Source organism: Melanotaenia boesemani, chromosome 16 (assembly GCF_017639745.1).
Source record: "Melanotaenia boesemani isolate fMelBoe1 chromosome 16, fMelBoe1.pri, whole genome shotgun sequence".
NCBI classification, from domain to species: domain Eukaryota; kingdom Metazoa; phylum Chordata; class Actinopteri; order Atheriniformes; family Melanotaeniidae; genus Melanotaenia; species Melanotaenia boesemani.
The window spans coordinates 16,932,509-17,060,033 of NC_055697.1; the positions used below are offsets into that span (position 1 = coordinate 16,932,509).

General features: G+C 39.0%; 3 protein-coding genes and 1 long non-coding RNA gene across 5 annotated transcripts; 2 read left to right on the forward strand and 2 right to left on the reverse strand.

Moving 5' to 3' along the window:
- Positions 1-5,102: 5,102 nt before the first annotated feature.
- On the forward strand, positions 5,103-28,480 carry crtac1b (cartilage acidic protein 1b). The gene is made up of 15 exons (XM_042010694.1): positions 5,103-5,190; positions 7,827-8,014; positions 12,878-13,074; positions 13,400-13,536; positions 16,262-16,418; positions 18,017-18,151; positions 18,291-18,433; positions 24,289-24,425; positions 25,440-25,522; positions 25,959-26,059; positions 26,153-26,321; positions 27,337-27,482; positions 27,821-27,863; positions 27,966-28,109; positions 28,361-28,480. The coding sequence occupies exons 2-15, from the start codon at positions 7,827-7,829 to the stop codon at positions 28,474-28,476; spliced, it is 1,896 nt and encodes a 631-aa protein (XP_041866628.1). The 5' UTR covers positions 5,103-5,190; the 3' UTR covers positions 28,477-28,480.
- LOC121655838 lies at positions 23,258-35,957 on the reverse strand. Its single transcript, XR_006013319.1, has 4 exons — positions 35,628-35,957; positions 27,329-27,468; positions 26,703-26,850; positions 23,258-24,428 (listed from the first exon to the last, which is right to left on the reverse strand). It is a non-coding gene; the product is annotated as an uncharacterized LOC121655838 (long non-coding RNA).
- A 3,982-nt stretch (positions 35,958-39,939) lies between these two features.
- On the reverse strand, positions 39,940-56,127 carry golga7bb (golgin A7 family, member Bb). Of its 2 annotated transcripts, XM_042010697.1 has the most exons (5): positions 56,016-56,127; positions 51,698-51,823; positions 51,147-51,299; positions 46,058-46,159; positions 39,940-44,844 (listed from the first exon to the last, which is right to left on the reverse strand). In XM_042010697.1, the coding sequence occupies exons 1-5, from the start codon at positions 56,025-56,027 to the stop codon at positions 44,761-44,763; spliced, it is 477 nt and encodes a 158-aa protein (XP_041866631.1). In that variant the 5' UTR covers positions 56,028-56,127; the 3' UTR covers positions 39,940-44,760. The 2 variants fall into 2 exon arrangements, with proteins under 2 accessions (XP_041866631.1, XP_041866630.1); XM_042010696.1 differs by lacking the exon at positions 39,940-44,844 and having other exon boundaries at positions 45,382-46,159.
- Positions 56,128-88,744: 32,617 nt separating this feature from the next.
- Positions 88,745-100,253, forward strand: sfrp5 (secreted frizzled-related protein 5). The gene is made up of 3 exons (XM_042011218.1): positions 88,745-89,682; positions 96,048-96,125; positions 98,662-100,253. Exons 1-3 carry the CDS (start codon positions 89,130-89,132, stop codon positions 98,988-98,990), a joined length of 960 nt encoding a protein of 319 aa, XP_041867152.1. The 5' UTR covers positions 88,745-89,129; the 3' UTR covers positions 98,991-100,253.
- The last annotated feature ends 27,272 nt before the right edge of the window (positions 100,254-127,525 follow it).

Below are 127,525 nucleotides of genomic sequence, written 5' to 3' on the forward strand. Positions count from 1 at the left end.
TCTTACACTGCAAGAAATTTCACTCTGGAGGCCGTTGTCAAATCTTTGCAGTTTTATTCATCCAAAACTCTGTTATCATGTAAACAAGGGCAACAAAACTGTCTCAGAGTTGCTGTGTAAATAGGGCCTTAGCTCCTCAAAAAGATAGCTTTAAAGGTATTAGGGTCATTATAATTACATGATAGACTGAAAATTATATCAAGAATTATGTTGAGTGAAAGTTCTTTGTCAGCCCTTCTATGCAGGGAACTATTGTTTCCTGTTTAATACATTTAGAAACTTAGTTCCCAAATTTCTATCCCAGAATGGACAGAAATCTAGAGTTCAATCCATTATTTTTGGGTCAGGAACTGAGGGTTGAAAGTATATATTTATGATGTCATTTTCCTCCTACTTCTTCTAAAATAGCTGAAAATTGAGACAACAAATTATGGTTTACTTTTCTTTTCTCTGTGTTGCCTTCAAGCACCAGTTTTATTGTAGTGCTGTGCAAAATGTTGTTTCTGTTTTGTTTTTGTCTTTAGTCTGTCATTGTGTTTTCCACCTCTGGATCAGTAATACTCATCTTGTAAAATCTATTACATTGGAAAAGTGTTATACTTGCGTAATGCTTGGATATATCACATCCTGGCTGGAAACTACAGATGCTCCGTTTAAAGGCTGTACATCAAACAGTTAAGGTAGGTTAGATAATATTTGATTGACTGGAGTGATTGTGAGTTGTGCATATAATTTCCACATAAATGTTAGATCCAAGTATAGAAATAATAAAAACTCAGAAGCAGAAGTATTGTGCAGTGAATGAGGAGAAACTATAGAAGCAGAAACAGGAATGTAACAGTGTGTACAAAGGAAACACAGTTATTGTACAGTTAACAGTAGCTGCACACTGATATAAAAAATATTGCACAGTCAGAGTCGAATGCAGGCAATTGAAGTTTTTTTTTGTATTTTATGTGGTCTGTTGGGAGCACTGCTGATTGCACAATCTCATAGCTGCAGGAAGGAAAGACCTGCAATATTATTCCTTCATACATTTGAGATGTTGGAGCCTATCTCTGAAGGAGCTTTCTGTTTCTCATGTACACTGTGTTGAGATGGCATACCAGAACAGACCTGGCTGTTGTGATCAGTTTATCAAATCTTTTTCTTACAGCACATGGGATCATGCTGCTGTGAAAGATATCTCCATAAAAAATATCTGATAGCACAACAGAGGTAGGAGTGGTCTTCAGTAGTCCTCCATGCACTGATCTGACCAGAGTCTTGTCTGCTCTGACCCTGCAGTGCTTCAGTGTTGTGAGTTCAGTCTGGTTTATTGTTCTGGTGCTTGTAAGGTTCCCATGTTTCTATGTCTTTTCCCTAGATGCTCATCTGTATTGGATCAGACTAGAGTCTGCAACTGCAAAAATCCAACACTGGCTCTTGTATTTCCAGTGTTGATCTGGATGAGCTTCTGCTCACAGAAATCCACAAAATTTCTGCTTTAGCAATTATGTTTTTGTTTTTCTGCAAATAATCAAAAGATCATCCATCCATCTTCTGCCACTTATCCGGAGTCGGGTCGCGGGGGCAGCTGCCTAAGCAGGGAAACCCAGACGTCCCTCTCCCTGGCCACATTCACCAACTCATCTGGGGGGGATCCCAAGGCGTTCCCACGCCAGCAGCAAGATGTAGTCCATCCAGAGTGTCCTGGGTCTTCCTTGGGGCCTCTTTCCAGGTGGGACGTGCCCGGAACACCTCACCAGGGAGGCGTCCAGGAGGCATCCTGACCAGATGCCCGAGCCACCTCATCTGGCTCCTCTCGATTTGGATGTACAGCGACTTTACTCTGAGCCCCTCCTGGATCACCAAGCTTCTCACCCTATCTCTAAGGGAGAACCCGGCCACCCTGCGAAAAAACTCATTTCGGCCGCTTGTATTCATGATCTTGTTCTTTCAGTCACTACCCACAGCTCATGACCATAGGTGAGGGTAGGAATGTAGATCGGCTGGTAAATCGACAGCTTAGGCTTTTGGCTCAGCTCCCTCTTCACCACGACAGACCGATGCAGAGTCTGCATCCCTGCAGATGCCGCACCGATCCGCCTGTCGATCTCCCGCTCCAGGAGAAGCGCGGCTCAAAAAGCACCCCTATGATGAAGACAAATCATGGACCCAGGTTTCCCTTGCCCGGACGTGGGTCACCGGGACCCCCCTCTGGAGCCAGGCCTGGAGGCGAGTGCTTGGTGGCTAGGCCTTTGCCCATGGGGCTCGGTCGGGCTCAGCCCGAAAGGATGACAGAGGCTCCCCTCCTCCCGTGGGCTCACCACCTGAAGGAGGGGCCATAGGGGTCAGGTGCAGTGTGAGCTGGGCAGCTGCTGGAGGCGGGTACCCTGGCTGTCTGATCCTTGGCTGCAGAAGCTAGCTCTAGGGATGTGGAATCAAAAGATCATATCAGCAATTATTTTCATTCTATCAGTCAAGTACTTGAGTTGCTTACTGTGATGAAAAAATAAAATATTTGTACATTTCTATAATCACTTTAATTAAGTGGGCTGCATGGTGCTGTGGTGGTTAGCACTGCAGCATCACAGCAAGAAGGTCGAACCTGGGGGGCGGTGGCCTTTCTGTGTGGAGTTTGCACGTTCTCCCTGTGTATGTGGGTTTTCTCCGGGTTCTCCGGCTTCCTCCCACCATCCGTTAATTGGTCACTCTAAATTCTCCCTAGGAATGAATGTGTGCGTGAATAGTTGTTTGTCCCTATCTGTGTTGGCCCTGCGATAGACTAGTGACTCTATCCAGGGTGTACCCTGCCTCTCACCTGCTAAAAATGCTTGGATAGGCTCCAGTTTACCCACGACCTGTAATGGACTAAGTGGTACAGAGAATGAATAAATGAATATTAATTAAGTGAGAATAAACTCTGGGTCTTGTAGCTTCATTAAACAGTGTTCCAGGAAGCTAACTTTGTACCTGAGTGTGAGCTCTGAAGAGGCCAGTAGTAGTAGTACAACAGTGGAACTCTGTAGGTGCAGCCATAAGGGCTTTTTTACCAGAGGAGTAAAATGCTTGACAACTCTGCCAGGAGGGACATAACTTTAGCTTAATGATATTAAGCTTTAGTAATGGTCCCACAGCAGAGTGGATTCATCATGATGCTGTAGCACTATACATCTTTCAACAGGCCTTAAAGAGGAAAAGGGACATTTCTTCATGCCGTACTAAAAGCACCTTCCTTCCCCATTTCTTCCCTCAAGCTATCCCCACTTGAGGAAGCTATATTTAAAGATTATTCATTCAAAAGGTGGGGGGGCATGACTTTCACATTGAGAGAGGTGAGGCAAGGTGGAAGAGTCTATGTACCCTGATGGAAACAGTCTCCAAGCACAACATTGTGTCTGGGGTTTGTCTCAGTGTGCCCCAGGGGAAGAAATACAATTCACTTTGCACCTCAAAGTCACACTACACACTGTCGCTGGCTTCAGCTGAGTGCTGATAGATGTCTCTTTGTCTCCTCGTAAATAAAATCACTGCTCTCCAGTGTGAAAGACTGTAGATCAGGGAGTAAATACCTGAAGGTATCATGCACAGCAGAATGTTTAGGATTTTCTCTTTTTTCTAAGCCTTTTTCATTTTGGGAGGATGACCACACACTGAGCAGACGAACGGCCACAAAGGAGCACCGAAGCGCTGTATGTAAAAGAAGCTTTTCTTGTGGGTCTTTAATTTAATTTTACAGCCTGGAGCCAACATGCACAAATCACAACATATGAAAGCTTAATGCATCTGTCCACATATTTGCACCTGCCTGCAGGTTTACACCAGCAGATCACAGACAATAACAGTGAAGACAGAGGTCCACAGTTTTATGACTTCAGCACTTTTGGTTTGAAGTCTTCCAGCACAAGTGAGTTTAAATTATGGTGGGAGACGTCCTTGGGATGTGAACATCTCATTTCACCAGGCTGTACACACACACACACACACACACACACACACACACACACACACACACACACACACACACACACACACACACACACGCACACAGCTCATTTCATTGGGGGTCTCTGGGAGGCTAGACTCAGTGGAGCATGACATAAGAATTATATCTGGCAGCTGTAAACCTGCAAGTGCTCTCACACACTCACACACTTAAAAACCGTTATAAGGGATTACTAACTTTTTGTCATCACGCTGAGAGACAATTACTGTGTTTTTGCAAAATTGTTCTTCTTTGTTCTGTAATATGATCTGTGCAAAAAGGGGGATGTTGTTTATTTTCCTTTTATCGATCACATATAACTGAAACAGCTCCTTCAGATTTCTTTAAATTTCAGCTTACTGTTTTATCTGACCTCACTTGCTTTCTTTTGCTCTAAAAAAGTACAGTTAGGTGTGTGGATTTTATGTTTTATAGTCAAAAGTAAACATTTTCTAATAGTGAATTGATAAAAAAAAATCTATATGTTGTATTTTTAAACTACATATTTCCAATTCTTTGCTAAATAAAACTGCAGCATTTCAAGTCAGTGTTAAGTTAAATTAAATGCACAGAATCTGTAGAGGCTGCTTCATTTTTATTGATATTATAAGCTATATAGACATGCTTGCTGGCAGAAGATTTTATCCCAGAAATGAGTTTGTCTAACAGTAAATCTGTGAAGTTAAGATTCAGCCAACTGAATCTTGAATCTTTATTTATTTATTTTTAAGTAGGTTTAAACATTTATGTGATGCTTAGTGGAACAAAGTCAAATCAGCCCATATGTAGCTAAATAACAGATAAAAGGCTGCTTGACATCCCAGGACATTTTAATAGCGCTTCATCCATGCGCAGATGGAGCAGGAGTCAAAGCATCCCAGGTGGACCGAATGAGCTCTGCGTCCTCATCCCAGCTGCGCCCAGCTCACACTATAATGAAACACCTGTGGACACGCCTACTTGCCGTTTCCCAGCTCCGTCATTGGCTCTCTGTTTAGATATTTAGCAAGCTGTCTGATGATAGGTCCAAATTTTACACCACTGATTTCATAAAGGAAATCTTTTAGAAGTTGTGTAAAGGGAATATGAGGGATGAAAAAAACCCTTGAGATAACGGCGGTACCAACAGCGCAATTAACCGACTGTGTCTGCTTTTGCCCCTCTCTCCTCTCACTGTCAGTCGCTGCAGGATTTGTAGGACTTTTCGAGCGTCTCCTGCATCCGTGAGTACCTGAGTTTGGCTTTCTGGGTTTAGGAGAAACGTTGCGCTCCGCGGGGATCTGCTGCAGGAGATCTTAAAGAAAGTTGATGTCGATTTAAAAGCAACTTTCCCCTCTCTCTTTCTCTCTCTTCAGAGGAAACAATACCTTTTAATTAAGAGACTTACTGAGTAAAACTGTTCAGTCATCACCTGCAGTTATAGTAATTGTCACGGATGAAGTGCAGTTTTACATAAAGTGTAAAAAACGCGGAGAAGAGGTAAGTAATAACGGCAGGATCCAGAGTGATTATTGCAGCAGTTTATTCTGCTGTAAAAAAACATTTGGTCATGGCAGCACTTTTCATTTGACATTTCTTTCTTTTCTTAGAGGTTTTTACCTATTATATTGACGTAGAGTTATTAGATAGATAGATAGATAGATAGATAGATAGATAGATAGATAGATAGATAGATAGATAGATAGATAGAACCCATTTTAAAATGCAAGTGACAACATTAAGTTGGAATGTTGTAAAATGAGATGTTTTAATTGAGTTTATATATATATATATATATATATATATATATATATATATATATATATATATATATATAATATAAATTGTATACAATAATTTTTATTGTCTGATACTCACTGTGATAATTGTTGGACAGACTAGAGCTTAAGCTTAATGTCAGGTGTTCTGTGCTGAAATATAAGAGGAATTCACTTGTACTGGTGGAGAGCTGTGTGTGTGCGTGTGTGTGTGTGTGTGTGTGTGTGTGTGTTCTGCAGTGAGGGTGTCCTTCACAGGGAAGAGCTTCTGGAAGTGTGTGTCTGAAAGTGAAGATGTTGCTGGCTCTTTGTCGCAGTGTTATCAGGATCAGAGCTGGGCAGGAACGCTCCAGAAAGCACATGCTGATGTTGCACGCTGTGTTAATGGCCTCTTAAGGTCCCATAAATAATCAAATCAAAAGCATTTCTCTGCTTCACACAACATTTTGTGTATTTCAAGAGCCATTCATGGTCTTTGACTGGTTTACAAATGACTTTATGTGATGCTTCATTGTCAATGTTTTATTATAAAATCAAGTGAGTGCATGAAATGTTTTGTTAATCCACGCTTAGTTAACTTTAGTTGAGTGGGATATCTTGGTCTTTGCTGCAGTGAATGGTGGGTAAAGTGACTGGATGTCCTTCACTCGAATAAGTGGGGATATTCCACTTTTCTGAGTTGTCAGGCTTGTCTTTAATCAAAGAAAGGCACCATGGGGATAAAATCCTACCACTTAGATTGCCCCATCCTTACATTTACTTGTGGGAATTTTATCCTCTTTGTCTGTTTTCACTGCTTTTCTCAGTTTACATCTTTTTCCATCTCTTTGTTTGTTGCTTTTCATGTTGTCTTTTTTCCTTTCAATTTAATTAATAGCTCACTCTTTCTATCTAACCTAGAGTGCATTAGAAAGTCTTTAAAACTGCTTTCTGTAGTTTTGGACTAGCTGGCTCATTTATCATCACATCCTGCTCTAATAGGAAGAAACTGTTGTTAATTAACCCTTCGTGCTAACAGCCATCATCTACACTACTACCAGCTCTCCAGTGTGTGTTATCGGTGCGCTACCTGTTTGGAAAACTAGCATTGGCCCCAGTTGTATTTCTGCAGGTGTCAGCCCAGGTGCTTCCTCTCTCTGCAGAAATGCATTTGAGAGTATTACTCAAACCACACATAGGGCTTTATCTTAAATTGAATTGTTGAAGAAGACGTTAAAGAGCCATATATCACCTGGACACAGGACGTTGAAAGGGACAATCTGCAGCAGTGTGGAAGCTGAGCGTCTCAATGGCATCACAGATGGAATGACTAAGGCTTTGTTCATAAATCCACAGGCAGAGAAAATCAAGTTGTCAGCTTGTAAACTGCATTCTGTGTGTGTGTGTGTGTGTGTGGGGGGGGGTTATTTTTTAAGAAGGTGACCCTCCTTTATCCTTTCTCAGCCATGTTTCATTTCGTTATCTTTTTCAAGCTGAGCATCAGAAATACCATCTCTATCTGCTTACACTTCTCAAGTCAAATGAGATCAATTCTTCTATGTTCACCTTTTATCCCACTAAAAAAAAAAAAATAAATAAAAAAGAATCCTGCATGTATATAGTTGTGACTGGAAAACAAAACTGCACTTTGTGTCTCTATCAAGTTGTATTGGTTCACTCTTTGCAGCATGTATGGATTTTCTGTCCTGCTATTCCTTAGTCTGTCTACATGTGATGGGATGTTCAAATCTAAAGCTGCAGAATGCTGCTGATTGCAGCGATTTAAGCTCAACTATATGTGTCAGTATAGCAGAGAAACACTGCAATGATTTCTTACCTGGAATAAATTAGTAGAATTAGGAAGAAGGACATGCATGTTCCAGTTTGGACAAACGTGTGCTGCAGGTAAGGTGAAAAGCATGTTGTGTGTGTGTGTGTGTGTGTGTAAGCTACTTTTTTTTTTCTTAACTTCTCAGTGCAAGCAGTTGCAGTCAATATATATTTTCTGAACCCTTTGAGAAACGAAGATATAAAAGTTGGAATTTTAGCAGATACCTGAGGGCCACAATGAAATAGAATCATTTCTCAGGTTCTTGGTGCAAACAGTGTTTTTTGCTCTTTAGATGAGGATGTTGTGGCTGCTTTTCTTCTTGCCTGCCTGCTCCTTGGCCCAGCGATCAGAGCCCATGTTTACGGCCATAACCAAGACCGTCCTTCCTCCGGACTATGAACACAACCCCACCCAGCTCAACTATGGCGTGGCTGTCACTGATGTGGATGGGGACGGAGACCTGGAGATATTTGTTGCTGGGTGAGGAGAGTATAGAAGAAAACTTAATATTCAGGTGACATCAAGTGAATTTAATCACAATATTAATGTTTTTTCTTTTTTTTTTAATAAGCAATTTAAGTATAATTAATTTCTAAAGACTGGCATAAAAATCAAATGTCTGTTTTTCCAATGTAAATGTGAATGACAAAAGTGAAAAAGCTGAGAGATGATAGTCAGTAAGGTGCCCTGAGGCTCGCTCAGCTGAGGAAAATGGATGTGATTGAAAAGCACGCCATTGATGGGAACAGTTTTGCGAGCCTGCTTCTATCCAATGAAGCAGCAATGAGTTTCTCAATGCTTAACAGAATATAGATGAGCCAAAATGAGTGTGCTTACTAAATGTCATTAAGCCAAAACATCCTATTCAGCAGGTATCCGGTGCAGGAGCTCATCCCACAGCTTCATAGAGGATGTAATTTAATTTGCCATTAGAAGAATCTTTGCATGAATTGCCTCTATGTAGTTTATATTACACTGGTGTTTGTGACCTTCAGTATTCATAGCACAATAACAAATTCAAAAGTTTATTTATTCTATAGTGTATTCAAACATTCACAGCATTTAAGGCATAATTGGAATCTAAATAACTTATAATTAAACTTTTCTCTATGAGTAGTTGCTTCACGTTTTTCTCTATTATTATTATTATTATTATTATTATTATTATTATTATTATTATTATTATTATTAGTTGTTTGTTTGTTTTTACATTGATCAGATGTGACAACTTGGTGGACAATAATCTAGCATCGGAAAAGTTAAATACATCTCCAGAGGTCAGTTTGGGAATATTCACCAAGTTTAAAATTTTGTCACTTAATAAGACAACAATAAACCAAAATGTTAAACAACATATACAAACTGAAAACATAAATCTCCACATAGAATAAAAATCCTCCATTGTTGTAACTGTGTAAATAAGACTGGCTTTGTCTCTTTAAGAACATCATCTGAGGTTCATGTTTACAATAAAACTAAATTAATTTGAAAAAACTTTATTTTACAGAAACTTGTATAACATAAACCTACAGGCGTGTTAAATTAACCATTAAGTCATGTGTTTATGTGTTCAATAAAATAAACAAATGATAATTTAAATATTTTAATTTTTAAATAATATATAAAAAATTTACTGAAATTTTAAATGGCAAACTCCTGTCATTTAGGTTTTAGAAAACAAATATTTTATGTTAAAAGAAAAAGAAATCTTGTTTTAATCAGAATAATCTATTTTATTGAAATGATTTTGTGGCACAGTAGGACCAGGTGGATTTGTTGATCCTGTGTACCTGACATGACTGATGTCATGTTAAAAGCTGCAGATACACAATTATTGAATGTAGTATGTTACTTCTGCTTAATCCGCCTCAAGCAGAGCCACAACTCTGTTCCTCTGTCGCATGTAGCATACACATGTTTGTGACTATTTTTAGTGGTTAAAGGACTTGTCAACTGACTTTAAGAGTGCATATTGCTCATTTTAGGATAAAATCCTGATTTGTTTTTGGTTGCAGTGGGAGAAATTACAGTTTCATGTTTCTAAATATTCTTGCAGTAAATACATTGGTATATACGATGTGATATAATATTTAAGTTGAGAAATAGAAGTTTAAAAACAGCAGATATTGTCTGTACATTTACTGTAATACAGTCTTAAGGAATATATTATGACAATGTCTTCAGAATGAGGCCTTTATCAACATTATAATAACATATTTGCATTGTCTCAAAAAGAACAGAAGGGAGCAAAATAAATATGTTTTATGTGTTTTATATGTATGATGAAGGGCTTTTTTCGTATTTTGACCAGTGAATCTATACATGTGAAAAGAAATATGTTTATGACTGTCCGTTAGCAAGCTGGAGGACATAATAACATATTATTTTTACCTCAGGAGACACTTACTGTTTTCTGCAGTTATGTGTAAAATATATGCTCTTGTTGGGGTAATGTTATTGGAAATAAGCTAAAATTATTTCCAAAATATTCTTATATCAGATATCTGCAAAAAACCTATAACATACTTGCCAACTTATTTTGCTTATTTTGCTCCCTCCCACATTTGCTGTCCCATGTGCCACCACTTGAGCTGACTTATCCAACCATACATATAAAACTTTATTTACAGAGCACTTTTCATGCACAAACCAACACAAAGTGGTTTCCATAATAAAAAGAAATTATGCATATTAAGCAAAATTTAAAAGCCTTCACACACCAAAGTATATTACAAAAAACCCCAAAAAACACACCTCATAATACTTCACACACAATCACACAATCAAACAATCACGCATTCAAACAAAGCATGTACACTCCCACCACCCGCCCATACCCCATTCTGTACGAACAGGAACTCCCATCCCTAGTTACTGTCTCTGAATTTAATGTAAGTATAAAAATAATAATAAATTGAAAACATCTGGCTTGACGCTGCTGTGAAGAAACAATATCTTGGGGATCCAGTCACACTGGAAGCCAGCCCACCCATGACCACAGAGGGTGCCACCACAGGAACCACCCTGGTCAGGGCAGGCCAGGGTCCACACCACAGCCACAGGGCTGCAGTGCAGGACCCCCAGCCACCCAGACAAGGGCAGTCACCATGGCAACAACCCTACAGACAGAGCAGGCAGAGCTACTGGTGTGGAGGATCCCCAGGAGGAAAACACCGGAGTTAAAAAGTAAAACAAGATTAAATAAACTTTTAAACAATAACAACTGATAAGAGTGACAAAAATAAAAAATACAGATAAAGATAAAATAAAATAAAGGCGTTTATGAAAACTGTCTACTTGGGTAAAAATCAAACAATAAAACAGTAAAATAATAAACCGGAAAGCCACATAAATAGGTGGTATTTAAAATGATAGAAAGATATAGGATTTAATAAGCAACAATCGAAACGAACTCAAATAAAATTCCCGATGCTGGAAGTACCAAAGTGAAAGCCTAGAGGAAGTCCAAGGAGAATTTTTTTTTTTTTTTTTTTTAGATCTATAGAAAGAGGACATGAAGTTAGGTGGTGTAAGAAAAAATGCGGAGTGTCAAATAGAGACAGATGATTCACGGTGGCGACCCCTGAAGGGAACAGTAGAAAAGAAAAAGAAGATGGTTCTGTGATGTAAACCATTAAAAAAATCTTTACCAAAGAGTTTCGGCTTTCACACAAATTACCTAAATTATCAACTTTTTTTTTGTTTAGAATTTTCCTTTTTATAAGAAGCAGATCACTGTCTTCAGTGTGCAGCACAATGGTCGGGTTGACACATTTGAAATGGTTTGTTTTGTAAATGGTAAATGGTCCGTATTTATATAGCGCTTTACTGTACCTGGGATGATACCCAAAGCGCTTTACATCATACATCACATTGTTGTCTGGTGATGGTGTGGATTGAAGGGTCGTTGCCTTCTGTCTGTGATCTTTTTGTCTCCTTTCTTCTTTCCCTTTTGCTCTTTTTGCTATTTTCCATCTTTTTCTGTCCCCTCCGGTCAGGTCCAGCAAGATTACATAGATTCCGTGATTCAAAGTAAATAAATAAATTAATTAATCACATTATCAAGAGGAGCCTTACCAATAGGCCTCCCCTTGGCAGAGCAAATTTGTTCAGCACGATACAGCAACCAGATTATCATTTTGCTTGCTATGATGCTGGACAGGACAAGTTTTTAATAATAATAAAAAAAAAAAAAAAACAACACATTCACCCACATATGGCAGAAGCTGCCATGCAAGGCACTCAACCACGACCCATCAGGAGCAATTAGGGATTCAGTGTCTTGCCCAAGGGCACCTCGACACGAACATGACATGAACTCAACTTGGCCAAGGATTGAACCGGCAACCCTTGGGTTACTAGACAACCGCTCTACCTTGCTGAGCCACACCGCCCCAAGATAAAGCACACAAAAATAGGGGCAAGACAGGCAGTTTCAAAGCAACAAGTGTTTTAAACTAGTTTTAAAATATGGTTTTAAAGTAAAAAATGTGATATATATAGCAAACAATCACTGCAGACACTACTTAATTTTTTATTTAAATACATTTTTTGTATTATAGTAAATTTTTTCCTTAAATGTAGAAGTGAGGAATCATTTCATTGATTGTTCACTGCTTTGAAAAATGCCTCCATCCTTAGAGTCAGAGAATTTTTACTTTAAATTATTTTAATAATTTGAATTAATCATTTACAAATGAAAAAAGATTTGTTCACCAATCTATGTAATGAATTATTTTGTATATTTCATTTCTTAGATATTATAATTGACTGAATTTCAAATTATAACTGTTTTGGGTGTTTTTCTTGCTTTATTTTAAAGGGATTTTGAGGCTCCAGTGGCCTTTATTCAACAGTAGCTTGACAGGAAAGAGGGTCGGGAGGAGTGGGGAATAACCTGCAGCAAAGGGTCCCAGGCCGGGACTCGGCTACACCGAGGAGCTGTAGCCTTATTATGTGGTGGTTGCTCAACCAGTTGAGCTACACACTGCCCTGGGTGTTTTCTGGCTTTTAAATAAAAGTTATTACATTTTGATGGGGAAGGCCCTACAAGGAAATCTAAAGTAAAACAACTTTTTCTTCAAAAGAACTAAGCAGCACTGCCAAATATTCTGCAAATAGACGTGGACTGGTAAAACAAGTGAAGTCCCCACAATATTTTATTTTAATTGGAAGATTAAAAAAAAGAAGGGGAAACAGTATTTTAGAAACTTAAAAAGAAATTTAGAAAACCGATATTGTTATTGCCTTTTTAAAATTTATTTTAAGCAGCTTGATAATTTACATCTCATGAAGAAGAACCATAAAGCTTAATTTAACAGTTGCTATGTTTCCTGTCAACAGCTACAATGGCCCTAACCTGGTGCTGAAATATGACAAGCAGAGGAAAAGGCTTGTCAACATTGCCGTTGATGACCGTAGCTCCCCATTCTATGCCCTGAGAGACCGACAAGGCAACGCCATCGGAGTTACAGCATGCGACATAGATGGGGATGGACGGGAGGAGATTTATGTCCTTAACACCAATAACGCCTTCCGTGGTACAGTACAAGTTGATGCAAATGTATACACATATATACAGTATACACACACTCTTTTCTCATACTACAAAGGTGGAGAATATGCAAGCAGCTACTAGGCTTATCTCATCTGAGTCTCCATCAGATAACAGATAAGGTTTGTGCTGCTATTAATCATATGGAGAGCTGCGGAGCGCGCTCTGCCACCTCTATCATTTTTATTAAAACTCCTGCTTCACATTTCTGCTGCAACATCCTGCTCCTCTGTTTCTAGTTACTTTTACTCTTGCACTGTATCTTTATTTTTTTTTGCCCCTCCTTGACTCTTGTGTTCTCCTGAATCAAGGTCCAGCAACGTATTCTGACAAGTTATTCAAGTTTCGTAACGGACGCTTTGAGGATCTGCTGAGCGATGACATCAATGAGCATCGAGATGTAGCCAACCCAATGGCTGGGCGCTCAGTGGCCTGCGTGGACAGAAAGGTGCTACATGCACACATGCAGAGTGGAGTACAGTATGTAGATCTGCACCGCACACACATAAACTCCCCCTGGAGTCTTCAGGGTACATGCATGGACGCTTCTGTTTGTTTACCAGTGATAACTCATGCCCTGCCTACACCGCCCTTCTCAGCATGTGCTTTGACAGTTCATTTGGGGGAATGGTGAGCCATTTTCTCGCCTTTGTCCATCGCAGCAGTGTAATTACCGAAGGAAAGGCTCGTTTGTTTTACAGAACATCTTACGAGGAGGGGAGTGATGACTGCACACAACTGCTTTCTGTCTGTAGCGTCTTCTCTGTTCCTCACAGTCCCTTTGTTTTCACCCTTTTTTCCTCCCTCTGACTGGCACATTCTTTCTTTATCTCTTATCTCACACACACACATACAGTTCTCACTTCTAATCAGGGGATGGGATAAAGATGGTAATAGTGGGAAGAGGACAGCAGGGATTACAATAGATTTTTTAACCACAGTCCCATCTCACTGAGCACTGATAGGATGTTCAGGTGCCAAACAGATTGGAAAGATATCTGCTTTTAATGGTGTAATTCTTTTAGAGGAAGCCAAAACCCTGATGTGTGCTCTTGCATGCCAGTTCAAGCAGATCGTTCCTATTGCTGAACATGTTTTATTAGAACATATTAGCAACAACAGCAGAAGGTTACACAAGCCAAAGCATGCTGCGTTGTTAGTTGGGTAGCTAATGTGTTTCATTTATTTTACTCATAAATAAAGTGTTATCTTTCAGTAAAAGAGCTGCATTTGTCATCCAACTCTGTCTCTCTTGGTCTCCTTGAAAGTGGCGTTCCATTATTATTCCTATACAAACTGATGAAGGTGACACATTGAGGAGTTTCACATTGAACTGATGGATTGATTCACAGTGAACTGGCAGCCAGGAGGGAATAAGTGGCTTTTAAAAGCCCAAATAACTTAAATATGTTGCAATAAAGCAAGATTAAAAAGGGTGATTTATATTTCCTGACAACAAAAGGTTGACATTAGAAGAGGCAGCTTATTCAGGCTTTTCTGTGGAAGCTGTTAAGATTGATGGAAGGCAGCTGCTGCACTTACATGCACTTTGCAGACATGCATGTCGTACTATTCACACTGTCAATCTAAATGACAGAAATTAGCCTGGGGTAAAGACTTATTGAAAAATCGTTGACTTTTAAGTTTGCTCAGTACCAGCCAGTGGCCTTCAGGTCTCCTGTTGTAGTTTTCTTTGTGTGTTTATGTGTATATAAGTGTGTAAAACCCACTCCTTATACAGCATGCCGTTATGTGACATTTATGTAATTCAGACTCGTTTACCTTACTTGTCTTTAGAAAATACAGTAAGCTGAACACAAATGGTGAAATGGCTTGTGTTTGTGTAGGTTTGCATACGTGCATGTGTTTGTACTGATGGGAATATGTTTGGCCTGGTGGGAAAGCTCATTGGACTCGAGTGTGTAGTCTATTAGTGTGGTTCCGTCTCTGAGTTTGTGTCTGCAGGGACTCTGGCTGATAATGGAGTGTGAAATTAATCTCCAAAGGGAGGCAGAGCGAGGGAGACAGGCTGAGAAAAAAGGGGTAAGGGGTAATAAACAGTGTAAGCGGAGATAAAGGGGGAAGGAAGAGGTTTGATTAGAAAAAGGTGCATAATATTTACAAAGAGAGGAAAATAATGAAGAAAGATGGTTCCAGGAAGTCTGGTATTACATATCGCTGCTGTCGGGCAAAAACCTCCTATGTCCAAAATTCATGATTTTTGTTTTCCTTCATAAATCAGTACTATTGGTCACCCTCTATGTCTGTCTGTTGTTTTACAAATATTTAACCAAAGATATATGATTAAAACACAATACAAAGTTTGATGACATTATGTCCAGTTATTACAAAACCATACAGTTTTTTCATTTTTTGAAAAATGACAGTTTTGGAGATAGGAGGTTTGTGCCCGACAGCAGCGATATGACATATTCAGTCCTATCTTAGTCACAAAAATACCACCGATTAACATCATAGGAATTTTTTTTTTTTAAATGAACAGTTAGCCAAAAATAAATAAATAAATAATCCAATAGCAATGGTTTTGACCTCAGCTTTAACCATCTTAAAGGAGCTTCATAGCAAGTTGCAACTTATTGTTTATCTGTGTGGTGGAAATAGTTTTCCTAATTTTTTGGTAATTTTGCTGTGGAAAGCAGTTGATTTTGGTGTGAAAGCTCACAAAAGTCGTTTTATGCTTGTTAGGCTATAGAGACTATCTAAAGTAAAATATGCAGTAGCGCAGAGATGCATTGTGATTGTTCTATGAGCAGGTACACATTCCTCTGTGAGATCCAAAACTAATTTGTATGCTCTGTTTTTCTTTTCTTAAAAAAAAAAAAGCAGTAGATCCAACCTTTTTTATTTGTCAGTAGTTTTAATGACACAGCCACTTCCCAGAGATGAACTGGCAACAGCAATGGGTGGTTGTTAGATTACTTTTTGTTCTGTTACCAAGGAATAAATAAATATATAAGTGAATGAATGAATGATCGATCAGAAAACTGTCTGAAAAGAAATGGCATCTAATTGTGTAAAAACACAACTAATATTTTCAGGTTTCTGTACAATCTTTACATCATTAACTGCATTTTTTATTTTTCTTTCATGGTCTTTGTAAATGTGATTACACAGCATGTGATTAAATGGAAACCACATTTATTTTTGCACAGGGAACTGGGCGTTATGCTATCTACATTGCTAACTACGCCAGTGGAAAAGTGGGGCCTCATGCTCTCATTGAAATGGATGAGGCAGCGAGTGACCTTTCACAGGGCGTTGTTGTTCTCTCCAACGTGGCGGAGCAATCTGGAGTCAACAAGTTAACTGGTGGGTATGAAGAACTGATGGTGGGTGTGTGAAGTAGAGGATGGTGCCATAGCACTGCCAGACCCTCAGTGTGATTTATACTGACATCTGCAGAGGAGCATGTGCCTGGTGGTCCCATAGAGTCTGAAATATAGGACTTTAGTATGCAGAGGGTATGAGAGAGCTGGAAAACTTCCAGACAAGAAGAAATGAGAAAGGGAGAGAGGAAGAAAAGAGGACACCCTGTCAGCTGTTTATTCCAAAGTCCCAGGGAAGTGAAGGAAGGGCGACACAAACATACATCAGAGTACAACAGCTGCTCGAAGATGGCAGCTTTACAGCATTTTGTATTTCATGGTCGACCAGGTATGTTGAAGTAAATTCGCCAAAAATGACAAAAAGAAGATTACATCCTGGGTAAATGTTTAATATTCATTTGATTTGTTTCAAAAATCCATCTTCTTAACAAAATGTCCAATAAAAGTGGTGAGATGTTTTCAGTTTTCTTTGTAAATGTTGTAAATTATCTTTGATTTTAACAAGTAACTCTGAGAGTCTTCAAAATCTCAATTCACGTCCATGGATCAGTTTAACTGTGTGATGTTATAGGGAGGCAGAATAATAAATGCCATAAAAGCAATACGATTTGTTTCTTCTTAAACAAAAGCATAATCAGTAAGAAAAGTTTAGAAAAAAAGAAAGGTCTCCATCTGTGATACATCACAGTAACCACTGAAAAGTCCTTGATGCTGATGTTCCAGTAAGTTGGAAAAACGGGAGATGACTTTGTATTAAAGAGCAGCAGAATGAATCTTCATCATCTTTGGATCTTTTTACATGAACGACATCATCTGATCCACCGGGGGAGCAAAGTGAGCTGGCTCAGAATTACTGTGAATGATGTACGGTAGATGGCTTTGTCATCAAACTGCAGTTAATCGGGGCAGAGGGACAGCCAGTAAAGTTGTATATCTGATGGTTACATATCTCTGGAGAGACATTAGTGGTTTATGGCCGTAGGGGGCGAGTGATATTTGTCTGGCCTGATGGAGCGGGCCAGTAAATCAGCAGCGAGTCCTGGCTCACAGCACTGACTCCACATACAGGAAGGGCAATCGGAGCCCTTTCAACTACATAATTAAACTCCGCTGGTCTGAGATGAAACACTTCAGTGAGATACTTCACTTTATAGAAAGTCATTGGAAAATCCTGCGGTGATACTGAGAGTGTACCAAACAGTCACAGAGCTCTTTTTATAAAGAGGAAATTACTGTTAGATTTTGGTTAATGCAAAACATTCTCAGCATGCGCCACATCACTGTGCTTCTGTATTTGTACTTGTGTTTCTGTTGTGGGTGTGTTTACCTGTGTTTGTGTGTATGTAGCCCATCAGTGTCGGTCTCTGTGTCAGCAGAAAGACTTGCCACCCTCAGAGTAAATGGCCCAGAAAGACAGTAATGATCTCTTACCATTCACTTCTGCTGTGGAGCTGATTTCTCTCCCTCCTTTTCTTATATAGTTTCACTTTTCCTGCTTCAATTTTTCTTTGTTCTCCATCTGTTTAGCTGCCTAATTTTCTCTCACTGCGAAGCCTGGTCTCACTGTCTTCATCTATGCAGGGGGGAGAGGTGTCGTAGTGGGACCCATTGTCAGTCAGACTCTATCGGATGTCTTCTGTGACAATGAATATGGCTCCAACTTCCTGTTCAGGAACAACGGAGATGGAACATTCATTGATGTGGCACAGCAGGCCGGTAAGAGCATGTGGAGTTCAATAGATCATAGCCTTGTAGATATGTTCTTTCATGACATATATTTATCTGTTGCAAAATAAAAATGCACAAAACAGGATTTACTTGTGCAATATTTCATCATATTAATTTATCATTTTAGGTGTGGAAGACCCCATGCAGCATGGCAGAGGGGTGGCTCTGGCAGACTTCAATCGGGATGGTAGGACGGACATTGTATACGGGAACTGGAATGGACCTCATCGCCTGTACATCCAGCAGAATAGCCGCAAGCAGAAATTCAAGGTAAGCCCCAAACGTGTTTAAATACACACTACAAACATACAAATTAAAAAGAAGAATAAAAGAAATGTTCTGTAAATATTAGCTCAGTTTGCATCAAACTGAGATAGTTCGTTGCCTGAAAGGACCAAGTGTTCATATTTAAAGACAATCAGCATACAATAATGAGGACGTGACCATATGTTTATGATGTAGACAGTGTGTAGCCATGCAGAAGAAGAAGGCAGAAATATGAAATCTTCTCTTTGTTAGGAAAAAAATCTGAATATATACAATGACAAGTAAAGTTTGCAGTTTTACACAACTTGGTCCTGATGCCACAAGAAGAATAGCAACAAGCAGGCAGGCTAACAGTTATAAATATGCATCCTTGCATTAGTTTTAACACTAAACAGGTCTGTTGTCTGAGGAGAATGATCAAAGGAGTGGGTGTTAGATATAATAAAAGGTGACATCCCAGTTTTGTGGAATTTGCCTTCACATTAGATATAGCAAAACTATTTTTGTCATTTAATACTAGTTAAGTTCATTCTTACTGTATTAGCAGATATTCAGATATGAAATAAATCAACTTAATGTTCTTGTCACAGAACCACAGATGATACAGCAGACCAATGTGGGGAAAAAAATATTTCTTTGTGAACTGATTTTTGAAAAGGGTATAAAAACACATATTCCACACACTGGACTCTATAGCTCCTTAAAGCTTTTCCAGTACTCCCAAAATATACTTTCTGGAGGCCAAACACTGGAAATCAAGCAAGGTTCAGTTCAGACACGGTCAAATCATATTATATATATTTTTAACTGGCGTTTAACTAAATGGTTATATTTGCTTTAGTGTATTTTATTTTGTTTTATTATTACAGCCGCCAAGGTAGAGTTTATGTTCTTGGTGGCTTCCATTTGTCTCAAAAAGTAATGGAGAGATTTTGATAAAATTTTTAGGTATTCTCAGAATTGAAATGAGGAACAACTGATTAGGGGGTGATCCAGTCACCACCTGGATCCAGGAAATGCTTTTAACACCAGAACCACCAACATCTCAATACCCCCTAGAACCACCAGAGGGAGTCATTTTGGCTCTGTGCCAACTCAGCATAAAAACAGAAGCCCATTTTTCTTCCCCTTTATCATTTCAAAATAGACAAAGCTTCAGTAAATAAATAATTCATCGACTAGCTTGTTGGATTACTTTAGGCTTGTATTTCGAATAGAAAATGTCATACTTTCTACCTTACATCATTCACGTCAGCTATTGTGTAACCAAATAACTTTTTAAATGTATTTACATTTTATATCAATTATTTGAGGGGGGTCAGTAAGAGAAAAGCATAATAATGAAAATTGAAGCAACGATATCAGCGCTGATATCAGCTGTTTTTGCACGTAAAGGGCTCATATGAACTCACATCGGGTCATTCTGGCATCGATGCAGCTCTGGTAGAGGACTCATGCATTCAGTGCAGTGATGCCCAAAATGTTATAGGTGAATACTGCCTTGCCATCTTGTCAAGGTTGTCTATTCCTTACATGGTCCTAAGATGAATTGATCATTTCCCCCCATTCCTCACTCATTTGTTGGAGCATAGCCAAAGATTCCGTATTCATTCTTTTGCTTCCTTTTGTTTGTCTGTCTTTAAGAATTTTTTTAAGGTTTTTCACTGTCGGGAGATGAGGATAATTTTACCGTAATCTTCTAACTCGTCAGATAATGCCCACAATCACTGGAGGGGAATAAAAAAAAAATTATAAGATGACATCAAGGTGGATGTTATAAGCTGACATTTGTTTGACCTAGATCGTGTCAATATCCGGATCTGGTGATCCAGAAGGTTCAGAATATAGGGGGTACCATATGGGCTGTTGGGCCTTTTGGGGTTTTTTCTCGAGTGAGTGATCCTATGGCTTGGCAGAGGTCTACGCTCTCTGAATGGTTCTAGTTATCATTATTTTACTTAATTATTTAACCATGTAGTTATTCAGTTTAAAAACTATCTATTTTTGTAACTGTTTATAATTTTGTTTTTTATGGTTTTGTTTTACAAACAGCACATTGCTTTTATGAACTCCTTTATGCTTTCATACTTGTTTTTCTTAATTGTTCCTATTGTTTTTAGGTTTATTTGATCCATGTTTTTACTTTTTTACATTTTTAACTAATGTTTTCCTCTTGAGGATCCTCCATGCTGGGGAGCTATGCCTGCTTGGTCTGCAGGGTTGTTGCCATGGGGATCGCCCTTGTCTGGGAGATTGGGGGCACTCCACCGCAGCCCTATGGTCATGGTGTGGACCCTGGCCTTCTCGGATCTGGGCGGTTCCCGCGGTGGCGACCTTCTGCGGTCATGACTGGTCTGGCTTCCAGTGTGGACCGATTCCTAAGGTAGTGTTTCCGCTCAGCAGTAGGTGCATGTTTAAATTATTTTATTTTATATTCTTTCTAATATGCAAACATTGTTGGTTTTATTATGTAGAGCTCTTTGTGCTGCTTCTGCTTGAAAAGTGATTTATAAATAAAATTTGATTTTATATTGTTGTTGGTAAGGTTGGTCAAATGCTAACAGTGGAGCTCCTTTCATAATCACAATGACTGGTTCTGATTAGAAATATCTTTTCATATCTTTTCATTTGATTCAGTGGTGGAAGTTAAATGACCGTTAGCCACAAACTCAGATGATTAAGAAAACAAACATTAAATGTGATGCTGACTAAAGTTTGTTGCCACACAATAGTAACAAGATGACCACCGAGATGTGAAGCTATATCTTTATGCACATTAGTCAGGCACAATTTCTTTCCTTTTTTTCTTTTTGGGGTACTGAACTGGCACAGTTAATTTCTTTTATGGCTTTTTGGGGGGTTGTGAGTGCCTTTTTTTCTGTATATTAAAGATTACTTACAGAATTTCTTTGTACAGTGCTTGTAAAACATGCTACTACTATACAGACACCACCCTACACTGCTACCATCTGCAGATCCCATAGTTTTGTACAATATTGTCTTTATCTAATAAAAAACATAATGTGACACCACATAAATCAGATGTCATGATGAAATAAGACTTGAGACATCTGTAGAGTTCACACAGCAAGACAACTTTTCATTTTGGTGTGACTGGCTAATTCACTGACACACTAACAAGGTGCAGCAAACACTGAAATGTTTTGGGTCAGGGGTGTCCATCTCTGGTCCTCAAGGGCCACAATCCTGCAGGTTTTAGATGTCTCATCACGGTCCCACACACCTGATTCACATTAAATCAATTCCTTAACAGCTTGTTGTGAAGCTTCTGCCCAAGTATGTTGACCCATCAGTCTGATTCACTTGTGCGGCAGCAGGAAACATCCAAATCCCTGACCAAATACAGACACTGACCTTTCTTCTGTGTAGATGTTAAATATAGTACCAGGTATTACAGCACAATTAAACTTTTGACTAGTAGCACAAATCACCAGACACATGTGCAGGCAGTTTTAGGTGTTTTAAAGCCTATAATTATTTATTTATTAAGAAAGTAACCAACCATTGTTGCATGTAAGGGTGTAATATAAATCTCATCAGATAAAGGTAAGACCATTTATTTCTAGCACTCGAAGGCAGGATAATCCAGAGTAACCAGCATTTACTGATCATCAGCAATCTGTTTAATGAGTCACTCCATCAAATCCATTATGGCTGCTGATGTAGATGTGAGTGTGTGTGTGTGTGTGAGAGAGAGAGAGAGAGAGAACGTTGGTCTCCATTTTATCCCCTCTGACCAAAATCAATGTCTGAAGAGCAAACAGCATAAAAACAGCAAATCTCATCTATTATCAATGTGAATCACAATGTTATCAGCATTAACAGCTGGCTAATGAGTTAGCACCACTCACCGCTGGTCCCACTTTGTGTTTAAGTGGTTTTTAAAGACGTATGGGTAGTGATTTACTCGATCAATAACTCTACACACAGCTTCCTGAGAGACAGCCAGCAGTGTGCATCCGTTTGCTTTGTACCTTTAAAGAGCAGCAGAGAGCGAGATGGACCGTGCTGCGTGTAAATCTGCAGAGGTTTCATGCTCTGTGATCTACCTGTCACCGCCTGCACCCACATCCCTTACCGAAGACATAAATGTCACAAGAGGCATCTTTATAGGGGTCAAATACAGGGTTAATGTGTGACGCTTAGCCTGGAGACAATTCTATCAAAACCACATGCATACGTGCTATTAAACATGCTCACTGGAGACAAATTGAATTAGCAGGACAACCTTTTTTTTTCTTTCTTTTTTAAATCTAGATTGTTAAATCACAAGCTCACAACATATTTAAGACCTATTTCACCCACTTGAGCTGACACTTGCAATAGTCGTGTTAACCTTTGGCATGCATAATTGTATCGGTTCAGTAAACCACCAATTAAATAGGGCTGAACCAACAGCGTGGCATGGTAGTGAAAAGTGCAGATTAGGCCTGTTTATGCTTTAATTAAAATCTCTTGGGGAGGTTTTCTTTGGAATAGGTTTAAAACACACACGTGTATAGACTCACACATTCAGAATATATATTAAGATAGATGGAACAATTAGAAGTTGTTAAAGTTTACTTGCTTGATGTGAAGTCAAGTTTGAGCGGGTGTCCTTTGGTAAACAAATAAATAAATACAAAGTTATAAACAAACTAAAAAAGTAGGTAACATACAAAAATTTAAATAAAATTTCTGTATGTTTATGTATAATTTTATTTCAAGTCAAACAACTGGTAAAAGGAAGAAGGAAAAAAAAGATCTTTATTGTTTTGATCATAAAGCAGCTAAAGATGCACTGAGATGCTTGCATGCATCAAAGAAAAATCTCTAGTTTCAACAAAACTGAATGGAGCAATGAAAGTCCAATTCTTCTTCTTTTTCTTCTTCTTTTTTTTTGTTGGCACATGTACATATGGTAATACAGTAAATGTAGAGCAGTCCCTCCCTGTCGTCCTCCCTCACAGCATCAGATGGCCATCCCCTCTCCTTTACCTGAGAAGCAGAAGGTCACTGTGGGTGGCCCCCATCCCTGCAGCTTTATGAGCCTTATAATTAAAATGGGAGTAAATACTGTGGGGGAGTGAAGGGGTGCTCTATTACCCTTTTTTCAACTTATCACCGTGTCACTGAAGCAGGGAAATATCTGTTACTTTCTCATGGGAAAAACTTCTCTGCTGCAGAGACTTTTTTTGATGGGGTGAGGGTCTGTCTACTTTTCTCATGCCAGAGGATGTAAAAAGGCTCTTTGTTCTTATCTTTAGATGCAACCCTTAGCCATAGCTGTCCAACTGAAGGACTGGACACTTATTATTGATAAACATGTTTGTAGTGGGACTTGTGACCTTCAGGTTATGGAGTAGTGTCCAAAACCAGTTGAGTGCTCCGTGGGAAGTGGAGGGTTTTTTCTTACATCATTATTTTTCAGTAAAGTTGACCAACAGGTTATTCAGGAAAAGTCTGTGTTAAACTTTATACAATCCATAAAAGACAAAGATATTTACATTTCACATTTGCAGTGTCAAACTCTCTTTTATAAACCAAGAGAATAACTTTAAGGACACTCAGAGTGGGCATAAAACAGATAATAGTACATCTAATAAGAATACAAATAACTGCAATAAAACAGCAGTCAAATAACTTTTTCAATTAAAAAAAATAAGTACTTAGTTTTCATGTATTTAACCCACTGATGCACAAACCTGTAATAATCATTGTAGGTTAATATACTGTAAGTCTGCGATAACCATTTTGATATAACTGATTAAACATGCTTGATGACTGCTGCTTCTGAATTTCCTTACTCATGTATGCATGAGTGTGTTTGTGATTCACCGATGTGCCTTTTTCCCCAGGACATAGCCTCCCAGAAGTTTTCCATGCCATCCCCCGTCCGAACCGTCATTGCTGCAGACTTTGACAATGACAACGAGCTGGAGGTTTTCTTCAACAATATCGCCTACAGAGGCCCCTCCGCCAACAGACTTTTCAGGTACTGAAAGAAAAAAACCAGATCCACACTTCCTGTCATCTGCATATGTACAAGTAAGTTTTAATAGCACTTTGATGATGAAGTTAATGGACTACTCTTCAGTCTTGATTTAATATTCTGAGGCTGAGCTTTAAAGGTGAGGAGAATTTAAAATTCCTTGCCAAGGATACTTATCTAGTCTGGCATTCCGCCTCTTCCTCCGCCTCCTCCTCCTCCTTCTCCTCCACACATGAATGAATCTTTCATTAAGACAGTTTCAGGTCTCTTTTTGGCTCGTGGTTAAGTTTCCTCTCAAGATAATATTAATGAACTCAGCTCCCAAAATGTAATGTGTGATACATATCATATTATGAAAGTATCCTGTCTGAATAAAAATCTGATCTGGCATATTTGTATAAACAAGATTCAAAATGGAGCCCATCCTGAGTTTCAATAAATAATCAGGTTTCAGGTCAGAGATTTTTTGGATCAGAATATTCCTGCGCACTGGGTCACCGAGGGGAAAATCAGTCTTTCTGGTCTTACAAAGGTCACAGCTTCACAGCACATGGCTTTGCTATTGTTTGCTTTATAAATATGAATCAGCTCATTTATTTGCTCTCTGGCACCGACAATAAAAAAAAGAGAAAACAAAGCTCAAACAACTGTGCTGAAGCTAATCAATATTTAGCTAAACTTCTGGCTTTAACAGCCAGAATCAGCACATTAAGTTCACTAAAATATTGATTTTGTTTTAACTTATGGAAAGTTGGATACTAACATGAATGTTCTGCAAATTTGCAAATTATTTAGAAAGCTTAAAATTTTATATATGATCTTTAAAATTTGAAAAGTGCTTGTGAATGTTGAAAAATGTAGGCAAACATAAACCAAAAAGGAACATTTCATATTAATATGTAGCAGAGGGAGAGAAAAAAGTTGACATTAAGTTTTTCAAAACTGTACATAAACAGTATTTGGGTGAATCACCGGTAGTTTCCCAGTCTTGGCATTTATTTGTATTTTCCTTGGTAGAGTCAGCAGGAGAGAACATGGTGACCCCCAGATTGAAGAGTTAAATATTGGGGATGCTGCAGAGCCTGACGGACGAGGAACTGGTAAGCATGGCAGAACAAACATACAGAATAAAAACACACACTCACTAATCAAATTTTAGGGTGTGCTCATATAATAATCACACATACCAGACATAAATGACACTTTTAACAGGCTTCTACATTTGCTGTTTTTATTGAGGCTCTAAAAGTGATCATGCTGCTTTCTGGTTGTTGGAGTTCTTTGTAATGCAGAAGATTACACAACCACCACCCACTGTGATGTCATTAATAACTATTAACTGCATTCTGTAGCTGCTGTTCCTACATCAAGCCATTAGATGGCATCAGAGCTCCACTTGGGATCTGAGCTTTCTTGTACGCTTTTGTTCCACATTATGTGTCCCATAACTTTTGATTTATATCTATTTCCCAGCATAAGGATGATAAAATGTTTTGAATAAATGTTCAGTTGCATTTTTTTCTGACGGATTTCCAGGAGCTGTTGCCACAGATTTTGATGGTGACGGGCATCTGGAGCTATTAGTGTCTCACGGTGAAAGTGCAGCTCAGCCGCTCTCTGTTTACAAAGTCAACCAGGTGAGAGAGTGTGCTCCATATAACACTTGAAACTCAGTAGGTTGTATTACCTAAAACAAACCACTCCTTTGCTTCATTCTGTCTGCTTGTTAGGGCCTCACTAACTCATGGCTACGGGTGATTCCTCGGACAAAGTTTGGTGCTTTTGCCAGAGGAGCTAAAGTGGTGGTGTATACAAAGAAGAGTGGCCCACACACACGGATTATAGATGGTGGTTCAGGGTACCTATGTGAGATGGAGCCTGTCGCCCACTTTGGCCTTGGTAGGACCTTATTTAAACGGACACATAATTAAGCAAGGGTCAAACCTCTCAGCTTGCCACCTCCTCTAATTTTCAAATCAACCAGCATGTGTTATATTTGAGGATTAACAATGATGTTATTTTTAAGTATTGGATGTTTAGATTGCTTGTTTAGCTAAGCTACAGATACATTTTCCTTTCTTGAAATTAAAATTTCTTCGGTCTAGGTTAACTGAGGCACCGAGAGGTAATAAAACAGACAGAATTGGACAGGATAAACATGAGGAGGAACAGTGAGAAAGAAAAGGAAAGCATGTTGAAAGTGTTGTTTTAAAACCCTTTAGCCTGATTGAACACCCACAGGAAAAAAAATGTTGGTAGAAGGGACCTGAGTGGACAAACCCAGGAGACAGAAGAACAGGTGTTGCAGCTGGAGGCCAACAAGTATTGTGAGTGACCAGATCCTGGTTTCCTTTCGCCTCCCCAGACACGGTCAGCTGGTGGTGATCCAGGCCTCCAAGTGCACCCACTGCTGCTCACTGAACCCGATCTGTATCAGAATTAAACAATCGCATATCAACTTCAGCAGCCTCCAATCATACACTCAAACAAAAAACTTCCCACCCAGATGTAGTTTCAGAACAGACTTCCATACTTTAAAGCAGTGGTGGACATTTGAGAAACACTCACCACCACTAAATGAAAGTGTCATGTGGGTGCAGAGCAGGTGAAATATTCTTTGGCTCTCTGGCAGTGCACCTGTCTGGCAGGGTAATAGAAGATCTGTTTACATAAGAAATGCCACTTTAATTAAGGACCACAGAGGGCCTTAGGAGACAAGCTTTCTTTGAACCTGATTAAAATGGTTAATGGAGAGAGGAGAGGGCCACCCTGTGTGAGAGTGAGTCAGTAAAAAAGTAGATAAAGTAAGAAGATGTATACATACTGTTTGGAACAGTATGAACCCTCAGCAACCAGCTGAAGTTATATAAATGTTCCTTTGTGTGTCTATCCCACATTATCTTTACCTAAACAGGTAAGGATGTGGCCACCAATGTTGAGGTCTACTGGCCAGATGGCCGCTCAATAGCCCGGCCCCTGGAGCCTTCAGAGATCAACTCAGTACTGGAGATCCATTATCCAAGAGATGAAGAGGAAGTCACTCCCACTGTGGAAATAGAGGTGCATAAGTTGTCACTAATGTAATCTCTGATCTTCCAGAAGATAGTTGAATTCTGTACAATGGACTTGACCCTAGAAGCAACCACAAAGCACTGGTGTGGGCCTTGTTTGTTTAAAAAGTTTAGAGCATTTTGATCAAAAACCGGTTAAATTGGTTCACAATCAAGAACCAAACCAGTTCTATGTAGGTTGAAAGGTAGCAAACAGATTCTAAAGATGCTCTACTGTGGTTTGCTAACTTTGGTAGCAAAAAGCAGCACGGATAAATTACTGATATTCATTGGGAATATCTAAAGAGATTTTAATGCCTGTTGCTTCACATTGACTGTCTCTTACAGTGTGGCCACGGCTTTGCTCTGAATGAAAATGGCCGTTGCACAGGTAAATGGAAACATCTCCCCCACCTATTGAAAACTGTGCTTGCCTCCTCGTTCAAAACTCCTTGTTAAGCGTCTTTACCCTCCTCACCTCCCCAATCTTCAGATAAAGATGAGTGTACCCAGTTCCCCTCTGTGTGCACCTCTGACCGCCCTGTCTGCACCAACACTTATGGCAGCTATAAGTGCCGCGCCAAGAGGAGATGCAACCAGGGCTTTGAGCCCAATGATGATGGGTCAGCCTGTGTGGGTGAGTGGCACTGACAGAGACTTAGCTGAATTACTGAGATCAGGAGAACAAAGGAGGTTCTGCCAGAGAACGAGATGTGTTAAGCTTCCTTAATTACACTGGTTTTGACTAAAGACTTAAAGGTGCTAGCTGACCATGTACCCTCTCTGCACCTGCTGTCTTCCATGACTTGACTCCCCATATGACTTAATTGTCTTTTAGCCATGTTTGCTAACAATTTCTTCTTCTCTTTTTCTCCCCTTTCTCTGCAGCCCAAGTAGCTTACTTTGGGGGAACACAGTCTTCTGGGGAACGTAATGCTTTCTGCATTCTTTCTTTCTCTTTTTTACCACTCATCTCTACACATCTGCAGATGGGACTGCTGTAGCTGTCACTGCTTTCTCCTCTTCTTCACAGTTGAACGGGGATGTACAGAAACTCTTAGTACAAACTTTTCACAAAAAAGAAATCTCCTCCCGCTTCTCCCCTATGGATCTCTTCCTCTTTCCATCTGTTATTTGCGCCTTTGCCCCCTCATCACTGCTGCTGTTTGTCACCTCTTGGCTCCCAGCCCCCTTTGGACTATAAAGAATCGAACATGGAGCATGCTTTGCTGGGAGCCACAGAACTAACTATGTCACCTGTGGAGCCCTCACGTCATCACCTGGCATTTCTTAGTGGGACCTGAACTGAGGTCAAGTCAGTAAGTGGAGCTGCAATGTAACTGTTGCACATACGGGACTAGATTCACTGGCTCCACCAAGCACATTAGAGACACACTTAGGCCCCATCTGTATCTCCACCAAACTGCTATGCTTATCCTCACAACATCACTCTCATTCTAAATATGGGCTTAGTGGTATGCTAAGGAACACTAAAGCAAGTATTATTACATTTCTGTGGGCATAATGTGTGCATGAATGTGCTGCATCCAAAGAGGCAGCCAAGTAGAGGGACATATGCTAGACCATCTGCCTTTGAGGGTAGGTTATATTTTGCTGTGTGTGAATAACACAGCAGAACAGAGAAGGTAAACACAAAGGTGTGTGAGCACACAGATACAGGGGCAGATTATAATTATTAATATTTTTTTAATGGTTACTGTAACCAGAAAGTGTACTTGAAGTGAACACCAAGACAAATGAAAAGGAGCTATCAAGAACATGAAGATGAAAGGTAAGACACAAGTAACAAAAACAAAACTCATCATCAGATTTAATATGGGCCTGGTGGCAGTTACACGCTACAATCGCAATGACTGACTCAGTATGAAATAAAAGATGCAGCTTTTATCACATCTTTTTAAGTGTTACGCACATTAAACCCCTGTGGGATTATTTGCAACTGAATTTAAAACTTCAAAATCCCAGGTTGGTGGTGTTCCATATTTTTGAACAGAGCACTATTGGTGCGCTACTCCCCAATGTCCCGTCCCATCCCCCATTAAAATGTGAATTTCTTAATAATTATTTCCTGAACAAAAGGATCGTGTAGTTAATAGTTCCTGTCTTCAGAGTGGCGTAAATTGTGTTTTATGTTGGGAACAATTTTTTAGCTGCAGACTTAAATGAAGCCTTATGATTCTAGTTTACAATTACATTCCCCATGTACATCACAACTGAAGCATATGTTACAAAGTAAGTACGTGTGGTTCAAAGATATTTCTTTAATAATGCAGAGGATCTATAAATTCTAGATCATTGATTATGTTGGTCTTTTAACAGATTGAAGAGGATATATGACAAAAGAAATCAAGAATTTCTGCATTTGAGAGCTTTTATTTGAATGATTGAAGGCTTTGAATCAGTTCAGATTTCACATAACACAATCCTGTCACTTTGTTAGGAGCTTTTTTGGTCTGAGGTCATGCAGTAAGCAAGATTTGCAGACAAAAGTAATGTTAGTGAATGACTTCAGTGTAGATTATCAGCCTCTCTCCGCACACAAATGTCACATTTTATTGCATTTGTTGTACTTTAGAGTAAAGAGTCTAGATTCTTTTGCTTTGCTAATAACTGCAATCAGAAGTTGCATCAAGAAATGAGCTAATAATGCACCACTACTACTTTGCCCAATGCTTTATCAGATCAAGAATGAAAGATTTTATGTAGGTAAAGGTTGATAAACCTTACTCAATCTCCTGACAAGGATATTCTTATCTCCAAACCTTGGTGAAATGTTACCCATATAAGCAACACTTAACATATTGTTAAAAAAAATCTAAGAACAAGGAGAAATAGACGAATAGTGAAGCCCTAGGTTCTTCGACAACTATGCATGGAGCTAAGTTTAGCTTCTTGCTCTACTTTTCAAAATGGCTGCCATCACCAGATGTTAAAAAAGAGGCTTTTGTATTGTTTCCCTGTGGTATTTTTATGACATGGTTGTTGTGTTTTGGTAAAGACTAAAGAAAATCATTTCAACTTGTGCAAAAAGGCCATATTATGTCTTCTTTGAAGGATATAAATATATATATATTCTAAAGTGGCCTTCTATGAGCCCTGACCTAAATCCTATTGAGCATCTGTGGAAGGAGCAGAAACATGCCGTCTGGAAAAGGCTCCCTTCAAACCTGAGACAACTGGAGCAGTTTGCTTATGAGGAGTGGGCCTAAATACCTGCTGAGAGGTGCAGAAGTCTCATTAACAGTTACAGGAATCGTTTGATTGCAGTGATTGCCCCAAAAGGTTGTGCAACAAAGTATTAAGTTAAGGATACCATCATTTTTGTCCAGGCCTGTTTTATGAGTTTATCTTTTTTAAATAATTCTGTTGAAGCATGGTTGAAAAGCAATGTCTGACTTTCATTGGTTAAATTTCATAGAATTTTTATTTATTATTACTTTTGTCAGATTCAAGTTATTTCTGTAACCATTGTGAGTTTTTCTTTCATTAACCAAAGGGTACCAACAATTTTGTCCACGTGTGTGTGTATATATATATATATATATATATATATATATATATATATATATATATATATATATATATATATATATATATATATATATATATATATATATATATATATATATATATATATATATATATATATATATATATATCATCACGAAAGAAAGGTTAATGGAAATTTAATAGGATGTAATTTTCTGAGGTAAATGAAAACAAACCTCAGGATCATAGTTTATATAATGTAAGTCAGGTAACGTTGCATAGCAGTCAAACCTTTTATAGAGGGAAGTAATTCATACAACACACATCTTTATCCAGCATTAGACTGAGATCATTGTTATAGCAGAGGACATGTTTGCCATGAAGTGCTGGCCAGTACAGTCCACTGGAGAAATCCTTTTTTAATGTATGGGTTAGAGTGTGCATTAGTCTTGGATTCATTCCTGCTCAAGATACTTCATCAAATCAGCTGAGCCCACAAATGGACTGGCCCAGAACCACTGATGCACCAGAATATATCAAACACTTCAGCTGTTATTTAGGACCCACCTTGTTTTGCTGAGTATTTTTTTTCGCTGAAAGCTAAGGGGTATCACACCGTGAAAAAGCAATAAATGCAATGATAGACGTGTTAACAGAATTAAAGTGACTGGCTGTGGGATTCTGCTGGATCCTTGTTGAGAGGGCTGTTTTGCTCTCTCTGTAAACCAAATACTCCATGGAGTGTTTCAGATGGTTCAGTAAGACCATGTCTGCTCAAGTCAAATATTTAATGTTTTCACAGAAATCTGTAGAAGAGAGTTAACTGTGGTTACTATTTAGATGTTCCTGCACAATGAGGAGAGTTTTGGAAGTGGAAAGGGTTTTTTTTTTTTTTCACAGTGGGATCACTGAAATGCAGGGTAAAGGTTTGCATGATATGAGGGTGTTCAAGTAAATCAAACTGCACAATTTAGAATGAGTTAGCTCCAGGTGTTTTAACCCTTTTGTTCACATTTTGTCAACAATTTTAATAACTAGTCATATAGTCATGCTTGTGTGATTATTTTCCTTGAAAAATTTATTTCATAGTAAAATTTCAGCTGATTCTGAAGTTTAACAGAGATGAGATGCTATTGACAAGGATTGGCTTGACTATGTACATTCAATAAGAAACTTGGTGTATACAGAATTTACTGTGTCATTTCTAACCACCTAAACATACGGGAGCTATGTGAAACAATATTACACTGAATTCAATTCAGATACATAATATTTCTGTGTTCACTGAGACTGAGCAAAATGAATAAAGACAAAGTTTGGATTAGTTTGTTCTCTCATTGTATTCCCATTTACAAACAAATATTTTGGGGTTAAAGTGGAAGGATATGAGCACAGAAAGACATAGTCGACTGATTCTCAATCTGTGTAACATAACTAAAAATTGTCATTGAATGATGTCCAATGACCTTCAAGTATAAGTTCCGTGTGTGTGTCTGTGCTTGTTTGAGAGTGTGTGCTCGCTTGTGTGTCTGGTAAGGTCAGGGCTGTTGTATTGTTTGCATCCCAGAGGTTCCAGCTGTGTGTTTTGCTGCTCTAATAAACTGTGAGCCGAGGTGTCCCTGTGCGTAAAACCTCCAACAAAATGCTCAGTGTGTGAGTATCAGAGGAGTCCGACAGGCCTTCCTGTGGGCAGCCTGTTTGTGTGCTGGCCTTTTCTCTATGAGAAAACCTAACATAAAAACCTTATTTTTCTGCTTCGGACCACCAATCAGAAAATTTACCACAAGTTGTGATTGCACAATGCACACACAAACAGTGAAGTATTCATGGAAAGTGAGAGACGATCTGATATGGAATGTCAAGAAAGCATTTGTAGAAATTACCAGAAAACGAAGGAGCAGAGGGAGGCAAGAGGAACACATTATGGGGGTGTGTACACCACATTGGTCATTTCCTCTTCTCTGCAGTCAGAGAATTTGTTTATTTTCTCTTGTCACAGATGCTAACAACATGCTGTGTTTTCAGAGCTTGAGTATAATCGTGGTTTGCAAACTCTCCTCAAGCCAGCCTAATTACAGTAAGGGTGCTCTGGGGTTCACTGCAGCCTGAGATAAAATTAAAGTGCTTTCCTCCTTGCTTGTATCTGCCTGAGCACTTCTCAAGTAGTTTCAATTAAACTATTATTTGGCTCATTTTAAGAATGCCTGAAAGCTACAGGTCTGAAAAAAATTGGGAGGTTGTGTTAAATGTTAATAAAAACAGAAAGCAACTATTATCTTTTAAACCAAACATACCAAACATTGAAAGTGAAACATTTCCACTTTTTTATTGAAAAATATAAGCTTATTTTTAATTCAGTAGGAGCAACATGTCATGGAACAATTTCAAAACAATCTTGCTCAATGTAAAACTGTGAATTCTGAATAATCCATCATCCCTATTACATAATATCAGAAGAAAAAGATGATAAAAAATTTGAAGACTGCTTTGCGTGCCATGGACACAGCCAAAAATTCCTTTTAGTTGCTTGAGGTGTTTTGGCCCTTAGCATTTAATGAAATCTTTTTCATCCCTTTATTTCACCCAAGATGGGATAATATGGATAAAAGACTTGTTGGGGGCCAACTATTTTACTGGACTACCTTTACTGGACAATTTCTGATCTAACAGAACCGTTCTTATTGGAGTATCATCTCCTATTGAAATGCAATATGGCTTCAAAGATTAATTGCATTGGCAACTGGTCAGAAATAATTGTTCAGTGAATCTACAGTTATTGTAGCCTGTAATGCTATACATAATTCAAATAGTAAGAATCTTAGCTTTCCAGTAGTGTATAACATGTGTAGGTACTTGGAAGGGAGACTAAGTAAAATACATATTTGTTACGTCCTGCCCATGGGACATCTGGTGCTAACACGTTAAAACAGCCACAACTTTGTTATGAAAATCACTGCCTGGGCCCAGGAACACTTCCAGAAATTGTCTGTGAACACAGTTCATCAAGCTGTCCACAAGTACAGGTTAGGGTCAATCATGCAAAGAAGAAACCATATGTGAACATGATCCAAGTGCAGCCATCGTCTTTGAGCCAAACCTCATGAAAAATGGACCGAGTCAAAGTGGAAAACTGTGTTGTGGTCAGACAAATCAGTGTTGATATTCTCTTTGAATCTTCTGGATTTTGGGCTGGAGACGCTGTCTCTTCCAGACAAAATAGAAGAGGGAACATCTGGCTTGTTATCAGCACTCAAATCAAAATCCTGCAACTCCGATGGTATGGCAGTGCATTTTAGAGCAACCTATGCTCCCATTCAGATGGCATCTTTTTAAAGGAAGGCCTTGCATGTTGCAGAAAACAGTGCATGTATACTGTGTTTATTACAACATCATTGCATCACAGTAAAAGAGTCCAAGCACTGAACTGGCCTGGTGGCTGTGTAGATATTTCACCAGTTGTAAACATTTGACAGAGCGTGTTGGCTAACATGAAAATTCGGGGCAATTGAGGAGATTCATAAAAATAGGACAATATTGCTCACCTAAAGATCCCGCAGCTTGTCTCATCAGTTCACAGATTTTTACAGGCTGTTACACAGTGGTAAACGTAGATCGGTCACATTTTTTTAATGTGTGGCTGTCACTACATTTAGGATGAGCTGATACATTTAGTGAAATATTAAATGGTCACACTTTGCAAAATGTGATGCCTTTCTGTTCTGTTGTGAATAAAATGCTAGTTTTTCAGATTTATTAATCATTGCATTCTGTTTTAATTTATATTTTACGCACAATTTTTATGGGAATTGTGGTAAATAGTTAACATGACAGTTTAACCTAATATCTGACTGTGCCTTAAGGGAAGTGATCACAGTTCGTTTTAATTTCTGTTCATTTCAAGCCTTACATTTTTACCAAAATGCAATATCATTCATTAGTTTTAATTACTTACAGGCTTACAAGAGGTTGTGGTAGCACCCACTAAATTTGCTTCTGACAGCAGGGGTTGACAAAGGTGAGGCAAGAAACAGACCAAGTCCCGGTGTGTAAGCTAACAGAAATGATGTCTTATTTGTCAGCTGTAGAAAATACTTTTGAGTACTGATTTACAATTTTCTTCATGTCCATCTTTTTGTGACGTTGTGCAGATCAGAAGTGTTTCATCCAGATCTCTACAATAGTTAGGTCTAAAGCTAATCTTTCAAAATGAACAGCCAAACTACCAAAAAAAGTTTATTTTTTGCCTGATATCTAGCAATAGCAGTTTATTTAAGTACCAAGTAAGTACATTTCTTTTAATCTCAAAGTAAGACAGTTTACTTTAAGTGTACTTATCTGATTTAACAATACTATATTTGTACATGTAATATTTCAGGTGTTGCTTGAATTGCTTTGAGGTTTGAGTTTTTTTCAATGGTGAAAATTTTGCTTATTTGATGGCTTTTAGCTTTTTGCTCACCTGTGAGAAAGGCCTCTGATTCACAAAGCTAAAACTGATCTGATTACTGTTTACTGCACATAAGATACTGATTACTTTAAAGTACTTCATACCAGCCCACTTAAAAAATGAAATAAGCCCAAGTTACATTATATGAGTTCCACCTATGTGATATGTAGGGATAAAAAGGTCCAATTATACTCTTACCAGAGAGGGCAGTCTCCATCTCTTTTCTCCCTTTGTCCTTTCTGCTTTGTGGCAGCTGGTCTGATCAGATTTCCCTCCAGTGAATAAAGCTGTTTTGCAAAAAAGCCTCCCACAAAGAGAGAAACGAGGCCAGAGTCAACATTACTAAGTTTTATCTTTGATAAAAGATCCAAGTTATGTTTCACTGGTGGTTTTTGCTCTGTGTTTGTGTTGAACTGAGATTCAGCTGCTTTACTGCAAGAGCTGGTGGATTTCTAATGTTGTGTGTTTTACCTTTATATACAATATTAGATTTATAAATATATAAATATATTTAGGTTACATTCTGCTACTGTTTGTAGTTAATACATTGTGGCTACAATCCCTGTTGAAAAAAGAATAAGAATAAAAAATCTGTAAAACCAGCTAATAGCTCTGTAACTTGTAGAGTTATTTCATTTTTTATTTTGTTTTTGAACGAAAGTTTGAATCAACAACATGACATTCAACTCAGCCCTGATCTGTCACATAAACCCATCTCATGCTTTTCCATATTCTGCAGGCAGCCCAGCATACTAGCAATATATTGCTTGGTTGAAGAATTATGAAATAATTTAAAATAAATTTAATTAAGATGCAGTACATTAAATGTATTTAACTGTTTTATACTAAACAATTATTGGTTTTTGTCCCAAGAAGCAATAAAATAAAATCCCAATTCCAAAAAGGTGAGACGTTGTGTAAAATGTAAATAAAAACAGAACCCAATGGATTGCAAATCTCGTAAAATATTTTTCCCAGTAGAACATAAACAGTCACTAATGGTAAACTATTTTATTTTTTTCTGAATAGAGTTTAAGGAATCATTCACCAAAGTAAATCAAGTTTTTGAGTCACTGAGTCAGTTTACCCAGAGAGTACATAGAAATCTACATGTGTCCATTTCCAACTGATTCATACTGATAACATGACTGATTGAAAAATAATCAATTTCATGGGGTAAAAAAGTAACGAGAGAAATAGCAAAATAAGCTAATATTTATAGTTTATAAAATATGGGTTAGTGAGATTTACAAATCGTTGCAGTTTGCTTTTATTTACATTTTACACAGCCTCCCAATATCTTTATAATTGTGATAATATAATAAAAAGCAAATCCAGTTTTCTTTATTATGTTGCTTGACCTCAAACATACTTAATTACAAACATGAAAAGCCTGCTTTTTACGAGGGAAATATTGTACATTTTAGTCATGCATCTTCTTTTACATGACTCCTGGAGGGCATATTTAGTGAATATGTTTGATTAATTCATTATTTACTTTATAATCTTTCATGATTTCCTTTGTTTTTGCATTTGCTCCTGGATAAATTTAAACAGCTGGGAGGACAGCGACTGAAATAGCACCTTTTTGTTTTTTATTTAGCAATTCAATCGTTTTCACAATAATAACTCACAATAACCTCTGTCTTACAATTAGCCAGTATGACATTTTAACTGGAACCACACATTTCCATCCTGATGGTCAACACTGTGTTTTTATGTAGCATTCTGACCTGAATTTGGAAATACTCCAGCAGTGAACACAACACAAGAGCTGTCAATCACACTGAGGTTAAGTAAAGCTGAAGCAATATTCATGCCAAAGGCAACAGGCAGGGCAGCGGTAATGCAGGAAAAAAAATCCTTTGAAAAGACAGTTTCCAAAATTGGAAAAAGTACAACAAATGAAAATTAGCTGAAATGCAGAGAAAAATCTTGCCTTTTCCTCATGTTTTACCTTTGACCAAGCTTCAAAGGGAACTCGGCAGTTTTCATGGCAGAATTTCAAAACTAATTTTCTAAATCTGATACAACATCCATACTTGTTCAAACAATGTGCCAAATGGGTCTCTGTGTGGCTGGGTGTACAGAAGGTCTGTGTTTTGTAGGCAGCAGGACACTGGAACTTTCTGTATGTTGCATCACATCACAACGCAATGTCATCTTGAATTTGGGTGGATGTAGATAAATGTTTGGAGGTCTGACTGAGTACAGCCAGAGTTTTGAAGTCGCATAAGACACAAATGGTTCCCCCCCTTGAGTTCCTCTTGTCATACCAGTTTTTGTTTGGGGAAATGAAACAAATTTGCATTTGTGTATGAATTCAGTCAGGAGCAATTTATAGAAGTCAATGTTCTCCTAAGGCATTGCTACAAGAATCACTCTTCTGGGGGGTTGAAAGACTAACACATTAATGCAAGCACACAAATGTAAAGTTTATTGTAACTGCTGTGATCTGTTTCCCAGACAAGTGCTGCCAGCTAAAATATTTGTGGAGCACATAGGCAGAATTGAGATACAGCTTTTCTGTCATGTTTAAAAATAAACATTTTAACTCATCAATACTGGAAAGTTACTTTTTCCCCCATTCTGTGAGTCAGAAAACAAATAAGGGAAAAAGGTTAAATAGACCACTTCCTTTCTGTTGAAAGAACAAGTAATGAAAGAGCAGAAAGGCTGTGGAATAAGTAAAATGGAAAGTGACAGTCTTGTTCAGCCAAAAAAAACAACTAATTTCATAACTTGGAAACTCCAAACAAATTTTTTTCAGCAATTTTCCAGCAAAAGGTGGAGAGGAGGAAAACTCCTGCAGTGAAAATAGAAGTCTGCGTGGAAGGAGAGAGTAGCTTGTTAGTGTGCGAATGACCTTTGCCCACAGGTGTTGGGATGTTTCATCACTCCTCTGCTGTCTTTGAGAAAATATCAGCTCACTCTCACCACTTCTCTTGTGATCTTAAGGCTTGTATTTGCCAGAATGTTATTGCTATATTTTAGCCTTATGAAGAGGCTATGATAGATCTGCTGTAAACCCCTCATACAGCATGCACATGCACACACATGCAAATTTTAAAAAGACTTCCCCAATTAAAGCAAGCTCGTTGAGTATCATGTTAGTGTTAGCAAACTCAGTTTAACAATGAATTGTGTCCAACATTCCTAGATCTTCCTTATATCTTGTACACAACAGTATACGACTTAGTTCACATTTAAATCAAGGTTTTAAGAACACAGAGTATATAAATTGAGCTGTAAAGATGCAACAAGTTCTTAAATGTTCAACTCAGCTGTGCAGATGATTGTATGATCTGCACTAATTTAATGATGACTAAACCAGTTCAGTCTCATTGATTTGTAATGTCATCTGCTGTTCCCAAACTATTTTTGGGAACAAGACTGCTTTTTTTTTTGGCCACAAATGGTTTTTACAGAGCATATTATTCAAAATTTACCTTTGATCTTTTGGATAATTAACATCAGTATTTCATCATTCTTTGTGAAACTATCTTATTGTTAACCATATGCATACTTGTGTTGTGACCAAAACTGCACTTTTTGTAAAAAAAAAACTGTTTCCACAAAATCCTGAGTAGCTCAGCTTTGAGTACAAGTGGATGTTTTAGCCTAATTTTAATAAATTCCCTCCAACCTTTCCTAAGGTACTGCATTTACAAAAATGGACGGGGCTAAGTCCATAAACATAATGAGTCTGACTATAAAGTAGCTGTCAGCAACACTGGGAGATTTAAAAGCAGTAGTAATCTGTCAAAAACGTGTGAAAAACAAACCACAATACCACAAGCATATGAAGTAGTCAAAGAAAGACGGAAAATGATGCAGTCAGGGCAACAAAAGCCTGTATTGCTTCAAATTATTGTAGTGACACATTTGTCCTCTGGGAGGTAACGGTCTCAACAAGTAAATTGAAACCTTTAGAGCACTGATGATAAACCTGCTACTATTTACGAAATAGAAAAGGCTTTAATTGCTTGTTTTAGCAGTTTTTTGTTTTTTGTTTTTTTTTTTTTAAATAGGCTACTTTTGGTGGTACTGAGTATTTTGACCTCCAAGTTGACAAAACCATAATTGTTTCAACACATACAGACATTGTTTACTTGCTTAACAGTTTAAATAACATTTAGACTATAATATTTAATATGTAATATTCATTCAACCCTTAAAGTTCAGAATTAAATAATCAAAGTTCAAGATAGTCGAGAAAGACTCATAGAGTTACCAGATGATGTAAAGCACCATCCTTAGGGTGATGATGTGGCCTCATTGTTGGGCTTCCCTCTGTGGATATCCTTGTGGATATCATATGCCTTCTGTCATGAAGTCAAAGCAGGAACAGAACTTGGAAATAAGCTGTAATACAACATGAACTAACAGCAGCCTGCAGTCACAGTCAAATTTCTTATTCATTAACTTCATCACATGTTTATTCATCTCTTGTAGACAGTTAAAACTCTTCTCCCCAGGTTCTGAATCCCAATAAGCTTTAGAAAAAAAGTACATAAATCAATTTTAATGAATATATAAATATCCATACATAAACACATAAATAGCATCAAAGTATAAATTCTTTTTTCTCAGCAGTACAACTGGGGACTTTGCTGTTCAGGGATTTCTCTTGTCATCTGGTACTTGCTTTGTTTACACACACATCATGCAGCATAAAATATCAATGTACTTTCAAACTCCCAAGGTTAAAAAAAAAAAAGTCAGGGCTCAGAGCAACTCAAAGATTCTACTTATCTTCAATATTTTTAGGAAGACATCAGGTTAAAAAATCTCTCATCACAGCATATTAACCATTTATTAGCTGTTTACTGATGACAATATGTCATCTCAAATACAGTACAAGATAGATATGTACGTAAAACTTTACATAAAAATTGAACTACACATCACTGGTTGGCACACAGTTCATATCTAAGCCTTACTTCCAAGTCCAAGTTTTGGCTAAAAGGTAATCCTGCAGCATGGCATGGCAATCAAGCAGTCATACCTAGCATGGCAAAGGTAATAAAACCTGAACCTGCTCTGCATTATGATCTTCTGGCTGTCCTCCCTGAATGAACAAGCTACAAAAAGCTGAATATTGAAAGTGGCACATTTTCATTTTAGATGTAAAATGTTTAAGTATATCTTTTTTCTTTCTTTTCTGTTTAAGTCTGTCCTAATATTCCACTAACTTGTCCAGAAATTGGTTTTCAAGGTTTCAGACATATGTAAAGTTGAACTGTACAGCCATGCTGGCTGCTTTGTGATGCTGCTCTTCGGCACTGCAGTACTTTGAACTAAATGCTAATGCTTGTGAGGTAGTAACGATGGTAGCAGTGGTAACGATGCTATGATTTAGCAGGTAAAGTTTTTACCATCTTTGTTGAGATTTTCATCATATCCATATTATGCCCACATACAGGTTGGAAATGTTTTGCGGGTCTAGTAGAATAGCTGTATACCTTAATATATATAAAAAAAAAAAAAAAAAAAAAAAAAAAAACACACACAATCAACTTCTGTCTCAAGGGTTTTGTTATAGTATTTTTTAATTTCAATTTTGAAAGACCTTTGTCCTGACAGCTACACTCTGTTCTCATTGGTCAGAACAGCTGCCTATAGTTTCTAAAGATCTTGGTGGACATTTCCAAAACAGTGATGATGTTAAATAACTCAAACATGGGTCTGAACTGCAGAAAATACTTTCTTTCATTATAGGAGCAGTGTCTTTAGCTGGCCGGAATGTGAATGGCTCATGCATGAAACAGCCAGCCATTCAGAAAAAACATTAAAGGTATAATAATGCCTGTTTCACTAACGCCAACTGGCCCTAAATGATGTTGGTGAAAATGCGGATGAATTTCTAGTCATTTGGTCAAAAAGTTGAGGGATCACAAAAACATTACAATTAATCCTGAGATCATGATTGTTTGAATTGAAAGTTGCAGGAATCCGTCACTAAATACGGTTAAACATTCTATGTGAAACCACATATTTCAAGCTCACTAAAGACCTACTGACAGAGCATTAGCATCACTACAGCAACTAGCATGGCTATACATGAACCCTTCCCTTAAAATCTACTGAATTTGGCATGTTTAGACTTTTCCCTGAGCATCATCATCATCATTGTATGATCTCATTACTACTAACGTAAATATATTTCTTTCAATGGCATCAATATCATAAGCTACATTATAAACAACATGACTCGGTTACACACAAGACCATTTAGCAGCTCTACAGACAGTGTTTTTTTGTAGCTGCTCATTCACTTGAGGCCTGATGATAGTAGGTTGCATCAAAGTACACCTCTTATTTAATTCTAAGGTTTTATGTATGAGTTCATTATACAAAAAAGTCATCTGGTTCTTACCAGGTCTTAAAATTAGTTTAAAAAGAAGAAAAAACTAATTTGAACAAAAAGTGTATCATTGTCTAATTGATATAAAGCAAGTAAAAATGCAGATTCAGTGTATGAAATTAAGTACAGCCTTACTGCTCCATAAGAATTCAGAGAGCAGAGCAGCCAGGGGCTGTTAGTGTAAATTTTAATCAATGCTTACATGTAGGTAGTTTGCTGTTTGAGCATTCAGACGTGGTAATATAACACCAAGGAGGAAAGACATCTGCAATGATCTTAGCGAAGCAGTTGATGCCCATCATTCTGGGACCGGTTATCAGGTAATTCCCAAACAATCTTTCTACATTCTTTAGTGAGACTGCTGTACAAAGACTAAATTATTGCTGCTAAAGGAGATTCAGCTAGGTACTGAATCATGTTTACTTTGTTTTTCACACACTATATCAGCATTTATGGTAAATAAACAGTGTAATATGTTGTGTGTTTATCTGATTTTAGGACTTGGTATTGACAAGATTGTTTAGTTATTAATATCCTAAAATGTGAAACCTTAGAATTGAAAGAAGTTGTACTTTCTTTTTCACATCACTGTATTCATGATGACTAATACTGGGCAGTTATGAAGTTTTGGAATTAATTAGCTTCATGGCATTTCCATCCACCTTTGCTACAGTCCACAAACTTTGTAGTTAAGCAAGCACATACAGTACAGTTCTTTTCCTGTACAGGTCATTGACACTGTATTTTTTTTCTTTATACATTGTCCAATGAGCTCTTTTAGTGGCTTATTGGCAGTGTTGAGTCATTTTTAAACTAGTCAGTCCATTAGCCCCAGGTTGGATATCCATTCCACCGGGATGAAACATGAAGGCATCAAAAAAAAAGCACAGGAGGCTGAACAAAAGCACAGCTGAACTCAACTGCTTCAGTAAAACATCTGTGTGGGTTACACTTAATCACCAAAGTGATAAAAGCTGAAAAAAACTACCTACAGGAATTAAGCAAAACTTCATCTGTTCTGCAATGATTTCCCAGTGAGTAGTTTGACTTTTTAGCCCACGCTTATCTGCTGAGGGGTCTGATCTTAGCCAACAACTGCCATGAAAGAAGGTGAAAGGCAACACTTCTGGAGCTAAGACATAAAATAAGGTGTGTTTTAAAAAAAATTAATAAAAAAAAACTTATAATGGTAAAATAATAAAGAGAATGAACACAGCAGCAACAAAGTAATGACATATGCAGACACTGAAGCAGGGTTGACGTTTCCATCCTTTGTGTTAGTGTTGCTGCTGTCTATAGAAATCAAGTTATTGCAAAATAGTGATCATATTTAATTTCATTAGTCTCTGGACACACAGTCAAATGCACATTAGTCAAGCTGCTTTCATGTTTTATTAGGTTTTACTGTATAAGTGCCTTAAAATAGCTCAAATTATTAGATTTCTTTTCTAAACATTTGTTTTGCGTAATTCAACTTTTCAGAAGTTTAGATTTTTGTCAGTTTGACAATAGAGGGAGCTAAAATTGTGTTTCATTCTAAAAACAAGTGGTTTATTGTGAAATCTTTATCTGCATCAACATTTCATTTCTAGAAGTGTAAAAGTTACACCCACTGCAATGCAGACATTTATATTTTGCTGTCTTTATTTAATATTTCCTTTAATTAAATGTAATTCATATCTACATGACAACCATAAAGGCAGGCTGTAAGAGGTTTAGGTTTGGGTCTAAGTCTATGTAGGTTGATTCTCCTGGTTGCTCCCACATTCATAAAACCACATCTGTCTTATTAATCCCTATACAGTTTTGAGCTTTAGTGATAACAGCCCACACACTTGCTCAGAAGCCTGTTCAGGGCGTTGATCTTTGACATCTTCAAGATCCTTAAACTTTCATCTGACACAAAGCTAGGACTGATGGCACTGGCACACACACATGAACACCAGATACATGAACTCAGTTCCAGGGGAACCAAGCACAGCCTAATGGGGCCTGTGTTTGCATGTGTTCCCAATGAGCTGAGACCACAGAGAATATTTTCTGGTTCGGTTGACTTAAATTCAACAGACATCAATGTGTGTGCAGGAGTGTGTAGCAGAAAGTTACAGGTATGTGTGTGTCTGTCAGTATATACTCATGTGCACACATGTCCCCATCCGGATATGTCTGAGTGCTCAGACATGGTTTTGTGCATTTGTATGCATATGTACATGTGTGTGTGTGTGCAGGAGTGTGACCTACAGCTGTGTTGTGGATCACTTGTATTGACTACAATGAATAAGAAGGATAAATAATTCAAGTTTCTCTCTGTTAGCGGTTTGATATTGAAGCCAAACACAAATGAACAGAGCATGGTCCCATGGTAGACCCAATTTGCCACCATTCAAAGTGGCTTAAGCTCAACCACCTGATATGAATGCAGTCATTCAGCTAGAACAGAGAGCATTGTGTCTCCCAGGTGGTTGGCAGTTTTCTTCCTTTTAGATGTCACAGCCACTGCAGAAATTTACTAAGACACTGTAGATGTACCAGCAGATAAACATAAAGACAGTGACCCCTGAAAGAAATCGCATTGCTTGATAAATCAGCTACAACACAAAGATGATGGCACTCATGGAACCAAACATGATGGAATGAGAAAAGATGAACACAAAAAATTAAATAAAGAAATAATCATTCTGGTTTGGATAACTTTTGAAGTGTTGTGTCTCATGCTCGTGTGTGGGTTGTGTTGCACTTGTTTTTACTCTTGGAAGTATCCAGCGTGTTTGTATAAGTCAGCTCCTCTTCTCAAGGTGATAAGTTGAAGGCCCCAGCAGATAGAGTGGGGATGGATAAACCTCCTTGCCTTTTTTCTCTTCACTTGCCCTAGAACCTGGTGCTCTCATGTTTCAGCATGCGGATGTTGGTAAGTGTCCCGCTGCCCCTGTGGTGGTACCCGTAAGCCTGGTGCTGCCCCTCCAGTCACCGAGCAGTGCTACTGGATGACATGGTGCTGCTGGGGCTGGAGCTGCCTGAGACTCGGTCTTCAAACACACTAATTTCCAACTGAGGATGCAATGTCAAGGGTTGCTGAGATAAAACTTTATTCTTCTTTCACCATTGTTTGCTACAATAACTTGTGTCAATTAGGTTGTTCTTAAAAATTTTTAAGAATGTATTAGATTAATGTAGAATTCATGATTCTAGATAAAAAGTTGCTGGAGAGCAGTGGTTTGCTTGCAGAGTTGCCAAACATACCACTTTGCTCCTGATGGTGGTTTCATAAACATGAACTAGTTCAAATAAGAGAGGCCTTCAGCTACTTGGAAGTAACTTTTGGTACCTTTATGACCTCATGAACTTTCCTCTTGGAGTGATCTTTAGTGATCATGTTGACATTAAGAGGGAATTCTGGAGGCTCACATACTTTTACCTTTTCATAAATGTGTAACATCTGATTATTTTAGACCTCTTAACCCAACCTGATTAGCTATTATAGGAGGGGCCCCAGAGTTGGTTTAAATGACTTCATATGTTATTCAGTCATTATCTATAATAATGCATACCTTTAAATAAGTGACACGTTCTGCACTCTTTTTGGGTGGCATGGGGTCCCTAGCCAGCCTTCACAAACATATATCACAATGTATATAAGTGCATTGATTGCGCTGGTACTAAGCTGGATTTTTGACTTGAAGGCCACTGTTTGAGACAGTCCAGGCAGGGCCTGCATGGTGGCCTTTTGGACCTTTTCTCTTTTCTTCTGTCTGCAGTGGGATCACTCCAGCTCACAGAGAGAAACTTACTGCTGGCCACTCCTGAAAACAGCTTATATTCAAAAATATGTTCCATGAACCAGACAAAGTGAGAAATATTTAAAAGATTATAATAAACCACATTTTGTTGGAATAATTTGAGAAAATGAAACAGAATCACACATGCATATGCACTGTTTGGAAAGTATTATCCTGTTTCTTTTCTAAACTTTTCTTACTGAAGAACAGTACTCAGGCTTCTTTAGACCTGACCTGCTTTAGCTTTATGTCTGTGAACAGTTATTATGCTAAACAGCTAAATTAAACAGCTACTATGAAACAACAGAAGTTAAACTGCAGTGTAGATTAAGGAAAATATTCTATGTCACTTTAATTTATTCAATCATTATGTCTGTGGAAGTTCTACAGACTTTATCAGTCCTTCCATTTGCCACTGGGCCTTTATTCATTATTTGTTTGTCCTGCGCTTTGACATGATAAAGTAGCTGATGAGTGAAGGATACAACTCTCATTCCTCTCTCTATGGGGTCTGTTAGCAGAAGACCTCTTGGGGCGTAGATCTTCTCATTCTGCTCCTGGATGTACCCCGATATCTTCTTCAGCACCTGGAATAAAATGTTGGAAATGCTTTAAAAAGAACAGAAGTAGCTCTAGGTTGAATCCAGATTTGATTACAACCATCAGATGTGGAAAAAATTAACAAGTGTGGCATACGTCTTGCAGAAAAATAATTTGACATTGCTGATGGGGGCCCATTAGCCACTTTTACTTTCTTAAGTCTGCTCAGTGTTGCATATAATATGCACGTACCAAACAGAGGGTAAACAAAGCCACAGTAACTTTTCTCTAATGGAAAATATGAAAATATAATACGTTAGTTTGTAACCTTATGTGCATTAGCATACAATCCAACTCTTAAGTCATAGCTGTTCTTTATTTTTCCTAAGGAATTATAATCCCAACTCAAAATGATTCCATTACGCTTTAAGTATAGCAGAGCACTTTTCCTTTTTTAAGTTTTCCATTTGGAAGCTTCAATTCCTAATTCAAAAGATGGCTCTTTTGTGCTTAATGTCATGCCTTGGTAAAAATTGAAGGTTGAAAAGCTATAAAATTTGAAGTGGACAATTTGTTTACATTGCATTGGCAGTGGATGCACTTACTGGTTTTGCATTACATAAACTGTGCAAAAACCACAGAGCAGCATTGGGGTGAATCTGTGCAGTTCAGACCATGACACAGAAACACAAGTAATCATGCCTGTATTTTCTCTTCAGAATTACAACTGCACACACCATTTGTCAAGGATACTAAAACAGTGACTAAAAACCTTAAGCAGCATGATATGATCTAAGGCTGGTGCTGATAAGCTGTTGCAGACTGATGGCTGGTCATGCTAAATGGACAGCTGTAAACTAAAGTGCCATGATTAGAGCAGCTTATTCAGCCTCAGATATGCCTCTGTGGGCACCAACAATGCTGTCATGCCATGCCTCTCCCAAACTCTGTCTAATAATGTCAGTCCGATTCATCATACTCCACTTGGCCTCATGTATACTGAAAGGCCTACCAAAAAAAAAATAAAAAATAAAAAGGAATAAATGTTTTTAAATAGTAATCTTAATGATAAGGAAGCTCAAAAAGGAAAAAAAAAACATCTTTAATGAAGTATTGAAATTATTCTAAACCAAACATCAGCCATATTATTCACATATTTATTAAGAAGTATGGCCCTTTCCTAAGATTTAAACAAAATTTGAATTAAAAACAGTGCAAACATAATATATCCAATCTGGGCATTGAAAGATTTGGCAGTTTTTTTTTTCTCTTTCTTATTAATTAGGAAAATACTTGAGTAAATACATGGGTAACAAAAAGACCATAAAAGTTGTTGTGTAATGTTAAAACCTAAAACATCTTACAACTAATTTGGCAAAAGGTCAGTGATAGGGCTGGATTTAAAAAGCAGCAGCAAGTCAATGAGTTCATTCCTACATAAAGCTGCACCGTGCAAAGAAAAAAAAAAACATTTATAGACAAGCTCCAGAAGTGCTACTGACTTGTTTGTGTGGCAGCTCATCTATGATGGTCTGAGGTGCAGTGACAAACTGTCTTATTGTCTGACAAATTATATTTGGAAACAGTCATTAATAAATGAAGCCCCCCCAGGCTAAAGAGGAAAGGGACCACACAGCTTTGATCAGTCCTCAGGTCAAAAGCCAGCAACACTGTACATTTGTAAAAGCAAAAGTATGATTGTATGATTTTTTTTTTTCAAGGGGATGCTAAAACTAGATGCAGGATAGCACAGCTGTAACAATGTCAGGAACTAAACTTGCCTGACTGCAGTTCAAGTCTGTCACCATTTAAAAACATTGTGCACATTACGTAAAAATATACAAAATAGGGGCCCCCAAACTGTTGAGCAGCTGAAATCCACTATTAAGCATGAATGGAAAAATATTTTACCAAATAAAAAGATGGAAACATTGTGGTAAAGATGCCTGCTTTTCAAACTTGTTGCAGTATATCTTAAACCACTGTCCATTATTATGTCAGTTAAATCCATAGATTATATGTAACCAACCAATAACAAACCAGTGAGAAACTAGTGTTCATATGCTGTATTTGAATGGGACATATCATTGTGTGTTCCTTAATTGATTTATGAAACATGACAGATTCACCTCCTCTTTTCTAACATCACAGAAGGTCACTGCAGCACTCATCCCAGAGTGATTCAAACAATAGCGGCTAAAGAACACACTGAGCAGCTCTCCTCTGGGATACCAAAGGCCTAAACAGCTGCAGGCAGATATGCTAATATGCTGATCCTTGCTGGTGGAGACTAAATAAGAAAAAAAAAATTCCTTTCTGTCTCCCACTGAAAGAAGAATAAGAAACGTCTACAGTGAAATGTCTGGAAAGCATTACAAAGTTACTGACATGCAAATGAAGGGAAGCAAGCAAAAGCTAGCCATTTAATTTGCTTCCTAAATTAGTTCAATTTATGTGAAACAACACTAAGCATATAGTCATCAATATATTACTTGGAACAATGACGTTATAACAGAATTTAGATTTTAATTTCTTCAGGCAATATGAGCAGAGTCTTTTGTTAGAAATTGAGAGTCAAAATGACAGAGTAAAGCCCTGACTAATCAGTTTACTGTGGTCCAGGGAAAAGGCCAATCCTTTCACTTGCTTGTAAGCTCTTAGGGCAGTTCCCTTCAGACCCCTTCAACATGACAGTCAAGTATCCAAGCTGCGTGTCCGTTGTACTGGTATTTGTGTGACAGCCGCTCTGGGAATAGCCTTTTGACAGTGCCAGTACACACACACACACACACACACACACACACACACACACACACACACACACACACACACACACACACACACACAAACACACACAAACACACACACACACACACACACAATCCTCTGCCTATGTTTCCAATTTAGAGTGCAGTATAAAGGAATATGTGTGTATACATGAGTCAGAACAAATCTTTTACTGTATTAACAGCCATGTTCTTGTCAACAATGAAGAGGAAGAAAAGTACAAGATGAAAGATGTAAACTATGCAAGAGGAAGGTTTTATGAATGCTTGCGTGTACATGCATGTGTTCGGACACGCTGGAAGCAATCAGTGCCCTTGATGTTGCACCATGTAAGCATCAAGGAGCTTCAGGTTCTCTGGTGAATCAGCACACTGATCTCAGATCCACTGCTGTGTGGCGCACACAGCTTCAACTTGGGTGGTTATATTTTATTGTCGTCAGTCAGAACATCGTTCATAAAGTTAAACAAGTAAATAAACAACTCTCTAGAAGCTGATAGCATTTGAGCATCTCAATGGAGCGGCACCAGCTGACAAGGAGATAAAAGGTGCCTCAGATCAGGCCATTTCTGCATGACTTCAACACAGCAATACCTTATTTTTTGTTTCTTGGTCAAGCTCAAAGCACAGCTTTGATAAAGAAATGCTTACAAAATGGGACAAGACGAAGCAGATTTATGTTGTGGGTGAGAGAGTTCAGGACAGACAGACATGCTGGAACTTCATGCCACTCCGGCAGGTTTACAGAAAATCACAAGGGGTTTAATCAAACTCCCTGTGGCTGTGAGTGTGTGATTACACTATGTATGCGTGTGTTCTTCTTTCATTGTAGCAAGTAATAAGCAGCCACATAGCAGTGCAGAGTTTAACCATCTGTCCTTTCTCAAGATGGACATCTTGGTAGCTTAACCACACTGCAGCTGGTGTGCAGTACGTTGCCCGTAGGTGTGGCATCCAGAGCAGGATCTGAAATGTAGTGGACTAGAGGTGGTGCCAGAGAGAATCAGATCATATCTTCTGTTTCTTGGCTCTCTTTCCCTCTGTCAGTTACTATAAAGAACGGTTTTCTGATCCAACATATAAACAGAGTACATATAAACACAACTAGATCTGTGCGTGTGTGTTAGAGCTGGCTTTCATTAATGTTGCATTTGGGCCCAATCCCAGTTCTTTCCCTTGATCCAACTAGGCCCTACCCATCAGTTTTGCAGAGGTAAAGTGTCTCTTTTTTATTTTATTAATCATGCAATAGTGATCGTCTATCCCTTCAACTGTAAAACTGGGTCAGCTGGATGACTAGACGACACTACTCCTTGATCCCCAAAAGAAAAAGGGAACCATGTCTTTGCAAATTGGAGGGGTAATAGCAAGGGAATGAATGGGGATTGGGCATTGGATGTTTATGGATCAAAACGTGCTTTCTTCTCGAGTTTTCATGCACTAAAACCTCCTTAAAGCTTTATTAGGCTTAAATGCTAGAAGACTAGATTCACCATTATATTTCTTTAAAATTGTTTATCTTTTGTGAAGTGTGCTTTAGATTTACAAAAACTGTAGAACCTTCAAGGACTACCTCAACATTATGCACTAATTCACCTTCATTTGATAGTTCATCAAAAGACTGATGCTGTAAGAGACTAATATCTAATGAGATTAATTATGATGACGGAGACAGAAGAGGAAATATCATAAAGGAAAACAGCCTGACTGTGTGTAAGTTTTAACAATCGACTCCTGCAATCTTTTAAAAAATATAAACTTAACAACTTTCAAGAGTCCTCCCCAACACACACACACACACACACACACACACACACACACACACACACACACACACACACACACACACACACACGCACACACACATCCAGTTTTTATATTAAGTTAACCAAGCAACCTATTCAACCATTACATTACCACCTGCCAAGGACACAGCGAAGGATGATAAAGCTTTGATATTTTGTACTGTAAATGCAATTTTCACAATGTCACATTAAATAACATTATTCCAAAAGTGCTTCACAAATTTTAGACGTAGTTTTTCAGCTCTCCAACTTTTTTTAAACATTTTGCTTATATTAGTTATATTTTACATTTTACACATTTGTATCTGCTGCTGTCTTTATTAAAGTTAACCCTTTTTATTTCACATCAGTATTTCTGGTCAGTAAAAGGCATTAAGCTACTTTGTATGCAATCAGTTAGGCATATGGAGACTTTTTATTTATTTATTTATTTATTCTTTTACCTTCTCATAACGTGTCTCCATGCAGAGGAAGATGATGTAAGCTGTTGCACAAGCCAGGCATCCTTCCAGGTATGACTGACCTCCAATTTTTTCAGCTTCCACATAATAAGAGTTCAGGGTCTTCACCGTCTCCTCAAGCAAAGTTCTTTCAATCTAAATACAAACATAAACAAACATTCAGGTAGGTCTGTGGGAGGCACAGAGCACATGAGCTGAACAATGAAACAAGTTATGGGACAATGGCAGGAGCAGGTGATTTGGCTAACAAACTGACAAACGTACCTGCTGCACTCATCATAAACATGTTTTCTAGGAATGTATAGACACAACTCACATGCAGAATATAGAAAAAGCTAAGATGACAAATTACTTGATGAATAAAAGATGTAGTAGTTTGAGCATCCTAGAGAGAATTTGCCAGAGGGTGATGCACTGGTCCGGGTTAACAGCCTTTTCACATCTCAGCAGGTCTTGCTGAGTTGGAGCATGTAAGTTATTACAGGTTAATTTTATTAATCAATATGTGTATGCAAGTTGGTGCTTGTGCTCACCCTTGTGTCAAGCTCTGAGGGGAATTTGGTCTGAAATCGACACACAGTTCCTTCGCTGTAATCTCTTTGTATAAACACCTTCATTACCAGCGATGCACTGTGCCGCATCTCCTGGAGGTTATGGAACTAAGAAAACACACAACAGGAGAAAAACAGACATATTAGGTGGAAGAAAAAGAAGAAACTCTTTTTGCTCTGTTTGCCAATCTCTGGGGATCCACAGCACTTTCTATTTTTAAACTTCATTCACTTTGATCCTACACTTCACTTAGTTAAGTCCAGACCCATCTCTTTCTTAAAGGACTGTATTTTAAAAACATGGTACACAGAAGATCTCAGTGAGAAGGCCTATACAGTATTGAGAGAAGTCTATATTTCCTGACAGTTTGAGGTTGTATTTTGATAACAGGTAAAACAAGGCTTCACTGTTTAGAGCATGTTTATGATCTTACAACATCATCAACAGTGCAGACTTACAGTAGTTACTCTTGCTGCATTCCTTCAACACCAACAGACTCAGATGCTGTAATAACGCTCTGAAAGAGTCCTCTTTACAGCACTTTTGTGGTGAGTGGTATGTTTTACACTCAAACTGCCAGAATAAACCTGTCCCCTGTTGATCTAAATTACTTTCCTCAAGAGGATGGCAATTAGAGATAAAAGAGTGTAGAGGGGCATGGAAAGAAAAAAGTGAGAAAATTAGATCTCACTTTAAAATCTTAATACTTAAAAAAAACATATTTCACAAGAATCTCAAATGCGTGGCTGCTGAAATTTTTTGCTATATTTATATTTTGTCTCAGTTCCAAAGATTGGCCAGCTACAGCAATGTGTTTATCAAGAGGTAGAGCCAGAGGTAATCAATGTTAGCAGACATAGCACAGAGCCAGTCTTTCATCTCTATATAAAATACAACATTCACATCCAAGAATAGCATTCAAGCTCCTATTTTCATCTGCAAAAGGCCACAATCATCTCACAGCCAGTGCTTTTAATAGCCCTGTCTTTACTTTTTCCACTTCTCTAACAGCTTCTATCTTTGTTGGCATCATGATGAACAAGTCGTACTATTAATAGATGCCATCGCTGGCACACAGTTGAGCATCATTTATCCAAGGAATCTGTTAGCTGAGAGTCAACTTTATTAAGATTACACAGGCTCTTTGATTATAACTGTGAGAAAGCAACTAGGTTAAGGTGGAGGTATTTACTGCACATATAAGAACTAATAAGTACGACCTACATCCAGACTTTCACTTAAACTGGTTTAATGTGTTCATCAAACAAATGTAATGAAGCCAAAAATATCAAAGTAAGCATTTTGTTTTGCTTCAAGATTAAAAAAAAAAAAAAAAAAAAAAAAAAACACACTTTGCAAGTGTTTCCGGGTGTGTGAAGTTAAAATCTGAATATTAAAGAAGAAAGAAAGGGAAGAAATTGAAGGAATGAAATAAGTATGTATTGAAAACAAGAGGAAATGTTTGAAAGAGATAACAGAAGGTAACAGCGGTCTTGAGAAATAGATGCAAGAAAAGAGAATAAAGTAAAAAAAAGAAATAGAAAAAATATGAAAAAGAAAGTTTATGTGGTAAGGGAAGAATAAAAGAAACATTAGGGAGCAGAAGACAAAGGAAAATTGAAAGAAAGGATTTATGAATAAGTTAGCAATCATCAACAGAAGACACTGGAGGCATCCTGTATTCGATCCAATCAGACAATTTGATGAGCACACTGTGTAAAACATCTCGTGTTTATTAACCAGATGCAGACATCTCATACCAGCAGTAAAAAAAAGAATGGAGATGTGTGACAGGGTGTGAAGTGGCAAAGTGTCTTCCCTTCTTTTAGCACCCTTTACTCATAAAGTATTGTTTACTTACAAAAAAATGTAAATATAACAGGAAAATGGAACTTAGTTGAAAAGTATTTATATAAAAAAAGTCTCATGGTGTTGATAAAACTGCTCTGTGTCCACTTACGCCTTAAATTAAAATGTTTTCCATTAAACTGACTGTTTCTCCTGTATGGGAGATTCAACTCTGGCTTATTCCTGCATCTATATGTATTAAAACAGCAGTCAAACAAAGATGTGTCACACCAATCACACAGAATGCCATAAAAAACTTCTGCTTCCACCCACACATCATTTACTTTTACTTAACATTTGTTTTGACACTGATTATAGACAGACAACCAAAGCTACGATACAGAAGGACTTTTAACTAAGTATGAAGCTTCTGGAAATATACTGCAACAAGTGAACTTAAGATAAAAGCAACAACAATAAATGCAGACATTTTGACTTTAGTGCAGTAATGAATCTACATACATTTTGTTGCTATTTTTCTTGACATCTTCCTCTTTATTTCCTGCAGTTTAGCTCTATGTGAGTCTCATTGCTATGACATGCTTCCTACTTAAGTCACTCCAACTCAGTGTGCGACAATGTGGGTGAGTGCTGCCAGTGGGCAGACATCGCAAATGATACACACAGACAATTACAGCATGCACTGTAAATGCACTCAATGTTGGACATTTCATTTAATCTCTCACAGCTCTCTCAGCCTTTTCCTTACAGCCAACTGTCTCTCTCTTCCTTTATTTATCTCTGTGTATTATAATGGATTCCCCACCATTGGAAGCAGAGTTTCCTTAGCTGAGTTACTTTAGCCAGGGGTCTATGAGTGTTTAGACAGACTTGACTAAATCTAGATAGAATATCAATGACTGTGGGACCAAAGCTGGAGGAAGACCTCTTTTTTATAGACAAAGGTGGAGCATTGTTTCAGTAGGGAGCCTAGCCTTTGACAATCTCGCCTAGGCACATTATTTCCCAACAATGTAATTCTCCAATCAGAGCCAGCCTGGAGACTGAGAGGAAGATCTGACATCAGTGGACTCACTGATGCAAAGACCATTCATGCTAACAGCCTCCAGAGCAAGCTGATTATGACTCTTCCATTTCATTCCTTCATTTGCTGACTTGAGTGCAACAAATATGACAAACATATGACAAAGTACACAAATAGAAAGGAGCACATCTTTCAAACCCAATCACTTGTGGGTACAAACTATAGCAGCCTGATCACATCAGATATGCTTTGGGTAACTGATGTGCCTTGGACTTCAAATCTATCTCAGGTCCACACACTGCGTGTGTTTTGTGTGCATGCATGTGTACGAGTAATTGCTGGGACTTGGATGAGGATGCTGGCAGACCACCAGAGGATATCATGGCTGCTCTGCTGCTGCCATGCACACACATGGAAAAACATAATCTTGAATCTTGTCCACCTTCCTATCTACTGCACTTTAACCTGCAGTATAATTATCTTTGAATATTAGTTTCATTCACTCAAACTACTCAGTACTTGCATACATATAAGCACGGTCATATGTATGCAGGCACATTAGTGCATGCATGAGTGTACTGTCCCAAAGCTACAGAGCAATAGCATTCACTTCTGGTGAGGTCAGTATAATGATAACTAAGGCAGCTATGTTGTTAGCATTATGATGACATCACCAAGGACACAGAGGGGGGAGGAAGACATGCTGCTGGCCTGAAAGCTACCATGCATTACTAAAGCTAAAAATACCACACCAACCTCTGTTGCTCCTGTTTGAGGCTAGTTCACTTTTTTTTTTTTTTTTTTTTAACTAGTTTTAATTTGAGACACTGTTTGAACTACACCAATACTATATTGTGCTCTCTGTGCCTTCGCCTAAGTTTTAAATCATGTTAAACTTATTTATTAAAGATGTGAAGGGAATATGAAAGTATAATTCAACAGGCTCACAAGTGTCAACATAACAAACTTGAGCATTATCAAATTAATTCAAGAAGCTGTCCCTGTCCATGGTGCAGACTGCTTCACCACAATCATCATCATCACCATCACTGCTCTTCCCTTTGAGCCTGATGTCTGCTCTACCTGAAGAAAGCTTGTCTAATGTGTGTAGTAAAGAAAACGGGCTGTAAAAAACTTAGTTACTTATTTAAAAAAAAATACTGTATGTGCTGCAGTGAAAAAACACATTGCAATGAAAGTGAGCAGTAGCCACCAAATGAAACATGTTTTTAAATTAACAAAGGATCACGACTCCCGATTTTAATTTGCCAGATTGAGTGAGTTGGTTTAATTAAATTAAAGCAATGTGCACACAAAAAATAAGCCATAAAAAACATGGAAAGCACTGCAAGCAACACGTTCAGTTTAAAGGGCTGCAGTCTCAACCTGCATTTCTATGAGAAATAGGAAGGGGTGGTGTGGGATCGTTCCTGGAATACTAAAAGAAACGGCTGGAGATGTCTTACCTCTGTCGCCATGCTGCAGTGAGAGGGTTCGGGGATCTGTCCCGTGCTGAAGACGACAACCGTTTGCTCGGGTTGTGTGGGACAAGGCAGCTGTAGAGCATTGCAGGCAGAGGAACGGACGCACGAGCTCGCGCGCACGTGTCAGCGCACGACAACGGGACCGCGGGATGCGGTTTCTGGTGGTTATGCTACTTCCATATGAATTTCCATCAGTGCAGAAACAGAGAATAATTTGCTCCTCATTGTCACACTTACAAGTTTTAAAAGAGGGATTCTCCAAGAATCAGCTGTTTATTTGGGTTAGTCTCTTTTTGCAGGCAAGAAATTATTGTCACTACTTTTGTAATTTAACTTGAGTGCAATAGTTTCACTTTCCATGGATGGCTTTTTCAGACATACAAAAACCCATGTCAGAAAAAAAAAAAAAATGCAAACTGCAAAGGCAGCGCCAGAGGGGTGACCTGGAGAAGCATGGGTCACCCTTACAATTTGACTGGTCCCTCATGTGTCACACCAACAGCAGTCAAATTCTAACAAGTATTTTGAGTAATCCGACCGTTACCTGTGTAAATGGGTAAACACTTAACCTGGTTTGTTAGTCCAAACAGCTTATAAAAAGGATGTAGAGGTCATAAAACCATCAGGTGTGATGATGACTATGCAAAGTTAAGCAGCTAATAATGCTGAAGAAACACTGATAAAACAGCTGATTTGGCCCAATGCTATTTAAGTGTTTGTGTAGCAGTGATGAAAGCAGTACAACACAGGATACCCCTTAGTAAACAATTTGTTTTATTTTAAAAATTTCATTATCTGTATGCTTTCATAAAAACTGATTTACTTTTTATATTAGATAACCACTTTAATTGAAGTGATTAGTTATTTCATTCCTAAACTCTCAGAGGAAATATTGCAGTGTATTTATTTGTAAAGATAAATCATGTGTTTTTGCCAGTATGGTCCTTCTTTATTAAAATTTAAGTATGTATTCAAACAAACACGTGAAACAATAAATAGATATCATCATGGAAACTGCTGACTCTTTTTTACCCTTTGTGAACAAACACTCAAACCCAAACATCTGACACACACGCAAACATTGTAGTCATTTTCAAAGTCTGAATAAAATAAAATGTCAGGCACACAGAAAAAGTTGGTGTGTCATCAATAATTGAAAACATAAATTCCAGATTCCATAAATAAACATTACATCCTCAGGAAGTGAAAAGTTGAAGCTGTCAGATCTAGAGCGTGCTGTTTTCTTTAAGTTCGTGTTGTCATCCCCACATGATCTTGAGAGCTCTTCAAATACTTCAGAAGAAAAGTTTTAGATGTCTCTGAATCTGACATATGATTTCAAAATATGTCCCAAGAATTTGAAAGAAATCATTCAATATAAGGACAAATAAGTGATGTAAAAAAGGTTCTTATGAATTAAATTTTCATCACTAGATCCATTGTCATTTGCAGTTGTTGCCATCAAAGTGCAAACAGGTCCAATCAGTATCATGTACTCCATGTTATCATTTCAAAGTATTGATTGAAAGTTCTTTTTTTGTTAAAACATGTTTAAGAAAAATCAAACTTGACTGTATCGAGGCCAAGCTGCATAGATGTACACTGTAGATAACACTGGCATTCTTTAAAAGCTGCTTCCAGTGCAAAGTGGTCATGGTCCAGTGAGTCTACTGTATGCTGAAAAAAATGATTACATTAAACATTTATCAGAGCCCACTTGAATGCACTATATTGCCACTTTTATTCCCTTTTAAGAATATCAAAGTGTTCCAGTTCACGAGGAGCTCAAGGTCTTCTTTGCTTTAAATCTTTTAAAAAGGTTCATAAAATTCGGAGTGGTTTCTGAAATTTGGCAGCTAGTCACAAGCTCATATTTTTGTGCCCAAGGATGCGTAAGAGAGAAAAATAGATAATCAAGAAAGATTATGACTGAAAAGCCTTTAATTGATGCTATCTTTGGCATCATGGCAGTGTCTATCACTGGATTGCTCATTCCCAGAAGTTAGTTTAGATCATCGTCCTGGCAAGGGTGATCCAGTCACACATACATAAACATATTTACACGCCTACATCCAACTCTTGTGAATAGAAACAGAATCCAGAAATAATACAGCAAAGCTCTAACAAAATGAGCATTATGCAGAACTAATATTATTTGCCAGGATCCTGCTGCTTGCTCCAGATTGCTTGAAAAGATGCGGATCTAATCACAAACTGGCACACATTCCTTTGGGGCCTGTATTTCTATCCAAATTCACATGTTTTTGTATGCATGCGTGAGTTTCAGTCACACATACATATGCATGTAGCACATATTCATCACATCATAAAGCAAAGCTGGAGGAAACCTTTATTCAACTGATACAACTTTCAATATTATTTTCACTACACTGTGTGCATAATGTGTATGTGTAGTAAGTGAAAGTCATTACAAGGTGACAGCTGCAGGCAGTAAAGCCCATTGGTGCGGTGTCTGACGGTCAAATGAATTTGCTTCATTCACTTTTAGTACAGCAGGAGAAAATAACAAATCCCCCAAACTAATGGCAAACTTTTTTCACATTTCATTCTAAAACCACCCACACAAGGATCTGACTTCTTGCAGAATATATTTGGTCAGTGACTGAGATAAACACCACAAGCACCACAAAAAATGTTTTAACCTCCAAAACGTTATTATGTTTCAGGACATGAAACAATTTGGCTAGATCCAGTAAAAACAAATTATTGTTGTGATCAAAATTGTGTGAGTCTAGTTAAGGTTTATAAAATATCCATTTTTAGCTATACATGATCATATTAGCTATTCAACATTTCTCACATGTTTGCACTATATGTTCCCCCACAGTTCACTGGCAGGCTTTGCAAAAAAAATAAAACAAAACAAAACAAAAACAAAAAAAAAAAAAAAACACCAGTTTTAATATTGCAAATTGAACCTTATTAATATGTTTAAATCTAAGTGTGCAGGATGTGTTCTGGAGTTTATTGGTAATTAATGCACTGCAATGCAAATTTCAAGTAAAATGTAAAATGTCTACTCTCAGGAAGCAGACTTCTTTTTTTTCTTCTTCTACTTTTTCATGGCAAGGTGGCTATGAACAAAAGATTATTTCTCCTGAATTTTTTAAAAAAAAATTTTTTCCAAGCGTTTTCTTTCTAATAAAAACAGGACAATGTAAATTTAATGCACACTGGGCAGCAGTAGAAATGGAACATATGATTACATCCAACATGAATTCTGGCAATGACTGTAAAAAGCTAGCCTCTTTTGGTCATGTTTCACATATCATTTGTACACTTTTTAAGTTTTTTACCATTTGGTGCTCCATTTGACACATGAACAGCGTCATCTTATGGTGTTCAAATAATGCACAAAATAGGGTTTGGGTAAAGGTTCAAGACAGGGTGTCATTTACTCCCAATACATATTGTGTAATACTACGCTAATCTACAAATGTTTTAATAACATTTGGCAAGCAATAACTCTAACTTGTTAAAGTAATAATGCATCGGTTTCTGACCTTAAAACTCTGAACTTCTGAGTTGTCTCCTCCCTGAGCTGCCACCTAATTGTGGTGGAGGAGTTTGTTCGTCCCGACGATCCTAGCAGCTATGTTGTTGGGGGCTCATGCGACTGGTAGGGTCACCCATGGCAAACAGGTGTCTAGGGGAGGGACCAGACAAAGTGCGGCTCAAATCACCCCTATGATGATGAGAAAACAAGGACCAAGGTTTCCCTTGCCTGGACGTGGGTCACCGGGGCCCCCCTCTGGAGCCAGGCCTGAAGCTGGGGCACGGAGGCAAGCGCCTGGTGGCCGGGCCTTTGCCCATGGGGCCTGGTTGGGCTCAGCTCGAAAGGGTGACATGGGTCTCTCCTCCCGTGGGCTAACCACCTGCAGGTGGGGGCCATAGGGGTCGGGTGCATTGTGAGCTGGGTGGCTGCCAGAGGCGGGGTCGACAGGCGGATCGGTGCGGCGTCTGCAGTGATGCGGACTCTGCATCGGCCTGTCGTGGTGAAGAGGGAGCTGAGCCAAAAGGCAAAGCTCTCGATTTACAGGTCGATCTACGTTCCTACCCTCACCTATGGTCATGAGCTGTGGGTAGTGACCGAAAGAACAAGATCGCGAGTACAAGCGGCTGAAATGAGTTTTCTCCGCAGGGTGGCCGGGCTCTCCCTTAGAGATTCAGAGTAGAGCCGCTGCTCCTCCGCATCGAGAGGAGCCAGATGAGGTGGCTCAGTCATCTGGTTAGGATGCCTCCTGGACGCCTCCCTGGTGAGGTGTTCCGGGCACGTCCCACTGGAAAGAGGCCCCGGGGAAGACCTAGGACGCGCTGGACGTCTCTGGGCTGGCCTGGGAATGCCTCGGGATCCCTCCGGATGAGCTGGTGAATGTGGCCGGGGAGGGGGAAGTCTGGGTGTCCCTGTTTAGGCAGCTGCCCCCACGACCCAACTCCGGATAAGCGGAGGAAAATGGATGGATGGATGGACTTCTGAGTTGTTTTGATGGCATGTTGACATTCTTCCTGCACCTTCCTGGAACCATCAGTGCCTTGCAGCATCCCTGGGCTGAGAAACCACACAAGTGGACAAGTGGAGTGTTTTGATTGGATTGAAAATCCTTTCAGATTGAGGCTGATTGGATAAGCTTAGGTGTCTACATGATGCATTTTTATTATTCAGCTCAAAACACTCCATGTAAATGCATCTAATGCATGACTTTTTTTTTTCAAAAGTGGCTTTGATCGTCCTATTATCAGAAAAGCGGTTCTATCACCACTGCTGGTGGAACTTGTTCATGGCTAAACTGGGCCACATTTTAATCCAAATCATGATCATGATCTCAACCTATCCATGTGGTCTTGGTATATATACTTCACCAAAAAGAAAAAAATATGATGTAGATAGATCAAAGACTATTTTAAAATGATACATACTGATCTTAGAATTGTCTCAATCTTGGGAAAAGTGTTAAAATCTTTTCACTATGTGATCATATTTGCATTTTCTGCTCATGTATGTGCTTTGGGTTAAATATATGTACATTATTATGATAAAGTAGCAGCTGTGATGGTTACATAGAAGTGAATTGTGTTATTTTGTTGTTTTAAACAAGACTGGTCGCACATTCTATCATATGTTGATTTCATTTTGGTGATGATTTCCAGAAGATGTGAGCAGACTAAAAACAGTTGCTGTGTTAAATTCAAACTTCCATCATAACTGAATATATGCATTCCTTCTCGTACTGAGAAACTCGTGAAAGAAGATGCCTTCACATTATATCTCATCCTAGGCTTTCAGTGTGTCTAAATCTGCACTTCAGCAGAAAACTAATAACTTTGCTGCAGCCTTAAATTATCATAATGACCCGTAGCACTGTACACACACACACACACACACACACACACACACACACACACACACACACACACACACACACACACACACACACGCAATGCCTTTTCCACATTTCATATTTCATGAAATATTTATTTCAACAAAACACTTGTGGTTTCTGCTTCGGTCCAAACTGACATTTCCTATTTGAAGCTTGTGCTGTGATATGTTGATGATGGTGATACTGACCCTGCAATAAAAGGAAAAGGGCAAGGAAGGTGAAAGAAAACATTAACAGCGCCTGCAATTTCTTTGCTCTCATGTACTTAAACATGCAGCATGCATTTACCTCAGTTAGCTTTATGAATGTGATCTATGTCCTAAAAAAGAGACAAACATGTTTGTTGTCTTTGTTATGCGGCTTTATGTGGGTGTTGGTGGGTGGGTGACCGTACCGTCCTGGAATGCTGACCTGTCCTTCTTCTTGGCAATCAAATTGGAGCTGAAAACTTTAAGAGAAGATTGTATTTCCTGAGAGGTTTGCATTCCTTCAGCATACAGTCAAAAGGATCCTCTGCTGCCCAGAACACTGCATTACATGTGTTTGTGTAGCACTTCATGTATGTGACCTACCGTACATAAGCTACCTGTACAAGTCTGTGTGAAATCTCTGCTCATGCATGTGGTGTTTTCTCTCTCCAAGACATCTTGGCTTTGTGCCACAGCAAACACCGTTCTCCTATTGACTCAACCACATGTTGAGAATTTTCTCTTTCACACATACACACACACACACACACACACAAATACACAAATTTTGTTCGAGGAACACGGCAAAACAGATCTTGTTCTCTTCCAACGTCACAGGAAATGAGAGGTTTCAAGCCAAAAAAATGTATTAACTTTGAATCTTTAAAAGCAAATAAACATCTCCTAAAAAACATTAAAAAAATGTGGCAAGTCACAAACTAAATAAACTCATCTTTTTTCTGTGAGTCTGTCTTTGGTAATGTCTGCCACACATCCTCTATTAGCCCACTCAGCATAGGCTTAATTATTTGGTATCTTGTCCATGTGGCTTTTCAACAGTTGTTCTGATCCTGGAGGAATGTTGATATGTCTCACTGGAAATCAAATCTGAGTTGAAGACTTTTCATTTTAAAGCCAGCGGATATTCTCACATCTGATGTCAGTGTTGGCTTGGTAAACGCTGCATGCCAGCTGGCATAGTGGTGTAGAATGAATCAGTCCTAGCTAAGTATTATCTTAGTGCACACATTAATATAAAAAAGAAACCCCTGAGAAGAAACAAGAGGAAGAAATTTGGAAAAAATGCTCACACTGATTCAATCTGTAAAGAAGAGTTCAATAAAGGTGCTAAAAATGATTAAGAACTAGCATGAAGAGTCAAATTACAGGAAGACAGGAGGCTGAAGGGCACCCACAGAGAGAAGCGATATCTTCTTCTGAGACAGCAGCTAAGTGCTTATTAACATCTTCTTGACAAGGCCTATGTTTTCTGACTGTACCTGTGTTATCTAAATTCATCAATTTCCTTCTGGGATAAATGAAATATTATTCATTCAATGTTACCTCGTCCTCTGGATACCGCCCCAATTCATCAAGGAATTAGTAATGTCTGATTAGTAACTGCAAAATAAAGTCTAAAAAAGTAAAGCTGAGCAGTTTTACATGCTTTAATAGAGGTGTTACATAGGTAAGTATCTAAGGAACCCATCAGCTGATGTTTATGATCAACAACTTTAACAATAATCAGACTCAGGAGAATTGAGGAATAGCACCCAAATTCACCTTAGAACCACCATGAGGATCCAGAAAGAATTAAACTCCAAGATGTATCAATGAAAGTTTCATCTTCATGGAAAAAAACAGGACCTTCATAATTCATTTCAAAGAAAGGCAAAGTCACTGGCGAACAGTGTTTTTGGGGTGGAATAAAACTTTTGACCAGAAAACATGAAAAGTAAGACATGCCTTATATGACACCTTGTTTTGTGTGATTTGTTTGAAGTAGAGAAATTAGCAGAAGCTCTTAAATGGACAGTGCTGTTGTCATGTTTCATTATATGCCCTATGTAGTTGCTTGGGGCTTGAATTGTGTTTTGTTTGGATGCCAATACTTGGTAGAGTCTATGAACTAAGTTTTTCCATGTGGTTTTGGTATGCAACATGCTAGGATTCATGGTTCTTAGTGAATGTGCAAAGAGCTTCTGTACCACTCTTCTCTTGTCAAGAAGAGGTAAAACAACAGGAACGAGTTGGCTGTATCTCCAGCAAACAGATGAAACACCAAAGCAGTTTAGTATGATGCCTTGTGAGTGTTGCGTGTTCCAAAACACAATCAGAAAAAACAAAAACCATCCCCTCTGTAAATTGTCTGATATCTTTATATCCTAAGGAAACTAATTTCATGTCTTTTTCCTTGTAACAAAAATGAATAGGGCAATATCAACTTAACCATGTATGTTTTAAATACATTTTAATTCCAAGCTTAAAATATTACACTGCTACTGAAAAAGATGGAATGGATGTTCGACTGATGAGCTGGAGGCAAAAAATAAAAACAACCCTCTCTTAAAACTTACAGATCAAGGGAGACACGTCAGTAGAATTTAGTTCCTCTAAGTTATCAAAGACGGGGGTTGCAAAGAAAACAAGACGGAGGAGGAGTTAAAAACAGAAATATAGAAAGACAGAAAGGATGTGATCTATGTGCACGTAATCCCTTGTGAGTGAAAATATAGTTAATTTAGTGGGGAAGATAATTACAAGCAAAAATAAAATTCCCTTGACAATTTGAGGTTGTTTGTTGCTACAGGAAGAACAGCTGATTTAAATGTTTTAAAAGAGCTCAGTTATATACACTGTGCAGTATTACTGTAATGCATGTCGCTAACTGCACTGTGAAGACATGCCTTGTGAGCTTGTCATTTTAATTTTAATAGCAAATGACAAGTAATGGCTGTGACTCTCATCTTATTACTGTACTGTACTCTTGCATTTCCATTAAAACTATGACAATGAGGTGGCTTTTAGCTGTCTTACAGAGTAGTGTTATTCTGAGTGTGTTCTGTGGTGACAACTGTGGTCCCTCAGCATGCACTGCCAGAGGGAAGGGAATGAAAGAAATGAGGTGAGCCAAGAGATTCCTGCCTCAATGGCTCAAGAGCATACTGCTTTGCTACCATTCAGCCTTGTTAAAAGGGACACACAAAGAAAGCCGCCCCTCCCTGCTGGAACACACAATAACAATGTTAGCATGTTTGCCCTGACAGATTATTCAGTAACTGTTTTTGCTTTTCTTTAATCAGTGAATTTTCTGACACTTCTGAAATGCACATGACTTTTTTTTTCACTGTAGGTCCTTGTTAAAGGACAACCTCATCTTAGCTGCATAGATTAATCAATTAGCATTTTCCTTTATGTGTGTGTGTGTGTGGTTTTGCTGGGCTTCCGTAGGTTTGAGATGGACACGTGTGGAAAGGCTTTTACATCCCAGTCTGCTCGGACACAGAGACATACATAGCTTCCAACTGAGCTAGTGGAACGTTCATATGTATATGTGTGGTTTGTTGCTATGGCTTCACTCACCTTACTGCCTGCTACTGTGTCTTGTAAAAAGTACTAAAAATAAAACTTTGTACTAAGGCACGGAGGAATTTTTTTTCTTCTAAACTAATTGCAGTGGAAAAACATATTTATGAATAATCAATGACTAATATTTTCAGGGTGTTGCACTGAGGATTTTATGCTTTATTTTATTTCATTTTTTTATGTGTGTGTGCTGTCTATTATATTCCACTATTTTCTGGACTGTTTGATTTAAGCCACAAGCACTAAAATAAATACCTTGTCCTTCTGCTTTCTTTACTTGTGTTGATAAAAACAAGCATCTGCTAGCCCTGAGGGATGAGAGTCAAAGCTGCCATGTTTGATTAGAGAGACGACAGCCAAGAAGCCACAACAGCCATATTAATGGCTAAAATGCAATGATGTGATTTCATGCTTTGGTTGGGGATTTTTTATCTTAATGTCTAAAGTGCTTATTGAGGCTAAACTTGATTTTTGCTTTCTGCTTGGATGATTTTTACTCAATCTGCCTTTTACCCACAGAGTTTGATACTTTTAAGGAGATGTTGTAACAAAATATGTCCCTTTGAATCTGTTTGTATCACTATTGTCTTTTGTTTTCAGAATATCTGCTTGTCAGTTTTGCTATTTAGAATGAATTTTGAATATTGAAGACTTTTCCTTTTGGAAATGTTTCCCAAAATGTAAGTAAGTCTTAAAATGGTGCTGCACTTGTGGTCATATGCTCTTTTTTTTTTTTTTTTTTTACTTATTTATTTATTTTTTTTGTCTTTTATTGAGTTGTTGTTTTCTTTTTTTTTTTCCTGCTGGTGATTCATACAGCTTCTATCATGTGTTATGGTGAGTAACTATCAGTCTGAGAGTTGTTAACATACAAAAGCAATTGATTGAGCTTTCTAAAGCTTGGGTCATGCCCCAGATTCAAATGAGTTAAAGCGGAAATGTTGTGGATGTAGAGAAGAAACAAAAATGGATAGAAATGAGAAGGAAGTCTAAACTGTGACTTTGCTTGAAAATCACAAGGAAAGTGAGATCACAGGCAAATAAAATGGATGAACTTGAAGCAGTGTCAAGAATACATCTAGACAGATTTTGCACAAAGAAGGAAAGACAAAAGAAGTAGTAAGGATTGCATCACTTCTAAAAAAAACAAAAAAAAAAAACAGATGGTGCAAACACTGACATTTCTATAAGGTGGAGTGCATTTTTAATCTCAATATTGATCTGATAGCTGTTGGTTTCCACCCATGTAGTGCACTTTTCTCCAGGTTTTCTCTGGCTTCCTCTTATAGTCCAAAACCCCCCACAGTCCAAAAACATGCATGTTTGGCCCAGTTATTTTAAATTAACCTTAGAAATAAGTGTGAGCATAATCATTGTTTGACTTATTTGTCTGACTTTGTAATACACTGGCAACCTAACTAGGCAACTTCGTAGAGTCCAGGCCACTATGACCCTAAAAAGGTAGAAACAATGAATGAATAAATGATGCAACAATATAATTTCCCTTAGGGAAATTGATAAAGGATGATTGATTCAATTAAATTCTCAAGAAACTAATTTAAAACAAGACATTAGCTTAATAAGTTATTGAGAAATGATGTCAAGTGTGTAAGGAAAAATTCTTGCCAAAAATGGCATCTTTTTACATATGAATTGTCTTGGTTCTATCTTTTTTTTTTTTTTTTTTCAAATTAAGTTCACAAGTGAGTTTTTATGTATGCTGCGGCTATGACTTTCCTCCTGCTGTTAATTAACCCAGATTGTGCTCAGCAGTATTGATTAGAATGAGACAGAGTGAGTAAATCATGCACCACAGTGATGAGGAGAAAGTGTCCTGCCAGGATGCAGATTACTCTAAATCAGTCTTCCCCGTATGGAAAAAGAAATAGGTAAGAAGAAGAGAAAAGAAGATACTATCTTCTTCCTGTGTAACTTGTGGTTATTTTCTGCAGCTAGAATGAATTGATATCTTTGCTTTACACAGAGCTATCAGCATAATTGACAAGTGTCATGTTCAGTAAAAGCTTAACATGTAGGCAGTTGTTTGTAGCACAAAACCGAAAAGACTAATAATATAACTCTTTGAAAAGAAGACAACAAGGATACAATCACTGAACAATGTCTGTGCATCACTCCTAACAAACACAAAGCGCATATAGTGAGTCAGATGAGCAGAGATAATGTTAACCAACGCAGCTGCCAAATGTCAAAAGGAAACTTGCATTTGCCACTTGTTTGACATAATCATAATGGAACTGATTCAGATTTGGAGGGAGCTGTCTGTTTTATAAATGTTCCCACATTTCACTGCATTGTTTCCCACAGCTTGACTTGTGCTGGAGGGTGGTGTGGCTACAATTACTGATGCCTCACATGAGACAAATAGTTATGAAAGCTTAACAGACAATGCCTTTTTAACTTAAATATGAGAATCATGCATCCATTGGAACAACACTTCCTGGAATGCACACAACAAATTAGTGGTAGTTGAAATGAATGGTTGTTGAGAAAAGCACGGAACACATACACATACATGTAAATATGTTCTGTAATGGGTTCCAGCAGAGGACACAGTAGACAAAATACAATAGTTCTCACTTTGCTGATAGTCATTTTGTGTACATAAAGCCCCTGTCTTGATTTGGTTCTCTGAAAACATTGGCACCACAGAGCATTCCCTGAGGTACCAGATACAAAAGAGTAACTTGTTAAACATACAAAATTTATTCGCTTTTAAGGCTTTTCACTGTAAAGCCTGTCAGTGAAACTGACAACTACGAGCGTGAAAGCTCCATGATGGAGTGCTCTGTAACACAGCAGTGTGTAATGATACCACTACCAGCAGTTGTTCCACTGAGACAAGAAAAATGAGCCTGTCAGGGGAAAGAAAAGAAAAAAGATGTGAGAAAAAACAAAAAAACCCCTCAAAGTTCTGATATGAAGTTTGGCCGTGGATCTGCTTTTCACAGCCAAGACTCTGCACAGATTAAAATGCACTTATTTCATCAACATTCAGCAAAGCAGCCAGCCAGTCATCCAGCTGCTGTTTGTTTACAGGGTGGACTGAGAGCAGGTCTGTGCTGATCTACTGGTGATGTGTGTAACAGGAAACATCAGGTGTGCAGGAATCAGAGGATGTTTTTTTTATTATTACTATGACTGTAACCTTATTTAAATGTTGTAAAATGAATCAAGTAATTGCAAATAATCTGTTCCAGAGAAATGGAAAAAATGTAGGTCTTCTAAATTTAACCAGACAGTAACACCATGCTCACTTATACCACGTGAAAATGATTGTAATCACAAATTAAAGAGAGCTTTCGGTCTGTGTGCCAAGTGTGTCTTGTTGTAGTCCACAGTGAAAGCAGAATTTCAGGCTGTTGGGAGCCTTATTTCATGCTGTGGCTGGAGCACAAAATGGACTGGTTGAGTATATAGCAGAAGGTAAGACGAAGGCAGCCTGTTTCCTGCCTTCAGATGGCTGAGCAGATGGCAGAGTCCCGGGGGCTGATACTACGGTACAATCTTTCATCCAATTCCCCATCGGCTGCCTTGCCTTCCACTACTCTACACGGTAGCACTGCAAGTAAACAGAGCAAGAATTTTTCTGTCTTGAAATTAATTTAAGCTGCACACACACACACAAAACACAGCTTGTGTCAATTTCTGCTTTTTAAAGCACAAGGTATGATATATTTTTTCTGGCAGGTTCAGGTTACAATAGCTGACATCCCAGACAGGGTCCTATTAGGAGGGAAGGTTAGCAAGGAGCCAGAGATAAACTGTGTCCACTGCCCCCCTCTAGTGGACAAACAAAGATAAAGGCAACGTTATGACAATAAGTTGAGAAAAGGAGACATAAAGATGCACAATTATTTCTTTGTTTTGTTATTTCTGTGGTTTGTTTGGGGGAAAAAGCTTAGTGGCTTATTATCTAATGCATATGCGTATTTTCCATTTTCCAATGTTTGTTATTCTATCAATCATCTGTATGGAAGAAAATCCAAAGGAAGTTAATTCATCCAACATGATTATTTTCCCACATTTTAATCGATCACATTGTCTGTTTCAGAATTAATGCTAATGTTTTAAGCATACATTCTGAACAAATAAAGCTAAACAGTGCTTGAATATAAAGACAGAGCATGTGAGTCAAGGACACACTGTCACGTGCAGCGGGCGGAGGTGAGGACCCAAATGCAGGCAGTCAGGCACGAGGCAGAATTGGTGCAGGTGACAGGTTTATTTTCCCAAAACTTGAGACAAGGAACCACACACACGACAGGGATAACTCCAGTGGACAAAAACCACGCATGACCAAATAAGGATCTGACAATGAATGACTGAAAACCAGGAGTACAGGAGTAACAAGACACAGGTGAAGTGGATGACTAATCAGGCCAGGTGATCTAATGAGGCAGAACAGAAATCACAGGAAAACAAGAGGGGAAAAAACCAAACATGACAAAACTGAAAGCTAAAGCATGATCAAAACACCCACCAAAACCCAGAAACCGTGACACACACATGATAAGTCAACACATTTTGTGTTATCAAACCTATTCTAAGCTGAGTCTAAGATGGAGTGCAAGTATTTGAACTTTTCTTTGGACGCACACCTGCATGGAAAGTCATGGCTCTGCCCATATCTAATTGTGCACAACAGAAAAAAAAAAAAAAAGCTTAGACCAGAGATGACAGGCACAACAGCCACTGCTGTCAGCTAGTATGCTTTTAAAAATGAAATAATGAACTCTAGCAGTTTGGAAGTGAATGCCAGGCCTCATTAAACACACACAAGGGTGAGCACAAATGAAAGAGTGCACACAGACACAATAGTGCATAATTGAACACCCACAAAGACAACCACGTAGAACAGGGGACAGCGCACGTCTTCCCAAAACTGCTGGGTACTTTACTGAAGCTTTATCGGAGGAGCTGAAATTTGTGTGTGTGTGTGTGTGAACTACAAAGACACAAGCAGACACAGATGTCAACATTTACAAAAATTCCATTCACTTCTCATAAAAACAAACAAACAAACAAACAAAAAATAAAAAATACAGCGCTTCTCACAGTTTTAGGAACTTAAGCTTTCATAGAACAAAATCACATGAAACAGAAAAGAACAAGAGTAATAATTTCAGCATGCAGTGTGCTCAATTTCTTCTCCATTCCTCCATTTCCTTTCCTATCTCCCCTTACTCAGTGCTATTTAGACCTTCCTCTTTCCTTGTTTCTTCTCATGTGCTGTCTCTTCCTCTCTATCTCCACAGCCATCTCACTGTCTTTGTCAGCCAGTCTTTGAAGTGTTTTGTGTTCAGACAGCCTTCCTGTCCTGTGCTGAGCTCTGGTCCCGTCTGACTTGAAAAGGACTAAACGCAGATATGCTGCTAATTACAGCTGACTGTGTATTTGTGCCTCTGTGTTTGTGTGTATGTAGCTACCCAAGGAATGGTTAGTCAATCCTCTTGCCTTATCACAACTAATTAAACCATGTTTGTCTTATTTTGCTGTTCCCTGTTGCTTTTGATCATCAAAGATATTCTATGTTTATATTTTTCCACCAGTATCTCTGATATTATGATCTATAATGAAGCTGCACAGGGGGTTGGAGACCTTGCATGAGCATTTTTCTGCTCATCTGCCTTTAATCAACCAGTCATTTTCCAAGCAGTAGGACTGAGCACAGATTATGTTTGGAGTGCACCTGGATCTTAGACTCAGGAAATTGCACCTTCCCCAGTTTTCTCACTTAAAGGAACATGAGAGCTATCTATCCAACTGTGATGGAGACAAACTAGAGAACTTGTCTTCTGTTATCATATATCTGACATTTGTAGTGCGTAAAGGAGGGAAAATAGGTGGGAGGTCACAGTGGGAGTCCGTTTGGAGTGGAGTAAGTAAGTATGCTACAATAGTGGTTCCCAACCTTTTTTCCTCAGGGACCCCCTTCATGCATATACGGAAATGCCATGGACCCCCTGCTCCACCCTGTGCTGAAACCATGCTTGGTTTATGGCTTTCAAAAGTGAGATTCTTACCAGAAATAATGTATTCTGGTTGAGTCCTGTCCTTTGATAAAGCCAAAGTTAAATGAACAACATACGGCCTTACATCCATCCATCCATTTTCTGCTGCTTATCCAGAGTCCGGTCGCGGGGGCAGCTGACTAAGCAGGGAAACCCACACTTCCCTCTCCCTGGCCACATTCGCCAGCTCATCCGGGGGGATCCTGAGGCATTCCCAGGCCAGCCAAGAGATGTGATCCGTCCAGATTGTCCTGGGTCTTCCCTGGGGCCTCCTTCTGGTGGGACGTGCCTGGAACACCTCACCAGGGAGGCGTCCAGAAGGCATCCTGACCAGATGCCCGAGCCACCTCATCTGGCTCCTCTCGATGCGGAGGAGCAGCGACTCTAATCTAAGCCCCTCCTGGATCACAGAGCTTCTCGTGGCCACCCTGCGGAGAAAACTCTCTGGGCTCTCCTGCTATTCTCCTTCCGCTCCTCTCCTTCCCCCTTGGGTGTCTGGTGGGTGGGTGTCTTCTTGGGTCGGTGGCAGCTCGTTGGCTGCAGTCGCTGGGTGGCCTGGTCGTGGGGGGCGGCTGCCTCTGGCCTGTCTTGCCCTGGGGAACCTCCTGGGGAATGGGGGTGCTTAGTGCTGCTGGCAGCTCACCATCTGGAGGGAAGTTCTCTTCCCTTCGGACTTACATCCCTGGACCCCTCTTCTTCCCTGCTCTCTCTATCTCTCTTACATACACACACAGACACACACACACACACATGGGGTTTTGGGAGGCGTGCACGTCATGCGGGGTGTAGCCGGGGGGGGGGCACCCAAGTGGCTTCCTTAGCTGCACCCTGTGGCGATTCGCCTCTCAGTTTAAATTAGACTTAGACATCAAAACACCAACACAAAACACAAACAACTTCTGGGGGGCGTGTCATGTGGTGCATGCAAAAAACACACTCACCACAAACAGTCATGAGAGGGGAGGAGGAGGACAATGGGGACACCTCACACCCCTCTTCCCCGGGGTGCCACCGGGGGCGGATAGGGGAGGTGGTTGCCCTGGAATGGAAAACGGGGCGGCTGCGCTGATGAGGGGCTGCTGATCTTGGGGGATGCCCGGTCGGCTGCATCTGGGTGGGGGGGTGATCGGGGTGGCTGGGGATGACGGTGGGGGCTGGATCTGGGGCTCGCCATTCTCTAGTCCGCTGGGGATGTCTCCCACAGGGCATGGTGAGAGGGAGGGGGGGCTGGGGAGTGAGAGTGGGAGGGGTGTATGCTGTGTGAGTGTTTATATTGTGTGGGTGGGGGTGAGGAGGCATGTATGTGTTAGGATGAGCGGGAGTGTGCAAAGATATAGGTGTGTGCATGTGTTTCTATGTGTGTTTGGGGCGGGGTTAAGTGCACTTGTGGGGGGGACCTGGGGGGGCCTGGGGGGGCCTGGGGGTGGTGTGCCGTGGGTCTGGGCTCTGTTGCTGTTCCCAAATCTTCTCATTCCTTGTTAGGCATGTGGGGCGTGGGAGGGTGGGTACCTTCTGGGGTCGGTGGCAGCTCATTGGCTGCGGTCCCTGTATGGCCCGGTCGTGGGGGGGCGGCCTCTCCTGGCCTGTCTTGCACTGGGGGACCTCCTGGGGAATGGGGGTGCCTAATGCCACAAGAGGCTCAACATACAGGGGGAAGTTTGCTTCCCTCTGAACTTACATCACCGGACCCCTCTTATTTCCCGCTCTCTCTGTCTCTCTCTCTCTCTCACACACACACACACACACACACACACACACACACACACACACACACACACACACACACACACACACACACACACACACACGTAGGGAGTTGGGAGGTGTGCACACCATGCGGGGTGGAGCGGAGGGGGCCATTCAGTGGTCTCCTTGGATGCACCCCATGGCGACTCGCCCTAATAATTGCACTTAGACACCAAAACACAAGAAACACAACACACAAACAACACCTGGGGGGCATGTCGGGCGGGGCCACTTAGGTGGCCTGGCTCCCGGCTCATTGCGGTCACTACCCCTCAATTTTAATTGCAAACAACACACACTACATACACAGTCAGGAGCGGGGAGGGAGAAGGGTATTGGGGACCTCTCTCACCCCTGTTCCCCCCTGTGCTACAATATTGTAAGATGGAAAGACACATTTTGGCTGTGCAGTATCAGTGTCCACACATTTGCATTTTATGGATGGATAAGGGATAATGCATTGAAACTGTGGAAGGGTATGACTGTGGAAGTCAGTGCAGAGTTCATTTGACGTGGAAGCATATGGAGGATTTGTTTTGGATCTAGGAGAACATGAGAAGTTTTTTTTACTGTGCATGGGATCACTTTCCAAAAAGATTCATCTTTAAATATCAAAGCATGAGGTATTTGTGGAGGTTAATGCTTGGTTTCCAGGAAGGATTATCAATGAAATTGGTAATATTTTATAGAGAGTGCTGTGAATTTGTTTGTGTAACTGCAAGACAGGCAAGAAAGAGGATCATTAAACACATTTTGGTATGTTTCCACATATTTAAACCTTAATATACTGATTCTGTTTCTGGGACAAGAGTACCTGTTACTCTATGCAAATATAATATACTGCATCCAATGAAATCAATTGGCATTCTAACGCAAGGCATACATGCAGGATCACAGCACTTACAGGGATAATACAGCATACAGGAAAGAAGGATAAATTACAGCTGTGGCACAAAGAGTAACCAGACTCCAACAATAATCAGAGCATTGTCTCAGAAAATAAAAAAGGAGACAGTCACACAAGGGCAGGATCAGGGAGAAAACGGAGGAGAAATACCAAGATGGCTGGTCAACACCTGCTAAAAGAAAACTGTATGTAGAGGAGCAGAAGAGGACAGTTGTTTAATGACTGAGCCTGTCCTCAAATTTGCTGTCAAGAGAAAAACAATTGTCACTAAAATAGAAAGAGAATAAAAGAAACAGCTCAAAGGAAGTAGCATCTACATAACTGCTCTTCTTCAGAGAAGATAAAAGTGAAAACACTCCCCATGTGAGAAGACTTTAGATTAATTACATTAAGTACCCAGTTTAGCCTGCTAATCCAAAATGACATGACACGGGGAGAAAGACAAAAAGAAATTAAACTTTTTACTGCAACATGTTTAAAGAGCCACATTAGAGGTTACATCTATACAGATCAACTTAGCCAAAAACCTGTCATATCCCACCACTATGTGCAATGTGTCCTAAAATATTTAAGGATACTCGAGAAAAAAAGAAACGGCAGACCTGCAAAAACCAATATACAGCATATGAACAATATCTAGTAATCCAGTGAAGACCTGAAACAGGACCTAAGGGAAGGATTTGACCCTTCAGTTGATCCACTTACTGTTCACTGTTGAGCCTCATCAGAGATTATCTCTGATGAGATCTTTCTGATAAGATCATGGAGGAATGGTTTAAGCCAAGAAGCCTTAGGAATGACTTACTGGATAAAATAAATCATAGGCATTCTTAGTTTTGCTCTCATGAACACAGGTGGATTCACTCTTATTGGGACGTTTTTAATTTGGGGTCAATTGTATTTTTAACTAAATCTTTGTTACCTCCACCAAGGCAGAGGTTATGATTTTGGCAGCATTGGTTTGTCTGTCTGTCTGTCTGTTAGCAACATAACTAAAAAAAAAGTTATGAACGGATTTTATAATTTTCAGAAAATGCCAAAAATCGAATAAGTAACAAGTGATTACATTTTGGTGGTGATCCAGATCACCGTCTGCATTCAGGAATTTTTTAAAGGATTCTTTAATATTGGGAGATATGTATAATTTTACAATTGCAGCTTCTAAATCAACAGATAATGCCCAGAATCATTGGTCAAAGAAAAAAATCACAAAATGATATGATGATAGATGTTAAACACAAACTGCTTTCTGAAAGCCAATATGTATTCAGATCACAAAGATCCACATCATTGGCAATCCTGGAATTAATAGAAGTAATCACCAACTCACTGATAAAAAGAAATTTGCCTTTGGGGTGTTCATTTGACCCAATAAATCATGAAATACTATTTTTTAAAAAGTAATGCGTTATGAGCTCAAAGGAGTGGTTAATACTGGATGGATGTTTTTAAGCAACAGGCAACAATTTATAAAAAAAACAAGTGACTTCCAATTATAATGCTTGGGCATTGTGGCATCCCCCAGGGGTCAGTACTGGGGTGACAACTGTTTATTTTATACATAAATTATATATGTATAGTCTAAAAAAATATTTTTTTCCAGTATTTTCTGTACATGGGAGAACTTACAACAGCTCATGGAGGAAATCACCTCAGAATTTAACAAATTTTTAAAAAGTGGTTTGATATAAATAAACTATCATTAAATTTGGACAAAAGAAAGTTTATGTTTGGGAATCATAAGGGGAACAGTGAAGTAAAAGTTGTACAAGTGGAAAAAGTGGAAATTAAGTTTCTGGGTGTGATGATCGACTACAAGATCTGCTGGAAACCACACACTTAGTGCACACTCCAGAAAAGAACCATCAGAATGGTTCATAAGGCAGGATTCCAGGACCATAATAATGACTTATTTACTAAGTTCTGCCCACTGAAACTCCTAGATCTGGTAGAATTTCAATCTGCTCAGTTAATGTTTAAAACAAACAACTACCAGATAATATACAGAAACTCTTTACAGCCTGCAAGATGGCTTATGATTACTGGGGAAACCTTAACTTCAGAACCAGGAGTGTTCGAACAACAATGAAAAGAATGTGCATCTCAGACAGTGGTGTGCGGGTTTGGGAGAAACTCAGCCAAGAACTGAAGCAATGTTCAAGCATGACTGTGTTTAAAAAATCCTTTAATCAACCATTTTCCAAGCAGTAGAATGAGCACAGATTTCTTTTGGAGTGCACCTGGATCTTAGACTCAGGAAATTACATCTTCTCCAGTTTTCTCACTTAAAAGAACATGAGATCTATCTGTCCAACTATGATGGAGACAAAATAGACAGAAATTCTTTATGGACAGGGATTATGATTACAGGGAAACCTTTACTTCAGAACCAGGAGTGTTTGAACAACAATGAAGAGAATGTGTATCTCAGTCAGTGATGTGAAGGTTTGGAAGAAACTCAGCCAAAAACTGAAGCAACGCTCAAGCATGATGGTTCAGATCAGCTTCCTCCTCCTCAACACGAGCTGAAAAACAACACAATAAGCTGATCACCGACAGTCCTGTCATAATTCAAGGAGCAACAGGGTAAAAGGTCTGTATTTATTTAGTGGTTTTACTCAAAGCGCTTTACAATATACATTAAATTCACCCATTCACACACTGATGACACATTGATGAAGCTACTCAGGGACTACATGAGCTCAACAGGCCGAGGATCGAACCGGCAACCCTCAGGCTACAAGACCCACCGAGCCACGCCACTGCAGGGTAGGGAGGAGGATAGTGAGTCATGCAGCACAGAGGCACAGAGAGATTGGAATTTGCCCCAAAGTTCAGAAAAAAAAACAGCAAAAGTGTGTAGGTGTTGGACCCTCTCACCATGAAACATGTGGGTGTCAAAACACCCACATCCCCCACAAGTGTGACGCCCACGTGTGTGTGTATGTATATGTGTATGTATGTATTTATTAGAGATGTGCACTAGTCGACTAATCGATTTATTCGAAAAAGTGCACAAAGTCAATGGCTTTTTGTAAAAGTCTATGTTTTATTTGGAGGAGATGTGCCTCAGTTGTACAGAGACTGTGTTGTTTATAGTGCTGTGTTAAAAGAACAGCGTGGCCCTTTTAAGAATGGTTGAACCAGAGAGGAGGAGAGACACACAGCAGGGGAGGAGAGGGGGAGAACTTCGCAGCAGCGAAAGTCACTGTGAGAAACTTCCTGTTTAGCTGTGAATGTTTTGCTACCAGCTTTAGCAATAAACACAGCACAGCTCTTCTAGTTCCAGCAGAGTCCTGTGTCTGTATCACCACTGCTGGGTAAAGTGAAGGGAGCGAACCCTGAAGCTGGCTGCTGCTTCACCCAGGACTAATCACCTCTTCTTTGCCTCCCGACCTCGGTGTTGAAGTGGAAAGTTTAGCAGCTGTTTTTGTTGGAGTTTTCACCAACAGTGGAGGTAACAGACCAGAAAAGCACGGTTACTAAACCCTCACAGAAATAACGCTTGCCTAACCCTTGCTTCAGGAGTATACCATGTGAGTTTATGGAATGCCCCATATACAAATACCATCTCATACATGTTTTACAATTTCCATTTCGAGAAAAAGACTTTTTTTATTATTATTGATGATGTCACGATAACATCACAATTAACTGATTAATTGTCTTAGAAAGGCCTAAGTCAACTTCAACAATCACCTCAAATGCCCATCCCTAGTATTTATGTATACAGTTTCATATTAGTGATGAAGATAGTTTTCTTTTTGTCTTTTATGTGTATTGTGTTCTGTGCATTGAAAACAGTAACAGCTAACCCAGATTGCCGCCATTAGATAAAAATGTGAATTTCTTCAATAACTTCAAGCCTATTGTAGATATTTTCATCTTGGTTTCTCAGGGTATGTTTCTAGGGTCAAGGAATTTAAAAAAGATGTGGCATCGATCCTGAATGATGGAAATAGATTGTGATATTAGCTTGAAGTATATATAAGAGTATTGGCATGGAGTTGGTAACTGGGTGGGCTCTTGGGCCTTTTGGGATTTTTCTCAGGTGAGTGACCATATGGCTTGGTGGAAGTCTATGCTCTTTAAGTGCTAGTTGTAGTTTCTTATTGTTAATACAAGAAAGTTCTTATGTTGTGAGATAAATTAAATATATATATATATATATATTATGATTTATTTTATTGTATGCTGTATCAGAATCTGAATATGAATGCCAGGTGTCTGGTCACTGACTTTCTTTTACATAGCTTTTACATTTTTTAGGCTTAAAAAACAGACTTCTACGCTCCACTGAATTCATGCAGGACTCATCTGAGAAGAGCAGTCATGTTTCAAACTCTCTTTGTAACACATTTTTGCACCTGCATAATTGGTTGAGTCGGTGTAGATTACTTGGAATTGGACTTCAGTGAGCAGAGCAGCAGGCACTGCCCTGGAGCAGGCCCAGCACATGCCTGTCTAATGGCAGTGATATGTGAGTGGGACAGAGCACGCTCTGCACACTGCGCCTCATTGATGAAGACGGCAGAGATTTTCCTCAGACCAGGCAAGGAATAGCCAGGTGGTCTGCCCTTGACATTTTTCATCTGTTCAAATTAGTATGTGTGGGGTAATGTGCATAAGAGACAGAGAGACACTGTGAGTAAGTGAGACAGAGAAGAGAGAATTATGCTTTTCTTCTTCCAAAATTTTGTGTTGTCCAAAACTAGCAGAGGTATATGGTAACCAGACTGGAGGAGGACAGATGAAGTGGTATGGAACAGCAGCCTCGCTGCCAATGTGAAACTGCTGTTCTTCCATTAATACAGCAAAGCAGCATGTCTGCCCACCGAATTGGTGAAAAGCCCCATTGTACTTAACAATTAACTAGTTTGTTCTTACCTTCATTTATCTGGGCAGGATTTGTTCAGGACACATGGTCTTATGCAATATGTCACATTCTTTTAGTTATGCACAGCTCATTTGTACCTCCCATTTGTCGACTGCTGCTAGCCACTGACAGCTACAATTATGTGCCTCACCTACAGACGGCTGAAATGTATACAGCAGTTGCTATGGAAGAACATTAGTAACAGATTAATTTCAGTGTAATGGTAAATTGTCCACACTTGTCTACAAATTACTTTTTACAAAGTACACTTTCTATTAAGTGTTAAAGTGCTGCAAAGCCCTTTTGATTCTTTTCCTTCTGATTTACATTTATATATGAACATGTCATTGTGGGGTTTAATGCCTCATGTCTTTTGTTGTGATTCCAGCTGAACCATGAATGTTCAGCGCAGCTTTCTTGTTTTAACTTATGTGTTATTAGTTAAAACCATACTGCTCCTCAGCTTAAAGAGGAGCAGTATGGTTTTCACCCCGGTTGTGGAACAGTGGACCAGCTATACAGCTTTAACATCTTGGAGGGGGAATGGAAGTTCACTCAACCAGTCTACATGTGTTATGTAGACTTGAAAAATTTGTTCCCTGGGGACTTCTGCAAAATATGGTGTGCCGGACCCCATTGTACAAGCTATCTGTCTGGTCCCTGTACGACCGGTGCCAGATCTTGGTCCACATTGCCGGCAGTAAATCAGATTTGTTTCCAGTGAGGGTTGGACTCTGCCAAGACTGCCCTTTGGTCACTGATTCTGTTCATAACTTTTATGGACAGAATTTCTATGGGGGTATTTTTCTATCTTTAATCAAGAGTGTAATGGTTTGCTTTGAGAGCAAGATTTCTGGCTTTCACGCTCAAATATCATCTTGCTCTCTCTCAAAACTCTGATCTCACACTCAGAAAGTCCCTCTTGCTTTCAAATATATTGTTCTTCCTTTCAAAACTCTCAGACTCAGACTTGGTCTCTTTCCCTCACACTCAGATACATTCTCTGCTCTCTCTAAACTTCTGCTCTTGGATATTTTTTCCTCTCTCTTGGGTTGCAGAAAGAGCTGTCTGTCAAACCTCCTCCAGCCAATAGAATGCGAGAGAATTCCAGCAAATCGTCCTCACCTTCTTCAGGGTGCGCTTGTTTTACTTGACACAGTGGCTCCACACTCTTAGCCCAGATTTTGTTTAAACATAAACTTTTTAGTAGTGACTAATTATCATTTTATGTTTTAAATACCAGTGTCTCATTAATAAAACAAATAAGTTGTTTTTAACAGTTTTCTACATTGTGCAGTGTAACAATAATGATTAGCAAAGAAAACTCAACATGTTATGTTTCTGTCAGAGGGGGCGGGGCTATTTTCAAAACTCAACATATTCTGACCGCAAAGGCTCATGGGAGATGCAGATTCAGCTGAAATTTAACCTTTTTTTTCTGTGCTACAAATGTGAGTTTTGTGTTTTAATTTCTGTTATGTTAACAATTAGACAATGTCATAAAGTTCTGCCCACTTTGAATTTTAAACTTGGCACCATGAATGAAAAGGGTAGTAAAGGAAAAGAAATGCACCACCAGAGCATTATTTTTAAACATTGTACAATGAAAACAATGAGTTATAGTTAATAACATAAGATGTTATTATTGTCGCAGAGCAGCAGATTGTGGTTCTCGACTTGCAAGTTAATGTGAGGTATTATCTACAGTTAAATGGGTTATGTATGTCAAAGATTAATGGAAGGACTAAACAGTATGAGTGGCTCTAATTTAAGATAAAAAGTTCAAACTATTTGAAGCTTTACAGAAATTTAGACAAGGGAACTAATTTGTTTTAAATTTTAATGGTTGGCCATGTTGCTACAACTTGACATGTTTCAGCATTTGTTAAAACTAGAATGGTTAAAGGCAATGGGTTTCCACGAAAATTTCTAGTAAGCTCAACTAATCCAGGATTAGAGTGCTGGTAAGTTAACTTCTTTATTTATTTTTTATGTAATCAGTGTGGTCTGGTAGGCTAGATATTATTGGCAGCCTGCAGGCCGTCAGTTGCCAAACAACGCTTTATGTGCTTTGACTTCGTGAAAGTCAAAGCTTACTAGAAATTTTCAAGGAAACCGGCTGCCTTAAACCATTTTAGAGGGACTTTCTAAATTTGAGAGCAGAGTTTTGAGAGAAAGCTGATGATATTTGAGCGTGAAAACCAGAAATCTTGCTCTCAAAGCAAACAATTTCGCGCTTGATTAAAGATAGAAAAATACCCCTATAAATTTCTAGGTGGAGCCATTGAGGGGATCTGGTTTGGTGGCCTCGGGATTGGGTGTCTGCTTTTTGCAGATGATGTAGTTGTGTTAGCTTCATCGGGCCAGGATCCTCAGCTCTCGCTGGAGCAATTCGCAACCAAGTGTGAAGCAGCTGGGATGAGAATAAACACCTCCAAATTAGAGACCAGTGTCCTTAACTGGAAAGGGTGGAGTGTTTGTTCCAGGTTGGGAATGAGGTCCTGCCCCAAGTGTAGGAGTTCAAGTATCTCATGGTCTTGTTCATGAGTGAGGGAAGGATGGAGTGGGAGATTGACAGGCGGATCGGTGCGGCATCTGCAGTGATGCGAACTTTGCATCGGTCAGTTGTGGTGTAGCAGGAAGTGAGCCAAAAAGCAAAGCTCTTGATTTACTGGTCGTTTTACTTTCCTACCCTCAAAGGAAAGGTAATATTTCATATTAAGTCAAAGATGTTTAATTCTGTCTTCTTATCTTCATGTTATAAGGTTTAATTACAACATACTACTATCATTGTCTGAATAGAAGGGAAAAAAAACATATAATTTTTCATATTTCCAAAAACTTATGATCTACATGATGAGAAGCAGTAAAAAATAAATAAAAATGAAGGGTATGAAAATGATAACACAAAATAGAAAAACTGGATTTGAAATTGCAAATGAAATGATGAATGATAAAGGGACTGGATTAATTTAAAACCAGTCAAATAAAAAAGTGCCAGTCAAATAAAAACAGAACCCTTTTTCAGCTGTCAGCTGAGAGAGAAAGAGAGATGTTGAGTTGTCCATGAAATGGATGTCTCTGTTTTTTTTAACAGGACAGATAGAACAAAAATAGCATCTGTTGGATATTATGAATAATTTTAAAAAGTCACATTCCAGCTAATTATCAAAGAATACTGTTCAATACATGTCATGTTATCAGTTAAGTGGCAAATTGTCACCATTTTATTGCAGTTAATTGGCACATATCTTCATCCCCTTAACTTTAGTCTTTCATCTTCTTGAGGCCACTCTGTTGACATGACAAATAGAATTTGGACAGGAAAATTTTTGAGAAGGCGGTAAAATAATCATATCACTTGATAATCAGTTACAATTTCTTTTTCCAAATCACATTCATCCTTACTGCTTTTAATTTAAACACATGTCCATCACCTCCATTTTCAGATTGTTATTATTATTTCCATAACTTTTAAAATTCAGTATATTTCAACGTGCTCTCCAGAAACTTCACAAAAAGTCAGTAACAGGGGTGTTGGTGAAACAAGAACAGTGTGTTCCCCCAAATACATCCCCACAAGAGGTCAGGGGAGCTGGAGAAGGTGGTTCATTATGATCAAACTTATGTGACCTCTAGTTGTCGTTAAATCAATTGCATGAGAAAATGTAAAAGGGCATCCATGAAAGCGATGCTAGCATTGCAAAAAGAATGTATTTTAGTCCTAACAATGACCATTAAAATGATTAATGAAAATTCATTTCTTTTTACCCTAATTATGATCTCTTTTTAATCCCAACCAATTACTGCAAAAACTAAGCCAGTGATTTAATTAAGAGATCCTTGACAGTTACAGAAGTGTACAGCTGCCACCAAAAGATAAAAAAAATAACCAGATTTTATCACATTCTAACATGATAGTTTTATTGTAAAAACATGAAACACATCACACTTTAATGTGACAGTTTGTTGTAAGAAACAAACAGTAGGAACTCATACCTGGGTTAAAAATATGTAAAACACCAACATTTTACTTAGTTTATACTGCAAGAGAGAAAAGAGTTGGATGAACTTTGTTGAAAACTGGGGCTTTTTTTTTTTTTTTTTTTTTTTTTTTTTTTGTTGTTGTTGTTATTTTGCTGTGGTTCTTTTCATTTTGTCATGCTGGAATTAAACTGAAAAATGTGACTGTGTCCATAAAAGTGGTCACTGGGGGGCCATTCAGGATAGTTTTATTGTGATAAAAAAGTTTTTAGTTTGTGTCACAATTATTGAGTTGCGAAATTTGGAAGGCTGTAAAAATAACTGTTAAGGCTTCTAAGCAGAGGACTTCCAAAAACAAACTCCTCATAAGACAGTGTAAGGAAAGTAGAAACAGTTACGCAATATCACAGGCCTGGATAATGTATCACACAGTTACCAAGAGATTTTTAACAGAACAGGACCATAAGTGCAAGTAATAATAAAAATAATACTGATGTCTTATATGAGTCAATGTTACTGAGCCACATGAAACACATTTGAACAACAGCTTTGTGATAGATGGCATCCATCAGCTGCTCCAGTTTATTTACCAACTTTACTGGTGTGGCACAACAAAAGAGATAATAAATCTCAGGATAAAAACACATTTATTTTTCTAAAACTGTGATAGTGTTTCCAAGGGATTGTGAGTAGCATATCTTCTTAGAACTTTAAAATAATGACTACTGAAGGCCTACATAAATGCCAAGACTTTTTCTCCCATCAGGATGTTATCATTCAATCTTCACTGAGATACGGGAAAATCCTTCTCCTATCTCTATTTCTCAAAAGATGTGAGGTCTGAGCTTTAACTGATGACCTGAACCATTACAGAGATGATACAGGGCATGCAGACACACACATTTACAAAACTAAAAGATGAAGAGATAGGATGGGGAGGAAAAATGAAATATGGTTGAATGTTGAAAGACAAGTAGATAGATTGCTAAACACACTTACACACATAATGGCTAACAGATCAAGTGACAGGAAAATGTCTGACAATCAAATCTACAGCCCATTAATCACAACAGATGTTGTGGTAACTTCCTAAACATACAATTCACACTTGGGTTCACATTATAAATGGCAACCCTTGGAATGACACTAAACAGTAATAGCAGAGCAAAACCACTCAGCTGTACAGTAGCTTGCATACAGGCTAGGAGTAAAATGGAAGAGGTCAAAGAGGAAACCGGTCAGCTTCAAAACATTTCATGTTCTTTCTTTAAATAAATCAACTTTCTTAAAAAGCTCCACGTTTATTTATTCTCCCTTACCAATTATAGGAATGTGGCTGGAATTGCAACAGTTTGACCCTGTGGTTTCTTTGACAAAGTTAACTCCCCCTAAAAGAAACTCCATTACAGTAGAGTCAGGTTTCAGTGCCTGGAACTTGTTGAGTTTCTGTTGAAAGTTCAAAACTAATCAAATCTCTTCTTTGGACTGATCCAATTTCATTTCCTTAAAAACATACAGATCTAGTTGTAAAACTGTCCTGGGGGGTGGGTTTACTCTTAACTCCATCCAGCTTGTAATGAAGTTAGTTAAATCAGTCAACAGAAACTTTAGTTTTTCTCCATAAAGTCAACCAAATGTGCCTTGAATGTGCTCTGTCAAGAAGTCTGTGAAAAATACATTTTCTCCAGGGGATGCACTCTTGAGGACATTGTTCATTTTACCTTTTCAACTTCTCCCCTGCTCTCCTCTCTTATTTCATCCCTTGTTATTTATAGCTGACTGCACAGTTATGTAGTGCATGCATGTGAACAAAATCAAGATGTTAGGATGAAACATATGCTGCTGGAAACGAGCTGACTGACGAAACTGAAGCTGACGCTTGCATTCCCCAGTTGGAGGAAACACATTTTTTCCATGTAAAAATGCCAACTGGACATGCAGCTGTACTCACGCTTACACACATGTAACAATTGTGTGAATTTTAGCACGGTGGCAACAAGTTTTACACAAAACCCTGATGACAGCCATCACCTCTGGCTCGATTACAATACCCGACTGTTATAGGTATGCTGCTGCTTGTGCTTATATGCTCATGCATATGTCTGTCACAACATTCATAAGAAGTCTCCTGTCACTCATAGATTTTTACTGGAAGCTGACTTGCAGACTAAAAAGCCCTTCAGCCTCAGTTGGGCAAGCCTTTTCTTCTGTCTGTCTCTTTACATTGAGTTCCATGACGATGAGCTGGTCAAAGCCTCTTTACAAAGAGTCCGACGCAGGGAAGCTGAAGCCAGCTCTGAAGGGTTTAAGTTGACAGTTAAAGGGGGTGTGAGTGTGTCTGCTGGAGTGTGTGTGGCTTGCAGGCAAAGAGAGGAGAAATTGTCTAATTGTCTTTTTGACTGTGTGGCTGAATGTTCCTCCTGACCCTGCTGTCAGCCCTGACATCTAAAGGAGAGGCTACAACGAGCATGGCCTGACACTTGATGGAGATAAATAAGTCAAAGAAAAAAGCGTAAACCTCAAGCAAAAAATATTGTGTGTGACCATGAACTTATGTTTAACAAGGCCAAGTGCAAGAAACAGCAAACACAGCAGCATATCTCTGTACCACTGCCCAGCATGACTGGCATCTAGAGGCTTAGCACTATGTGACTGTGTGGTGCTAAAATCTTCCAACAAAATTTCTTCCCATTTCAGCAGCTATGTGTAGTAGCCTCTCTCTGACTGAGTCATTTCTGTGCTCAAGCTGAGCAGGCAAACTAAAGTGAGGCAGAAACCAATCTTACCACAAAACCCTGATATTTCCTGGTGGCACTCCAGCTACTACATTTGTCACATTTGTGGAGAAATGAAGCTCTTTGCTGATGTATTTTGTTTTTGTATGTGTCTGTCGGCCTGGATATTTATCACTTGCGGTCTGGAGACTAACACCGCTGCTCTTTATACAGTGCTATGAATAAATTATGAAAATGTGCAAAAAACTACCTGATGAATTTTATGTATTATATTAACATTCATATAAAATACATTGCAATGCTTCAAACTACAACTTTATATAAAAATAACTACACAACAAGATATAATCGCCAAGTTAAGATGAACAAGTTATTTTAACTGTTTTTTGTTGTTGTTTTTGTTGTTGTTGTTGTTCTGATAAGCAGGTTGAACATGTGTGTTTCTTGATTTGGTTCAGGAAGTGAAACTTTCTCATGGCCACTTTGGGACCTTCTTCAGGATGTCTGTAGATAAGATTAATCAATTTCTCATGGATTTCTTGACAATTTTAGGTTAGAGATCAGTTCCAAATCAGTCTTAAGCTGACACCAAATTGTTTTGGACGTCAGTTATTTTGCCTCTTTTTACTGTTTCAGATACGTAGGATGAGAAGATCAAAGCCATTTTTACTCACAGAGGAAATGAGCTACTACATCACCAGCGTGACATACTGAGTTACTGGAAAGTAAACAGTCTTTTTGCATTTTGAAAATTGATCAGGCAAGCCGAAGTTTGTCATTTTATTTTCAATGTGTGTGATATGTGTGTGTGAGTAAGAGAGAGAGGGAGAGAGAGAGAGTGAGAGAGAGAGACATAAAGAAAATAAGAAAAACTATTTGTGGGAGACACAGTTCTGTGTGTTTCACACATGTTTTGACAGCTCAGCAAGCTAATCCCCATTGTTGCAAAGTTGGTGTGTGTATGTGTGTGTGTGTGTGTGTGTGTGTGTGTGTGTGTGTGTGTGTGTGTGTGTGTGTGTGTGTGTGTGTGTGTGTGTGTGTGTGTGTGTGTGTGTGTGTGTGTGGTGAGGAGGTGGGGGTTTATTGAAAACCTGTTACTGCATGAATAAAGTCTTTGCACAGTCCCTTGCAGTGTTGATTCACTTATTTGTAAACCCTTGTTAACTTTGTATATAGCTGCATCTGCAGAAAGTCTTTTTTCTGCTCTGCTCTGCTTTACGATAAATAAAATAAATTTCTGAAACAAAATTCTTAATTGTCGTTGTGTGCTGCATCTACGAACATTTCATTGCTGTCTTGAGAAAAACTGAACAAGTAAATTTTTTTTTCATTAATTAGGATTTTATGTGATATTTTTTGTTTTTCTTTCTTTTTGTAGAAGCTGAATCAAAGAAAGACATGCAACATGCTGGTGTGTGTTGGTTTCCACATCATCTTCTTGTGTGGTGTGGAATTCAAACTGTGCTTGAAGGGCATATCTGGGCGGCTGACCACCTCACCCACTCTCCAGCCTTTCCTCTTTACAATCACCCTGACACACGCATACAGCCACTATCTCTTAACACACACACACACATTTGTTCATACAATTGCTGAGACACTCTTTTCAAACCATGCTAAACCTTTAGGCGCAACAATACAGGCTGGACCTAATCTTATAACCCCCATCCAATCAGAGGGCTTGAAATTTAAGAGAGGAATTGATTGGCCGGTGGCCACAGGGGCCAGTTAGGGGAAGGAGAACAAGAGGAGACAACCATTGTTGATTGATTACCATGAAAGACACTTTTGTTACTGACTTGAAGGCAAGACACTGTGCTTGTATCAAGAGGAAACATTGGCAGTCTTAAAATAGGTCACTGCTGCACTAATGTGGAAACAAGATACTTCAAGATTGTGATGTGTGCACAGATAACCACTCCTGCATGAAGGAGTAAGGTCCACAGATTACTAGCTGTGAGTAATATTGATTATCTGTGGTGCAAAGGTTTGCAGAGCATGCTGTGCTTGTTTGCTCACCTGACAGCTTTTGGATTCCCAGACTCTGGAGGTTCGCTCGAAAATTATTCAACATGGATTTGAATTGTAGCTTGAGAAGACAGGGATGAAAACATTCCTAACTCCACTTGAATGATAAGATTGTGCAGTAATCCAAAATTTTTGGATATAAGTAAAAGTATGGTCAAGACAATATATGGGTGCTTAGATTATTATTATTATTATTGTGGTTGGTTTTCTCAAATTTAGACATGCTTTTATCTACTTGATTTACTCTTATTGAATTAGACTATATAGATTGTTTCAGGGATTTTATCTTCTACACTACAGGCAAAGAACGATGCAGCCCCTGATTTTCATTCAAGCTCACCATTTACTGCACAACACACAGCAGCCTTAGTCTCCTCATCTGCCACATACAGGCAAACAAAAATAACCCTAAATCACATTTCTGTTTACTTCATCTTAGTGTCAGCAGTACCCAGCTATAAGGTGAAGAGTCCTGTGCTTCCATAATCCTGATATATTGTGATAAAATGTCTGCTTGTGCAAACAAATAACCACTTCAGAATCATTTGTATGAACCTGCATTTACAGTCCATTCACATGAGGAAAAGCATTAAGGCATGACGGAGATCAAATGCAAGATGCAAGAACATCCTGCGTGTGAGGCACCGATCCCACATCCTGTTCACAATGCTACAGCCTTTTGAATCTGAATGTGACCCCTCTAGTGAGTTTGCTCCAAAGATGAAGGCCTTCACTGTGTCAGTGGCACTGATAGAAAGAGACAGAAGGGCAGCGTGCCTCTTTTCACAGCCAACACACACATTAGCATATCTCCCATAGTGCCAGCACACCACCTAGCCACCTGTAGCTGCACAAACCAGCCCTCTGTAACCTCGCGTCTCCCACGCTGCACCTCCTCCCACCACATTCATTTATCCCACTTGAATGTTTTGCATTTGCAGTTGTGCTTGTGAATGTGTGTTGGTACCAGCAGAGGGCTGCTGCCAGACTGTCTCAAGCTAATGAAGAGAGCAGACTTAAATGCCAATCAGACGTCCTTTGTTATGTGTGGAGGGAGATTCTTGGAATAAAAGAAAAGGCAAAATTTGTTACAGCATCTCTAGAGAGTGTTTCTAACAAAAGAGTCTTGGACATTTGATCAGTAAATATAAAACTACAGCTGGAGGAACTTGCCAAAAGATTTCTCTCTTACCTTCTCCTATTAACTTGTTGTAAAGGAGAGATTCTTTGAGAATAAGGGGCAGAAGGAGTGTCCTGTAGGCCAGTGGGAGCCTCCCTCTGGCATTGTGATTGGCTGTTGCTGTTGTGAGTGAGTCCAAGGGAGGCCAGTAGGAGGATGAATGGTCTGGGACACTGTTAGGGGGGCAGGCAGCTGCGGAAGGCTGCCACCACTGCCTCTTAAAAACCTAGGTACTCCTCTTTACAGCTAGAGACTGATAGAGAACAGAGGAGGGTTGGAGGCAGTTCTAAGAGAGGGCAAGGGCAGGCGAGTGCAAAACTGTGAAAGGGCAAGTTAGAAAAATTAGAAGTCCTACTTGCGTGCTCCCCCGTCCTTGACTGCTGCCTCCCCACTCCATTACCTGAGGCACACATACATACACACAGGGAGGTGTTTCAGGGAGGCTTTAGAGGGCTGACTCTCCAGGGAAGAAGGGAATTAAACACTTTTGTTTTCAGTCCGCTGCATCTATTCTCAAGAGAAAAAAAAAGGATTACAGCTTGTACGTCAGCCCCAATTGTTCCTCTCTTCTTTTTGCATTTTGTCTTCACTGAGTTACTTTGAAGGCTTTGGATATTGCCTTCTTGAATTGTTAGTCTGAACTCAGAAAGGCATGGCACAAGGAAAAAAGAGCCCCAAATGGGCATTAACCCAGGGCTCCCTCAGCTTGGCATTGGGCCTGTCGCTCTTCACCCTCCTCCTCCTTACCATCGTGGCTGCAGATGAGTACGACTACTACAATTGGCAGTCGGACAACTACCACAATGGTCGCTTCTACACCAAGCAACCCCAGTGTGTGGACATACCAGCTGACCTTCGTCTGTGCCACAATGTGGGCTACAAGAAGATGAGGCTTCCCAACCTCCTGGATCACGAGACCATGCCAGAAGTCAAGCAGCAGGCTGGCAGCTGGGTGCCCCTCCTGGCCAAAAGGTGCCATGCTGACACACAGGTCTTTCTGTGTTCGTTGTTCACTCCTGTGTGTCTGGACAGGCCCATCTATCCATGCCGCTCACTGTGCGAGGCTGTCAGGGACAGCTGTGCTCCGGTGATGGAGACCTATGGCTTCCCGTGGCCAGATATGCTGACCTGCGAAAAGTTTCCCATCGATAACGACCTCTGTATCCCAATGCAGTTCACTGGGAACCACGCAACCCCACCACCAGGTAGGGCAGCTATTTGTACGCTCACACAAAAAGCATCTCCATAAGCAAAAGGTCTGGTTTTAATCTGTAGCTACTGAAGAAGGTTCTGGTCAAATTTACAGCTTTAACAGTAGGCTACATGTTTACTGACACTTTACACAAGTTGTAATTTCATGATCTTTTTAAATTTAAAGTACTGCATCATGTGAGTGAAGCATATCAGTGCAAAGTAGCAAGAATCTTAAATTCAGTTAAAGCTGAAAAAAAAAAAAGTTTATTATTGCTTAACTTTATATCTGATATTTGGACACAAATACTCCCATTCAAAACATAAATAGAGACATAAATTAGGAAACATTGCAAATTTCATGTCAATAATTTATCTCATTACCAACATAACTAAACCAGATGTAAGTTCAAGACTGCACAATCAATACAGCAAGTGGCTCTAGACTACATGGATATAAGACTCATATGATTACCCTGCACTGTGGTAATAATAAGAAAGTGTAAGTGGGAGATAGACAGAAAAAGGAGCAGAAAGAGTCTAAAGGTGAGAGTTCTTGAATAAGTGGACAGTTCACGAAAGCTCATTTGCCTCAGGCAGGGACAGATAGGGGAGACAGAGAGACTCCAGTGACCAGATCACTCACCAAGTTAAGATAAATGGACTGTGTTGATATATATGCCCAATTTTTTTTCTTCTTTAAGAAGGGTTACAAACACTTGCATGCATGCACACTCACTTTTATCAGTAGACCTCCATCTACAGCTAATCAATCACTCTAATAACTGAGTTATAGGAGAACATTTAATGTTAGTATTAGCCCTATGGAAGCTAATCTGCAAAATGTTAATTAATGAGCATACATAAAAATATACTTTATACACGTCTTTATCATCAACTGGGGGAGGACAGACAGATGGCCAAATAATGGTCTCTAAAAAGTGAGTGGGAACTTATGAGACATTAAATAGGTGTTTGCATGTGTGTGTGTGTGTGTGTGTGTGTGTGTAGCATGCTGACTTAAGCAGCCTCTTCATAAAAGCAGTAATTGCTGAGAGGGAGTCGATGAGAGTCTTTAGACAGTGGAGTGGGACAGTCCCCACTGTGTCCCAGTCCGCTCAGCTTTTGTTGGGTCTGGCAGCCAGTGGGCCAATTAGCTAGAAGGCCAATTACTGAGCTCCTGATAATTAGCCAACATGATGGAACAAGAGGTGCAGACAGAGAAAGTCTGACTGTTCGTGAGAAAGCCGAATGGAGAGGAGCGAAAGAAGAGGGAAGCAGGAGAATGAAGAGAGGTATACAGAGCATAAAAGTGGAGAAAAGCTGCTTCTTAAGAGGTTTGGAGAAAGTCCTTCATTCTTAACATCTTTTCATTACTCACCTTATTCTGTTTATTTGAATATTTCACCCTTTTTTTTTTTTTTTTTTTTTTGCTCCTGTTTCCGCATGCTGAAATCCAGTCTAACAAAAATATATGCTTCCTTTTACTCCAGCTGTTCTTTGACAGACTTAACTGATTCCTTAAAGTGCTAAAAGGAAAGCCAATAAATCCCCAAAACATTTAAGTTCTGCAGCTGAGACAGATCTTTGCTTTTATAAACAATGTTCACAGCAGACTGACATCTAACCATCTCCCCACCATCGATTATTGGAGCAGTCTCAGCTGAATTAATAGACAACTGACTTGTTCCATTAAGGAAAATGTTTGTCCAGTTATTGTAGGACTGGAATCAACTATGTGACATTTTAGCTTTGCAGAGTCATAAGTCATTATTTTAAATGCTCTTGGTGAAGGAGGCAGCTCAAACTTCATCTGCCACCCCCTCCAACAGACAACTGTTTATTGATCCTATCTAATCAAATAAAGATCAGAGTCAGATAGATTATTGAAAGTGGTGCAAGTTCAGTGCAACTATGATGAGGGAACTTTTTTCCTGTCTGGTTTTCAACATTTTAGTCAAAAAATTTAAAAAGAAAAAGAAAAAAGATCAAAATCAATGTAATTCCCTTTTTGAGTAATCAGATGATCAGAATCAGGTTAGATCAAACATTGAATGATTGTTGAGTTGAACAATTACATTAAAGTCTGTTTTTACAAATGCGTGTGTGTGTGTGTGTTTGAAACTGAGAATGAACCCATATCACTTTTTGCCCGAAGGCTTAGTCACTGACATTTTGCTAAGAACCAGAGATTCTCAGATGTGCCGATGAGGCCATCATGAGGACAAGTTTTTGGCTCTAAAACAAATACACACACAGAGAGAGAGAGAGAGACACAAACACACACACACACACACACACACACACACACACACACACACACACACACACACACACACACACACACACACACACACACACACACACACACATCCCAGAAAGACAGCCAGCAATAATAAAAAAGGAATTTCAGTTAAGAACCCTTAGAAGTGAGTTTTCTGGGAACCCTCAGTGTCATTGGAGGACACCAGCGATTCTCCTTATAAGGGATCATAGAAAGGAATCCTGGGGCAATCCAGCCTAATCTGGAGGCGCTGGGTCAATCACATGAATTAAGTGCTGCACTACCTGCTGCTCTTCCCATCCAGGAGGCCCAGATGCTATCTGAGCTATTCTGCAATTACATGTGGAAACTAACAGTACAGAGTTAGATTCACTTTCCACCTCTCTGCCACAGCCAAAAGTGAGAGGAACTCCACCACCTGAGCTCAGATTGTGTGTGTCTGTGGGAATCGGTAGCCTGTAGGGTGTGATTATGTGAAACACAAGTCTGTATATTATACTAGGGAAGACAAGCAGACTGCTGACAGAAGAGGGCCTAGGAATCCCGTGAGTAGAAAAGCCCAGCTCAGCTCAGTCTGTCAGGCAGAGAACATCTAACGTTGCACCATAAACTCTGTAATGATGCTGCTTTTAGCTACTGCCTGTATCAGTAAATCAGTAAGACTGATAAAGACAGACAAGGTTCTACACTGGATATCTGAAGATGTATATTTGCTTAGAGGATTTGCTATTTATAGTGAAAATGCATGAAAGATGTTGCCTTTCCTCGTCACTCTCTCTGTGATGCAGCTCAGTTTAAGTTACAAGCATGTTAAATCAGACAAACTGTCAGGTCTCTAGCAGCACAATGGGTGCTACTCATGTGGCCCTGGCTGCTATATGAAAAGGAAAATGTGATCCAATGCTCCATGCATGGAAGACTCCTGAGACCTTTTGAGAGTGTATTTTTTCTTCTGTATAGGATTCCTACAGATGCAAGGAGCGTGCTTTGTTTTAGGGGGCCCAGGGGGGCTGCCTTTGGGCCATGTTTAAGCCCTCCTCTGTCTGTCAGCATGCCACATTTAAACAGATGTGAGGCCCTTGGACATAAATCACACGCTGCATTTCATCTCCGGCACAGTACCATTTTATGTCATAAGTGTTGCTGCTCATAACTTAAAGGGCCCAAATGAGGCATGAGATAGTGACCCGAGCATACTTTAAATGGAACGTTCTTCTAATAAAAGTGGTTGTGACACTCAGGCTGCAAGAGATGAGGTGCATGATCATACTGTTAGATCAAGCTGGCCTTTGTATGATGGTGTGTGTGACAGAAGCATGTGACTATTAAGCAAATTTCACACAGAAATGCAACTATTGTTTAAAATAAATGGAAGATACACTTATAGATCATGTAATGGTAAATGTGCATTGTTTGGGTTTATTTAAGTAGCACTTTGCGCTTAAGGGATTTTGTGATGTTCATAATTAATGTTGTTGTTTTCTGGATTAAACTCATTTTCTACTGCACATATTATTGACATCAAAATAAACAATAATGGCATCAGTGTTTCTTTTTTTTGTAGTCATACAGGACAAAATGAAACATCCATGCAAAGGTTTTTTTATCCCAAAAGTAGCTTACAAGGGACTTTCACATTTTTGTGCTCAACATCAAAAGTGCACTCAAACAAGTTCAATATGTTTTTGTTGGAGATTTTTTGGAGATATGACAGGCATAAGACACAGCAGGAATAAGAGAGTGAAATGGAGAAAGTGATATTAACCACATAGCAATGACTAAGTGAAGTTGTGCAAGTAGATTTTTGGAGGCTTGCCGCTCACCATTTCCACTTTCACTGACATTTTTAAAGATTAACAGCAGCGTTTTCTAATGGACCACCTCCCTGCTCATACTGCGCCCATCATCTTTTTCCTTTTAACCTTACTCATCAACTCCCAGCTCCTCATCCTCAACAACAAAAGCCCTGTGAGACAATAATATTTGTCAGAAGCAATTGGAATGTTATAGTCTTCATAATTAAGTTTATAGACAAGCAAAACAGTGCCAAAACTAGCACACAAGGAGTAGTCAAGTCCAAAGTCAACCCTGACAAGAACATAATTTTCACCGTTTAGTCATCTGGAATGTAAAGAATTGTTCTGATGTGTAGAGTGTAGAGATGATGCCTTCATGTTAAATATTTGCTGTATAAAAATGTGTCCAGGAAAAAACAAAATAAAAAAATAGGACTGCAGGGCTGATTCCCATCAGAAGGTGATGGTGATTCCCTCGACAGAGACCAGTAATGAGGCAGATATCACTTAAGTGATTTCTCAGCGGTATCCAAATGGTGGTTTTCAGTCCAAGCTGAACTGTGGAGGCGCTGCTTTCTCCTGACACATGCTCTGGCATCGGCACAGCTGGGCCTCCTGCCAACATACCACCCCTGTGAAAGCAGAATAAATTAACGCAGAGGCTGAATAAGACGCAACAGCTTCAAGCAAATTGCTCAAAACAGACAAATACAGAAAAGTTTCATTGTTTCTTGAGCTGTGCATGTTTGTGTGTGAGTGTGTGTTTGCATGCTCCTGTCCCGGTCTTTATGTCAACACCAGACAATTAGATGCCTGACCCTGTAGGCCTTGCAGGCCTCCTGCCTGTGAAAGCATGGGAACACTTGGAGGAGAAAAACTGGCAGTTACTCTACAAGAATATGGTTCAACTACCTCTGACATGCACACACACACATTTACATACACTCAGTGGTGGTTAAGGGGCTCACCTCCCTGTGACCCAAGCAGCGAGGCATGCTAAACTTTGACCCCACTCATTATCTGACCAGACGCTCAGGTCTGGACTGGGGTGATAACCTCTGAACCCTGACTTTTAACCCAGGGGCGGAACTGTGTGAAGACTGTCCCATGTGTGTTTGTAAGAGGAAGAAAAGTGTGAGAGAATGAGGAAATTTTTTTTTTTTTTTTCCGATATTGTGGTGAATGAATAAAAAATGTAGCTCTCATCTAAGCAGTTATCTTAATCTTGCACTGTTTTCCCTTTGGAAAATTTGTCGGAAATCAGATTTGTTTGGCCTTTTTCTGCCCATGACCCTTTCTAGTATTTGACTTTATTCAATCATCTGTCTCCAATTTGTTTTGGGGATGTGAGGGCTGTAATTGGTGGTTTAGAGCCTACAACCAACTTTATATGGATCATGTGGGGTATAGGCTGCAATTATGTTTATATCAAACGGCCTTTGGTGAAGATTACATGGCTGTATATGTCTGTGTGAGAGAGTCATGCAACTAACATTTTTTTCTAAATGGTTCTATTTCTACAAATGAAAGGTCAAAATATAATTACAAAATGATTAATCACATTTCCAACCTTATTTTGTCTGTTTTATCAATATATAAATGATTCACAGGGATTTGCACATGGAATCATATGCAATGGGGGTACAAAAAAAAGAGAAAAAATACAAGCAAGGTCTTGCAGTTAAAAAACTACAAAACATTCATGTGAGGCATTTCACTATCATCATGTGTCTTCAGTATGTGGGTACACAATTACATTCCCAAAACCCCATATCAAAGTAAGTCAGGCTAAACATGCTCTAGAGCAAAAACACGCATGACTATAAATTTTGAGTTACAAATAAACAGAACTTGTTGTTTTGATTTCTTCTCGCTGTTTCACAATGTGCGGTTGCTGTATGGCCCAAGCACTGTGTCTGCCTGCTGAATCACTTTTCACCGTGTTCAGCAGCTGCTGCCCAAGCATTTACCTTTCTGCACAGCCAAGACCACGCCTGCACCACCAAAATATACAACATGCAGAATAAAAACATTTTCTCCAGTGTAATTACAAGGCAAACATCAGTCAGTCTGCTGGACTAAGTATTTGCTCCGTGGCAAATAGCATCTGACAAGAGGAGCTGATGTTGGCTGCAAATATGTGGCTCAAAAGTGTTCAAGGTTGTAATATTTAACACAGGCACAGCTTTGGTTTTGCTGACTACACTTCAGCAATAAGGCCCTCAACTTGCTGTTAGATATTAGTTTATTAATGGCAGCAAATTAAGTGTGATGACAAATTATTTTTCTGTCTTTTTAGTGTCCAAGGTGTGCCCGCCATGTGACAACGAGCTGAAAACAGACAACATCATGGAGCATTACTGCGCCAGCGACTTCGGTGAGTAGTAGAAACCAGAAAGGAAAATACAGAGGTAGAGAAACATCTACAGATTTTAAGAATCTTAAGTATATAAATAAGTTTGTTACTGCTATTAATAATATAAATAACAAGCATGCAAAAGGACAGAAGCATTTACTGCCATTAAGAATATTTCAGAAAATTTTAGAGGTCTTGAAATGAAGAAAAGATGGGAATACAAATGAATATTTTTTCACATTTTCCCTACATTTTACTAGCTTCATGTCAATTTGCCTTTCTCCCCTTTTACCCCTCATACTATTGGCTGCATTTGCGGAAATTAATGGGTAGCATACGCTTTACAGAAGTCCATCGTCTAGCATAACCATTATTCTTATCTTGAAATGATTAATTAATTAATTTAATTATTGTACCTAATGTTTGTTCACCACTACTTATTAAATTGTCTTCTTCGCAGAATTCCAGTATTGCTACAATAATGACCAGAACATACCAGAACATATTTATTCCATTATTTCTGCTTTTTGGGGCTTTTGTTACGTCATAATCATACTTGAATTTCTGCTTTCATGGACACTTGCCCCAGCATTTTGACTTAGACTCATTTTCCTCTGTTTCCTCTGGTTATAAGATTCTGAGCACCAAACTGTAAATAAAAAAAAGGAAAACTTTGCAAGCTAAGTTTAAAAGTTTGTTAATATATCACAATTAACCACACCTAGAAAATGAATATGATCAGTATGCATGGTCCTTTATAAAATACATCCATCGTATACAGCAGAACAACATACATATTTGTGAGCCTTCTTCACAAAATACAGGCTCATCCTCTAGAATTAATAATGACAATAGTTATTTATTTATCTGCTAAATTACAGGATTAAACATCCCAGTCTTTTAACACAAGGATGAAAGCACAACACACGTTCTTCCAGATGATTAAAATGAAACATTGTGACAGCAAACAGCCAGTCATATAGGTATCTATCAGCAGAAAATGTAAGTGATCATATAAGACATGACAATAAGATGAAAAGGCTATCAGTAATGAATGGATGTTGAGATCAAGGTGAGAATCATTCTTTTATGATCCTCTATAGAAACATAACTGATAAAAGCTTGATGTCATGGCTCTTGTGTGCTACCACCTATCCATTTTCGGACACTGTTCGCCCTCAGAGCATTTTTGTGCTTTGTTGCAGTCCACTTTTGATCTCTGATCTCCTTACAATTCTTGCTGTACCATCCAGCAGCAGGGTACACATAATAAAAATAGAGGGTGGGACACTAGTCTCGCAGCACATGTACACCTGGTTGGTGGAGGAAGTTGCTTGCTTTAGCCTGAAGAAAACCTGTTTCTCCTCAAAATGACAGCACACTTCTCTCTGCTCACAGTAAAGGGAGTGAGTTTGTATAAAGACGTGGGCCCAGCTTGTCACAAAGATGCTGGCCAGGCTGCACAGTGGGCCCCAATGCATTACTTCTGACTAAATATGACTAAGTACGGGTGGGCATTTAAAGTTAGGCAGGGGGCAAAAGGTGGCAATTTTATCCTTCATACTTTTACCAAACACATGTATACATGAATGCAGTCATTCACAAAATATACACATGCTGCGGCACATGGTTATGTAAATGTAGCACATGAATACACACACATTCAGCGAAAGAAGTGGATGTGAATCAGGATGTGAATGAGGGGCAGCTCAGTACACACATTCCTTCTCGAGTGTGCTATCACTTCACATGTACAGTATACCTATCAGAGTGTACTGAGAGGTGTTCATGCAACCACAGACAAGCAGGCGAGAAGTGAAATGGCAATCTTCCAACAGACCAGCATACATAGTAATGTTTTATACTTATGCTGCACCTTCACCCAACCCATGATTAATTTCACCTGTCAAAATGTTCACCTAGAGAGTTCCCTTTCCCAAATGCTTGCAGGTTTAATTTTAATCTCTAGCATTTAAAAAAATTGAACTTATAAACATATAACTCAGTGGGAGATATAAGCCAGCACTTTGGGCTGATTAACCTGTGCTTAATGAAAACTGTACAAAGTTCTGTAAATCTGCCTAACGATACACAACTCTCCTCCGAAGGAGGGACACAGCTTACATCTGGTCATAATCCTGATTAAAAGGAGTGATTTTAAGAAGTTGTGTAAATGATGGGACAGCAAGCACGTAATGGGAATTCTCTGTAGTGACATTACTCATGTTGTAATCTGTGTTTTGGGTTTATGTTTTGGTATTCAGTCTAAAAACCAGAACCAGAAACCTAACCTAAACCTGACTGCTAGACTCCAGGAAACAGTTATTCTGAATTAACTTAAACTTGACTTAAAAATAAATATTTAACTTGAATTTTGATTTGGCAAAAGATCTGGAAACCAGACCTTTAACAGCAATTTCATCTGCAACATCATGTACAATAAGACTCTCCACAAGATAGTTGATGGGAATATTGTTGCAAATTGAAGAAATTTGCATTTTAACACACTCAACATTGTGAAATCAAAACTGACCTAGCTCCGTTTCTTCTCTTTCAGCCCTAAAGATGAAAATCAAGGAAGTGAAAAAGGAGAAAGGTGACCGGAAGCTGATTGCAGCACAAAAGAAGAAGAAGGTTTTGAAGCAGGGCGTGCTCAGGAAGAAGGACTTAAAGAAGCTTACCCTGTACATTAAAAATGGTGCCAACTGTCCCTGCGCCCAGCTAGACAGTCTGGGATCCCACTTCCTGATCATGGGACGTAAAGTGGACCAGCAGTTGCTGCTCATGTCCATTCACAAATGGGACAAGAAAAGCAAGGAGCTCAAGTTTGCCATCAAGTTTATGAAATCCCATCAGTGCCCCACCTACCACACTGTCTTCCAGTGAAGTGGCTTGCTGCTGTGTTTGCAGAAACCACGACTGTTCCCACATTCCAGCCCGTTCCTCACAAATCTAATTCTGTTTCAATAACTCATCCCTCACCCTTGAAATCTGTTACCAGTTCTTTATAATATATAGTCCAGCAGGGTTTTGGATGGTGCACAAGCTTGTATTTTTTCAGCTTAAACATGAATCAGGTAGTTAGGGGCGTCATTCAGATCGACTTAGTTGCAGCTCCCTCACACAGAGTTTCTAATCAGAATGATGTCATATTAAGTCCAAGCAAAAACACACATGTTTATCCACCTCCCCGAAACCTAACGCAACCTTCTTTAACATTTCTGCTTTCTTCTTCTGATGTAGTAGAGCCAGTTACATGAATCATACCTTATAACAACTTATCAATCAGACAGTAACATTATTAAATGGAAAGAGGAGTTGAAATCCTCAGTAGTGTGATGATTGTAGACAGACAGAATGAGAACAGTGGGGTAGGAAAGGCTTGTTTCTGTGTAAAAAGAGTACTGAAAATGATCGTACAATGCTGGCACAGGACTCTTAGATAAAACAAAAACAAAACAAAACATCAAAGCAGAGAAATGTAGGTGACCCACTTAAGTGTATGTTTTAATAATGTAAAAAGTAGGCAATTCAGACGAATATTAGATTATTAGAAAACTAGGCTTTTCTTCCTTTTTTTTATTTAATCCACTGTGGGAAAGATAATGGATCAGATGAGACAGGCTGAAGGACTGATGCCTCCACTGACTTTGGACAGCACCGTTTTTGTGGCCTGAATGACGGACACTTGAATTATTTTTGTCTTTTCAATTGGAGAGAGAAGGAAACAAAGGCAGAACAGACATCTTTCTGAAAACAAGTGGAATGTAAAAGAGAGCAAAAGAGAAAGAAAGAGACTTTGGACAGAACCAGCATTGTTGGATTGATAAGTCTCTGGTACTCGTCATTTTTCACTATCGGTCTTCAAATGTTTTGTTGTTTTGTTTATTTGTTTTTATTATTAATGTACTTAAATCTTTAAATTTGCTTCAGTTAAACTCACATGGTATGAAAGCAGAAATCATACATTCAGACATAGCACCTGAATACACTGTTGCAGTAGCAATGAAAGATGAAAATTTAACTTTGACATTATTGTCTAACATATTAACCTGTAAGTAGTTCTGTTACTGAAATAGATCTTTGCTTTTCAAAAACGTAAATGAATAAAAATATATTTGAAATTTTTATAAAGAATATATTTCTAAATGTTTTGTTTTGTTGTCATTGAAGATAAAACATAAAGTGGACATGTATAGTCTGGACAAGAATGTTTGCCAGGATGAGTCACATTTAAAATTTTGTTTTCATTTCCTTCCATTCAGTGCATGGTACTCTCCTGTGTCTGCCACTTTAATAATTTAATCTTCCATTTGAAATAAAGGATTTGTTTTTCATTATTTTACATTTAAATGATTACATTTCTTCCCACCCAGCAATAAAATGCTTTTAATGCATGGCATACGGCCACATAAGAGAAAAAAGCCTATACTGAGTCTTTATTTATTTAACCAAAACTAAGCCAACTGTGGAAGCAGTGTGGGACAAACTAAGTACATTCTTACAAGTAAAAAAAAAAAAATTTAAAACAGTTGCAGACCTTCCAAGAAATGGACTTCCTAGCAGTTCACCCCATATCAGACCAAGCAAACCTCTAAAAAGATAGCAGCAGAGCTTAAGTTTCATCTGAAAAACCACAAGACATCTGGAACAATGGGCCTCATTCAACAGCTGTTCTTATAAATGAATTTGTTCTTAAATTCTACTTCTGAACATTTTAGGAAAACTATGGCACTTACCAAAATAATGATATCTTGGATTTGTTCTTAGCTATGATTAAAACTGTCATTATGTCATTCTGTTTGTTATTTTTCCTCATCTGTCTCCCCTCTGTGTCTGTTTGCATGCGGCCTGTAAGTCATGACCTTTTATGGGCATTTTTTTTAGCCTTTACCTTTGCAAGGTAGAGCTACTGCCTCATTTCTTTCAACTTATGAGTTATTAGTATTTTCCAATCTAAGAGGAAAGATAGGAGCAATTCCACCGCCTACGAACATGTTCATGAATCTGACGGAGGGTTTTTGTGAAAAGCTTCTCAAGTACAATTTAAGAACAATTTTAAGAAGATTTTTAAGACAATATTGGTGAATGAGGCCCATTGTACTTTGGATGGACAAGACCACAATGGACATGTGTAGTCAAAATGCACTGCACGGCATTTGTTTAAAACCAAACACAACATATCAACACATGCAAACTGTAAGACATGGTGGTGGAGGGGTGATTATATGAGCTAGTCACAGGACAAGAACATCTTGTATATTTAAATGGAGCTCTAAATTTATTATTTTTATTTATTTATTTTTTCTTTGTCAGCCAATATGGCTACTAGATTCCTAAAGACACCAACCAATAGGAATTTCAACTACACACTTTTTTTCTGGGGAAATTAGTGCATGTTCCTTTAAATTATTTAACATTTCTTGCTATAAATATGAGAGACAAGAGAATAGTGTTCACACTGGGATTCAAAATCCTCAGTATTTTAGTTAATAAAAAGGGCTGTTTTGCTCATTTCCATTCATACTTTAATTCTTTGACTTGGCTAATGTAGATTTACACAATTCACTGTTTTAGAATAAAGTTTAATAATCTTATAATGCATCTCCTTGGTTTGCTCTTGCCAGTTCAAATGTTCTGAACACAAAATCTTACCTTGGTAAAAATAATAGAAAAATAATTTTTCACTTTTGTTTTAAAAGTGCTATTTCTCTCATACTGTACACCCTTAGATGTTCAAGCCTTAAAATTATTTAGACTATGTGAGGGAATAACACAAAAACATCAGCAGCACTAGGTTACAGTAAGACATCCAAGTTTGATAAACATTATGCTCTTTACCTACTTAATGCATGACATGACGATGGATTATAAATCCAATCTCAGTCTGTATATAAACATTTTTGAAGTTTACCAAGAAAACCATTGGGCAAGCTAAGCCTAGATCAGAATAGCTTAAAGAAATCTGTTAGCTAAACACACGTGCAGGAAAAATGTTGGAAAGAGAGTTCTGAGCTGCCTAAACTCTAAGCCCTTGGCTCACGTGGATCACTTCAACATAATGTCTACCACATTATTTGAAAGTATGAACATCCAATGTTCTATCATTATAGTAATGACAGAAAATAAAAAAATGCATAATAGGTCCCCTTTAGAGAGAAAAGGGGGTGATTCAGCAGGCTGAAATGTAGTTGACCAACTTCATGAAAACCATTCACAGCTTAATGCGCACCAATGAAAAGGTCTGGTGTCTTTGTTCTTCAAGATGGATCAGCTGTGACACTGTACAACGTTTATTGTCTTCCATTCACATTTCCTGGATTAAGGAGACTTTTGGAGACCATTTGAAGTGAACACCAGAAGAGCAGTGAGCCATTTCCAAGTCGTTTTAGAGAGAGTGCGCACTTTCCAGACAGTTGAATGACAGAAACAGGAAGGGGCAGAGCTCATGGATTTAAATGCAGGATATCCTTTATTGGAAACTTCTATATGTGATCAAAAATAATAAACAACACAGGTGGAGCAGACTTTATTAAAACGTTTTGAACCCACATTAATAAACTTATCAGCACACATGCAGATAAAATGCACCTTAAAGGGGAATTATGCTTAGCTTTCATTAAGCAAGACGTGGGAAGTCAAAAGAGAGGGAAAGTGAAAAGGGAGAACAGGGAGAAACTTGGCTCAGCTCCAAAGACGCCCATCAGCACCTCCTCAAAGGTCACTTGTGTAGTTAATAAGGGCCTGATGAGGGGTCGACAACACAAATGAAAAAGCATACACACACCCAAAAGCACTAAAAGCACACAGTTTTGTCTTCCTTCATGGAGACCTCAATGTTAACAAATGTGAGTTTGATCACACTTAAAGCACATGCACTATAATAACATTTGCAGAAAAAGTAATGGTAATTAAATAAAATGGAAACAATAAGAAAAAAAGAAAAAGTGATCACCACCGTCTCTCTTTCTCTCTCTCTTACACACATACGCCAACACAGTCTAGAATAAAGCCCACATTGTCCGTTTTTATTGCAGTGTGCTGATAAGCAGCACCTTTTTCACAGTCGAATAGTGGCTGTCTGTCACCTGCATTTGCACACACAAACACCTTTCACACAGCAGTCACACACACACACACTGCACACATTCCACACGTTGTAATTTGTTTTTTCATTGAAAATACTTTCCCCCCAGCCTACCACTTGCTGACTTCAGACAGGCGATTTTTCACATTTTTCTTAGTTTCTTCAAACCAAGAGAGACAAGCTTGATCTTCTTAAAATGACCTTTTTTTATATATTTGAGAAAATATTTTGCTCATGTGATAAAAGCTCTTTTGGGAAATGAGCTAATAAAGGGTGAATGTACGTATAATAAATCAGATTGATGGTGTTATTACTGTATACATACCAATCCCAAAACCAGCGGATTTAACATGCTGATCTTTTACAGTAAACTTAAATCTTTTAATTTCTTTGTAAGTGATGAACAATAAAAGAGTAAATATCCACAGATCCAATATTCAGTTTCACATTCTGTGACTGAACTCAGGATAATTGAATAAAACTTTTAGTCTACATCTGTAATCCTTGATGCCTGATAAAAATGAAAGCAAAGAAATGAAAAGACTTTTAGACTTCCTTTAACTAAAACGTAATGCAAAACACACTCTCATGCAAATGTGCACATGAACACACACATGCATGTTCACACCATTATAATCTGATTTGACAAGCCTGCTTCAACAGAAAGAGACTATTATATAACGTTCTGGAGAGTCAGAAGAATTCTTTTAGTTACAGCGTGCCTCACTCTTCTCACCACACAAGGTACCATTAAACCAGCATTAGAAAGTAAGCCAACATCCTTCTGGTCTGAATCACAAGACCACCTATTTGCAGGAAGGGAGGACACAAAGTTGTACTTTTATTTAGAAGAGAGGAATAGAGGAAGGAAACGGCTGCACATGGGCAGAAGGACTGTACTGCCTCTCAGCCGTGGATTCCCTTCTTCAGAGAAATGTAGTAAAGATGTTGCAAGTTTATGTGTGTGTGAGAGAGAGTTTCAATGTTATGCATGCGTGTACACATGTTTGTAAGTCAAAGCAATCCAAGGAAATATTCTTGTCGAAAAGTCTCCTTACACGGAGTAGCCTGGTTTCCACAGAACTGCTCAATAAGTTTTTGTGAATAATCAGCTGACCTCATTTTTGAGAAAGTAAAGTTGCTAAATTGAACAAAACTAACTGAAGAATCATCATAACATTTTGTTATACGATGGTTGCAGCACTTCATCCCAGATGCATCCACTACTCTGAAACATGGTCCAAGTCTAACCTTCTGACTAAAATAAGTCACTTTTTTTTTTAATTTTCCAAGTGGTTTCCTGGAGGCTGGTCAGCTGTTTAGTCTCATTATTTTGAGTTCTTTTGACAATGTATATCTGCACAGTACACATGTACAATTGCTTTTTACTATTAAACATTAGTTTGATTTGATGTTGAATGTTTAAATAATTTCTCAAAGTATTTTCTGAGCATATTTCCTCTTTAAAATGACTGGTCATCACTTCATCGTTATCTTTCCATGTTTAATAATGTGTTTGTCAGTTCTGATTTTATATTTCCAACAACCTTCTCAGATGTTTTCTTTCCTTGACGCAGATCATAAATTTGGCCTGGATGACAGGATGTATCTGTAAACATACTGTTTTAAAATAACTACATCAGTTCAGATTAAATAATCTGTCATGAGCTGAAACACATTAATCACTACAGTACTTTTCCAGTTGGAGAATTCTGTCTGTTTGCTTTGTTAAATCCAGGTGGTGGCTTCTTTTTTATTAGCCAGTTGCATGAAATACTTGTCATGGGCTGGCGACTTGTCCAGGCTGTACCCGGTCTCTCACCTAGTGGCTGATGGGATAGGCTTCCACCCTGTCAGCTAACCTGATGCATGAGCATTACATCCAAAAAAACAAATATGTACATAATTACACCAACCTGCAGCAAAGAGGGCAGTGCTCAGGAGGCTTGAGGAAAGAATGAGGCAGGAGAAAGAACTGGACAAGAAAACAACCAAGCTGCTCTGGAGGGATTTTGGTGTTCGGAAACAATCACATCAGCCTCAGTGTCTCCTCTGCAGTGGAAAATGAATAAATTAATAGGTGGAGTAGAAGGCCTACTGTGGGCAGGGTCCTGGAGCCATCTGTGAAGGCCATCAGTGTGTCCCAAACCTGCTGTTTCCCTACTGAACCAACAAGTCAGCCTAGAGATTTACAGCCACATAGAAAGTGTACAAATACACACCCACACACCGACACCCTCGCATACACAAACATCAGAGCAGATTCACTCTTAGGTGTAGCCAAACACTCATCCATATGTATTTATACAGAACAGTACCAGGATGCAATGGTTCAGACAAAACAGATGCAGGCACAAATACACACGCAGAAACTAAAGTTTAAGCTTTTCCCACATCCACTTGCATGCACAAACCCTTAGCCGGTGAGGAGATTTACACCCGTTTGGAAAGACAAGCATCAGCCAATAAATAAATCTGTTACCCTAGAGACCTGTTGACCTCCCTCTTTCTCTTTTATTTTCACACACACAACAGCAGAGGTCAAGGGCAGGCAGGGATGAACGAAAGGTCAGAAGGAGGTGAAAGTGTGTTGTGTGTTTGTGTGTGTGTGTGTAACTATGCATAGTCAGAGTTAGAGTTAGAGCTCGCTACAGTATAAGAGGGTTAGCAGCCTCAGTGTTTTGGCAGTGAGGTCATGAACTTTGATCCCTTCAGACCCTGAGGGACGAAGTAGTCCAGTCAGGTGGGACTATGGCCACTAATTGACATAATCTCCAATCACCCACTTCTCTGTCTGTCCTCAAACAGACTATAATCAGTGTGTCTCAGGGAGGGAGTGCGTGGGTGGCAATCTGCTATTGTTAAATGGAAACGGTTCCGGTGCCATTGTTAGCTCTGCCATCAAGTGCTCTTGTCCTCCATTTGCCCCAAAGAACCCAGCACAGCGAGTTTGGGACAAGGACAGGTGTTAAAAAGGAAAAAAAAGGGGGGGAACCACGAGGCAGAGGCAAAGAAATGCTCACAATAATTTTTATCAACCACAAAGAATATAACAAACACAAAAGCATATAACACAAAACAATGACAAATCATGATTTATTTTTTTTGGCATTATTACTGCAATACTGCGTATTTCATTTTACTGAACTTTGTGGGGTTTTCATGTAGTTCCTTTTGAATTTTTAATGATTATTTGTTTTTCTTCTATGTTATTTTGTGTCACATTGCTAATTTTACTTCTCTTTGGCTACGTTCACAGTGAAGGCAAAAGTGGCACAAGTTAAACTGTTTTGCACATTTGTGAGCCATGTCTGATTCATTTTAAACAGACCCGGGATACTTTCATATGTGCTTATAAATTGGATACATATCTAATGTATGAATGGTCATGTCACATTTTATCCAACTTCATGCTCTGAATTTTTATTTTTTTCTTTGTCTCCAAGAGACTGTTGGCTGAGACCTTTGGCTAGGGGTACCAACATTTGGTAGTTGAGCATGGAACTAATTTAATAAATTAAATTAGATTTAATAATCAAGGAAAATAATGTTTCCACTGGATTTGTAAATTAGTAATTAATTAATTTCAAACACTATTTTAGCAGAAAGCTGGATTTACTTGCTGTTCTCATCTTATTTAACCTTGTTGAACATTGTTCAGTCTTAGCCTCTCTTGAGCCTGCTTTGCCTTTTTCTTTTCACCTCAGTGCACTGATGACAAACAGTAAAGTTAATGCTGTACTCATCCTCATCTTAACTGCAAACTGACCCTTTTGTGTGACTATCCCTGCCAAACATTGTCTAAATCAGTAAGATGGCAAAGCACACTTTTGGATTATAGCAACAGCACTGAGGATACTTCTCACAGAAGTTTATTTTAAAAATCAAGTCTGTTTCAAACATGCTAAAGTATTGCATGTCTCTGAGAAGGATGCAACATCAGTGCTAAGATACATGATCATTTTAAGGTGAAAAGGAAGCCTGAATTAAAAAGATTTTTAAAAAAAATACTGAAAGAAGGCTGAATATATACAGTACACAGACAATGTTTAGGTTTGTAATGTCCAAGCACTTTTTGGCAATGACACACATTCATATTTACACAATACATCTTCCTTCCACCCTTCAAAGACATGCATGTTAGGTCAATTGGTTGCTCTAAATTCTCACTAGGAAAGAATGTGAGCGTGTGTGAATGGTATCGCTCTGTGCTGGCCCTGCGATGGACTGGCGACCAGTCCTGGGTGTACTCTGCCTCTTGCCTGCTTATTGCTGGGATAGGCTGGTAGTCCAATTCAGGGTTGCGGGGAAACTAAGCGGTATAGAAAATGGATGGTTGGATGGGCAATATAATCACATAAGAGTGTTACCTTCATTTCCAAAAAAAAAACTTATTTACACAGATATCACTGAGGAGTCATTGATGTTTTATGTGTAGATCCAGTAAAGAAAAACTCAGCTGAAAGCAGTTTTGGAATTTTGATAAAGTCATTGTTCTGTAAATTTCTTAAAAGGCTTAAATGACTTAAATCAAAAGCACTGAACTAAGTGCGTGGTAAAAGAGTTGAGTTGTACCACCTGTCAAGATGATGAAAAGCTTCTCAAGTCATCACAGCGACTTTAACATGCCTCAATCTGCCACAATAAGTCACTGAAATTACCTTGCTGTGCTTTAACAAAAGCCATGTTCACGGGTGTGTTGGTTTAAAACATCAATGTGTCTTCAGGATGAGACTAATTCAATTTAATAAAATTATGTTTGTTTGTTTGTTTTGTTTCCATATACAGAGCCAAATAATGATGCAAGTCATCTCAGATAAGACTTAACATAAAGATCATTTATCATTAAGGAAATCCAGCAACTCCTCTTAGAGAATGCCCTTAGTAACAGCCAAAATAAAAAATTACTACAATTTTCCATTTCATTTTCCCTGCTGTAGTAGATGTTTTAACTTCACTAATATTAAATTACTAGCACTGCTATACCAGTTGGCATTTGTGACCACTATTTGACACTGGCGTTTATACCTCAAGTTAACAAAGGGATTTTAAAATGTCAGGTTGCGAAACTGGCAATATTGAAACATTTGATGGTGCAGCTGCTAACGGGACTTAGAAATGCGGCTTTAAGTAGAACAATGGTAGGTATTCACAAATGCAAACTGCTGTTTATAACAGTCAAAGACTGTATTAAAACAATGATCAGAAGGCAAAATTAAGTAAACAATTACATAATTAGCTGTGCTAAATTTCTGTTTTAGTTTCTTTCTATTTGGATAAGGAACACTAGTTTTAGTTTTCAGTTTCAGCTCGTCTAGGTCAAAAGGTTAGCAAACACACATGAAAAAAAAACCTTAAAAGCAAACTAAAGATTTCTACATATGTTTTTACTTTGCTTTTTATTGCAGATATTTTGTGTTTTTTCATGAGCTTCATTTCAGTTTTAGTCCCACTCCACTGAAAATCAAGTTTGTAACCTTTTCAATATGAACATACAGACCTATAAAGAGCAAATTAAGCCACCAGTGTTACAGCTTCGAATCTGCACAGTAGCACCTGTCTGAGAAAGTGCTCATTGTGAGACAGCCTGAATGTGCTCTGTAGACCACTTGGATGAACCAGTGCTGACAAATCCTGACTACTTGTGGAGCAGCACTAAACAACTATGGTCTTTGTCTCAGTGTTAATTCTATTCCTTAGCTTCTTTTGTCCTGGAGTTTTCTGTTTTGGTCTCTTGTCCAATTTCTTTCTCCTAATTAAGCTCCCATGGTTCAATTATCTCATTCGCTTCACCTGTTCCCTGTTAGTTTTCCTCAGTATATATACCCCTTGGTTTCTGTTACTTATTGCCTGGATCATTGTTGTGTTTTTCCCTGTGTTCCAGTCTGTGCCTGTTTTCCCCTGTTCTTTGAAATAAACCTTGAATATTTGTACTCGTCTGCCTCCTGCCTAGTCAGTCCACTTACTCTCAACCACCATGCCATTGTGCTGTTCAGAACAGATTAGTTCCTCACAAGAGGCCTAATTTACAAAGTTCTCCATTAGGATAAGTTAGTGCAGTGTTTCCCAACCCTATTTTTCCTGGAGATCCCCTTTATGCAACTACCAAAAGGCCATGGACCCCATCTGCCCCGTGCTTGTTTGAGCTGTGTCCTGGAACTACAAACAAAGTGTTGCTTATAAAGGACAGTACAGACATGCCAACAATATGAAACTTATATACAGTAAATATAAAGCAAGTTTGGGCTGAAGCTGTGCAAATCAGTCAGACTGCACTGATGCTTCTGCTGAGAACACGGGCTGAAGTCTACTTTACACTAGGAAGGTTCTGATAACATTTTTTTTTATTTTTTTATTTTTTTATTTTCTGTCAGATACAAATTCCAGTACAATACAATTTATTGACTATTATAGACAGAACTTTCCATGTCAGGGCAGCATGGGGGCTTCTCATCCAGGATAATAAATTCTCAAACATCGTTGTTGCAGTGGCTTTCTGGCTTTCTTTTGCAAATTCCTCACTTTTTTTAAAAAAAAAAGCATTTGCCAGTGTTATTGCTGTGGTTTGATGCGTTTTTCCTTTAAGGCAGCAAACTCCTCATGCTCTTCTACATGATGACAAGCCAAATGCTTTATAAAGTTCCTTGTGTTAAATCTGGCAGCATTCGTGCCGCCTCTGGAAACTTCAGCCCTGCATATAAGGGCATATAGCTGTTTTCTTAGTGAGATTGTCTAATGAGTAATAACGACACAATGCTAGCGTAAAGCTAATGCTAAATGTTAGTGTAGTATTACATGGTGGTGTGTACAGTACAAAAGGTATCCGACTATGCCACCGGGGGATTCCACCTTGAACCACACAAAAAACAGTCCGGTTCCCTATAAAAAAACATCATGGGCCAGAGACATGCTAATATGAAAAAATATATACATAATTTTTTAACCAAAAATGAATAAATCAAAACAAAACAAAAACATGCTTGGTCCAAGAATAAAGTTAACACTGAGGTAAGGAAGCGAAATCACATCAGGGCTGGGGCTTGCCATGCGGCAGGGCTAATCACCAAAAGGGGGAAGGGGTCCTCACTCTAATCACTTGTACTAAAACACACACACACAGCAGAAAGGGGAGGTCGTGAAGCAACACCACCACCACCAGGGATTGAACTGCCGTCTAAGGCCCACTGCACCTGACAAGAAAGGGAAGGACAATTATAAAAAAATAACCACAGGGCAAAACATTTGTGGACCAAATAACATGCAAATAAACATGCAACAGAAAATAAGAAACCAATACCAAATAATTTAAACAATTAAGCAAACAAGTTAATGCAAAACACAGGAGAAATTAAATGAACAATTATTTGAAACAATACGAGTTCTTGTCCCAACTGGTCCATGCTCGAGGCAGCCAAGCATTGACGCTCATGCAGCGGTCCGTTCGGCCAACAAGCCCACGTCAAATCCGGAGCAAGCGAAATACAAGTTGAGTTGAAGCTAAAGAGTCAAAATAGCAGCAGTCCTCCAAAAAATGGAGTCCAAAAGCAGCTCAACATCTGGCACCTCTGAAAGAGAGCAGATGATATTTTTTTAACAAAGAATTAAATAAAACTTTAAAACTAGAAAATGAGTTCATACGTACCACTTCGTTTCGATGGGCACAGCCCTGGAAAACGTGCACAGGAGAGACTCAAATGCTGCGGCTCAACTGTGCTATAATTTCGTTGCTGTCTGGCAAAAACCTCCTATGTCCAAAAATTTTTGTTTTCCTTCATAAATCAGTACTATTGGTCACCCTTTATGTCTGTCTGTTGTTTTACAAATATTTAACCAAAGATAAATGATGTAAAACACAATACCAAGTTTGATGACATTATGTCATAAACCATACAGTTTTTTTTTTTTTCATTTTTTGAAAAATAGGAGGAGATAGGAGGTTTGCGCCCGACAGCAGCGATTTACAACATGCACAACAATAATTAACTGGAAGCCAAGTGAAAGGCAAAATTTGCAAACATAGCAAAAATAGCAAACATTGTACCAGAGATTTAGCAGTGCACACAACATCCAGCTGAGCAGAATGTGCACCCAGGGCACATCCAGGGCCCATCATAAGCCCAACACACTTGGGGCCACAATGGAAACTAAGGTTAGCTGGGGCCAAGTTGGGTTTCCAAACTGGGGCCCAAAAATCAGGCCAGTTGCTACCCATCTGGGCCAAACATATTCATGTTGGCAGTTTCCACACCCCAGCAGCGTTGAAGGTAGAAGGCTGACACATTACCAACAGCACGCCAAGACAAAAGACTTAGCCGTGCCAAACACAGCCACCACAGGATATGAAAGGAAGAGAGCCCAGCTGGCCAAACACGTCCTCATTTAAAAAGACACATGGCACCGTCCACTAGGCAAGGTAGTTGGCAAGACTGGCACAGTGCCACGTAGTGGCCAGGAGAGAAACAACCTCATCAGCATGCTAGTGACCCACGTACAGCTGCTTCTCCACCTACCAACTCAAAACAATCATCACGCACGATTGCATAACCTGCTGTGTCTGTGTGTGTTGGATTGGGCAGGAAAAAGAAAAAATTGGATCTAGTTAGGTCAGTGTCTGCCACCTCCTCCTTACAATGGACTGAAGTTGAGAAAAAAGACCAGTCTCGGCAAAAGAAGCAGATTGTTGCTGCAGGCTCGGTAAAAACATTGCACTTTTGCTGCTCTGTTCTTATTGCCTAGTCATACATGAAGTAATAATGCTTTAAATCAATCAGTGGATTGCAGTGTGTCAAGCTCTTTGAGTTTACTTGAGGTATTTTAGTGTTATTCAGTGCAATTCTTCCTGCAAAGGTATTCAGCAGTGTTGGGACATCGTCTTAACATTAGTACTGCACTCCAGGTCCCATACCCTCTTCTTCCACAACCATGCCTTTGCAGTGTGTGCTAAGAAGGGCTGTCAATCATTCAAAATATTTATTCACAAATAATTGCACGATTGTCCTAAATTATCTTGCAGTTCATCGCATATTAATCAAAGATTTTTTTGTTTTTAAATGTACCATAACAGTAAATTTGTCATGATTTTAAAACTACTGGAAGCAGTTATGTATGTACCATCAGTTAAAGAATATAGCACTCTGGTTATTTGTTATATTTACCCACCTGAGGTTGAATGACTTGACACACACATGCACATGCACACATAACCCCTTTACACAAATGCACACTCTCTCATGCCACTTCTGACAGCATCTCCTTAATTTAGAAACACACATAATATAAACAGGAGTAAACTGCCTGCAGTGCTTTAGTACCGTTTTTCCAACTTCTTTCATTTATCCAGATCTGCTGTTGTTGGTTGTTGCTTGTAGAATTGCCAAGATGTCGCAGCTGGAAGCTATCCAGCACGGTCTGGAGGACAAGGAGGGCTCTCTGAATCAGCTGTGTGCTTGCACAGGAGGTGGTATTTAAGACTCAAACCATTATGGTGGTAAATTCACATTGACAGTAGATCAAAAAAGTACATTAATTTTTCTGTATAGTAGACAGTATACTAGATACTTCTACACACTAAGTAGATTTCTAAGTTTTAAAAAAAGCCTTGCTCTCATATAGACCACCAAGGTTATTTGTGTTTTTCTAAGAAACTTATAGGGTGTTATTAGCCAAACAGATCATGAGATTAACATGATGAAAGGAGCCTTTTAAAAAAAGCTATACAACAAACAATATAATCCTCGCACTTGCACAATATGTATGCACTGTTTGCAGCTTTTGATTGACTTTTACAGTGATTTACTACAAGTCCTTTTGTGCACTATTTAAAACTGATCCTTTAATAGAAAAGTTATGAAAAATGTGCAAAGCCAGATTAAATGCAGTGAATTAGCGTTTTAGTTCTAAAGCAGCAAAAAAAAAAAAAAAACACTTTATGACCTGCGTGCTTGCCTGAAGCTACCTCCTTTGGACCTCTGAATGTATTGAGAAACAGTAGCAAAAGCACAAAGATAATCTGCATATGTACTGATACTGTAAAATTATTTATATGGTATTTTATAATTAGTATATGGACCATATAGGAATATATGTGGCACACATTGCCATGTGGGTGGTCACCCTTCATGGTCAGAAGCCTAGAAGCCTGAGGGTGCAACACAGTATTTTAACTCTTCCTAGGACTGTTCCTCAGATATCTCGAATGTGTTTGTGGGATTTACTGCAGCCACTCTCCTCTCTTTGTGATTCACGACTCAGAATTTACTTTCCACATCTTTTCTAATGGTATTGTTGTTTGGGATTGCCACATCTTTCACTAGTGAATTCTTCTGTAGCTTCTCGACCACCACAATGTCTGACTGGTAAATGAGAGTTATTGAGCTTGAAACATGTAGTTGTACTTTAGCTTTCAAGCCCTGAAAAGCACAAGGAAAAGGATTCTTAGATAAGCCTTAGTCATTTTAAATGAAAGAGGTGCAAATATTTATATATTGTATATATTCTATACTGTGTAAACTGTTATTTGGTATTTTGCTGTTATAGGTCCTATTTGAAAGCAAATGAGTCCGGTGGTTGGTGCAGTCAACATCGGTAAGTGATGATGAACATCTTAGTAGTTTTGACCTTCACTCATCTGAAAGAGCTTCCCTGGCTCCTTCATTACACTCTACCCAACCTCTGTCTCTATCTGTCAACACCAGCTTATAAAGAAAAAAGGAGCCATCACAGGCAGACAGCTTTCACAGGCATACACTCATTTACAGATTCAGACAGTAATAGCTTACAGACAGGAGCATTTAACTGTGCAGTTACATGGTGGACAGTTTAGGTACAGATGAATGGCACCATTTTTCAAATAGCATACTTGATGATACACACTGACTAGCAGAAAAAAATGTGAGATTCCTGGATTATGAATGTGTGCTTCAAGAGGCTTGTGCTGATCAGCACATAGTGCAGAACAAACACTGCCACCCCACAACCTCATTCTTTCTTGTCCTGTATTGTCCATTAGTCCTTTTATTAGTCCTTTTACTGGAAGCACACCCCTCCTCTAATACACTCATCATCTAACCCCTTCTGTCCACATCAAATGAATCCCTCTGTCCACTAAGCACTGACCAGTAAGTCTCTGTTTACTCACCACCCCAAGTCTATGATGAGCTGTTCTTACTGGATGTGTCGTTGGTGTAGCTCAAGGGACTAACTCTTTGCCTGGATCCGGCATGATGTCAGATTTTGATAATGGCTAAATCTCACTGCCAAATATTCATGTGCTGTGACTTGACATTGAATTGCTACACAGGGTTTTTTATTCTCAGTTTACAATTGAATTAAGTGATCTCATATCTGAACTGATTTGTATTAGTCTGAAATGTTTAAATTATGGAAAAACTAATTAAAAGAAATGCAGTTTTCATACCTGATAAATAGTTAACTGACAAAAAATGATGCAACAACAGATCAATGATTCCCTAGCCTTTTTTTTTTTTTTTTTTTTGCTGGCTCTAGCCTGAAGCTTGAACTTTTGGATGATTGATCATTCAAAGTAAACCATTTCAAGTTGGTATCTTGCTCTCTCTAGCTGACGCTAAATCAATGATAAATGTGTATGTTGACAATATGACCACAGTCTCGCTGGATTCAGTGTTAGCATGTATACTCTAGTCACAGTTTACAGGAGATTTTGAGGAGGGATGGCTCTTTGGTACAGGCTAGCTTTAACATGACTCACCATCTCTTCCCTATGGTGGCCCTGAAGTGTCACGGCAATACAAAATCCACAACAGAAATACAAAAGCCACAACACCCCACAATTAACCACAACACAAAAGCTTTTGTTTTTCTCAAAGAAGTGATGGTGAGTGGTGGAAGAGGAGACAAATAAAAGAGACATGGATCTTTCAGGGCAAAATTGATCATAAAAAGTAATAAAAAGTTAATAATAAAAGCCATCATTTTGTATGCATTTCTTTCAGGTTGAAGTTTGCAAAGTGTCATACTGTCCATTGCTGGTCTCTTAACATTTAAGGTCAATTGGTTGGATTAGAACATAACTTCACTGCTTCAAGCGGCTGAAAAGAATTGTAAAATTAGCAGAAGTTGTTTGAGGCCACACATCAACATTATTTATCAGGTTGTAACATTTTCTAAGTTTTTTGGCATGACTGATTTGTTTGCTCCACCTATGTGTTTAAAAGTGGCGTTCTCGTCGAACAACCTGTCAGATCTGAGCGGCCAATGCCCCCGGCTGATCGTACGGTTTAAATGGAGTGAAATCTGTGCCCACCCGGCTCACCCAGGAGATAAATTGTGCGGAACCACTACCTCTAAGAGGCAATGGCTTTTTTATTTACACATTACAACATTTATAACAGTGCATACTGAAAATAATAAACATTTTTTACCATTAGTGTTTTACTCAAGTCTCAAGCTTATTCCAAAACTGGCTTTTCATTAATCACATCTGATGTAAATTCTGAAAAAAGAAAAACAGCCTAACTTCCATTGCAGCTTCTGTGTTGTGTTGTGGTTAATTGTGGAGTGTTGTGGTTTTTTGTATTGCTGTGACACTTCAGGGCCACCTTACTTCCCACCTTCTCTCTGATTATACACCAGAGGGACAAGTCAATAAATAATAAACAGCTTCCTTTGCCAAAGATGTTACACAAGCTGAAACTAAGCTTGACAAACTTATCCTTATTCATGTAAAAATACATACAGCAGAAAAACATGCAACTAACCAACCTACATCTGAAAAACATGAGATTATTAGTGATGTGTGCATGTTTATGTATGTTTACCGGGTGCTAAAATGACACAGTTGCTCACCTCACAGACTGCAGCTTGGTAAATGCCTAATTTAATTTTTTAAAGGCTAAGAATAAACTTTTAGAGGTTTCTCCACTGCTAAAGCAAACACTAACATGTTTTTGCACCAACAAAAAGGGCTCTGAGAGTTAGTCAGTCAGACAGAAACTGCACTCCAGCAGGAGCTAGCGCTAACTCAATCTAATAATGATCTGAGAGATTAAACACAAATATAAAGTAGTTCTGTTCACCACCATTCTGTTTAACTACTTTTCCTTCTTAAATACAATGAGACTAAAAAGACAGGCAGAGGAGCAACAGCATCCCCCACTCCCTTCAAAAACAAAAAAAAAAAAAAAAGAATTAAAAATACTCACACAAGACTACTTGTACAGGAATATTGTTTTAGCGTCTCTAATAATGAGCTGGTAGACAAATATATTGTTAAAAGGAAAGAAAGTGAGTCATGTCTGTCAAAGTTGCTAGGAGCAGAATATGCATTTTAACCCAGAGACCGGGGCAGAATGGCCACAATAATTCATCCTGTCCCTCCTGAGAAAGATGGCTTTATTGACAAACTGTTAACTAGCAATGGCTTTGGTGAAGATACCCTATCAGAAAAGGGCATTTTTGCTCATATACGGGCCTCTGTGTCTGTGTGTTTTAACTGTTCATGGTCAATGATAAATAGCAATCAATTAGGGTGTGTTGTGTGTGCTGGAGTTTTTAGATAAAGTTTTTTCCTTCAAGTAAAGGTTAAAGCACAAGGCAAACATGAGGTTGGTGTCATTAAGCTTCAGAGAATAATCTAATTTCTAAAAAATTAAAGGATGAAGAGCCTGTCATTCTCTGAGATTTCTGACTAAAATCTTATCTAAGATGACCATGTATTGAGGATTAAGCGCTAACCTTGAAGAATAGTCTGTGGCACGTCATCAGCGTGTGTTTGCATGTGTGTGAGAGTAACAGCAGGGCCTCTCAGAGCACTAATGACAGCTGATGATAGGCTGAGAAGACCAACTCTCTGACTGATGAAAGCTGCTACGATGCAGAGTAAAGGGTCAGAGTATAGGAGGGTGGACCACAGCTCACAAAAGATAACACTAACGACACAGATTTTTCAACATTTAACACTTACTTGGCCAGCTTGGTGAGAAAAAAAAGTTGCAGTTGCACTAATTTGATTTTGGCCTTGAAAACTTTTATCTAAAACAACTTTTTATCATGACAGATGGTGTCCAAAACTTAGGACAAATTCAGCTACATCAAGTGAGGTTTATGTATACAGACTCATGTCTGTAACTATCTGCTTAGATCTCAGTGCAGCATTTGACACCACTGATCACAATATTATGGTACTGAGGCTTTCGGATTAAAGCAGATGTATTAAGCTGGTTTAAGTCATATTTATCTTATAGATTTCAGTTTGTTAATGAGATAGATAGATAGATAGATAGATAGATAGATAGATAGATAGATAGATAGATAGATAGATAGATAGATAGATAGATAGATAGATAGATAGATAGATAGATAGATAGATAGATAGATAGATAGATAGATAGATAGATAGATAGATAGATAGATAGATAGATAGATAGATTTTGTACAAATGACAGAGCCAGCCTTCTTTATAAGTTTGTTCAGTCTGTTGGTGTTACTGGCTTCAATGTTGCTTCCCCAGCATGCAGCAGTAAAGAAAAGCACACTGGAGACGACAGACTGATAAAATATCTCCAACATTTTGTTGTAGACATTGAAGGATGTGAGCCATCTCAAGAAGAGCCTGCTCATTCACTTCTTGTACACAGCATCTGTGTTGGATTTCAAGTCCAGTCTGTGGTCTATGCTCATGCCCACATTCTTATAGGTCACACCAATCTCCACCCCCTGCCCCATGATCCTCAGTGAAGTTAGAAGAGTACTATCATCATCCCCTTGGTCTTGGTGACATTCAGATGTAGGTAATTTCTGCCAGTCCACTCTACAAACCCTCCGATACACCCAACAACACCTGAGTCATCCGAGAATTTCTGAAGGTGGCAGGACTCAGTGTTGTACTGAAAATCAGTGGTGTATAAGGTGAAGAGGAAAGGAGACAACACACTCCCCTGAGGAGCCCACAAATCACATCAGACAGGATGCTGCCCAAAGGGACAAACTGTGGTCTGCATGTCATGTAGTCAGTAAACCTGGAGACCACGGAGTTGTTGACAGCGATCCCCCACAGCTTCTGACCCAGCAGCAGTGGCTGGATGATGTTAAAAGCACTAGAAAAATCAAATAAAGTGACTCCCACAGTGCTGCCAACACTATCCAGATGTAAATGGGCTCTATGCAGCAGGTAGATGACTGCGTCACCAACACTTAAATGGGGCTGGCAAGCAAATTGCAGTGGTTCCAGCAGATCATTCACCTGCCGTCCTAAGGCCCATTTATGTTCCCTTACGTACGTAAATAGCAATTTCTGTTTCAAACCGTTTCAAACGGTGTCCTCATACTTCCATACGTCTTTTGCATTGTCATGGTTGTTACTGTAAGTCAATTCCTCCACTTGTGGGCAGTGCTAATTTCAGAGTTTATTCCCGCGACAATGGACCGATATGAAGTTGTTGCCATGACAACGATGGAGGTGAATTCCTGAGGCAGATAATAAGGGTGCATTCCCACAGCAATCAGTTCTATATCCAGTATGCAGAGACGTTCCATCAAATGTGCATGTCCACATGATGGATCTTCGTCACACACCAGAGTAAGTCATAGGGTTCCTCAGGCTTTTGTACGTGGACCAATACTTTTCACACTGTACATGCTTCCTTTTAGGTAAAATTATAAGACAACATGGTATAAGTTTTTATTGCAATGTTGATAAAGTCGGATAAAACCAATTAGTTTGCCAGATTACAAAGATGTCTTAAAGACATAAAGGCCTGGACAACTCCGAATGACAAAATTTTGTTGTTGTCTATGGACCTGAAAAACTAGGGACACAATTGTCTGACTATGCAATTAATCTGAATGGAATCAACCTGACTTCCAGTACAAGTGTAAGAAACCTTGGAATTATTTTTGACCAGGACTTGTCCTTTGGTTCACATACAAAACTGGATTTTTGGGCCCGCCTTCTTTCTCCTATGTAAAATTGTCAAAATAATGTATATCCTGTCACAGATTGATCCAGAAAAATTTGTTGATGCTTCTCTTACTTCAAGATTGGACTACTACAATTCCTTCCTGCAGTTATTGGCTTGTCCCAAATATGTTTTGAAAAGTCTCCAGCTGATCCAAAATGCTGTAGCCAGTGTCATGCCTGCGCCCTCCTCTCGGGTGCGCTCCACTTCTCCGGAGTACTGATCACTGGTCACTAACTACATCACCCACAATCCCTCAGCGTCAGACATCTTGGACACACCTGCATCAAATCCCAATCATCTGTTTCACCTGGTCATCATCTTATATAAGCCTCATTCCCTGACTGTTGCATTGTGTGTTATTCTATTGCATCAGTGTATTTAACTACGATAGTAGTCGCTCTCTAGACTATATTAAAGTCTACATTCCACATACCTGCTCTTGTGTCCAGCTTCTCCTTTGAACCTTGACAGCCAGGGCTATGATGAAAACTACAGGGAGAGATTTCTCCAGTTTAGCTTCTCTTCATGGGCTCCATATTAAATTCAGAATAGAAAGCGCTTTACATCATACATCACATTCACCCATTCACACACTCATTCACATGCTGATGGCAGAAGCTGTCATGCAAGGCGCTCAACCACAACCCATCAGGAGCAATTTGGGGTTTGGTGTCTTGCTCAGGGTCACCTCGGCATGAGCTTGACAGGCCGAGGATAGTCAGCTCGATTCGGTACTATTGGGGACTTGGTTCATTTGGGGAGATGCAACATTCTTCCAGCCAGGCTATGCATTCATGCTGCAAATATTAAAGGGGGGTGGCTCTGTATCAAGAATTACTGAAGGAGAGGATGAGACATACAACAAAGAAGAAAACTGGATCATCTGTTGGTTTATGCAGGACAATTTCTGTTTCCACAACATAAGAGCAAAATATAGAGCTGCATGAAATCTTAAAGTTCTTGGGTTTACCATATTTGTATCTGAACTTTGACATGTTCCACATTTGACTGCGAGCCATTTCTCCCAGCAAGAGCCAACTCTTGCCCCCTGCATTGAAGGCACAATGCCCTCTGCTTTGTAGTCAGCTTCCTGTATTTGCTTCACTTGACGCAGACAGAGAACTACATTTGTTGGTGGACCAAAGTTCACTTTGACCTGAATCAGAATTTGGTTGTGCATTCACACCTCCCCAAACGAAATGGACTTTGAGCAAACTAACTAGGATTTGAATCAAAAGGGCAGGTGTGAATGTGCCCTAAGAGTGGGGTGAGAGGCAGAGCATTCAGCTATCAGGCCTCTCTCTTATGGAACAAAGTCACAGTTTGGATTCGGGAGGCAGACACCCTCTTTACCTTTAAGTTTGGGGTGATCTAGCAATCCCTCAGTTTTGCCGCCATAGGCTTGGACTGCCAAGGGCCATCCCGTGATGCACTGAGCACTTCCTTACTGATGTCATTAACTTGTATTTTGCTTTGTTTTATCCACAGCAGGTCTCCCTTGCTAAAAGTTGTGGTGCTTGTTGATCCTTTTTTCCTGCCTCTCCACCCCCAACTGGTTGAGTCAGTTGGCCACCATCCCTGAGCTGGATTGTTCCTGAGGTTTTTCCTTCCTGTTAAAAGGGAGTTTTTTCTTTTCCACTGTTGCCTACTGCCCCATAAATGCTCAGGAAGAGGGGCTGAATTGAAGACAAGATTCAATGGAATCCATTGGTTTGCTTAGCTAGGCTACTATTTTTCTATGTATTGGTTTGTATGAAGACTGATTGGATCACAGCGAAGTGGCTTGAAACGATTTTGTCTGTGCCCCTGAGATGATTTTGTTGTGAATTGATGTTATAAAAATAAAGAACTTTATTAATTTACATGGAAAAAAAAAAAAAAAAAATGCATATCTTTCAGCAGTGTGTGCAAACCATGTATAGTCTACTTATAGGAATGACTGGGTCTACCCAATAATAGTCATAAAAGGAAATGTTCTTGTGGTTTTAAGGTCACTTTGACCCTTTTTAGCTCACCTAAAGACCAAGTTCTTACTGTCCAAGAAATTTGTGTATAGTAATTTGTCAACTTTTTTTCTTTTGTTGTCAGTTTTAGTATTAATAAAAAGGAAAAAGTAAGAGGCTAAATATAAATATAGGCTGCTCAATTTTGGAATAGTCAAAGCCTTAATACCAGATTCTCAGGACCTTTAAAGGCTGTTTTGATACCCTTTTCTCTGTCATAATATTGTAAAGAATTCAACCATAACCTTCTAGAAATGCAAACAGAGTAAGATGTCAGTGTTCAAACTGTTGTTAAGGCTTAAGACAGGCTAAGCACAGGAAAAAGCATAATATTTGTTTGACTTTGTCTTTTGGGTGCATAGTTTTAGGTTTTTAGCTTGTAGAAATACTTATTTAGGGCCTAGATTAACTGAATCTTCAACTCAAAATCAGAAAATGCTTAAAATCTTGAAGCATCCTGCAGGAAATTTGAAGCAAGGCTGTAACTGATGATGGTTGACTTCATCGACAAGGAACTTCAAAGACAAGCCGAGACTCTACTGTATAGCCTCAGGCAGACTACTCAGAAATCTGGAGACAGCAATGAGGTGGTGCTATACATTCAATAGATAACATCATACATCAAACAAACTACTGTACTCTTTGGCTGCAGCAGAAAGTGATCTGACTTAAGCCCACACAGGGCTTCACATGGAAAACACACATGTGGAATGTCTCAACACAAACAATTTGGTGTGTATGCTTAAATGTAGACACTGGACCTGCATATTGGTTTTAAACTCATATTACAAGGGTACACAGTAAAGAAAGATTTGACAGTTGATCCTCTTTACATTCAAGAGTCAAATGTGCACCTGGTTCAGTACTCCCCTGTCTTACGTATTTATCCACTCATTCCTCTGCTGAATAGCGGAAGAATGTGTTATAAGGTAGTAGGAGATGAGGGTGAGAAACTTGGTAGTCATCTTTTTACTCAGTTACACCTGATAGGAGGAGGATGTGGTGTTTTTATGCACATGATAACTTTTAGATAGGAGTTGATTGGAGATACATAGCTTTCAACCTCCAACCACACTTATCTCTCTTGAAACTCGTTACCTAGTGAAATACAGACTAGCTATTACTGTCCATATGGAGAGCACTGTATACAGTAGGTGACGGCATAGAGATGCTCTGTTGATACAGTATATACAGAGAGCAGACAGTCTTTATGTATTATAGAAGACATGGCACCAGGGAGCCCACACACTGCACACAGATCCTCCATCCTTCAGGCTAAGTGCAAGAGAAGCCTCCATGGTGAAATGCTGTAGTTGCTGCTTAACTATCCAGCACAAACAGAAACAATTTGGTCATATCCTGCACAGATAAACACAAACAAAGGAAAAAGGGAATAGAAATACAAAAGCAAAATGGCATCTCTGTTATCTTTACACTATGGAACTCCCAGCCAATTAGAGCAGAGAGGATACAGTACAGATATGGGTCTGCAGTGAATGAGATTTCTGATTTCTGATAAGAGCAATTGACTGAAGTAGAAACCAGTGGAATGAAAGGGGGCAAAAAGTGTGGAAAGGTGAGGAGGAAAAGAGGGGGGCAACAGACCAAACAGAGGAGAAATGAGAGGAAGAAGGGCAACGTCTGGGTGTAGGAGACCTAGGAATGTTAATCCTCTTTGTATGTCTCCCAGCAATGATTAAACTTTTCTAATATCAGGCATGACAAGTAAAAACAGGTCAGAAATAGGTCAGCTGCCGAAGACGAGGAAAAAAACTGTACTAAAGCCAATGGTTATGATCACAGCAGTAAAGCTTTAAAATCACACAATGCAAAGCCACAAGTAAGCCGGGGTTACCACCCGCAGGCATTCATGTACAGCAACAGATGCAGAGCCTGTTGTTAGTTACCATGTCTCAGCTACACTGGCCTGGTTGTGAATCAATGGGAAAGTGGATGTGCACATTTGCATCATAACTGAAACCAAGCTGCACTGAACTATAATATTTGGTCTACTAATCAATTCAGCACAACAGCCAGAACCATGTGACATATTAAATCTATCATGCTTGCTGCTACTGTGTGAAAATTGTCTGAGAAGCTGCTTGGCTGAGTGGAAGAGTCACAGAGAACCACTTAGCGGCTACGCTAGGCTAACCAGAGGTGAGAGGTCAACACCAAACCATGTGTGTTTAACCCCTGTGCTTCCTGGAAAACTGTGCTCTCTGGAGAAGGATGAAGGGCTGAAGAGCGCACATTTTCCACAGCTAGGGAATCCCTAAAGCTCTGGGCACTGGACATACTGGACTCTCTTTTTTCTTCATTTTTTCCTCCCTTTCTCAGTCTCCCCCTCTCTTCCTATCACCACTTTCAGTGAGCTGCATCATTACAAGCAGATTTAAAGGCAGGGGAGATGAAGAGCAGCACAGGGAAAGTGAGGGGCGCAGGGAGGGTTAAGGGGCACATGTATGTGTCTGTTACGCGTTTGTGTCAGCAGGGAGACAGATTGGAGAAGTATTTCCTCCTCTGTCAGAGGAAAGGCACTCTCACAGGAGGGCTCAGACATCATAAATCCTCTGTGATTCTTTCCATGCCCCTCTCGCTGGGTCTTTTCTCCCTCCGAGTCCAAGTACTGATCGTATAGTGTCAAATGATCTGATTCATAATTTCCCCGGAGTGGCTCTGTGAATTAGCCTTCACACAGCTTAGCAGGCCTCACTTTCACACAGTCCCTATTCATCAGTGTCTGTGGTCACACAATCTAAATTAGCAAAAACCTCCTTCCAATGCTGTCCAGCACACATTGGAGTCACACTGGACAAACTCCACTGACACCTCATTAGGCTTTAAATTTGCAATTTATCTCAGTGATTTATGTATCACCATGTTAAGTATTATGTATAAGTTCTATTTTATGAGAACTTTATGTGACACCCACTTAAACTCATTCACACGCTCTCGCTCGGTTCTCTCTATATATATTCTTACATCTAAAGGAGTGCAACCCTAATCATTAACATTCTTACATTGACTGGCAGCTTTATCACTCCAACCTCACAAAGCAGCGATTCCCTTTGAAGTTGAGTTATGGTTGGCATCAGATGAGCAAAAATAGTTAAATCTGGTTGTCTGAGAGAGACCGCCACTGTGTATCTGCTGAGTATGTGACAGGCGGATTTACACCATCACCTCTGGACCAGTTCACTCATCAGGCCATTCACGTTCCTCAAATTCTTTGCAAGACAGGCAAAACCTGCCCCATCAAGCTCTCTTACAACAGATACAATGTACAAGAAACTTTTACATACACACACAGACTGTAAAAGCAAAATGAGACACTAAATATAAAATGTAAAATTCCTTAAGAGTACGGGCAGGCAGTGCATATTTATATTACACATGACTGCCCTCTACTGGTGAATTCTAAAGTTTGAATTATTACATAGTTTATTGTTATGAGGGCAACATCTTTAATCTTGATAGCTACAAAAGGAAAGACACTGGAAAATGTAGCTGCAAATTTTTTCCAGTCATGAGCGCTGTAGATGTTGGTCTGCATTTGTGTTGATGAAGTGTCATGATGTAGGACACCCAAGGATAAAAAAGCAATGAAAAATGTGATTATAAAGAAATTTACTCAGAATCATACAGAATATTAAAGCCAAACTATTGAACTTAAGCATATTTTTGCACCTCGGCACCCCCTAACAAAGCCTAATTAGGAATCTTTGTTGCATCCTGTCTCTTCTCTGTGTTCTCTCCAGCCAGTAAAAGTCAATCCTGTCTTGTCTCTTGCGTTGTGATGTTCTCTCTCTTTTTTTTTTTTTTTGTTTTTTGTTTGTTTGTTTGTTTGTTTGTTTTTGCTTCCTCTATTACTGTTGACTTGGTCTTCTTTGCTGAATCAGCCATGGTAAGCGTTCCAAACAGCCTGTGTGTTGATACCCAGTTGATGGTGTGTGACATGGTGCTGTAAAGCAAAATACAGTTCTCACGGGATGCCCCAAGATGGACAAAAACAAAAACAGCTGTGAAGTGTGGTTTCTCAGCCTTGGACAGTGCAGGGCAATGATGGCTCCAGTTATGTGCATAATAAATGTCAATGTGCTACAGTCACTATGAGTTTCAGGATTAGAAACTCATATAGTGTTGCTTAAACAGTTAAAAAGTTAGCATAAGAGGACAAAAATTCTCTACAAGACAAAGACATAACCACAAAATGTGTCTACATGAATTGTGCTTGTAACGCTTCTCTGTCCTCCTTGGGAAGAGTGAATGGCTGTCGGTAAACAGGATCCTGAAAAGTCATCATCAGATGGTGAAGTTTGGTTAAACATACTGGCAATTTAAGTACTGTTTATCATACATCACAGACATTGTAGGTTTACATAAAAGGTCAGGTGCTTAAGAAAAAGATTGGGTCTGCTTGTTGTCTTACAACCCTTAGTCTCCTCCTTAAACCCCTCATTTGTCTTCTTCCCTTCTCGGGTGCCTGCAGAAGTAGAAAGGGTCCCACGTGTTTGCTCATCTGTCCCTTGACACACATTACCTAAACAAGCACTCTCCAAAACACTATTGGTTGCCATGGCAATGCAACTGGCCTGAGTAAATAACAGAGAGGGGGACTGATGTCCAAAGACGAGTGTAGTGTCGAAAGTGTGTACATGTGTGCATGTAAGTCTGTGTGTGTGTGTGTGTGTGTGTGTGTGTGTGTGTGTGTGTGTGTGTGTGTGTGTGTGTGTGTGTGTGTGTAAACTGTCCACAAAGGAGATTTGCCTTAAAGTCATTACGGGCTTTGCAAACACACCAGCACACCAGCGTCTGAACCAAAAGTTGTGCTCATCACACTGGAACATGCATACACACTTATATGTAAACACATACATACTGTACATCTGCTCATATTTTATTTGAGTCCACCACAAATGGTCAGTTAGAGGGTGTTAGTGCTCTGCAGATGTTCACTACTAACTGCTGAGGCTGAACCACATGTGCTAATTATTCTAATTGCATATTTCCTTGCGTTTGTTTACAGAATGGCTTCTTGCAGGCAAAAAGTAGACCACATCCACATCTTTGACTTTCAGTCGTGTTTAGTCTAACACACATGCAAACACAAAGGTAAAACATGTTTAGTCTGGTTTATTATTTTCCCTTTAATTTCCTCTAAATGCCATGCCACTTTAAATCAGCTTCAAATAAAGATTTAAAATAAGCTTTCACCATCCATTTGCCCTAAACATGCAAAAGATCAGCATCAGGAAATGACACATAAATATATATATTTTTATATATAATATATAAAGATATGCACATACTCACACAGCTATTATCACTGTTAGACACTGATTCTGAAACATTAGCGTATGCATGGGAACATTTCTTGTAGAGGTAGAAACAGTGGATCATTGTGTGAACATAGAAACGCCCATGTATTCTGGACACACACATCTGTTCTACTGTGTTTGTCATGTCCCTCACTAACAATGCTGAGCAATGCAAGCATTATAATTAGAACCAGCAGGAAAAAAATGCATTAAAGGTCTTTGAAGAGATAGAAATGAAAAATCAAAACCCACATTCTCCCATTCACATTTACACACACAAATAACCACTAAGTTAAATGCAAATTCAACCCTGATGAAAGGCATGATCAGAGGAACGCACTAACTCAAAGTTTGTAGTTCCCATTATTTAAACTCAGATTTTAGAAAACATATTTTAACCTGTCCACCCTCCTATAACCATTCAACCTCTCCCTCAATGTTATGCATAACAGTTACAGATCTGATGAAAGTTTCTTTATGTCTCTGTTTTACTTGGCATTGCTCTCTATCAATACATGCACTGAATTCTGGTGTGCCTGTCTGTACTGTATGTATGAGTGGTGTACACAGCACATTAGTGTACTGTGTGAGCATTTATGGCACATTAACTAGCTTTTCTTATTGCACATACTATATAAACCCCTTATTAATGAAACTCAGCACTGCATATAAGAATCATCTCCAGTCTGTACAGAAGTTAGATCATTTGCAATGTATCTGGAAAAAGCACTCGGCCAAACTCTACAGTTTTAGCTAACCTTTGATTTATTTTGACCAAGGTCTCTCAGTCTCATCAGTTTTCTAATGCCGCAGTTCTTAAGCCAGCTGAATTGAAACAAATGAACAATTTTCAATTTAATAATGGCAATTTCATCAAAGAACAGGAATGACGATAAGATATTTACAGCGTTTCTGGTTCAAGTCAACAGCCAGTACATCTCTTTCCACACTGGATATACAAATACAACAAAGAAAGGTCTCAAACTGAAATTAACTAGTTCCTTGGTTACCACTAGGTACCCTGAAAACAATCCATAAAACACACCTCAGTGCACTTTACAGACATATAAAG

Excerpts from the sequence above, each read along its gene's own strand:
- sfrp5 (XM_042011218.1), top strand. The coding sequence starts at position 89,130 with ATGGCACAAGGAAAAAAGAGCCCCAAATGGGCATTAACCCAGGGCTCC. Across the intron at positions 89,683-96,047 it reads CCACGCAACCCCACCACCAG|TGTCCAAGGTGTGCCCGCCA; the intron begins GTAGGGCAGCTA and ends CTGTCTTTTTAG. Across the intron at positions 96,126-98,661 it reads TTACTGCGCCAGCGACTTCG|CCCTAAAGATGAAAATCAAG; the intron begins GTGAGTAGTAGA and ends CTTCTCTTTCAG.
- golga7bb (XM_042010696.1), bottom strand. Across the intron at positions 51,300-51,697 it reads CCTCAGAGCTTGACACAAGG|ATTGAAAGAACTTTGCTTGA; the intron begins GTGAGCACAAGC and ends GTTTGTATTTAG. Across the intron at positions 46,160-51,146 it reads TGGAGACACGTTATGAGAAG|GTGCTGAAGAAGATATCGGG; the intron begins GTAAAAGAATAA and ends ATTTTATTCCAG.
- crtac1b (XM_042010694.1), top strand. The coding sequence starts at position 7,827 with ATGAGGATGTTGTGGCTGCTTTTCTTCTTGCCTGCCTGCTCCTTGGCC. Across the intron at positions 25,523-25,958 it reads GCCTGACGGACGAGGAACTG|GAGCTGTTGCCACAGATTTT; the intron begins GTAAGCATGGCA and ends ACGGATTTCCAG. Across the intron at positions 27,864-27,965 it reads TGAAAATGGCCGTTGCACAG|ATAAAGATGAGTGTACCCAG; the intron begins GTAAATGGAAAC and ends CCCAATCTTCAG.